Genomic DNA, 120758 nt, shown 5'->3' on the forward strand with positions numbered 1-120758 from the left:
GCTGGTATACTTTACCTACCTTTGAGCTTTTCAGGAGTTAATTCCTAAAAATTAAGAAGAAGCACAGAAAGCAACAGTATTAATACTCAAACACTGCAAGCTTAATGGTGCCTGAAGCTACAACAAAAGAAATACCAGCCAGCAGGTTTTAAAATACAGAATTAGCCAGTACTTCTTACCTCTTATATGTAAGATTTTGTCTGTCTGTGTAGCACTGGACCAAAGCTTTTTTTCTCCATATGTATCACACAGAACACTAGACAAAATACAAACTTCCACTTTCAAGAAGTTAAGTATCTGCCAGACTATTCAGCAAGTTCATCTTTGAGAAGCTATGAAACCAAAATCACTAACTTATCAGTAAAAGGCCATCTGAATATTGCGTTATGTACTGAAGACTTCTTTTAAAAACAGAGAGACACTGCAGGAGGCTGCATCTTTGAAACACTAGGACAAGTTTCAAGTGGAATATTTATTTAAATTAGAAAAATCATTCCACTAGTACTCACTGGTACAATGATGATATGGACTACAGTGATAACTCATGTGGTTTTACTAGTCATTTAATAACTCTTCCCTTTTTCCATGCTGACAGATCCTGCTATAATGCTCCTGTTAGATCAGCTGTAAAGTGTCAAAGTGTCTCCAAATAAAAATTGAATAATCTAAGAGAAGTTACTTTATTTCTTTTTTTAAATATACATATACAAGATATTTTATTTCAAAAGCACAAGAACATTATACAAGTTTCAAATTTACATTTTTGCAATTAAAGATACCAGTATGTGCATTATCAAATTTCTTCTGTCAGCTTGGATGGAACGGAAATCAGTGGCATAAGCATCTTGCGATCACTAAATACAGATTATACTCACAGTGAACAAAACTGCATAGTAATTTATGAAATGAAAGATGACCACACTAGTCAGTGAATGGTACGGAGCCCATTTGCTCATTAGTATGCGCAAACATACAGAGAGATGCAACTTTGCCCCTTCCTCTCTCACTTCTTCAGATACAAAGATATTTCTAGAGCTTTAAACAGGAGCTCACCTGATCAAACCAGCTCGTGTCCTTATAAATATATTATAGTTCAGACAGAAATCAAAGAGTGATCTTACCACATATATATCAGATTTTTGTATCAGTGAAGTGCAAGGTAACTGAAAGTTTTTGATAAATGAAAGGGTAAATATCAGAGGGGAAAAAGTGAATACAGTTTTGGTATCAATGAGACATACATTTGCTAGTTTTAAAATGTTTTTCTTGGTAAGAAGTGTTTTGATGACCTTAGAAATCTCCAGTGCATGCAAGTCTTGATCACAATTGCTTTTCTAAATTCACTATGTATACAGAACTGATGTTTGTCTTTAAAGAATTGTATACTCAGGTTTTAAAAAAAAAAAAAAAATCAAAATAAGGAGAATGGTCTTAACTGCAAGAAAGCAAAACCTGGAAAACATACTGAAGCTAACTATTTGTATCACCAGGGAAGGATTATAGAGAAAGTTATTTTTAACAAGTATTTGAAATCAGAACAATGTTTGAGTCCACCTGTATTCCATTTTCAGGAGAGTTCTGGTACTGCTCAGTGCACTCACATGTACTCTAAAAGCTTTAAGAAACAAGGAGAACAGCTATATTTATATCTAACTCATTAATTTGTGATTCTACTCTCGTATAGCCAGTAAGAAAAAAAATCACAGAAAGACACATTCTCAGATATTAATTTGAAAACCTCCCCTTGTGAGCCTTATTAACTTACACAAAAAATCCAAATAGCAAAGGGAGGGGAAATTTAGAGCACTGATAACTTCAAGCTTGGACACAAACGGGATATCCTAAGAAAGCATTTATACCCATCGCCTTACAAATTCCCTCAAGTATATTATAGTTGAAATTTAGAAAACAGAATAACAAACAATTAGAACTGAAACAGATTCACATAGCATTGAAAGAGTTCGATCACAATGTATTAATAACTACCAAAGGGAAAAGGGACAACTTAGCCACCTTCTTTTTCTTTTCTGCTCTAACTAGCACTGAACCACTGAACATGACCCCCAAAACACATTCATTTATGCAAATAGGACTCCAATTGTGACAGAGTATGAAGGGTGGTAAATTCCCCAAACGTGGGCAAACTTATTCCCAATTCTTAAATTTGCTGGTTTAGGGACTTGATTTTAGTCTAGTGATAGTTTTGAAGATTTAGTCTGTTGAAGTCTCTGGCTCCTGTATAACTTGCAGAGATATACTACAACTACCTAAGAATATTTTCTTGCTTGTCTCTCAGGGAAAACCTCAGGGGACAAACTAAAAGAAGTAAAACTAACCACAACATAACCAAACAGTGTAGCTCTAACCTCTTAGGATATACAACATTAATAGAGGACAAATTCATTAGATAAAGTGCAGTTCTGGCAATGCAAAAAGCACAGACTTTATTTTTGATGCAACAAGCAAGATGGTAATTCCCCCATGCACTTTCTATGCACACTTCTCCTTTGAAGAGTTTTCTTTAATAAACTCTTCATTAAATTCCAGGATATAGCAGAATGCAGGCTTTTTCTGCACAGCTTCATGTTTGCTGTACCTGTTGCTACAGATTACTACAGACCTGGCACCACTTCCACCCCAACATTATGCCACAGATCTTGATCTATTAAAAAGTTCCAGTAAGCGTGGAAAAAAAATGCAGAAAGAAAGTAAAGCAACTTTTTCCTTAACAATATCATTTAAAAGTATAATCTTGAGGCAATAAAAGAATGTGTGTGCCCTGAAGCACAAGGTTTGGGAAGGTGTCCTCATCAAAACATGTGAAACAATTACAACTTGTCAAAGAAGTGAAAATATTTCTGGACCTGAATGTTCAAATAATATTTATACAAGGTGGCTTTTTTGGGGGGAAAAAAGAGCAAGACATATGACATGAAATTCTGTTTCAATGTATCAGTACTACATCAAACCTAGAGAATTCATCTGTTGTGTCTGAACTACAGTATCCACTTTAGAGTAGATCATTTACTGCCACTCTTCTTTCCTTTTCCAAAGCAATGCCAAAGGTAAGAGATTTCCCTAAAATCAGGAGACTCAAAGCAGTTGCCAATTGAATCCAAAGAAGATCTGGTTTGTTTCTTGGCTCCTGGCAATCTCCTCTATGATGCAGTGTTGCTGCCACAGCAGATGGAGCTTCCGGTAACGCTCCCGACATAGGTGCAGGGGATTGCCTCTTCTTCATAGAAGGAAAGGGAGAATATACGAATAAGCATATCAGAATATCAACTAACAAACTACTCCATTCATAGTCTAGCATTAATGGTAGTAACAATAGACAGTAAAAATTAAATAATTGTATGAACAGAAACTCCAACAGGTCTACTGGTAAAAAAAAGTTTCACATGCAACGAACAGTGACTGTAATTTCCAAGACAACATTTTAGTAATGGCAGTTGCAAATTTCAGATTAAAAGTATAGAAAGTATTCTTGTAAAAATTAAGAAAATTTAACAGAACCAAGTAGATTTTTCCACTACTAATGGCCCATTCCTGACTAGAAACTATCATCAGGATTTTGAAGTTAAACAAGTTCACCGGACAAAGATACGTATTTGTGCTCCACACGTTAGCAGGAGGAACATGGTGCCTAATAGGTATAAGACAGACACCAAAACAGAAATGAAGAAATCAGGAAGGCTAAATATTTACTTACTTCAGTCCTGGATCTGTTTCTCCATATTCATCCAAGTAGGGAGCAGGATATAAGCAACCCCTGGTTTTACCTTCTATAAGGACAACTTTGCAGTCCCTGATTCTTAAGGAAAAATAGCTTCATTTAAAATAAATATCTTCAACATTGCCAGAAATTTACAGTATTTTTCTATAAGCTACAACTTTTGATAGCTTAGGTAGGATCTAAATCAATAGTAGATTCGATTAGCTAGGATTTGTACAAGTTACTTTGCATCAACTCCTTGTTAAATACCACATGTAAGTATTTCCTACTTCATACATGATGTAAGCATGGATTTATTATCCCTGTAGCTTTGCAACAAATTCCCTGTTGCATACAATCCCTACTAGAGTTATTTTACCTAGTAGTTGAATAGTATGAATTACAATAGATTAAATAGCATGGATTATCTTTAGCTTAAGTAGAGCTAAACCAGATCTAAACTAGTGTCTCAATACCAACAGCAAGGAGACTTATCTATCACTACAAGTCAATTTTTTAAATTGATTTAAGTTAAACATATATAATCCTTGTTAGCACTTAAGAGTTTAATAAAAGGAGGAAATATCAAGCTTATTATGTAACATGAGGATAGCCATAATGGGACCTTATTTCCACAGGTCTGAGTTATAGTTATGAGTTATATATATTTATATATATATATATATATATATATATATATATATATATATATATATATATAGTTATAGTTATAGTTATAGTTATAGTTATAGTTATATATATATATATAGTTATATATATATATAACTGAGTTATGAGGCAGTATCTACGCATCTACAACTCCCTACTACATTGTAGGGTAATGGGATGAGAATTACAATAGGTACCAGAAGCAATCTTCAGACAGTAGAAGTCCTGCTCTTGGTAAGGAAAACAGTGAATTAACCTGTACAAAGCTCCTGAAATTATTGGAGCTAGATGGTTTTCCATACCAGAACCAGTTCAGGTAACTCAAGGATATCCCAAAGGCATGCATTCCATTTTGAACACTGCATTGCTCTGGTCTAGGTCCACAAAGGATTCATCGACCCTCCGAGGCACAAAACAACTTCAGTCCAAAACAAATATCCCATTACAGTGATTTGCCTGTGCTAGCAATTCCAGATGCTATGGAAAACTTCAGAGTTTACAGCAGGTATGTACCTAAATACACCTACTTTGGGCTTGGGTGCTTAGCTACTTCATGACCCTACTTGAATTTTCTTGTTACAGTCACTTCTGTGGTTATCTTAAGCAGCCATGAGTCACACAAGAAACATACCAAACACTATTCAGCTGATTAGCCTGCCAGTCTTAAGAATGTACTTCCCTCCATTTACAGCTGTATGTGTGCACAAGCCTATATTTCATAAGTAATAGAATGAGAAAAAAGTCAATTTACAGTAACTCTCTGATTACATTGTGAAGGACAATACTAAGCTCAAGCTACAAAGATATTCTGGTTTTGCCAACTTACAGGCCTCTGGATCGCTATTCCTATTGAGGCTCCTTAAAGTGTGGAGAAAAATAAGTAAAAAGTAAGAGTCCCAGATGTTTTGCCTCTGACACCTCAATCAAGAGAAGAGTAAAGTAGGCTTGACAGATAAAGACTGCTGAAAAAAATATCAATCCTAGAACTTTGAGCCTGTGTTTACAGTGTAATTTAAACTTACACAGCCTTAAAGAACAGGCACAAATTACAGTTATTTCCTGTGGAAGATAATACCATAATTATGATCTTCTGATTCTAAGTCCCCAGTTTCCATTTAATCTCATTATTAAAAACTTTACAATACATAATCTTCTAAACACACAGAAGCTCCACATAGCTCCTGATATACTTGAAACTAATCCTATGCTGAAGTAGAAATTCAACCATTTTGTGAACTAAGAACAAAGTAACTAGATAAAGATCAGTTCTTTCTTTCACATTAAGTAGTAAAAAGAAAAATATGTATTAAAAATAGACTGGTTTTAATCACAGAAAATAATCTCTAGATACTAAATTCATAGAACAGTTCATTTGAAAATCCCAGTTTAAGGGAATGGTATGTGCAATTCCAATATACTTGGAAAATTCTAGCCCAACTAAGCCATGCAGGATAAACTAGACACATCACCTGGAAAACAGGCATACTGGTTTTATACCTGGAACTGTATATTCATTCTATAAAGTATATGATCTGACTCAGAACCTAGAGAACACACAACAACTCCCAGCAGCGGTATAACTTTTTGGTATGCTGCATTTTACATCAAAGCAATGTTTTTTCACCTCAGACAAGTCAAGTGCTTTGACATGGTTGTGGTTTTTTACCTTCAAATATTTCCTTTTATTCGTTAATAAGTTAAATTCTGGCTAGCTACTTACTTGAGAAACATACAGACTCCAGCTCCACATTGAAGAGCATGAGACGTACAGGCTCCCAACTCCTCCCCATTCACAAGCTCTTGACAGCAAGTATTCTGGGAACACAACATAGCCCCACAGAACAAACATAATACTGGATGTTTTTGTTCATCATCAGAAGACCGTGGGCATCTAGAGAAAGCATAACCAGAATGTTAATTCAGGAATTTTTCTTCCAATGAAAAGCTAACAATCAATAATGTTCCTAAAAAAAGTCACACGTAAGACATATACTATGTCATAACCATGTTTCACATATCTGCTTTCTCTGGCTCTGTTTTTACATTGCTTCAAAGATTTCAGCTGCAAAATATCTCCTACAAGCAGGACGTTGGACTAGATGATCTGCTAAGTCCCTCCTCATCTGAATTATCCTGATCCAGTCTTCCTGGCATAAAACAGTGTCAACCTGCTGGGCTTCTTGTGTCTAGTACAATGATACTTTTCAGGTTTATGGGCCAAATCAAACCTACATTGCACTGGTGAAAAATGATCAGCAGATTAAGGTACAATAATTTGATGTGTTACTCTACCAAACACAAGGGACTTCATTTAGCAAGCTGTTGTACAGCAGACTTAAAACACTTGTTACAGTATGGACCAGTATAACCATAACACTGCCTTCATTTCCACAAAATCATTTCTATATACAGTTCTAACAGCAGTTACAGTAACTACACAAACATCAAAATGACAAAACTCCCAGCAAGACGATTAAATATAGCAAATCTTACCTAAACTGAGATGCTTGATTCAGAAGGCAGCTATAGTCTTCAGGAAGCTCTATTAAACTATTTCTTTTCCTAGGATATCTGTGTAAGTAAAAAAAGATTACAAGAAAAATTATCACAGCAAAAAAAAAAAAAAATAATCAACAGCTATAAACCATTATCCTGTTAAGCTTTTGGTCCATGCTGCAAAATTCTGGAGTTCCAGAACAGCTCTTCAGTGCTAGAAGCCCAAGTGAGAGTCTTCACATAGGAGCTTCACCATTTCTACATTCCAGCAATTTCAGCAAAGATGACAAAATTAAATTGCATATTTAACACATATATATACAAAGAAATTTCAAGTTTCAGTTAGCTTTTCTTTTTCGTTAGAGAAAGCTATATAACTTAGTTAACAGAATGCTGTACATTGTTGATGAAAATTCACAGTGTGAGGAATAATATAAAGCCACTTAAAGAGAAATGACTTTTGGTAGCACAGCATGAGAAAGAACAGAAGCACTGCTAACTTGCTCACAAACAAGCACTTAATTCTTTGAACAGTTTTAAGTCAAAAACAAAGGAAGAAAAAAACCACTAACCTTATTGCAATGCTTTTCCCCTTCAAACAACTTAGCACCACTGGGTCAGCACACCACCTATTTCAAACAAACATTTGTAGAAAACAGTGCATGATAATAATACAACTTTAGTATCCATAAACTAAACTACGAAGAACAGAGCATAGATAACATGTCGATAGTTTAGCTTAAACTTTGCAAGGAAAACCTGCTGCTCATTGCAGTTTTGCTTCAGAAAAGTAATATTTTAAGTTTGCTTGCAAAAGAAAAAAACTACATGAAAAACACAATGCTTAAAATGATCAGTATTTCCTTGTGTATTAAAGCTCAGTTGAGTTACAAATGCAAGTAGTACTTATTGATGTATTGACATAGCAGAGTTCTCATGAAGTAAACATGGGCTACAGTACATAGCTCCTCTTGGAATATACAATATAATATCAAATGTTTTCTTAGTAGTCAGTATATTTTATTTAATAACCATCACCCAATGACTATTTTACAATGCATTATTTAGAGATTTTTTTAGTATTCTTGCTTAGAATGGCCAAACAAATCTAACAAAAAAATAGAAGTTGGCAAGTTATGAAACAGAGGAATTGGTAGCTAAAATATATTATTTCTATAAAGCATGAGAAAGCAAAGAGAACTGTAAGAGATGGTCAATCTAGTAATCGTCATCTAGCACACTTCTCAACAACTGTTCAGCTTAGTCTTCTGAAATAAGACTCCTTCAGAAAATATAGGGGAAATCACACGACAGCTTGACAACTGTTAGTATTACATAAAATAGGTGGTTTCTCACTCAAAACCTGGTTTTGGCTGGGAACACTGATGCATTCGTTAGCCCTGCCTCTAGCAATCTCTTTCTAACTTTCACAAGAACCTGCAAGAGATCTGTGCTCCCTTACAAGATCTGTGATGTTTTTGTGCAGACATGTAGGAACTTAAGACAAACTTATTTAATAATACACTTGCTAACATGCTATTAATTTATAATTACTTGTACACACTACAAATGCAATTATAGCAAACTTCTACGTAGGAAGCTATTTAAGGCAGCTAATTGAGGGAAGCTAGGTAACAAAGCAGAACAGAGGCAAAAACCCAAAAAGCTAATGTAAGCCAGAGAATTCTGACAAGAACCAAGAATAATAATTAATGTTACCATGTGCTAAAACAGTCAGAGTAAATACATGAAGACATTTTCCAAAACAATAAAGCAGGATTATTCTATTTTTCTCAGAGATGAAGGCTGGGGGGTGGTGGGTAGTTGTTTGTTTATTTTAACTTGGGTTTCTGAATATAGAATTTTAGCAATTATCTCCTTACTGTCAGATTGCAATGTACATACTAAAATTGCACCTTTTAACCATTAAGATAATTTCTATGGTCATCAGTTTATTTTGGAAATTCAAAGATGACAAAGTACAAAACCTCATATGGAAGGCTATAAAATTTCCTTTCATAGGTCATGTAATCAGCAGTTTTGCTATTGACAAAAATGGACCAAAAGCCAGCAAATGGTACACCAAACACGTAAAGATTTATGATAACTTCTCTGTGCATGAACCAATTTCACTCATGTCTGCAAGCAGTAGTTCTATAGTCTATGGTAATTTAATGTTTAAATTACTAGAGAATGTATAATGTTTTATGTTTAAGTACTTTCAAAAATTCAGTATACCGATGCACATCAAACAAACATTTACAACTCTAATATGAACTTGAGCTCGATTATTAAGAAATTTGACCTGATTCCCACAAAGCCATTACACTGCAGAAACATGGCCTGCCCATTCTCAATTAGTACCTTTGAAGCAGTGGATTTACAGTGTCCCAGTATTCCTGGAAGAGCAGAAATAAATTGGTGGGTAGAGAAAGGTAACTACAAAGTGCCTTGAACTGCCCTTCTTCAGAAACTGCAAGAGAAAAAATACATGAGCAATTGTTAAAATGTTTCCACACTGCTGAATACTTCACTCAAACTACAGTTCTTGTGATTCTTCTTCCATTGAATACCCATCTCCCAGCCAGAACATAGCTCCTTAGACAGTATAATTGTCTGATACTCCATTGACTTAATCAGGGCCTGAATATCTGCTTTACGTTTGTTAATAAATTGATCATTATTATATTAAGTCTTGAATAAGTCATAATTAAAACAGAATTCCTTGCTTAAACTCCATTTCACTGCGTAATATATATAAGATGTTGGTACAGCAGATTTCCCTCTTTATCATATTTTATCTTTTCACTATACTTTGGGCCTGCAATGATATTTAATTTTGCTATGATCAAGTCAATGCTAACACACACAAAGTTGTGCAAGGTTAATAGTTTGCTGAGTGGTCATTTATTGGCTCTTAGCTGCAGAAAATGGAACTGTGGCTTCACCAGAGAGAATCCTTCCTACAGAATCAAAGTTCCAGACTGACAGTAATGACGAGATCATATCCCAAAGTGCAGAGATTTTAACTTGCATATCCTAATCAAACTCAAATTTAGTTCAGTTTATATAAATTAAGACTACATTGAGTCTCAGTTGTTTATAACAGTTTGGGTCATCCTTTCCAAGCAGTTGATGATTCTGTTTTTCCCTACATTTTGACCAAAAAAAAAAAGTTTTTGTTTTAGTATCTATAATGAGTTAGAATTCTTTAAGGAAGACATTAAAGCTCTACAACATGCTTTATTTCTACAAGGCTTTATTTTGCTACATTTGTCTTAATATTTACCAACATTAGCAACTGCACAAGGTTTTCTTTTCTAATATACTCCAGGCTATTTCTCAGATAAATGACCCTTACTGTCTTTGTATCCACAAATACTACCTATACATCATTGATAATTCATGTATTTGTACACACTCAGAATTAGCTCTTTTCCATGAAAAAAAAAAAAAAAAAAAAAAAGAGGTTTAGACCACCAAACTTCTCATACCTGTCCCTTCCTATACAAATAAGTATTTTCTTTTCTTTCCAAGTCTTAACGTATTAGCTGTTGTTATCATGAACATTTTAAAACCCCATTACTCCAGGAAAAGAGTAAACAACTTCAGGATATAGATACATTTGCTTTCTCATATTTACCTTGTTGTAGCTCCTCAGGCGGAGACACTCCCAGCAAATAATGAAAAAATAAAGCAGCACAACGAAGGTAAGGCATGATGCCTTTTTTAACACAATCCCATACAAGCCAGCCTGGAATATCCTGACTAAAGCAACTGTAATACACAAATGAGAAATATCTGCAGTAATTAATTCCGTATTTGGTAACCTGACTTTCCAAAATGCACAGCAACTATCGTGCATGTGAAAAATTACTCCTATTACTTAAATACCAAATTTTAAATTTAAACTTAAACTTTTAGACATGTGACAGCATTGTCAATCCTATAAAAACATTTTTGCAACTAGCCTTTGGGGGTTGCAATTAGATCATCTTTAGCATTCCTTCCATCCCAAAACATACCCTGATTCCACAAAAATAAATCAAAGCAGAATTTGTAGAGGGTGCATCCACATTTTCTAGCTTATTTTGTCATCTAGATAACAAACCACTCAAGAGCCTGTAGCTATAACCATAGAAGGTCTGGTAGGAAAGGCACTAATGCTCAAGCAAATAAGCAATTTTGTTTAGCTGTACGCTATTCACCTTTCCTTTTATAGTAGAATTATTTTCTTCTGCTTGGAAGGAAAATCTATAACAGAAATCTAAAAAATTCAAAGCCAAAAAAATAACCTCCCCCTACTTTACCTTACACAGTTTGTGATTGCATTGCCCTCCAGAATGAATGTAGGTAATTTTTCAAACTTAAGACTAAGAATTTTCTCTGTTGCTTACAAGTTATTGCCTAGGGTGTTTCTAGAAAACACAATACTATAACTGAACTGCTACTTACCCACTAGTGTACTGGCAAACCTCTCTACAGAAAGACTGAGCAGAACATGCCTCTTCACTGTTGTCATGTGATCGAGCTGTAGGGGATTCTGCACAAAGATAAATCACACTGTAAACACACTTCATTTGTGACACACATCTCATTTTATATAATCTGACCTCTTTTTTTTCAATTGTATTACAGAAATGTTTCCACTTTATTTTGCTTAATTCTTTTTTGTTGTTTTTAACCTAAGAAGCGTTCTCCTAAAACTGCATGCTATAAAGAATAATATTGATTAGTGCCCCTCTGCTCAGCCCCATGTAAACACTGCTTCCTTCCCATGATCTTCTGAAGTTATTGTCCTATATGGATTAAGTTACAGGAAATTGTTTCATTTTTTGCTTTCTTTTTTTTGTCCTGTCACGTTCAAGAAAAAGGGAAATTGTAGCTAGGACTAACTGTAGGTTACCGACAGTATTTAACAGTAATATGAAATACAGAGAAAAGTGAAATTCCTCTTTATTAGTATAGAAGATTGCATACTTTGGATGTGGGTATTAAATAGGTTGAAGGGTAAAGGAACGTATATTTCCAAAATCCATGCTAGTTCTCAATGTGCAGCTCAGACTGCTGCTCCCGGGGTAGTGCTTTGTTTCTTCTACAAGGAGCAAAGGGTATAGGAAGCTGCCTACACGACTGACTTGATCAAGCACTAATGTATAAGTATTTTGTTTTCTTCTGCAAAACACACAAATGATATAATAAAATGCTCTGAAAATGATAGAGCTACTTTTTTTAACCAAGAAGTTATTTCTACCTAGGACTAAATGTCATCTATTCTGAAAAAGTTCATACTTGGAAGACACCAGTGGTTGCTATCAATATGTTTATCTATTAAGAAATTTTGTAAAATGCTAAAATAATACAACCCAAATACACCCCTACCTTTTGCTGAAGAGATAACGATTTGTGTTATGTGTGCTAGCGTAGTCAGATGGAAGAGGTAGAGGTGGTTATAGGCTGAACTAATTGATGAAGGTTGCAAGTCTACAGCATCCTCCCAGTATAAAGATGGAAATGATAACACAACTCCCACCTACAGTGAAAGGGAAGAAGTAAATATCGAAGTAACAAAAATTTGGTAATAATTACATGGGTAATATGAATTATTATAACTTACATTCCCACTATATGGTTACATTTCATTTGTAAATGAAATAGTAAAATTACACAGAAATCTAAACTCTAAAAAAGTGTATTAATATGAAGAATAACATAAACCTACTTACCAAAACGTGGAACATATCTACTTCTAAGAGGGATGGAGTGTCTTCCATTTTAAAGTTTGGTAGAAGAACTACAAAATAAATATATTAATTACATATTTGTTATGCGCTTTCCTCTTTCAGACCAAACCGCAATATCAGAATCTGGTGTCAGAGCCTGAATCACTTGTGTTTTCATCAAAAAGAGGCTAAGCCTCTGCAATGATAAGAGTATCTAGCTATTTCACTGCTTATCACTTATTTGACTGCATCTATTTAGCAACTTCCACGTGCCCAAGCAGCTCAAGATTTTCATGACAATCTCTTCAAAATTCTGAGATAAAAATCTCTCATTTATTTCTTCGTCTCACCCTTAACACCATGTTAAGGCAATTCAGCAGAATCCCAAAACCTGTACCACACCTAAGCATCCTGTCCAATACAAGGCACGTCAGATAATGGGATTCACAAAGGCCACCACATTAAACAGATTAGCAAGAAACATGGAGGATAGGTATGCGTCTCAACCCAGTTCTACCTGAAATCCAGGTATCTTAAACTTTTTTGTCGACTTCAGCAACACAGAGCTGGGTCAGAGCTATCATTTACTTTAATTCAAGCAAAACTCGGTAATGCAAGGGAACATAAGTGAAATTGAAGTTAGCATTGTTGTCAGTAGTCAGTCCTTTCCTTCTATGGTGTATTAATAGCATGCACCATCTTATAACAGAAACTTCTGCGACACAAAAGATAGGAAACACAAGGAATACAATACCTCCTAGAAGACGAATCAGATGTTTCTGAATCAGGACTTGTGGTGATGTTGTTCTCTGAGCAGCTGCAAACTGCACTAATGCTTTAAGGCCACTGTGCTAGAGCACAAGAAAAAACAGTTGGACAGGAAGAGATAATAATGAAATAAATCAGTAAGAACATACCCCTACAAATAGAAAACATCTTGATAAGTGAATTAAATATGAAGTAGAAGCATGTTGTCTAGTATGTTTTTTATGTTATCAATCTAAACTAAATCTGTAGTATTTTCAGATAGCTCTCAACAGAGAATGATCTTGATGTCAGCAGTTTCAACAACATATGTGTAAATGTATTGTATATCTACTTGCTCATACCTGTCTATTTTGTAGAGATCCAAATAAAGGCTTGCCCTCTGTTTCCAAGAGGTTTTCTTAAAATTAAAACACAGAAAAAAAAATAAGTTGCTTTTTTCTACAGGAATTAATATAAAATTTCTGTTTGTCTCACACATGTTAACCTACTGCAAGATAATTTTTCTTCTTAGTATACATCTTTCTTTTTAAAGCTTAGCATAATTCTGATAAGTAACTCCCTTAGATTTTTCTTGAAAAAATCCAGCTTAAATTGGCTTGCCACATAAATGACTGTGCTAGGCTTTTAAAAAAGAAGTTAGTTTTCAGATCTTCCTAACTATGGATTTAAAGGAATGGTAATTCATATGAATAAGACATTTTTTTTTTTTCCACCACATGTATAGTTAGCAACTTCAGAATATTAAAGACCACATTTCTTCTACAAATTGTATGAGAATTCTTTAAGAATAAAGACAAAAGAAAATAATGAACCCTACTGTGTAGTTGATTCAAGGATAATTCAAAATATTCAAAAGTGTTAAGAAGGTTTTGGGTTTTTTTTGAAGAAAACCAAAAAGAGGAAGCGCTGTTTCATAGTTGTTAGATATTTCACTGCGCAGAAAATGCATGCACATCTAAGATCTTTGTCAGCCTTGAGATATTCAAATATACTTAATGATGCAGTTAGTAACACGGAACACGATCGCTCCCAGTTCTCACAGGTTAAAGCTCACAAATGTTGGTACTACATACGTTAATCAGATATTTTATGAACTACCACCTAACAAAAACATCCTATTACTTACACTGGATTAAAGTGTATCATGTTATTATCCATGTAATTACATACAATAAATATCATTAATCTATTACATGTCGTTCTTATTTATATAGAACTATCATTATTATTTATACTATCAGATTGTATACAATTTTACAACTCAAACAATCTTAAGAGCTTTGAGTCACAAAAAGGAGCAAACTCAAATTACACTTTACCTATACACTGGATGGTAAAAGCACATGTGCTCCAGGTCATCATAGGGATTCGATGATCAGCTTCATTTGGAGCAACTTTTAGTCCAACTCTGTAAATGGTGGTTGCAAACAGAATAAGCATCTCCTTGATACTGCTTGAGTATTTGGCTCTGCAAAAGTAAGCCAAGATCATTTCAGTCTGAATTTGTTAATAATGCTTGTTACTTATAAGTTAATCACTAACAAAATCAAGGTTATTCAGGAAAGAATTATTGAATACAAAGACCACTTGTCTGTATAGAGGAAACAAAAATCACTAGCATCCACTAGTAAACAAATACCTGGATATAACACCATCTGAAAACAAGTGAAAGCTACCCCTGAAACAGACATACAGCAGAAAGATTAAAGCAGACAGAGTTCAACTAACATGCCTAGAAGCACAGAGAATTGTGAAAATCACTGGAATTGTGGGTTAGAAGATTCTAGAGTCATAGTTCTGTACTAAGACAATAAGAACTGCCAGACTGGGTTTGAAAAAGAGGTCCATCTAGCTGTATATAGATCTGATATTCAGTGAATACTGAAGGAAAATTACACGTAAAGCCACATTCACACCAAGAAAGTCAATGTTTTCCTTCAATATATATCCTGAAACATAGTTAGGCTATTTTAGGGAAAATTAATACAGTGTAGAAAGAACTTCTGGTAATACTTACGAAGACTGAACTCCAAAACTAAGGATAGAATTGAATTCTAAAGCAGAGTTTCCCAATCCCTTGTTGACGAAAGCCGGAGCATTTTGTTTTTCTCCTTCCACAAGATGAAATTAGATCCACATTAGAATTCAAATAAATTGTTAACAGTTTTTATAGTAGTCTAACAGAAGTGAGGCTTGTATTTGTAACTGTTTTGAAAATAATTAACAGACTTCATAAGCAAGACTGCCTTCTAATCATCCCTAACATTTTCTTCTACACCCAAACACATGAAGATTAGAAGTAGTGCTTTGCTACTACTTTTTCCTCTCCTTGGTGAGGAAAATACAGCAGCAGCCACAAAAACAGAACTTTCCTGCACCATAGGAGTACAAGTAAAGCACCATTTCTTTGGAACTTCTGTTTCCTAAACAATCATAAATATTTTTATTTTGGCCCTCTTAATTTATTTTTCTCCTTTTCACTACAAAGTGGTCAGGCAAAAAAAATAATTAAATTTGAGTGTTAATTGCCAATCGTCCTCTCCAAATATACGTAACTTTCTTCTACAGGGAAGAGAGAAGGAAATGAATAGAAATCAGGAAACTGGTGAGTTTTCTGGAGAGCACTTTGAAATCAAGGTGTCAGCTCAGAAAGGGCCATGCCTTTAACCCCAACTCTATTTTATACTGTATTGACTGATAGCAAAATGTACCCTTTATTTGAAGTTTTCTGTTGACATTACTTAAAACATGCACTGGAATATTAGATACCCCACAGAAAAGCTTCAAAAGGAAGATAATAAACAAACCTTTTGCATTTTTCACACTGTAGCCTGATATCCTGACGAGGATAATTTCCAGCCACCTAGCTAGGGACAGAATTTGAGCTACTGCCTCTGCATCCTCACTGAGAAAAAGAAATGCAAAGAAGTTGTTACTTCAACACTCAAAGGATCTTTATAAATAATCTTTAAAAGCAAAATCCACGTAGATCAAAACACATTAACTCTATGTTTGCATAGCTTTGCACACTTTGTAAATTTTGAGCAAATGGTACAAAAAATAAGCATTAGCTATACTGTACTATTAGCTGTATTTTCTCTTTTGGTGTACACTCCAGAAGTACTTAGTCCAGAAATGCTTTAGAAAAGGATTTTGAGAGGAAGCATATTTGGGTGAGTAGTCAATGAGATAAGCAGTCTTTTATACGAATTAGGAAGGTCAGCCGGAGCTTTCCTTCCTAAAATTTGAAAAGCCAACCCAACCCAAGGTCACACTTGTGTATATACATATATATATACACACACACACACACACAAATATATAGAGATACAGAAATTTAAATGCTATGCAATCTGGAAATTCACCTGTTTATTTTTTGAGCCTGCAACGGAACAATAGGAATCACAGTATTGCACAGAGATTTGCAAAGTGGACAAAGATACTCTCCATTCTCCAAATCAAATATCTGTTCAACATGCAGACGTTGTCGAAAGTTCAGCTGCATGGCTTCAAAGTACCTATGACATTGAAAAGGGGATTACTAGAAAATGGAATGGCTCAAACATGACCTGAAAACAAATGCTCAAGTAATGAAAAATGTTACTACCTACAAGTGCTTATCCATGCCAACAAATGAGTCTTTTCCTTTTATAACTATTTCATATGCAGGAAATATTTCATATTACAGGAAAGTAAAATAAAACCTTTGGTCATGTATTTGAACTCATTCAAAAAAAGCGTGGTATACCAACTTCGTCAAAATGATGGTAACTTTTTCTTGCTGTTAAGATCCTTTAAAATGCATTTTATTAAAATTTTTACACACAGTAGTCTTTAATTTTTCTACTGTTCTGTCACATCTTCAAAACAATGAAACACAGACAGTATCTAATATCTTTCATAAGAAACTCATTAGAAAACAATTGAAATAGCATTTGTACACATTCCAATTTTAGGAAAACTTACTGGTAACATTTCATGAATGAATAATCAACAATTTGTGGCAATGACCAAGTCTCATGACTAGACAACAAAACTGCAGCCTTCCTTTAGAAAAGATGGTAATTTGCATTACAGTATCACACGACCTACTTTAAACTTAAAAGGAAACTGAGAAGTAACTATGATCTTTTTACAGGTTTTGTTACATAATTTTGCTCCCCTCAGTGAATGAAGTAATCCTTCTGATTTCATTAATGTCTCAATGGTATTGACGTTATTAGGAACAAAACCCAACATTCAAATCTGCTTGCCTGAATATAAGCAATTAAATTTAGTACTAACACCCAGACTGGACATGTAGGATCTGTAAGACAGATACGAAATTATTGAACTTTCACACTAAGGTAATTACTAGTTATTTTTTTTGCTTTTGAGTATTACGTCTTAAGATTTAAAATAGCATCTTATTTATCTAGTAAGAGAAAATTTGTTTACAGAGGTGATCAACAGAAGTCCTAATAATTACAGAATATTTATGAAATTATTCATTACATATATATACACACAATATACATTTCCCCAAATTCAAACAACTATTTTATTGCAAGCAACTCTTCTTTCTCATACATGGCAACTACAAAGATATTCCATTAATTTGTACTTGTACTGTTTTATAGAGTATGTTTGCAGTATTTTTAGGCTGCACAGATACTCTGCACAGTGTGGCAGGTATCATTTGGAGGAATATTAGTAAGTTAGAATGTCTGTTATGTAATAAATAAAAGACTATACTCAAACCTTCTGTGTCATCCCGTATGAGAAGAGCCTGTTGTCCATTTTAATCCCATTTACCCATACAGCAAGTCATCTTTTCTTAAAAAGAGCAAGGGAACTGAGCTCCAGTGTTGCACTACTTAGATTCTACGTAGATGTGGATGGATCTGCCAAGAGCAGATGTATTATACTCGAGGAACATAATTCCATATCATTTTAAGTGTGTGTACCTATTTATTTTGTACTGTGTTTTGTTTTTTAATGAAAATATACATACAGAAAAGTAAATAGTAAGCACTTGAATTTTAGTCAAGCTTTTTAAAGTAAAATGGTACAAGCATAAAAAAACAGCCACTTGAAATTGTTTTTTATCATTTGACAGCATGAAGTAACTTCCTTGCATGACCCAACTCTCTATCTGTTTATAACACCTCAGTGGTATTTAAGTTCTAGTATTATTTCACAGTATTTATCCTTTTTTAGAGTTGCTGAATCTACATGTACTCAAAATGCTCAACATTAGCTTTACTGCCTGTAATCATATGCATGTAGCTAGAGGCAACAAAGATGACCATATTATGCAGGCTGAATAACTTGGTCTTTTAATAGTTCAGGCTATATTCTAATCCAACATCCTTTGTCTAAATACTGGGCACCTGCAAACAATATATATCTAGTATAGCTTTTAACTACTGTATCAATTCTTTTTTTTTTTTTTTTTTTTTTTTTTATTAAGAGTTTGTCCACCACTGGAGAGGAACCTCTACACTGGTAGATTTAACCATTTATATTCTAGTCTAAATGCCAGATTTTCATCTAAAGACTCACTGGCATAACTCAGCTTCATCCTTTAAGCAGTGAGCAGGTAACAAGCTTTCAGAGACAAAGGAGTGTTGTTGTAGAATACCCATCTGGAAGACTCCTACTGGTCCTCATTGGACTGTTAAAAAGACATCTACTAGATAGGGTTTCTTATTCTTGACCATTTTTACCCCATCAGTTTTATTTGCATAAATTGGTAACTCCTTACATATTCTTCTTTGGGTCATAGAAGTAGATTGATACCTTCTAATGATGCTTTTCTTCATTGGTTAAAAACTTCTTTTGTGCCATGTTTCATTCTTAGATGAGTACATAGCCTGAATTCTTAATTCAATAGCCACTTACTATTGTGTGTTCTCTGCGTGCAATTAAATGTTTCAGAAAATAGATCAATAAATATGAAAAACTGCAAAAACCTTGCAAAGACCTATCCTTACTTCTGCCAGCAGGTTGCATGCATCACATGGCCACAGCTTCCTGTGTGGGTTCCACATGGTAAGTCAGGATGCATGAAGAGAGGATCTATTGTATCTAGAAAAACACAACAGAAAATATATTGAAAGAACAGCGACGTAACTTCTGATCAATATGAATAGAAATGAACAACAGTATACACAGAACACAAGCCTTCAGATTTTATTTTTTTCACAGTTCAGTCACATTATGCATTTCATGAGCTTTTCCAGATCAACACTTTAAAGTAATCACAAGACAGAACCCCCTTCAATCATTATTTAATATTATAGTATGCTTGAATCACACTTGTAGTTTTATGGTGTGTTGTACATCCACCCTAGGGTGATTTCACCTAAATATTTGACTTGACTGTTATTAAGTAGGACGGAAAAATAAATTATAATAAAAATGAGAATAAGTTAGCTGCTTTTTCCATACCTTCAAACCACTTGTCCTGGTCAAAGAATTAGGGTGACTTAGTAGGATCTTCTCTCAACAAATCCATGTCTGACAATTCTTATCCCTTTTTCTTTCTAGTTTTTATAAACCTGTAATAATTACTATCATTCAACATACTTCTAGGCATCTAAGCTCTCTGAAGTCAGAACTTTTTAGTACTTCCTTGTTTCATTTTTTTTTTCTTAAGACAAATACTTGTTTGCTCTTCTTAGCCCTTTGAGATCTCAACTATCTTCCATGCATTTTAAAAGATAATCAAAGATTCTACTGAAGACAAAGTTCTGAGAGTACTTTCAAAATTATTCTAGTAGTTGACAAGGTGAATACACTGAAATTATCTAGATAATGTTGCAATACCTTTTATCCTGTTCTAGACTATTTCTTTTCTTAAAGTCAACAGCGGAACACCTGATCTTGAATTATGACTAATTTTCTTTTTTTTTTTTTAAAGTTTAAAAAGAGCAAAAAAGTCAGTGTCCCCTTTTCCTTGCATTTATTTTCTTTCTTTCCTATTAAATAATTGACCAAAATCTCTCTCATGCTTAATCAACTGTCACTTACAAAAATTTCTGGTTGGTCTTTGTGTTTCTTGCTTCCAATATGTCATTATGCAGCTCTAGTTGTGTATGATTCTTTATATTCATTCTTGAACAATGTTATATGATCCTTGCTTATGCTTTTTTGTTATTGTTTTTAAGTGTAGTTTTTACTTTACGGACATGAAAAAACACCTGACACTACCATACAGACCTCTGATAATGTTCATGTATTTCTTCCATATTGTCAAATTCTACTGGTGTACTTGAATAAACAGGAACTGTTAATATTCTCTTTTTCCCCCCTCTAAAGTGACCGCTCCCACTAGGTCTTGAAGTTTTATATATCTTCTTGTGAGAATAACTAAAGCATTTTCTGATATCCTAGGGAAAAAAATAAATTTTCATACATTTCTCATTCTTAATTTTTAAAGCATGGATTTTAGGAAAGTGAAAAATGTTAAACTGTTCCAAGTAAGAGCTGGCCATTTAGCCATCTGACTGAACACAGAGTTTAACTAGGTTCATTGGACAACAAGCTCTAGGTACAGAACTGCTTGTGTCCTAGAAGAAAATTGCTTACCTCCTGAGAGTTCAACAATTCTGCTTCTATTCTGAGTTAAGGCAGTTGATTTCTGGACACAGGCAGATAATACCATAGCAGCACTTTCCAGCTTTACTTCCTGCTCCTCCTGACAAAGAATACATGTCAGAACTTCTTTCTCAGCAACAGATGGACCTCGTTTGGGACCCAAAGCAATTCGGGAGTAATCAATTGCTGAAGACATGCTGTAAGAATATTAACAATAACAGATGAAAAATAATCATTTTTTTCTTCTAATGAAACAGACTTACTCTTGAGGCATCTAAAATCCTAACATGCTGCAAGCATCTCCAGTGTTATACCAAAGAGCTTTGCAAAACCAAGTGATGACTAAATGATGAAAAAACACTTCAATTCTCACTAAAATGCTCTATTTTTTAAAAAAAGAGAAAGTGGTAGCCATCTAACACTGAATATCACATTGATATAGGTTCAGACAGCAGTACATTCAGGCAACTGTATTCAATAAGATTGAATTAAATATATTTTAATCTTACAGATGCATTATAATTTTATTGAATTCAGTGTTTTGTGACACTACTTCCACGTATTTTAAAGTATTTCTTATTTTAAAAGTTCAGCAATTATTTAAAGATTGTTTTAAAAACCAAAGCTCACAGAAGAGATATGAATCCTATTGGTGCTGTTTTTCAGATCTCTATTTTTCTGATTAGTTTTGTGCAGCCTCAATTAGACTAAAATTTTAATTGCATTAGGCATATTTTTGAAGAATCTCTAGAACAGAAGCAATCCACATGACCAAAATCGTATCACTGCTAAAACAGATAAACATAGCTACCCTTAAACTATTCTCCCACAAAATGATAAACCATATCAAAACTCAAAGCGCTGCTTTGAGCATCAGAGCAGTTATCAGTTATCAGCTGTACTGTGTCACCCTGCCTGCCCACTGAAGTAGTCACATCAACAGAAGTTTATGGTATAAAATTGAGATATTTCTGCACTTGGCTATTTTTACCATACACAGCAACACTACCCTCCTTATCCACCACTCATGAAAAAAAGGTCCTCTCTCCTTCAATTGTAAAAATTTTAAAATTTAACATTTTACAAATGTTAAAAATTTTAAGAGTAGTTACCTAATAATGAAAAACCCAATCAAATAAATTCAGCACAATAACAGAGTGAGACATGAAGTGTGTGATAAACATTACAAACATAGTATCATAAATTGCTGTAAATATATACTAAAGTTAGGATTTTAAAGTTAGGATTTATCATAATAGGTAAGTGGTTTGTCCAACACAAGCAATGATGTAGTTATATATTTGAAGCCTCAACAGAGGAAAAAGGAAAAGCTTATCATACACCTAGCCACCTAAAGCAGCACAGGATGAAAAATATTCATTTCCAAATTGTATATGAGCTGCATGACAATAAAGGATTCACTTGCCATTATTATAGTATACATAATTACAGGATATTGCAGAACTAAGTTATCCAGTCTGTAAAACACCAATTCACTCTCAAATTATCTTTCCTTTTCACCAATATAAACCAAACATCTTCAGTATGAAATCAGATTTTAAAAAACAGTGAATAGAAATAGCAGCAACTTGAGCTACAAGAAGCATGTTTTCTTCATTGCAATTTAACCATAGCCAATATGCATTAGATTCTTTACAAATTTAAGTTGTTGTACAAGGCAGACAGTCATCTCCTCAAGTACAGCGATGTCAACTACACTTCTAAAGATATTTTTCAAATGTTCCATAATAAGTACCTACAATTTGAAGAAATAATGTTCTTATTGTTTAATTTATGCTGATCTACAAAAAGCAAATCCACTGTTCTAACACCAGCAAACATGCACTACTTCTAATATTATTCTTTAACAGAGGACTTAAAACTAAAAAAGGGAAACTAATTTGCTGACTGGGATGACAATTTATCTTACCATACTATAAGTATTTTTATAAGGCAGTATCACATTTTAGGTAATGAACTCTTCCCCACCAGAGCTCTGGATGTCTGCTTTTTCTTACCTTTCTTCCTCCATAATAGCATCTTCTTTCCCTTGTGCCTCCGATGTGTTTTCATAAAGGAGTTTATGGGTTTCAATGAAATTCCTCTGCAGAGCAGACATCTGAGCCATTATCTTCTGACGATGTAGCCTAGCTGCTTCTGCCTTTCTCTTCCTCTCAGCTTTCTCTTTATCCTGAGTGCTCTGTGTCTGCACACACCAAATTGTAGGGAACAGAGAACATCAAAAATTAGAAGAATCTTTCCCCAATTATAAGCATATATATAATACTAACATCAAATTCCTTAACTGATAACACTTTGGGTTTTGTTTGTTTTAAAGTTAATTGCTGAACACTGAAACATGTTAACACTGAAAAAATTAAAACCTAAATTTAAAGTGTTGACTAGGATCATTAAGAAAAGAAATGAGATTGACAGACCTGCAAGATATCACTAGAACCATAACTTGCAGAAAGATAAGATCAATGACACCTGATCCATTTTGTTTACCTTCTACATCTTAGGAAACTTTAGTGAACATCAAGTTTACTGGTGTTGTTATTCCCACCATAAATGAAACTTTTAAATGAAGCCCCTACTGTGTACTCCATATATCCCTTACAGAAATTTAAGAAACTTTAATCTTGAACTATTTGTGGAGATCACAGCAAATAGATTGATCCTTCATTTCTATAGCAAAATTTTATGTATTTGAGTACGGTATTTTCCCCTACTACTTCTTCATTGTAGAATGGACCACTATTCTTCTTCCAGTGTTTCTTCATTTATCATATTTCCAAAAATTATAAGCAAAGAATTTATACACTTTAGAAACATGGAAATTGAACACAAAGGTAGATATAATTGAAATATATGAAACCTAATTCTTCTTATTCAACTACTTTAGGCACAAATTCAATATTATATGCAGTTTCCATTCAGGATGCCATTATTTTTTGAGAAAATGAAGTAACAAAAAGTTGCTTTATAAGTAGTGGACCTAACAGATTGGTTTGTTACCGACTTATGTGTTTCATTCCCTTACCTTTCTAACTATCATATGACACCTTTCTCAAAAAAGAAACATGGCATATGTTGTGATAGGTTTAGAGCTACACATGCGATGCCTGGACAAGAGGTTGTTTGGCAGCAAGCTGTTGCCAGACACAACGTGTAAGAGCAAACTGGCCTGTCTTTGCACTCTATCTAAAGGTAATCGGATTCTTTCCTCTTCAGCTGCCTATTATTAAAAAAATAGGTAATGCTGCAGTAAACTTTAAGATCTCCACTGTCTCACTTGACCACTGGATTTAAGAGATTACTTTGAGGGAAGAGGGTAAAGACTGATGCACAAAGTAATGACCTAAGTTTGATTTCTTTATCACACGATCAAGGCATAGCATATTAGCCTCTTGTTAGCTCATGTAAATTACAAGATAGCATTTTAAGTGTATTTGTATTTGCACAGTGACAGCATAATAGAAAAGGTGATCAAACCACAAAGATAAAAGCATAAATAAATAAAAACAAATTCCCATCCTCTTAGAGTCTAAATGCTATTTGTAGACAATATATTATAAAGTAATACCTACAATGGTATTTTCATATAACAATTAAATTAGGTACTTATTTCAAAACACCATTAAATAATATTATATACAAGATTTCTATCGAACTTTAATTATTACCTCATCACCTTTTGTAGCTTCTGAGACTGATGTAGCTGCTACTGTTGTCAAACTAGATTTTTCTCTCATTCTCTTCACCGTGTCAAACATCTAGGGTCAGAGGCTTAGATGTTAAAAAGGTAGTAATAGCCAAGTTGCACTTTATTATAGGTAAGAGCAGAGCTCCTGATTTTTAATTTTACATTTTTTTCAGATTGCCAAATGGATGAAATCAACTGCCATACTCTTAAACTATGAAAAAGTCCTGTAGCCAAAGAGTAGTGCTCAGCATGAAGTAAAATTCTCCCAACTTTACGAGTTCTCCAGCATTAATACTGCTAAACAAATAAAGCTCTTTCATCAGAAAGACATCTGTATATCAGAATGGACAGACTGCTAGCTTATTTCATGTAGGTGACACATGGCCATCCCATGGAAATAGTCTGCAGTCAGTATAAATCAACATCTAGAACAGAAAGCTTTCTAGCTTATGCCCAATTAGTTAAAACCAAGCCTAAAAAAAATAAATTTTCTACTCTTCGAACTATCTTTAATAAGAAACTTGAAATTCTGATAATTTTAAATATTCTAAATTTGCATATCATTTAAAAGAGTATATGTTAAGTATATTTTTACTTTTGCCCTTAGAATTTCAGAAGAAAAAATTCTCCAAGATCTTTTAAATTTGCCACCCTATTCAGTAGTAAATTTGCACCAATTTCAGTAGTATAGTTTTGGAATCTTGCTGTGGATTTTTACCTTCTTTTCTACTTTTTTTTCCAGGAGCTCTGTGTTTGCCAACTAAACTAAGGCTACTGACGCCGCAAACGGATAAGGACCTTGATACTGCTAAGAAGCAGCAGCAGCCCACTTTTCTAGGTTGGGCACAGTGTCATTGCTCCATAAGGTTTTCCTATCTCTTACCGGGGAAAGTCAGTGAGATGGTTGGAAAAATACCATAGATTAAATGTATAATGTGGCCATTAGTTAGGTCATTGACTAAAAACTTAATACAAGCTGCCCCTAAAATGTCTTCCTGATTTATGAACTTTTACTTATCACCTGCTACTATTTCACAACAGAAATATAAGGAATAAGGTTTATACATAAAAATACACAAATGAGGTTTCAACAGTTTAGGCTTCTTAAGAAACTGCTGCAACTGCAAATACTAATAGATTACATATAGAGAGGAATTATAACATCTTTCATAACAGCTTTCTAAATTACAAAATGAGATCATGCTCGTCTCCCCACTGTGTACCTGCAGTATCCAATTGATCATGTCCTTCTGTGCCTCTAATTGAGGAATTCTCTTTAATTTTTCCAGAAGCATTAATATGTTTACAGCATTCAAAGCTGAGCTTCCCATTCCTTTACAAAGAAAGAGAAATGCATGGATTTGGGGCTGGGGGGGAGGAGGACAACATCTTAATGTATCTACAACCATAAGTATGCATTAAAACATTCCTAATTATATAGCACATATTTATGAACATAATCTCCGTAGTTACCGTTCTGTCTTAAGTTCACCTATTCATTCCAGATAAATGTAGTATATAATCTTTCTCCATTGTACATTAATAATTTTTCCTATTTCCAAGAGTAGAATTATAGGAAAAAAAAAGAATTGCCTTCAGTTTTGAAGAGAATTAGTGGAGCTCTTGTATTTTACACTAGTCTGCTAAAAAGTTCATTATGTATAAGCTAATTCCTGTCACAAAAGTACAATTCTGCTAATTTTCTTCACAGCATGTTAACATTTCGTAAGATTTTTTTTAGCCATTCTTAAAAATAAGCATGCTTTAAAATTTGTACCATTCTCTTCAATTAGATTTCCTCTGCAGCACTTTCCATTTGAACTTGTTTCACATTTTTAGAAGTAAGACAAAAATGTTACAAAAAAACTTTTTTTAAACCCTTTTCAGTAGGTTTTTCTTACCAAAAAAACTGATTACTTCTATATCTGTTATAGAAATGTATATATGTGTGTGTGTTTTTCTGGTTATGTTTAATACATTATTTTTACCAGGGCATAAATTTAATACACTATTATTAAAATGTAGTGCCTTGTACATTTGAAACCTTGCACACACTGTATTCCGTGGACATTGATCCAAGTCCAGAAGAAACCTATGAAGTCACAGTCTGGTATTTACACATAGGAAACCAGAACTGGCTCTAAGCATTGTCAAAAGCAAAAATAAAACTGACAAAGAATTTTCTCACTAACAACTTAGATATACGAACTTTTAGTCTACTTCTAAAATGATCATGAAGTTTTTAAAACAGAAATACGTTCGGTTTGGTGATAATACTTCTTGCTCAATAAGAAAAAAGTGACAAATAAGTGACATGAGAGTCTCTTTCAGACTCAGTAACACCTCTTAACACAAGATTTTTGAAAAACTAAATAAAGGCAGTTCAAGAAGCTATATTTCACAATTCTTATCTCTGTTCCAATTCTCAAGTGACAATTATGTCTTCATAAAGGAATTTTTTTTGTTTCTTACACAATGAAGCAGAAACTAGGTAAGATGAATAATGGAAAACTATTTAGAAAATGTATGTTCCAACTCCCACTCCCTAGACTTGAATGTTAGATTTGGAAATGCTCTTTAAGGACTTTGAAAAGAAAAAGCACAAAAGCACACCGCATAGCCATTAAGTTTCGCTTCTATTATCACTACCCTAATAAAAGACTAACTTGCAGGTCAATCAATAACTGCATAGCTCAAGTGTATGAAAGATCAAGACAGTTCTCTACAATCCACTCTTTTCTTAATTTCTATTTTAACAATACTTCTGTGAAAGAACCACCATGTGGTACTTAACACCCATATTACTTTAGTTTCCTTCAGAAGAAGAGAAACACATCTTTTCTTCAACATATCTATCAAATGGGAGCAAAGTAAGCTACTCCAAACTTGGTCTCTCTATTATTTCAAATAAATATTTCAGCAGTTTTAAATTCTAAACAGTGAGTCCTTTCTGAATAAAATAGCTAAATACTTTCTTCTAATTTACTGTTGCCCTTAGAAAATCAAGCTAGTCTGATTTACTCTGCTCTTTCAAAGAAAATGAAACATACTTGACGCTTTGTGATAAAAATCAAAGGTTACTTCTTCTTCCGGAAACTTCTGTAGCTGCTGCTTCTCTTCTAGTAACCCTAAAGAAAGGAGATGAAGCACCTAAAGAGATAAAAATGTTAGCTCTCATTCATTGTTAGAGTGCTGGAAAACCAGTACATGAAATAAGGATATTTTATACAGTTTCTACTATAGGCTTATTATATCCATGATAAAACACAGGAACAAGAATAAGTGCAAAGGTCATACATGAAAGGACATATAACAACAGAGTGTAATAAACTGTCTTGTGTGCTTCTTGCACATATTATTAAAACATGAATCTTATTTTACTGATTCATACAAACCTATAAACATCTATAAAAACAAGTTTGGGGATCAAAAAGTCATTTCTTATATTTCCAAGTTAATCTCTGGATATTTTGATCACAAGATTTTAGTGTAATTATCATGGGAAAAATAAAGTTAACTATACCATTTGGATCATAGCTTCAGTCCACAAGTGGGTTTCAAGTTCTACTGCTCTCTGAAGGATGGTCCGCAGTATGTGCATCATAACGTCACAGTTCAAAAGCCTCACCACATTACTGAACGCAGGACAGAAGTCTGGGGGAGGAGGTGGTGGCAATGCTAGAAAATGTGGGTATGTAAAAATATTAATAATGTACTGGCATCTCATCAAAGATTCAAGCAAAAAGAGACAGGAAGCATACTACTACCAGTGAAAGAACAATTGGATCTTTTCAATTAATAAGAATATGCTCAAATCCAATTGTTTGCCTAAGTCAGGTTTTACCTTTAGTAAAATGAAGTACTTCTAATAAGTTCTTATATAAAGACATGCAAACTTAGCTACACAAGTAATCTTTAAATGCAACTCTTTAATACTTTGCACTGCCTCTTGTCATTTGTGTATCACTAACACGCATGAAGTGTGTTTTGCATCAGATAAGTTTTCTAAGTAGTTAAAACTTAAACAAGGATGAGATGCAAAAATTAAGATATTCAACTGAAATGGCAATCTGGGAAGAGAAAAACTATCTTTTCAGATTAACAAAAGTTGACAATAGATTTTATTAAATTGTTTATTTTACTTAATTGTTTACGAAGTCTTCCTCAGATCAACTCAACTAATGCTCATGCCTTTAGTGGGTAAAAATAAAATGGAAAATAACGCTCGTGTTACAACAAAAAGGTAGTTATGTTTGTAGTTAGCATGTAGTTAGTAAAAGTTTGCAGCTTTTAAATAAGCAAATTTTGGTTTATAAAACACAAGCTATTTACATAATGGGTAATGAGCATTAGTTCCTGCAGCAACCTTCTCTAGAGGACACTACTGTGTATCACGTCTGTGCTACAGAAATTACTCACAAAAATAACTTATGGCTCCTATTTATTCACCATAAAGACTAAATTGTTTAATTTATCAATGGTTATTATGCCACGTTGATTTGTCTACTGGAAATTGAACTAACATTTCCAAAATTCCTATATTACAAAAAAAGTCTGGTGTTAATTAATTACAATTACCACAAATCACAACAAATGTAGTATGAACTCGGCTATCCATTGCAAGTCACAATACATCTCAAAGATCATTTTATATAAAAAAAAAACTACATGCACTACTGAATTATGTTTGTTGAGACATCAGTTTCAAATGTTTACCTTCATCTCTGTTTTCTTGTTTTCTTCTTTTCTTTTGTGTGTGTTCAGCCTACAGAAAAGGTAGTGTTGTTTTATCATCGTGTCTACAGGAGTATGCAGTGAAAAAATTAGAAATGCTAATCTATCAAATGTGGCAAGATACATAGTCAATATTTGGACATGCAACTAGAATCCTGTATGAAATCTGTTTAATACCGAATTTTGCATTTCATTTTGTAGTAAAGAAACAGCAGCACATACTTTCTTCTTCAAAAAAAATTACAGAAACAATGTTTGCTTTCTTCAAATTCAAGGACAATTCTCAGCACGTTCTATTCTTAGCAGTTAAGGGAGTTAACACAGAAGTCACCATGGGAAAAATATTACAAGCCACACCACATCAATTTATATCAATATTAACTTCATTAGAAGCTTAGTTCTCAAGTTAGCTTTATACAAGTTAGCTTTTTTAACTTTTTTTTTTCAGTTTCTTCAGATTCCATGAACTCCTTTGATTCAGCAAAACTCTTTAGACGGTGATAATCATGTGCTATTTTTACCTTTGAGAGTGATTCTTACACTGCCTACCTTACTGTGCTGGGTCTTAGTATAGTGATAAAAGAACATATTGAACTCTTTCAAGCATTCATCTTTCAGTTCATAAACTCCATGGCCAGACACTCCTGGTTTCCTTAAAAGAAATATTTCATGATATACAGATTAATAACATATGTTCAGCACATCTTTGAACGTACACAAACCAGTAACAGGATTTATTTTCTGGCAAAATGCTAATAGTTAAAGAAACAGTGACAGTTACTTTGTTAACTTAAAGAGCATAGAGTGGGTACAGTTTTGAGTCTTTATTTTTGAAGACTGTTGACTATCATATATTCAATATATATTCCATATTACATGGATATGTTGAACCTTCCATATAATTCCCACAGCAAAATTTCTAGGTACACCTATAGCTGTCACTGCTTAAACATAACCAATATAAGATTTCAAATAAGGTATACTAAAACAATTAAAATTACAAGACATTCCTGTCACAAAAAAAAAAAAAGCAGACATTTGAACTAGTTTTTCTTAACTGTCGCAATTGTTTTCCTTTTTTGCATATGCACTTTTTTTTAAAAAAAAAAAGTGTCTCCCATCTGAAAGCTATACCAAGTAGCATGTAAAGTAAATAAATGACATTAAACCAATGATTAGGTTATCATCAAGAAGTACAATGAGTTGTTAAGGTTCCCAACCATCTTTAAAATTAAATGAACTTTTGAAGATTTTCTCACTAGGACATGAGATCACTGAACTCCTGAGGTTCCTCAAACTGAATTTGAAGAGAGGAATAAAAGGAGAGAAGCAGCAGCTTCAGATATTCCATATACTTTTCTTTCTTACACATATTCTAAAGCGTGTATATTTCAAGACAGAAAACAATAGCTGAATGTAGAATGTCGTACAGCTTGTTTAGCCCATATGAGCTATCTAATTTCATGCTCAAGGTACTTACAAAACAATATCAAGAACTTACTTGAATGTAGCCACTTTATCAATTACATTCTCCAAGCCAGTTTCATTGTTCTCCTGGTAAAAAATTTAGTTTGGCATAAGTATATAATGATTCAAATATCTTCAGTACTATACTATGAACAACAAAAACAGACATGCAGATTTAGAACAATTCTCTAATTCATTAATTATTTTGGCCATTTGGTAACTCAGAAAGCAGATATTCGTAACTGGCAAGTTACAAGGAAAATACCAAAGACAGATAACAAATACTTTCATCTGCTCATGTAAAATTTGATTTATAACAAAGCTGATCTCCCCAAACAGAGCACTGCCTTACCCAACCTCAACGGAGGGGAAAAAAAGATTTCACTCCCTAAAAATAGTCCATGTGGATCACGTGTTATTGGTTTCTGATTATAATCCAGGGTATTTTGTTTTCATAATCTGTTTTGGGCATTGATTGTTGGCCCTGAAAGCTTGCACAGACAATAAAATCTAAACCACACTTCTCCCTTGTGCCTAAGTTTTCAACACTTAGAATAGAATGGTAGGGTTTGAAAGCTATGATTTTTCAATGAACAAGCTGAACAGATTTTTCAATGAGCAAGTTGAAGTGATCAAATTAGAGCATAATGTTTAATGATGGTAAACAGGGCAGCTGGATTCTGTTCTGCCTAGTCTTAACTGGGCCAAAAAAGAAAATTTTAGAACTTGTTCTTGACTCTAGAATAGGTGTGTATAGTTTAGTTTGGGTTTTTGTTTGTTTTTTTTTTTAATCAATCCATCAAAACACACAATCCCCATACAAACGCCTTCAGATTAGATCATGCTTCTATCTATGATGTTTACCTTTACATCAGTAAGGTAGCAGCATTTGTAATGCTATATTTTAATTCTCAAACCAACGTCTGAGCTTTTTATCAGAAATGTAATACTTCCATATAAAGATATGGAAGATAAACAGGAGAAGGACATAAAAATCGAAAAATTTAAGGAAGAGAAGTAGCAACACAGGACTCACATTTTCAGGCAAGGACTTTGTAATTGCACTATGCGCCATCGGCTCAATACATAGTAGGTGGATGATTTCTCTCATGATAACATCTTCTTTTGTCACATTACTCACTCCAGGTACATATCTTTCCCCTACCAGAGTACATCAAAAGGAAAAAAATCGCATATATGACAGTTACAAAGCAAATTCTGGGGAATGTAAACATACGCTATCCCAAGTGTCTGAGAGATGACAAGAAAGTTTGTTGTTTTTTGTTTGTTTTAACCTAGCTTCCTAAAAAAAAAAAAAAATGGGCTGAGAGTTTCTTCTCATTTTCCACCTTAATAGGAAATTATTAAATTATCTTATTAGCTTTTTTCACCACATAAAACAGATTACTTCCAGATGACAAAATGTTTGTATTACCAAACCATTTAAAATAGGCACTTTCCAGTATACATGTACTCTCCATATCAGATTCTACGCTAAAGTAATCGAGCTTGTTCTTTCAAGCTATAATTATCCATTACTACCAGAGTAGAGAGAAAATACAAACTTACCCACAACATAGATGAGAATCTGAAGCATTTCTTCTATTAGTACATTACATTGTTTAATCAATTCCTACAAGAATGAGAGAAATCAGTTAAAAAGCACTAACAGGAAAATCCGTAAATGAGAGAGTTTAGTATTGAGATGCACTGCTTCAGTGAAGCATTGTATTGTGAGAAGAACCCTCCCTCTTAATGAGTTGGAAAAGGATATCATAGATATATAAGATATAGATATTATTCTGCAATTGAAGCGCAAGGTTCACATGCAGGAAAGCAAATAACAGAAAAAGGTATCCCAAAGGAAGGGTTATATCGAAATTCAAGCCTCAAGAAGTAGCACAACAATTCAAGCAAGTTTCATCAAATAGACAAATACTACACATATAAATTTTGTAGAGAAGTCATTTGCCTGTATTTTAGCGGATGACCTATGAAAACATTATTAACAAGGAAATCAGTAACCAGTTTACCTTGTGAATGTGGAACACTAAAAGAAATGAAAACCTAAGGAAATATATGTAGAGAATGCACATACTAGATGGGATAGGCATTGGTCTGGTCTTTTTATTCAATCTTACTCTGTGCCAGTAGTGCTGTTCTCTGAACTGCCTTGCGACTTTGAACAAAGCACACCAAAGAGGGCAAAATCAGTTTACTAATTTTGAGAAAGAAAGCCTCCATATAAGCCTCTGATATAAAATAATTTCTATCTCAATATCAGGAAAAACTTTACTGAGCAGGTGAGTGAGCACTTGAACAGGTTGCCCAGAGAGGCTGTGGAGTCTTCATCCTTGGAGGTAAGGCTTCTCCATTCTCCCTCCTTGGAAATATTCCAAAAGCCACCTGGATGTGGTCCCAGTTAGCCTGCTCCAGGTGGCCTTGCTTGAGCTTGGGGATTGAACTATATGGCCTCCAGAGGTCCCCTTCCAACCTAAATCATTTTGTGATTGTGTGTGATTTGTTTAACCGCTAGGTCCTGTGCTGACTGACTTAATGTGGTCAAAAAATGCAGTGATCAACATTACTTTTTCTAATGATGTTGCATGCACTCAAAGTAAACAAATTCATCAGCAGATATACTTGACACTCACCTGATCTTTGGTGGGCTTGATCCTTCTGAAAGCATCAGCAAGCTCATACCTCTGCAGTATGAGCAACAGGAAATGATTTGGATCCATAAGAGATGCACCAATCTAAGAAAAGACAAATATGAACATCAGTTACCATTACAATTCTTCATTAATTTTTAAAAATATCCTTTTAATGAGAAAATATTTTGCAATAATACATATTTAATTAAGATTAAAGGCATGAGCATGTTATGAGTCAGGCAAAAAATGATTCAAGACCATTATACCTGGAGCATGATGATGTCTTTATCATACATTTCTTCTCTGCATTTAACATCTTGATAATAAAATACCTGAGAAATAAGAAAACAAAATTTAAGCAGAGAAGTAATGCAAATGCTGAAGTAATGCACTACGAAATCTATACCATTTAATGCCTGTTTGAGACTTTTTTCAAGTTGTAAAGTATCTTTATTAAGGTAAGGGAAAGTCCCATGTCTCTTTCGGAACAAATGTACTTTGATAGAAATGAAAAATGATTTTTCACTTTTTCAGAGAAAAATCTATGCCATATTAACTTTTTCACAGACACATTCCAAAACAACGTAATTCTAATGCCTTCTATGTATTAAAAATCTTATTTTCTTTCTCCTACCCCAGTTCTGACACACAAATTCTACAAGGGGCTACCAATATTTACTTTGATTTCACGAAAGGGTTCTGTGAAAGGTAAATTTAAAAAAAAAAATCTGCCAAATACAAAAATGGTAAAGTTAAAGGAGGCACAATACAAGTACTTATAAGTAGACTCTTACAACAAAAAAGCCCACCAGTATTATTAAATGTTTGTTATTTCAAGCTATGTAGTACTCAGAAGAAGTTTGATATGAGATTAAATAGTTAAATATTTAAAATTTTCCTGTTATAAGCAACAGTACTTATACAACAATTTCTTTAACAGATCTGAAAGTAGTCTATAGTAGACGTCAGTAAAGTTATTACCATTTCACAGAAGTCAGAAGCAGTACTAAAAGAGAGCAAAACAGTTTTCTAATACAGGCAGGCAAAGCCATTGATAAAACTGGAAATAAAACCAAGTTACCTAAATTCTGATCTAGAAATCATTTTATTTAGTAAATTTTTGTAGGAGTAACCCCCATGACCTATTTCTACACTGGATGAAACTACCATTGAAAACAATACTGAGATGTACCTGCATACACCATTAGGACCAAGTCACTACTGTATAACCTAGAGAGTACCTGGCTTATCAGAGAGAGTCCATTCCTTCTCCACATCTCTGCAGCTACCTGAGCAACCAAAACAAGACATCTCAAAGGATATTCTACCAGCAGATCCACCTGAAATTCTTCCTAGAAGTAAAATAAAAACGGACAGAAAGAAGGAAGGAAAAATAAGTAAGTGATTTTTAAGTGTAAGCCTTAAACAAAGACAAGTTCCAAGTTGCAAAATAACCTGTTATGAAAGTTATAAGATATAATTTTAAGCTTTCTCCTTCCCAGAGTATAAATCACAAGCAGCATTTGAATAAATAAGTAAATCTTACAGGAGAAACAAATTCATGTAATCTTGATATGCTTCCAGTCTTGCTTAATCGCACATGAAGACCTACAAAACAAATAGGAAAAAAATATAAAATATATCAAATTCATTCAAGTTTGTCTTCCAACAAATTCCAAAAGTTAGCTAAACTGCCTGCAACTCAGAGAACTAAAAGAAAAAGTTAAGTTTACTTAGGAAAGATTTGTTACTTCCATTAATATATATATATATATATACACACACATATATATATACTTTTTTTTAAGATAGAATATCTATTACATTATTACAACAGTTTTTACCAGTCTTACAATTCATTCTTTTTATGAATAAATGCATTCATTTAATGAATTCATTGAAGTCATTTCCACAGAAAAGATAAACAGGATTGACAAGCTTTTAATTTCACATTTAAATTGCATAATGTCAGTAACAACAGAATTTCTAGACTACAAGGCTTAACAGATTACCATCTTTGCTACATTCTTGGTAGCAAATGATGTTAAAAAGAATCTGCAGCTTAACAACAGTGTATGATTTTGTTTGTATTGTAGAGAATGTGGTGATCACCCACTGCTGTGGTCCTTTGTATTCTGACTGGAAATCTGTCCTGAAACGCTGCAAACGTATGTCTTTTAGAAAGGGCATTTTAACATGCTTAAAATATATACGGCTGGAAAATAAATTTGAGATACAGAAGGGATAACTGTTCATTTAGGCATTGTAAGTAGGAATAGAAACGAATTCAAATAGTTTAGAGAAAACTAATGTTATATTATTAGAATATAAAATGATTCCTTCTTGTCTGCTTTCTTCTCTCTCTTGTGTAAAAAAAATATCCTCCAACCTACACAGCAAGTGCTTTTTTGCAAAAAATTTTTCCCTTAGGGGATATCTGGGGAATAAGGTCACCTGACTGAAAATGTCACAAAGTCAGATAGCAACTGATCTGTGAAGCATTTAATTTAAATGCTTTCCAGGAAAAAGAAATGAGGGGGATGAGAAGCCTAATTCAAATAGCTATCAAAACAAAGAAACATCACCTACCTGCAAGAGTCCTAGACAGCGGTAAATGTATGCTGACAGGATCTAAAGACACTCTGTAAGGTCTGCTCTCCAGAGTATGGCCACACAAATGAAATGCTGTCTTTTCCCGTAAGCGGCTGCTGTTTGTGCTGCACCTCATCACAGCCTTATGACATTCTTTGTAGGCCCTCAGCAACAGCTCTTCCTAGAATTTAAAACACATGCATAGAGTTATATTAAAAAATGATGAAATACGCACTAAAATTGCTCACCTGTCTTTTTCTGATGAAGCAAACAGTTACTACAAATCCACACCATAATTATTACTGTTTCCTAATACTGAGAAGTACTGGACTGGAGCAATGGAGCATCACCTGAAGCCAAGAATATGCTTCTGTTCTAGGAGCTACTCTGTCAAACACTCTGATGTCTATGCACTTATTTGAGCTGAAAAATTTTAACAATTTGCCTAGTTTGTAAGTCAAACTGCATCATAAATTCCTGATTGTAGTTGTAGTTCCTCCTTTCTCTCCATACTAAAAATAATAGCAACTCACCCCAAAACAGCTTAAAAATACGATTTTCACAGTCTCCTTTCCCACAGCACAGGGATCAACGCCAGTACTGAGTAAGACAATTTACAGGGTAATCGTGCAATTACTGCAAAGCTTCTGCCTTCTACTTTAGCAATTAAAAATGAACACCATACGCTTTCAAAGTTTTCAAACTGACAGTTCACTAAGAACCTAATGTTCAAAGCATTAAATGATGAGAAGTACTTCCTTCTTTGTGATTTGTCTGATACTCTACAGTTTTGTCAACCAGATTATATCCTGGGATCCCCTTTCTCAGTGTCATACCACAGATAATGCTTTCAGCCTTTTTTTTTTTTTTTGTGGAAGCCTGTATTGTACAACACTGAGCTTCTTTAAAAAACTACTACTTCTACTACTTAAAAACTCCTCGGTAATATTCATAAAAGGCATGTATGTAAGAACCCCAGATAACCCGTTTGCTTACATCACAGGCACACCATTCTTGGAACATCAACAGAATGTTCTTTAGCTGCATCTGTATAGAAATGGCTGCTTCCCAGTCAGGGTCCACCTCTATGTGCTGACCAATCTGTCTTTTTATCTCCTCCATTCCCTGAAATAGAGATGCCACAAAATACTCAAGCTAGATCACTGATCACAGGCTTAAAAACAACAGAACATCCCATAAGCAAATGGTAAAATACAGATTGTTCAGATGTACCTAAAATTAATGAACATTACTTCTATAAAGTAAACATTACTTTTTCACCCACCCAAGAATTAATTATCTTAATCATATGTTTACATCCACAATATTGCTATGGAAAAAAGATGAGTAAACAAAAGCATTGTGGTATCTTTATAACAGCAAATTAGAAAGATATTATGTAAATTTTTGTACCTGCATGCAAGTTAAAATCCTTAGGAAAGAAACAAATCCTTCTAAAAATCGCTCCCTCAGACGGTCTGTCCATACTGTAGGTTTGCTGATTAAGACATACCTGTCCCCAAAGAAAACATTATCTTCTTTTGCTCAGATTTCTCTTCTGCTTATTTTTGAATTCAAAGTATTAATTGTATTAATATATTCAACACCATCAAATTACATCACTCTCCCCACCTCAAACTCTTCCTTTAGTTTTCACCAAATACTAGAGGTTCTTGGTCCAACTCCATTATTTCAAATTAACAGACTCTGAAGTCCAAGGTATTTTGGATGCTTTGCTTTTATGTCATTCAGTTCATTGAGCAAGAGTAACTTGGGACCTTTAAGGCTGGAGGGCACCATGCAGATGAAGAATATACAGCTTTCCCAGAATGATAGTGAATAGAAGCCAAGTTTCCCATACTGTCTTACAGTAGATGCATTTTGTTAGCAGAATTGTTATTTGAAATGATATCAGTGAAAATCATAAAATAACTGTCTATACAGAATAGAGTTTTAGTATTTAAAAATGTTCAGCTTTCCACTTAAAAATAAAACCTCAGAATTCCACTGTTTTTTTTTCTAGGGAGAGGAACTGGGGGGTTGGTTGGTTTTGCTTTTTTTTTTTTTAAAGCAGTTTTATCATCAGATTCCTGAACTGAAACACATCATCCTACTTCCTTTTTTTTTTTTTTTTTTTTTTTTTTTTAAAGAATTATTCAAGCTTCTTGACTTTATGCTTACCTTAGGTCATATATTACTGCATATACCCGGTTCATTTTGTCCTGGCTGTAACCTTGGAAGTTGAACTTGTCATTTTTGTCTAGATACTCTGGAACGACTTCTAGGAGTGTCTCTGTAATAGTGGTAATTACACTCTGCTCTTCAATAAGATGGCGGGCCTGCAAGAATTAAAATATTTTTCTTCCCTATTTCTGTTGGAAAGAATGGCCTTTTTTTTTTTCTTTTGAATCCAGTATTTGTCAACTAAAATTTTTGTAAAAGCTGCAAAAGCTCTTATAGTAATTACTTATGTATGAAAATGATTTGTATCAACTTGGCATGTTTTATTTACTTTGACAGCATCAATCTAATGGACATACCATTCTTTCTAGAGAAATCACATAGAGAAGGACTGAAAGAAACATAAAACGTTTAAAAATACAGGTATGATATTTTTATCCCCAGAGGGCTTAACATATTTCACTCACACAAAAAGGCATTTAATCATTTTAGGACACCAAAAAAGTTTTTAATGCTACTTAAGAAGGTTAACATGAACAGTAAATTCAACATACAAAGTTAATACAGAGAATATTGCTGCCTAGAACTTCCACTTACTTGCACTCCCTCTGTCTTCTGATATCTAATAGATTCTCACATGAACTCAGGCTCGTGCTTTTATATTGACCTTACAAGCCAAAATCATTCGTTTTCAACTCAGCAATGTATAAAGACTCTGTCAAGTACAGTATCACAGTAAATGTGGCACTGCTAGCAATTCTGACATGTACTTTACATTCCTAGAGTAGACAGGCTGCACATACCAGAGTAGGTACAGTGAACATCTGAACTGAGAGTGCTGTCACAGAGAGAACTCTGTCATGATCATCGCTGATGTATTCTTTCTGCAATGCTTTGTAATACTGGGAAAAGAGAATATTGGGGAAGTTAAATAAATAAAACACCGTTTAATTTAAAATGTTTCACTTTTTATTTGCAAGAATTACATTTCAAGTGTCCTTCTTCCTTTCTAACAGGAGCAGCTCAAACAAAAATGCCACAGTGTTCTCAATGCAACAGCGTATTCAACATGTGCCCTTAGCACTGAAGATAAGCACAAAATTAACTGCTCTGCCAGAATGCAAAGTTTTGGTTTTTTTTTAAATCTCCTACAACTAATCTTCTCCAAGAAATTAAGTATCTGAAAAAAAGGATCAATGAAGACATTGAATTACTATAAACCAAGTCTTCCTCCTTTTCTAGTGAACTGCATTGACAGTTACTCAACAGCTGTCTATAGAAGTGTACAATGAATAATTCAAGTTTTCATTTGTTCTGTTTCAGTCCAGGGAAAACCATCAAGTGTTTGTCATCTTCATTAAAATTAAAAACTCGTAACAATAAAAAAAACTGGTCTTACATTCTGTCTCTCTTAACTGTTGCATCTATTTTATAAAAAGACTGACCAGTTGCACTTTAACTGCTAGTTCAAACTATACAGATAACACTAACAATACTGCATTCATAATATGCATCTATACTTGCATGATCATAAGCAACAAACAAATGACACAGGACTTAATACACTTCAACACTGAACTAGTAGTTGAAGCTCTGCTTGTTCATAACTTATTTTTATTGAAGTCATTATTAGGTTTTGGGGAAATTTTACAAATCTAATAAAAACTCATAGCATAAGAAGTGAACAACAATTTACCTTTACAAACTCCACAGCAAAATGTTTTTTGTATTCCATTTCCATGAAAAAACTACTGAAGATAAGTTCATGAAGAACCTTCCTTGCCCCTGTGAAGAACCAATATACCTTACTTCATTTTATTATTAAAAAAAGTAGCTTTTTGTGGAAAGGACAAACTGATTAAGGGAACAGTAATTAGAAATCATTAAAAGCCTTGAAATAGTTATGAAGTATACGGGCAAAGTCATTCATATCATGTCTTTTACTCTTAACACTTCAAGGTATCTATTTATAATACATCAAGTATCAAGTCACTCATATTTAAACTACATTTCGTAAAAGATGGTTCGAAATACATAAAGCAGGAAAAATTTAGAAGGCAAGTAAGTACCCAAAATATCAATTATCTCAGCCTTGAAAATAAAGGCAGTATCAAAAAGCATATTATGAAAACTGTAAAGAAAAGTAGCACCACATGCATAACGCTTAGTTTTACACAATGGTTTAATACATAAAAGATGAATTTGCCTCTTCAGCTTATAGAAACATGGATACACAAACCTTTATGAAGTTTTGCATCCCAAAGCATCAGCTTGCTTATGGAACACGGCTTTCCAGATCCAGTTTCTTCTTTGAGACATATTTGACAAAAGATCTGTCGAAAGTCACCTACAGGGATAAAACGAGTCATTTGTACAAGAATGCTTTGATAATTAAATGATACAAACCAGTAAGAAAATTATGGAATTATGTTCTTAAGAAGGGAAAAGAGGAAAAAAGGCACTTAATTATAAATTAGTTCTTAACTGGCCCTCTCAGCGGACATATTCCTACATACACTATCTTTAGTGATTTTCTCCTATTATTTTGGCTCACTTTATTAAATTGATCCAGTGAAGAAGACTATTTTAAAACGAAAAGCATTTAGACAACTTTGCAGAGCAGATTCTCATTATGCCAGCACAGAAATGCACAGGCTAGGCCAAAGTCCCTGCAATGCAGTCTTTTCTAGGATTTCAGGACATTATTTTGCACTTTTTTCACCTATAAGTCAATACAGTATTTGCTGAAGCAGTTTTTTGGATCAACACATCAGAGTCCCCATGTGTTACTGAAGTTTGGAAATGAGCTCTGAAAGGATAATGGAGTGTCAGGAATCAGGATTCTGACAGCATGGAAACAAATAGTAAAGAATGTTTTCCAGTCACTGTTCTACCACATGAAGCAAAACCAGGAAAGAAACAGGAACCAACAGACTACCAAAAAGTTCCAGCCGAGTACAGAACATCAGGTTCTCCAAGCATTTACATATACAATCCAGAAGAGCAAGGACAGGAAGAGCGCAAACACTTCAGTGTTTGTGCTTGAAGACTCACATAAAACATATTAACGCACCGGTTAACCTACAACAATTTCCTGGTCCAAAATGCAGCAAACAACATGGAAGGCTCCTTTTCAATTTTAGCTCATTTCATCAGCAGAAAAACTAAAATTCTCAGGATTTGCTGGGGCACCGACATTGACTTGTCTACACTCACACTGTTGAGTCAACACCTAGCTGTCAGTTGGTATTTTAAATGCAGTAACCTCATAGAACTAAGGAAAGTTATCTAGGAAGAAAAATGTGGATAAGAAACAAGCTTTCAGAGTACTTCACTAGACACCTTGAAATAAACAATTACACAGTCAGGAATTTGTACTGATCAAAAGAACAGGTTGGGGAACTCAAACCAGCAACAGAACAATCAGTGAAATAAATGTATAGTTGAAAATAGCTAACATTTTTAATATGTATATATTGTGAGAAGAAAAAAATAATACAATTCTGGTATCTGCATTTTAAGGGAAAGACTGAAAAGGAAGAAAGTATTCAGAGAAAGATAAAAATTCACTTTATTATCTAACATTACAGTAGAGGCTAGAACAGACCCCCAGATTTAACATATCAAAGCAGTGAGTAGAGCTTAATATATGCATGACTGTAACGTGAAAATAAGTTTTATAAGTCACCAAAACAGGGCATGTGATGCTGAAACTGGGGATGAAAAAAAATCCAGAGGAAAAGGGAAGGCTCGTGTTTTAATAAGGGGGTATCACATATGACAGTGCTGAAGAGAAATTTTTGAAAAAATTACTCAACTAGAATTCTGACATGGCATCATTGTAACAAAGTTATTTATACTTACTTGAATAGCTCATGAGTTTATTTAGCCAAGAGCCAAGGCGCAAGGCAAACTTCTGGTGAGCCATAACATCAGCATGTAGAACCTCCACATGAAGTGGTCGTTGAGAAACATTTTCAGAATGCCTCTAGGAATCAGGTAAGAATTAGTAGATATAAAATAAAGGTAACATGAATTTCAGTTTTTTTCTCCAATATCCATTACCTCCCCCAAGCACATGTTAATGGCAAACCCTAGCAAGAAAAATAAATTATCATGGTGTTTCTTTTCTGAAAACATGTATCCATACCAAACGTGGTAGGATAAGTTCAGTTTTAATAAGTTCACAGGCTATAAAATGCTATCTTGAAGACAGTACAACAGACAAGTCTTTGACAGTAATAATGATGAGGTTTATTATTTTTTTAGTGAGTAAATATTTTAGGAAGTTACCTTGATTTCTTCTTTTGCTTCCTGACAAGAAGCATAACGTCCTGCTTTAACAGCTCTCCGACCCTGTTTAAAGAAAATATTGAATACAAGAACAATTTAAAACAGAACCACAACATTACAAGCCTGATTCTGGGTATGTTTTATTGTTTGTAGAAACTGGGACCAACATCACTTACAGGGCTTTTAGACATCTAGAAGCAAATCAAAATTAACATCACCTTTTTTTTTTCCCTAAAGATAGCTATTTGAAGTAGCAATGGAACATGCTAAAGTAAAGTTTTGGTATATTGATACTATTTTATAACGAAAATGCACACACAGAGTAAAACAGACAAGATGGATTTCCACAGATTACTTTAAGTAGAAACCAGATCAACTTTCTTCCTAACACAAAATACACTCAATCCTGAATTGCTTTTCTACTATCTTTCCTACTATTTCTTATTTCTTATTGTAAAAGGGATAGTACAATATATTAAAATAATGTTTTTACAGTTCTTTTGATAAAGACAAGAACAGCATGAGCTTAGTCCTCAAATTCCCCTCAATGGCTATCCGAGTCATCAAATTCCACAACCAATGGCTATGTACTTACAAATGCTTTGTAAGATGTCTGATCAGCACTCAATCTAAACTTCAGGTTTCAACCAAAACAAACCTTCATAACTCAAGGAACATCAAATGTAACCTTTAAAGTTTCTCTGTAAATCGTATATGGTTACATACCTGGTACATATTTTACAAACCTTGTAACTACAAAACAAACCTTGTAACTACATAGGATTGACAAAGCAACTACAAATAGAATGCAACTAAATTTCCATTACCTGAACAAAGACAGATAAAAAGAAAACATTGTTTATAGACTAAAAAAGGATTCTAATATTAGTAAGAGCTTCTATAGGTAAATACACATTAAATACATATTCAGCTATAGGTAAATAAAGTGTGTGGGTGCAAATACCTAAGTTTTATATTTTTGTGAGGTTAAAAAAAATACAGCTGCAGTTAAGTCATGCACTGAACATGCTTCCCCCCCACACCCCAGGAGGAAAAATAGCCAAGAACCATAGGTTCAGGTTGGAAGGGATCTTAAATATCATCAAATTCCAACCCCCGTGCCATGGGCACAGACACCTTCCACTAGATATGTGAATAAACCTTAATATTTACATAAAAGTTTTTAAATGGGACATTGGTTTAAAAAACAAAATAGTAAAATAGACAGGTTCACCAACATTCCTTCATGGATTCTTCCTAGCTTTATTTGCTTAATTTGAAACTTTAAGATTCTCACACAAAGTCTGAGCCAGGAAAAACACCAAGCCTTGCAAAATTCTCATTAGTCTCAACAGTTCTCAATAAATATAACTGAATATGCATATTGCTGTCTTTAATGTTTTAACAGTATTTGTCTAAAAAACATAGATCTCTTATCTGAGAAGAAAAAGAATAAGTGTAAAGAAAATATGTCAAACACAAAAGGAGCAACTTCAGGCAAATCAGCTCTTCCCCTTCTCAAAAAGAAAAAAATAATGTAGTTTTAAATTTTTCTTAAATAATGGCATACTTCTACAAGTGCTGATTAACAATTATTCTGCAACATGACTTTGTCTTTGCTCAACCTCCTGTGTCCCAGAAAGGAAGATTCTATGATCAAAAGATTATAGTAGCCCTTCCTAACAATTAAAAAGTGACCTTTTCACACATTCAGAATGCACTAACCTCTTTATCTATGGCAGTAGTATGCAACTGGGCTTCGCCGAGTTCGCAGCCAAGTGCCCTTTGAAGGCTATAGATGACGTGATCATAAGAATGATGTTCATCATTGAAAAGGACACAGTAGTAGCTGTCTACCTTCTCTCTACTGGGAAAAAGCCAATATTTCATCATACAAATGAAAATAGACATGTAAACAGCATCCTATCCAATATAAGCAACATCTTACTTTAAAGCTCGAGGGAAATCTGTAACAAAATCAAGCTTTTTCTTCATGTTAAAGACACATCCCTAGACTCCCTTACCATCTGTACCAGAATAAGCCACATAAACCACGTACCAAGTACAAAAGAGATTTACATTACCTGAATATTCTATTATTATTCCCTCTGCCATTTTATGATCCCATTTGTCATTTTAACCTGACACAGAACAGTCTTTTTTCTATTTTGATGGAGCACAATCACACACACAATTGTACGTCAAAAATCCTCTGTTTACAGAGTTTTAGGCGCTAATAAGTTTGCATGAATGTAGTAATGCCAACAGGCAAAAAAAAACTCCAAGTTTTTAACACCTCAGAGAGAAAGTTTGAAATGCTCCCTACCTAATTGTGAGCTCTGGAGGCAGTTCCTTCTCTTCTTCCCATATAAGCATATCTACAATGTATTTTATCACGGAGGGAAACACCCTCCTAGAGCGTTCCATAACTTCTTCATTTAACTGACATTCAGAATTCTGTAAAACAGAAGACAACATTAATATGCAAAAGAAATTTTAAAAGTTAAAGAAGGGCTGGTAGAATACCTTATTACTAGAAAAATCTCAGGAAATAATATTTTTCATGACTTTCAGGCAAATTCATCTCACCTAAATTCTTTCTAAAATGATTTCATCCCAAGGGGTCTCCTTAGTATTCCAAGTGTTTTCGTCATTCATTTCATTCATTTTTAATCTAGGCTGTGAAAGGCCTCACCAAATGTTTTAGTAAACTTCACTTTCTTAAAAAGCTGATAAAAAGCTTTCTACACAGCTAATGATATTATGAAGTTTGCAGTCCAAAACTATTTTTCGTGCTTTGCTTACTTTTACAGGTTTTCTCCCAAATATTAGATACTCCTTAAACAGAATTATCTGAGGAAGCATAACTCCGTTTCTTCCAGAAATACCTAAGAATAACACTCTTGAAAAATTCCTGAATCAACCATGCAGTGGCATCTACTAATTTATGATTGTTTAAAAAAATCAAGTAAAATTCTGTTGTGTCCATATGATGCAATGTACTAGAGGAGAAGTGTAAATTAACATGACCAACTGCTTCAAAAGGTCTGAAAAACAGACCTGCTAAGCATTAGAAGAAAAAACTGTGGTCAAATACATAATCTAAAAGGCCTGCCAATGAAATCTTGATTCATAAATCTCACTGTGTATATAATTTTGAATATGTTTGTGATATATCTTTGTAATTAAGACTGCAAATACCTTGTCTAAATACTTTTCTCTTAGGTGAACAGTTAATTGATGAAATGCCACCTCCAATGAAGTCTCTATTAATAAATGTCACTGTAAAATGAAATTAAGATAACTCTAATGTAAATTGAAAGGGTAAAAGAATTTGCTTAGATTATGCCCCCAAAACACATAATAATCCATGCTTTAAGTACACTTCAAGAAACAAGTTTGTTGAAGAACAAACAACTAATGTTTCAGAAAAGTAAAGTTTAAAATAACTCACAGGTAATTTATTATTTCAACCAAAGTTGCCTAGAAAAGTAGGGTTTTTTTAAATCTCATCTCTGACAAATCTTTCAAAACAGAGGTATTTTAAGGATATATTCAGGCAAAAAGTGTTTTTGGTTGTCTGTTTTGGTTGGTTTTTTTTGTTAATTATTATTATTTCTGGCATAGTGAAGACAATAATTTGTAATAAATAGTGAATAGATGACTCTTAGAAGGATTGCTTTTCTCAGGCCATATTGTATACATGCCAAGAAGCTGTGTAAAATTGAAAACACTCTGCATCCTTACAAAAATCCTAATTAAACCTGTATTCAACTAATGCACACCTCATATCATAACTAATTTTTTCTCCTAATCATGTCAGACTAGAATGCAGAACTCAGGAAAAAATACCTGAAACAACGTATTTGCTGACATTCTTTTTGAAAATTGCTTTCAAGATAGGTTATTTCTTCTTAACATACTGCTTTCTGAGGTACAATAAGCATGAGAAATCCTAATTTGAGGTTGGTTTTAAACCACAGAGACTTATTTTCCAGTCCCAGTGACAGAAAGCTCACCAGAAGTAAATGAGAAAAAAACCCGTTCAGTAATACAGTAATGTGGGGAAAGAAGTATCATCAAAATCGAGTAGTGTAACTAAACTATCCAATAGTAAACTATTTGTACAGAATAGCTGAATAGCACAGATAGCCAAAGAAAAGAGTGAGACACTGACATTTTGATTCAGAATCAGAGACAGCAATAGATGAAATAGGCTGTTGGAATTGCTCTATTGCTTTTACTTTTTGTTTGGAGACAGTACGTTTTACCCCAATAAACACCTTCACCAAGGAAATCCTGATTCAACTCAATTGCACCTGCCACATGAATCGTACAATATGTGCTTTTATACAAAGAAAAAAGATTATTCCTGTATAAGTCCTAGAATTCCTAATATTCACAATATTTATTCTTTCACTTCAAGCAAAATTCTTACTTCTTTTGGAGAACCCGATGCTCCAGGCTCATGTTTAGTACACACTGGTCCAGCCTTCCATGCCTCTGTATCCCCACAATCACAAAATCCACCCCCAGTTGAACTATGCATCTGTAAAAGGCACGAATTTCAGTCATGAAATATGTACACAAACAGTGAGACAATAGAAATGTGTATTATTTATGTCAAACACAAGTATAAATACCTACCTACAAAATAGAAGGGTGCATGTGTAGGCTTACCACAACTATTTATTTTTTTTAAGCTAGAAAAGTTGTCAGAGAAGCAGGGAAAAAATAGCAACTTTTTGAACAGGAAATAAATGGGAAAATACAGCTGCTGTTGCATCTTCAACAAATTTAAAAAGAGGTAGGTGAAAAAAACATGAGTAACGAATAAGCATTTCATAAATGGCAAAATAGTATTTCTGGGCTTATTAGCAAAATTATAAGGGTGATGCTCAACATCATCTTTACAAATTGCTCAGAAAAGTTAAAAAATAATTTTACAAGGATACGTGTATTAAACAGGTACTACAGCTTAGTAGTACCTCTAGTCCTAACCAAAGGAAACAAGACCTAATCAGTATCTGAATACGTTCTTGCAACTTTAACCTTGCAGAAATGACACTTGCAGAAATACTGACTCTTCATTTTGGCAGAAAGTTCAGATGAAACTCATGCAAAAATAATTATCCATAGCTTACTCTAAAACCCTAATTCTAAAATAGTTATAAAAACACTAAGTGACCCAATAAAAAACATTCAAAAATTCATTATTTACTTGATGTGTTTTAAAATAACCTGATCTAATTAGACTAGCTTCAAGTGGGAGGTTGACTAAGTGACCTCATTAGGTCCCTTCCAACCTAAATTATTCTATAAACACTTGAAGAATACACTCCACATTCTTTAGATCATATCTTTAAAAATGAAAATGCAGCACAACTGCTACTATTTCCAGGCTGCTGTTTTGCCTGAAGGAAACAGTCTTAAGTTACTGAAAAATATGGAAAAGACAACAGGATACCAAACCGGCATCTCAACTCAGCAGTGATTCCAAATTGCTCTGTCATCATTATTGGCTGTTTTCCTGGGTTACCATCTTATTCCTCCATAAACTGTGAGTGCGCACACAGGTATATGGAAGTTCTGCATATGCAAGGCAGCTTTGTACATCTTTGAATACATATTTACAACACATTTTCAGATCAGTAGACTTATACAGAGGGGCAGAATATTTTTTCTTCCCCAATAATTTCGGAATTGCTGGGATGTTCTTCCAAACTCTCACTGAAAAATATCTGCTTAAAGGGGATTTACGACCAATTAGCGGTTCAAGTAGGGCAAATCTCTGAAACAATGTCAATTAATAAAATGAAAAAATGCAAAAAAATCTAGCCCAGTTTTCAGTGGTGAAGGATAATTGAATACATAATGTTTCTGAACATTTTCCTCACTCCTTGCAGCAGAGTTAGACCAGCTTTAAAAATGACACTGCTGTTCCCTATTTCTGCTTCCAACACTATTAAAATTAGAGGTATCAGTGTGGAGGGCAAGCAAACAAGGGGCCTACAAAGTAAGTAGTAGACGACAGCTTAGGCAGAGACTTAGTGAAGAATTATTTAAAAGATCTTTCTGTAGTTAAAGCATGGGACTCTCTCAAAGATAACATGTATTTGTCTCAAACAGAATCAAGAGGATATCAGAAAGAGATGATCAAGTTCCACAACAAACTCCTTAAAAATCTTATGCTTAACATTCCTTTTAACTTTTATAGTCCATGCTCTAAGCCCAAAGTAGTTTATGGGTACTGAAACGGAGAAACAGTGGAAATGTGGAGAGTGCATCAGTGATAGAAGCAATGAAATAATGGTCTCTGTACATACACACCCATTCTAGATTTCCAAACAGAACATAGTCTTGTATATATAGTACTAAAAGGGACTTGCAATAGGACTGTCATTTTCAGTCACAGCTTTTTGCTCTGGCATATACTATGTGATATTGCCAAAGAGAAGAAAAACATACACATTCATAAACACTTCCTACCCTTTGATTTTCTTAACTTATAAACGTACTGTTCTTTAAAGAGGCTTTAGGTAGTTAGAAATGTGAGAAAGATTGAACTGATCAGTAAATTAGTTGTTGTTTTTTTTTTGAATGAAAATTATTAGTTTATATGCAATTTCCTGTATCTTCAAGTAAAATCTTCTCTAAATCTATGAGTAAAATTTCTTAAGATATTCCTACCTTGTACCGGTGGTTCTTGTGAATGCTATTCTGAAAGCAGTCCATACAGAGTACACAAGTTGGATCAACCGCACAATCTCTGCAACAAAAAAGGTAATTGGAAAACTTTCTAAAACAAACACGCAATTCTTGTGCACAAAAGAAAATGTTATTCTGAAAACTGAGATTAACAACAGATTCAAATTAGAAAAACATTGGCTATTCCACATCACAGAAGTATGAAAGCCAGGTGGGCTTGAACCAAATACCTGTTATTTCAAATTCAATTAGAAATATGCTTCATTTCCACTTTCAAAAACTTGTTAACATATATATCTTCACTAGGAATGAACAGCTATTTAAAAAAAATGAGACTGACTCAAGTTCCCTTTACTATGGTTTCCAACAATTGTAGCTGGTTTGCTATGCTACACTTCTGCCAGGTTAGGTCTGAAACTTTTTATAAATAGTTAAAAGTTAATATCTAAGTAGAATTCATTTACAAATTGAATTGAAGAATATATACTTTAAAATTTAATTTTAACAGTTTCAGTGAAGCACTTATATCTGAAAAAAAAAAAAAAGAATTATAATTCATGTATGCAATCTAATTTTTTCTGTGCTCCATATGCATGTCAGCTTTATATTGCTTTTTTTCCACCCTCAAACATGGTCACAATTTCTTTAAATGCTGTGTTATTCTAAGCAAAATATGAATGATAGGTGTTTGATAATAACATATCAATCTTTGTTTTATGCCATTCTTCACTATCTAGTTCAAGCCTTCCTTACAACTAAAATGGTATCATTCTGATTACAGAATGAATTTCCTCTCAAACCTTCAGGTGATAATCTTCACTACAACAGTTTAATGGTTTGCTACCATTCATTACCATAAACCAACTGCAATGTGAGTTAAAAGACATAAAAATTAAGCCAGAAATGCCTTCCGTATTTGAACGTCCAATTCTATACATTCAGATTTTAATATTTCAGAGCATATTATTTTTAGCATTTTAGAAGCATAAAGTAAACATATTTACCTTTAGTTGCAGTACTAAGTACAGTATCTCATATAAGTACTACCACACTGTTGCAAGATAGGAAGTGAAAAAAGAGAGAACCCCTGAGAGATATATCTTTGTCACTTTGCCTTTTGTCATCTAAGAGCCCTGTACAGGTACTAACAGGATTATTTCTGTTTCAGTAATACTAAACAGACGCCTTGACCATCCTTTTCCTTCAGAAAAATCATAGAATCACAGAATGGTTTGGGTTGGAAGGAACCTTAAAGATCACCTCATTCCAACCCCTCTGCCACAGGCAGGGACACCTCCCACCAGAGCAGGTTGCTCAAAGCCCCATCCAGCCTGGTCTTCCAGGAACAGGGCATTCACAGCTTCTCTGGGCAATCTGTTCCAGCGTTTCACCATCCTCATGGTATCCATCCTTATATCTAACCTAAACCTATCCTCTCTTAGTTTAAAGCCATTTCCCCTCATCTTATCACAACACGCCCGACAAAGAGTCCCTCCCCAGCTTTCCTGCAGACCCTCTTTAGGCCCCAAAAGTTTACTATAGTCTCCCCAGAGCCTTCTCTTCTCTGGGTTGGTCACTTAGCCCAAATCCCTCAGCCTGTCTTTGCAGTAGAGGTGCACCAGCCCCTTGATCATCATTGTGGTCCTCCTCTGGACTCCTTCTAATACTTTCCCGTCCTTCTTGTGCTGTCCAACAATCCATTTCCCAATTAAGTGTACACATCTAGCAAATACATGAGAACTTACTCAAAGACTACTTTCCTTTCATGCTCAAGCCTAACTTATTTATAGAAAAAGCGTAATAGTACATGACTGATTAAAACCCAATAGTATAATTCACAAATTATTTTTACAGAGAGCTTTCTTTTTGACATTTCCTAAATTCTAATGGCTGGAGTTTCGTTTTGTTTTTTAATTTTTATTTTTTATTATTCATATTAATATTCTTCACCCTTATTGATACTCTTCTGGCATTTCTGCTGCAATTTTCTAGGCAGAAAATAAAATGCAAACTACAAACTATGACAGTTGCATCATAGTAAGACTAATGAACAGCCAGAATAGTTGCAAACTTCAAATCCATCACAAAGATCTCTGACATATAAATGAATAAAATAATAGCAAATCAATATGTTCCCATTTTTAACATAATCCAGAGTGAGAACCAAGGAGAGAAATGACCATTGTTTACATAGATACTGCTTGTGCAGAGGACTGAGGATGCTCAGAAATGCTGGATTCCAATGCAGGCAAATAAAAAAATAAAAAAAATTTAAAAAGGGACTGTTATCCTTCAGTCCCAGGTACAGACCCCTATCAGACCCCATCATTCAATCTTTCTAATCAATGGCTTTCAGTATCATTAGTATCCTTTCCATTTCCTTTCTCATTTCTCTGCTGGAGCCTGCTTTTACACGTAGTTTTGCTTGCTTTTTTCACTGGTTTGAAAACTGATGGTGGTATTTGCTTCAGAAAAATAAAGACCTACCATGATACAGGCAACAATTAGTTAGCAGAGCAACTAATTTTATTAAATCCACTTGCTTCATTACCTCACAAGAAAGCATTCATAATAACATACCTTCAATTCTTACCTGCAAGAGTATGTTGTCTCCCCTCCTTTGAACACCTTCCCACAGAGCTGTGATGTTCCACTCTGTTGTAGTTTCTCTAGAAATGTATCTGGGTCTTCCCCAAACAAATAACGTTCCAGGGGGTAAAGTATTGCTGCCTGAACCATTTCTTCTTGTTTCTCCAGCAAGGGGTCCATCTCAGCTGAGTAAATATTTGGCACATGTTTTGCCAAGCACTGTAAAAATGTAGCTTGGAAGTCGAATCTTTCATCACACCACTGCAAGAAAAGTACACCCATAAATAAGCATAAAGAAATACATAAAGAAAACAGGATTAAGCACTTCTACTGTGAATCCAGAATTCTTTTCCATATCAGAAGTCAGTTCTGTGAGCAATAAAACTCAACAAAGCATGGTTTCCCAAAAATGTCCCTGCTGCTCACCTTTCAGTGCCCACCACAGTAACCTCTGTTTCCTTGAAGTCTTCTGTTAAGGATACCATGAGGCAAAATTTGGCAAGTGCTACGCTACTGTGGAGCTACCAGTGTACTTCATTAATTTTCAACTACACACATGCCAACAGGCCAGCCAATACACAAATCTTGATGTTTGTTCAGATGCCAACAAAAGCAAAGAGCAGCAGCAGAGGCCTCCCTGTCTTAGCTGGTAAGTAAATCTTGGATTTGTTCCTTAGCCTGCTGATAGCCACAAAACATATCCAATTGTCTTTGAAATCATTACACTTCAGTAAAATTTTGTTGGAACTGCTCATCAGGGTTAAAAAGCTACTGAGGGAGAAAGGAACAATTGATTTTAGAAACTGAATATCCTTGGGAAACCAGGCTGAAGGAATTAAATTGTATTTTAAGATAATAATAGTACTTACATTAGGAAAGTTAAAAACCTCAGACCGAAGTCTAAGACCCTAATTTCACATGCAACTACTCTAGCTCTCTGAACAGCTCTCTCCAGTTGACCTATTCATCCATCAAGTCTGAATATTCTTTCACATTATTCCTATTACTTAGAAAAAGTGCTTCTCTCTACTCCCCCTTCAAATCAGATAACAAATTTACCCATCCAGGCTTCTATGGGCAAACTCCTTTCATACACAGCCTTGACTTACTCCCGAAGACTTTTTTTTGAAGAAAACAATATATATGCAACTTCACAAATAACTCTAAAGGGAGCTTCCTCTAGGCCAGCAAGTAGAAAATGAGCAAAGCAACCATTGAAGAGTTTGGACTGGAGAGAAACCTCAAAGAAGTTGACTGTTCAACTTTTTTTAATGGACAAAAATATATGACATTATATGCGAAAGGCAAGAAATAGAAGTCTGATTTCTGATTTACGATAAAACCTGCATCAATCAAATCAATGGATTACCCCCAGCATCAACGGAGATAAGGATTAAATACCAGATGTGTAAGTCTAGAGCTCTCTGGTCTGCTACCTGCATTTGAACCGTTCTTTAACACCAAAAAAAATTAAACTGTAACAGATACAGTCCATAGCACTGCAACTCCAGTACTCTTAAAGCCAGATCTGCAAAATATCATATAGAAATTGCATTTGTTTTCTGAAGAATTGTGTGTCTAGATGGTACAGACAGGTACAAAAAAAAAAAAAACTATCCACACAAAATCCAAAACAAAAGAAACAGAAACAAGATATCAGATTAAGACTGCCTAGCTTTACAATAATATCCACGACCCACTGCTAGTCTGTCAAAAGATATTTGTTCTGTGTTCTAATCACATGAAACATTTGCCTTACAACTTCAATAATAAACACTATTTTTCTAATATGTTTAGCTTTAGCCTGAGGCTTCCACTGGTATTTTGGCCACCAATCTACCTTAGCATTACCCCAAGGTAGTTCATTATTTGATTTAGCACAGTGATCCTTGACTGCAAAGATATGGAAGAATGCACGGCAGACACTGACGGAAGAGAGAGTCCACAGACGCTGCGATGACCTGCTTACTGCATCTGCTCCAAAGTGGAGCTGGGGACACTGACCCCTCAGCACACTGTTTTTCCAAAGCACAAGAGACTCCCAGCCTGCTGCTCTTGTGTCTTAATAAGCGATGTTCCCAAGAGATGCTGCAAGTTTAGCTTCTGTGTTGCTGGAACAGAACACATAATAGCTCCAAGAAACATGGGGCTAAGCTTTCCTGAAAATCTGCCAGAAGCGTAGAGTGGGTTCTCACAGCCCAACTCAAAAACATTTCAAGTATTCCTACGCAAAGCTTTTAGTTCTATTTAAATGTTCTTGGGAGAATGGAAGACAGGAAGTAGGGAACAAGAGGAAAGAAGGGAAGAGAACTCTCTCAAGCGGGCTGGTTGCCTTCTGGTAAACACGTTAATTTATACTCAAGCTGTACATCATCCAAGAAATAGTCATCATGTTCAGAAAGAGAAGTAAGAATATTCTTATTTCTGAAAGCTGCACCAGGCTAAATTTCAATCCATTCCATTCCTTCTGTGTCTCCTAGAAGTAAATTCTTTATGATTTCTTAACTGACCATGTATTGGGTGTTGAAGAGAAAATAAAATAGTGTATCATCTTAAATTAATTTCCTCCCATCGTATGGAGAAAGGGGGGCTGGGAGTCTCTAAAAGCCCACGAAACGTGCAAGCCAGCTGCAGGCAGAAAGCAGGCACTCCCTCCAGCTCTCCACCCAGCACTGGTGCAGGGGGTCCCAAGAGGTTGTGCGTTCTCATTTGCTCATTTTTAGGAAAACCTACCTGAAGGAACAGACAGGCCACACCGTGGAACCATGGGGGCACTGACGTGACCCAAAAATAAACCACCACAGCCAACCACCAGAAGGAGCTAGGGGAGAAACCATGGCAGGAACACAATACCAGCATCCCTGGGGAGACAGCAAACCCACACGGCATCCATCAGGTGCTGCTAACAGCAGGCAAATGCCACACTGGGACCTGACACCAGTGAAGAGTGTGTCAAAGACACTCCTTACCTCCTCTCTTCCCTTCCACTTTGCATCTCTAACCTTCCCCAGCCCCATCTTTTCTCCTCCTCTATTCACTTGCTCCTGTCACAGCCACCTTTCTTAGGATGATAATTCTCAAAGTATGAGAAAAAGGGAGATGATTGGAACCAGGAGCTGAAAAAACATGTTTCTTGAATGTGAATAGTTTTGTCAAAAGAGCAGAGATAACATCCATTTTGTCCAAGTCCAAGTAACTGAACTATTCTGTGTAACAAAAGCAGTTATCTGTAGTCTTAAATGACCTTCTAGAAGACTGTGATTACAGAAGTGATACCTTACAATACAACAGAAATAAAAATCTTTAACGGATCATCCCTTATCTTCTATCAAAAGATGTCCTCCTCCACGAGGACAAGCTACTAATACACCTTTCACATGTATAAGCACACAGAGAATTGACCAACATCAATTCCAGCCAAACAAGCAGTTTTGTCCTACATCTGAAAGGGCAGTTTGCAGGCTTTTTCCAAACAGAAGGATCACGTTAGAAAAGGTCAGAGGATGAAGAATTCTATTTGCCTACAAATACTCCTATAAAAAGAGCAGAATATCTGTCATTTCGAATGCATTAGTTTGTGAACACCACAAATGATAGGAATGAGAGCTAAGCAAGTATGCAATGAAAAGGGGAAAAAAGGTAAACTCTTTCAAGTCACTTTTCACCTATAGATCAAGCGTCAAATGAGATTTCACACCACTATGAGGGAATTTCTCTGTCATTGCAACAGGCTTATTACTTAGTTCATTCAGTAGCCATCACCTCCGTGACAGTTTGTTTTCCATTCCGAGCACAGTTCTCTCTGAATTCTCCAGCCTTTTCAAACTAACCATTTGCATTTGGCGATACTATAAAGACCAGCTCTGCTTTAACTGCGCTGATTGACACGCTGGTCTTTCACTGCATAAATTCAAGGCTACGTTTTTAGAAATATGCATTGATGTCATCAGTGAAAAGAAGGAATATTAATACCTAAAAGTATTAAATAGCTAATTTTGAAGGAACAAATATTGCCAGTAGCACAAACTAAAAACCATACCTGCTCCAATATTCCAGCTTAAAGAAGCAGACAGGAAAAAGCCTAGTTTGTGCACAGCATAAGTCTGTGAAGCGAGAGATGGCAATACCAGCTGCCTGTCGAAACAGCAGGGACAAGCAGCATTTCAAAAGTAAATGTATAAAATGTTGGGAACATGCTAATTTTGAGCAGGTGCCATTCAACAGAAATACCAAATGTAAAAGGCTGTTTTACTTCAATGCATAGAACAGTTGGCACTAAACAGATTAGCAAAACAACAGATCCCACAAAACTTCGAATCTGACAGTGTCTAATTAAGCAGTCATGAGAGACATTTCAAAAGGATAAACAGGCACAAGTTCTTAAAACCTGCAGACCACTGAAAATTGCCTTTGAAAGCAAACTTTAAGAGATTCTTAACTAACATTTTCCTGTGAGCTTCTGGTTTTAATTTTTTAGAGCAACTTTTCCTCCTGTTTATTTTAGTTTAAAATTATCAGTTTTCTAACACACTGAAAATAAGATCCAACTGCAGTGTGGACCACCTAAGCACTACGTTAGAAAAAATAGCAAGTAGACTTGGCAACTAATCTCAACTTCAAAGATACTTATTCTCCAAAAAAAAAAAAGAGGCTTCAAATAAGTACAAGAAACCAATTAGCAGATTTGTTCTTCCCTGCCTCAAGTCAAATTAAAAGCTGTTAGGTGCATAAGTTCTATTATCTGAGGAAAAAAATAAAAGATTTTTCTTCCTGATTTCATTTTTGCAGATCCATAAAGATAGGGGGATAAACAAGACAATTACAACAAACAACCCTGAATGCATCATGAAGCACAAAACTATCAAAATCATCTCACGTCACCACACCACACGTCCAAAAGAAACTGTTGAAGTACCAAGCAGATTATACAAATGTCAGCTTGCAGTAATTTGCACTTAATCCTTATATTCAATTGCTGGAAAAAAATCTATGTACTGTTTTCTCCAGTAGCCTGGAGAAAATACATACACAGCTACAAACACAACTGTAGTTCTGTCCAATGTACTATTCAAATAGAAAAATTTCTCTAAAAAATCGGGAAAGGGGATGAACAGGCACTCAATACTGTTCAGGGAATGAAACTGGAAGATGACCAGTGTTGTCATACTAGCACCATGTAGTTGCTCACAATGTGTTTCATCTACTCTCACAAAGTATAGCCAATGGGTTAGTGGAGAATCTAAGCTTAAAAAAAAAAAAAAAAAAAAAAAAAAAAAAAAAAAAAAAAAAAAGACTTAGTACTCAATTACAGAACACCTGCTTTCTGACACGTCAGTAACATGCCTCCTTTACATAACACAGCTGGGAACCAGCCACGTACCAAACCCTGGTCTGCTCTGGATATCAGTAATTACACTGAACACAGCAAGTCTGGTTTCAAAAGTTATTTTCTATTGGCACAACACAGGTAACATTCAGAATTATTTAACATTGTCCTAACAAAACATCCACTCTGACCTGAAGACATGAAAGAAGTGTTTGATCTCTACATTCATTTAGACCTCGGCCCCTGAGCCAAAGCAGGGTGCCAATTAATGTTAAAAGATGCTTTAATGCTGCAGGTGTTCACCCACTGGGAACGAGGCTCTTAATAACACTGCAGAGTACTAAAGCTTGGTCTACAGAAAAAACCTACCTCGATTCCTGTAGTCTCCAACACCTACCAGATTCGCAGAACCACCAGAGAAACAGAATCGACCAGCAGCACAATCAGTTACTGTTTCAGCTGCTGGACAGCTAAAACCAAAGTCACCTTCAGGGGACCCAAGGCGCAGATTTGGGCTGTTCAACCTCCCTGACTCTCACATGGCACTTTTAAATCATGCTCATTTCCAAACTCGCACGAAGCTTCACTTCCCTGGGATAAGCACTTGGATGCAGACAGGCACCCAAGCAGCTATTTCAAGTGAAATCATGGCCTGTAGTTATCTATCAAACTGCCTGCCAACTGGGCACGCTAGCTTAAACAGGCTGCAAAATTAGCAGGCTACTACCAAGTAGGCTCCACAGGCAAAACAAAATAGCAAGACACTCTAGAAATAATTCCCAGATCTTTGAGACATGGAATCAGAACACCTTTCACATTGCCAATTTTTGGGTCAGACCTGAGTTAGGCAGATAGCAATGTATAATTACATGGTAACACAACAAGGAACAGGAATTCTGTATCAGGTATTAAAGCAAAACAATATGTAGAACAAATACTTCGAAAAATAATTATTCTCCCTGGAAAAATAGCAAAATCAGATTTGCAGAGTTATTTGTAGTATTCTGGTAGAAGCTTTAAAATAGAACCTTTTCATGAAGTACTGACTCTTCGTTTGACAGACTCAAGTTCCCTTTGTTTCTAGAGAAACAAAGACAAGGCTTTGTTCCTTTCCTTGTTTGATTCTTAGCATCCTTGCTGTGGTCTCCTACCCTCTGGGGAACAAAATATCTAATTAATTTCTTAGCACCAGACTTCACTGTAGCCACAGTGGATATTTATAAAGTAGCAATTCCATTTAATATTGTTACGTTGAGGTGGGGAATTTATTTATACTAGGTTTTTGTATTAATTCCTGTGTACTCAGACTTGTGGTACATTAATTCGATTTTTCCCAAACATCATGAATTTTAGGATCCATTGTATACGTACTTTCATTCTGCACTGAATTAATGTGCTATAGCATTCAGATGAATCCATCAATATTCAGCACTAATAACGCAGCACCTTTCAAAGCAATCTGTTTATCCCTAGCTCCTCTAGTGCCCTGGGATCCAGAAGCCACTTAGGCAGTCACAGGCTACCAGCAACATCCACTCGCAGCTCCGCTCTCCAGGAGTCACATACCCCTCACAGCAGCATACAGCAACCATAACTTGAAGAAAACTGATGTACCTGCACAATCACAGTTCACTTCTGCACTAAGGAAAGGCACAAAAATTACCGAGAAATACGAGCAAACATGAAAGCAGACGAGGAAGGAAAAACCACAGCGTTGCTCAATGCCACAACAAGAAGGAAGCACTTCAATTGAATGCTAAATACACGAGGACACGGGCAGGACCTTGGCGATGCTCCAGTTACCTGTCGCAACTTCACAGCCTCTGCTTCGTGGGCATGCTAATACTCTGCACTCTTCTAAAAGCGGTGGTTTGGACTACGTGCAATTTGGAGATATGCCAGTTTGCCTAGCGATGATGTTTTAAACTAATTTACCTTACATAAATTGATGTAAAATTATATGGACATGTCATCGAGTGTGAGCCTGTTAACTCTGTCCAGGAGAGGTCAGATTTAAAACTGAAAGAAGTCACTGCAACTCCAAAATAAGCCATCTGACAGACACTTTATTAGTCTCATGAAATAACCTGCATACGAACATCCACTCTCTATTAGTACTTGAGTACAACACAGCTACAAACACAGGGCTCCTCCCACGCACTCTCTCAACTACATAATAGCTTTGAACCATATAAAAAGATCTGAAATACTTTAGAACGCGCAAGTGGCTGTATTTGTGTCACACTTTGCTTCATGAATTTAAAATTAAAAATCAAGTTATTTTCCTGACTTTCAAGGAGATACCCTAATAACAAAATTTTGCTCTTCCTTTACATTGCTATCCCGCTTAGATCTACATTTTATATATAAATATTGACTGATGACAAAAGACTTCTGAAAAAAAATCCCTTTTCTTCACGCGTATTACTGAGAAGTTACTCATACATCAAAAATTGAGGATTTAGTATGAATGAAAATCCTTTAAGTATTTTAGTACCTAAACCCTAGTGATATATTCCAGAGATCAGCCACCAAAGCAGGTAGGAGTCAAACTGGAATTTGCTTGGAATACAGATGGACAAACAACCAAAGGGCTGGAACCAGCCTGCAGAGCAGGCTTTTATTTGGCCACTGGCAATGCCTGCTAGCCAGCTACTAGACGAGCCAAGTCCAGCCCATCAGTCAGAGAAGCAAACTGGGGATGCTGCTAGGAACAGAAAACTGAAAGAACTGAAGTTTGGCTAACAGGGTTTACAACTAGGTCAGCGCCAGTATAGCAAATGCAGCTGTATCTTTTTCAGGGACAGCTCAGCTCAAGAAGCAATACAGCCACTACAGAGAAGAGGAAGGCGCAGATGGGACCTTTAAGACTGCAGCCAGTGCAGTGAAAAACCAGCTCAGGTATTCCCAACTACAATCACCCAACCAGAAGACTCAGAGTTAAATGCACAGGCAAAACCACAGAGTTGGGCTGGGTGCAGAAGAGCTGGTTACCTGAGTCATCCCCATCCATGCCAGCCTCAGGCTGGCTCCTGCAGAACCATTCGGGTAATTCTGCACTGAGCACCCAGCGCGCCAGGAAGGTTTACTAGCCCAAGTGTCACCCAGCCACATGTAACCCAGCACCACAAACACCACCTGCCTCAAAGCTGGAGAGGAGAAAAGAGCAAAAGTCTTTCTGACTGTACTGACACTGGGACAGATTTGATGTGTTTGGTCAGACTTAAGCTGCTCCATTCAGCCAGTTGTGTCTGCTCCTGATCCTAGCACCACAGCAAAAGGACATTTAGACCAGCTCTGTGCAGTGAAAATATGAATCAGAGAGGATATGTTAGTTCCATCTAACTAGTACCACCTTGAATACCGCAGTAAACTGGACACACTGCTTCCAGATTGCAGCTGACTCCAGCACCACTCTAACCATGTCTGCAATCTGACTTAATAAATGCTGTCAGGCCCCATTTAAGTCCAAATCCCTAGCTCTGCTTTCCCCTTGAGGTAATATCTCCACCCCATACTCACTCTGAAAATTCCTGGAGCTCTCTAGGACATGTGGCAAGCAAAGGAGCCTGGGCGGTCACCTGCAAGGCCAACAGACTCCCTTGGAACTTGAAATAATTGCAATTCTGGCACAGAGACTCTCAGTTGGCTGAAACCACATAAAAACTAAGACAACTGAGTGGACCAGTATCAACTCTGAACAGTTGAGGAGCTCTTCAACATCTTCCCCCGCATTCCTCATAGTACCAGTATTATCAGTTTCATTCGTTGCTGGGGCTAACTCAGCCTCCTATGTTCCCAAATAACGCAATTGCAGATTGCGGATTGCTTTGCCACCAATTGCAACAATTGCCCTCAGTACCTCTCTGACTATATTGGTCTCTCAGGCTTAACAAGTTCAACTCAGGTTTCATTTTTTGACATCATAATTTAAACAGATTACGTTATTAATAGTTTAAAATCAAACTGTTTATAATGCAGAAAGAAATCCACGTGCTGGTCTGTTACAGTCACAAAATACAGTTCTCCTCAGAAATGGCTCTGGATGCACAGGCTGCACCCCTTGGATTTGATCCTTACGATTCTGGGGAAAGGTAAGACACACGACAGTTGGTGGCTTAGCACTGCTGCCCGCATGAACAGTTTCCCAAGTATCTTCCTCTTTTCAGTCACGGTGGGCAATGCCAGGTTAAAGGTTGGCCCAGATGATCTCAGAGGTCTTTTCGAACTAAATGGTGCCATCATTCTGCGGACTTCCCTGTGCCCAGCTTTCCAATACCCAGAGTTTCAACACTGGACTACACGTTCAGGTTATTTGTTGTTCTTATTAGGAGAACAGGAAAAAATAACATAAAATGTAAGATTCCCTATATAAATTCAGACTTTTTGCTAGCAAATGGGCAGCCAACAGGTTTTAATCTACTTTAGCAGGAGCGTTTGCAACAGTTACAGTTACTTTGCAGGGTTGCAAAGGAAAGCCCACACGGCCCTTCACCTACTACCTCCAGACAGATCAAGGAGTGCTCAGCAAACACTAAATCCACGATTAAAGCAATTCACAGAGAAAAGAGGGGATGATTTTATTCAGCACAGAAACAACTCGCTGCCTGCACCCACACCCCTTCCCCTCTTCCCTTTCTGTCGCTCCGCTCCCACCGCCCCACACCGGCCGTTTATTCGGTTGCTCCGCAGCCTTTAACCACGCACCCCACCCGGGCTGAGGGCAGGAGCCACACGCACACCCCAAAACGCCTGCGGGACGCCGGGAAGCCCCGAGGCTTCCTCACGGTTAGCCCTGGGATAGCCCCCCCGGGCCAAACCGCGACCCGAGCCGGCGGCGAGCCCTCCTCTCCCCGGGGCCGGGCCGGGGCAAGCCGCGGCCGTCCCGCCCCGCTCCCCGCCGCCGTTACGCGGCCGCCCCCCGGCAGGTGCCGCCGCACAACGGCGCCTCCCGGCCCGCTCCGCTTCTCCCCCGCGGCCGGAAGCCACCGGGGCAGCCGCAGCGAGCGGCGGGGCGGGCAGGGCACGGGCTGCCCCCGAGCGGGGGCAGGGGGAACCGCGCCGGGCAGCCGCCTCACCGAGACCCGCTCCTGGGGCTGCGCGGGGCCGCGGCCGCCCGCCGCTGCCGGCCCTCCGTCGCCTCCGTCCGCCATCTTGGGAGCGAAAAACGCGGCCGCCGCCGCCCGCCTCAAGCTTCCGCCGCCCCCGGGCCCGCTCCGCCGCCCGCCCCTCGCCGCCTCACGGCTGCGCCGCGCAGGCGCCGCCCGCTCCCTGCGCAAGCGCCGCGGCAGCGGGCCCGGCCCGGCACAGCCCCGGGGCCAGGAGGTGCCCGGCGGGAGGGAGCCCGGGGGGGTGCCCTGAGGCGAGGCGAGGCGGGGAGCCTGGTTCCTGCCGCGGGAGGCCGATCTGGGTCTGTCGGCACTGTGAGGGGAACGGTTTTAGTAATTTGAATGCTCCCTTCAAATACATTTGGGTAGATTCTTCTTACTTCAGCAGGCTAAGGTCACCCGTTTGGGCTACAGAAAAGCAAAATTTTACAAACTCTCACACACAAGTGTAGGAGACCTCAGTATCTCTAGACACGTACTTTGTTCCAAAATCAAAATTTCTCATCCTCACCTTGCTTTTACAGCGTATTATAACTGTTCAGCATACTCCGGATTTGCTTCTCTGACAGAAGATGAGGGCATTTAGGGACTTGACCCGTATGTGACAGAGCTGGCCTAAGCGCTGCTGGACGTTTTCCAGATTGCTGCAAAACCATTCAGTTGCACGTTCCCCTGTTTGTACCTTTCTGGGGCTGCAGAAAAAAATAGGCAAATAGCTATGACTTTGGACCCTGCAGGCATACACACTAACAACCTATTGAATGCCTAATATTTCCGTTCTGAAGAAAACTACCTTATTTCATTACAGCCTTACTGCTTCAAGCCTCCAAGCAACTCGCACATTCTTCAAATACCGCTGCGGATGGCATAACATTTGCAGGTGAACATTTCAGGTATATTTGTTAGATTTTCCTCAGTGCATCGGGCCAGAGATACTCCCAAAGCTTTTCTTATGTTGTAGGAACACATGATTGTACCTCTCCATGGTAGCTTCATACCCATTTTTTATTGAAATGCTCTAAAATACAGTCAGCAGAAGATTGAAGGGGCATGACGAGAACAACCATATGTTAGGGCACATTTTAGCAAAATTGTATCATGCTACCAGATGAGAAAGATTCAAGAAAACATAGCCTTGAATCTTTGTTTGCCAGAAAGTCTGTTAGGTACTTATGATTTCAAAGATATTCATATGTGTATAAATCACGGATGAAGCAGTCTTACCAATTCTCCTTTGTACATTCCACTGACAAAGCAGATGACACAGGTCAGTCTTCTATATCAAGAAGAGTCAAACAACTAGGAAAACGTACATGAAAATGGCATAAAGTAATGTTAATTTAGTAGCAATTATGTTACTGTACCTGTGGAAGGCAAATAGAGGTGCCCAATTTGAATTAGATGTCTTGAACAGAGCAGATTCAAAGTAAGCTGAACAATGAACATGGTGTATAGAAATCTTGGGGGTAATTATGAAAAGTCACTGCACATTTATTTATCTTACTGAAATCTGACACTTAGAATTACTGTGTATATATTGCGACTGTGTCAGCTTTAGGCACAGAATATAACTGACTGAATTTTGTAGCTTTACTCATTGCCAATGAGCCAATTAAAAATCAATACAGAGCTTCATCTCTTTTTCTTTGAATGTGTTGCAAATTTGTACCCAACCCTATCTGACAGCACAGCTGACTGGTAACCAGCAGTGCTGTTTGTGCAACAGCCAAGTTTAGACTGCAACTGCTATGGATTTTGAAGAGTCCTCCTCATGTTCTAGTATCAACACCGGTAATTGTATAATCAAGTTTCTGATGTAGTCCAGCAAGAGAAGCAAGGCTGTAATGCCAAGATAGCAACAAACAAGCTCAAGCATTGGGAGGACTGCCTGCAGTCCCCTCTGCTGTGAGGCAAACATCTTGCGTGGCTGCATCTTTTAGTTACAATTTTGTTTAACTATGAGACTCTTAGAAGAAGTTATGCTAATATAAAATATAAAAAAAAAAAAAAAAAAAAGGCCCTAAAAAAGGCTCCTAAAGGCCCTAAAATGAATTTTTAAGTCACGAGCAAAAGAAGTCAGTCAGCTTTCTGCGCGGTGACAGAAAGCCAAGAGAGGATGTCGGTGTGTGGGGCTGGATGGGCAGACGGGACGAGCCACCCATCTCCTCTCCTTGCGCTTTTATCGTCCCTGCGGCTACAGCCCCGCCGGCGGGCGGAATTCCCCTTAAAAACACCAAATCCGGTAAAACCCGGGAGGAAGCGGGCAGCTCCCCCCACAGAGGGGGCCGGCACGGGTCCTCCCAGCCAACCATAGAGGCGCGGCGGGGGCGGCCCGACGGGCGGCGGAAGTGCTGAAGCCAGCGGCGCTGCCCGGCGGCGGGCAGCGGAGGCCGCCTGAGGCAGCGGCGGCGGGGAGGGATGCTGAGGGTGGCCGCCGCGCTGCTGGCAGCCGCCGCTGCCGCGCTGCTGCTCGACTGGTACGCGCCCGCGGGGGCTCCGCGCCCGGCTCCGGTGGGGCGGCGGCGTCCCCGAGCCCCTCAGCCGGCTCCCGGCGCGGAGGTCGCCAACCTGCTGTGGGCAGTGCAGGTGAGCGGGCAGCGGGGGTGGGTAACGGCCCGGCGGGGCGGGGGGTGCCGCGCTGAGGGGGCTCGGTGGTGGCGGAGGGCGCTGCCCGAGCCCCCCGAGCTGTGAGGGGCTCGGCTGGGCTGGGCTGGGCTGGGCACGGCTCGGTTTGACCAGGAGCTGTGGCACCTCCGCCCCGCTGCTGTCCCACAGGTGTCCGGCCAGCCTGCTAGGCTGCCCGAGAGTTAAGGTGTATGTGGTAATTAAAGCTCTCCTAATTGCTGCGTTATCTCCTATATTGCATCAGGGCCCTATCCTGAATTATATAATGCTCTACTAGGAAATCTAGCCTCTGCTTGCCACTCTCCTCTTCCAAAGTTTAGGAAAGTTGTGATGGAGAAAATATTACACGTGGCTTTTTGTTGTTAGCATCAAGACGTGCTGGACCAGTACAGGAGTGATGCCTGGTTGGTTTTACACACACGTAGCCTTGTTTCCAGATTGGATGTGAGATACTTGTTAGTCTGGCATGGTCTTGGAAGTGAACTGTCACACCTGGGTGCTTCTGTGGGCTCCTGCCTGACTCTGCTCCCCACAGCATTCCTCGAGCACTTAGTGTATAACTAATCATAAACCTTTACATATTTGCAGGCAATTGACTGCTGAGATGTCACAGAAGTTGCTGTGCAGCTCCTTCTAACAAATAGGCTGCTTCTGCTATTTCCCTTCTGTTCTAAAACTCAAGAGCACTTTCTCTACATGTATTAGCCGCAGGCACCACTCAGCGTGTAAGCCGGTGTATTATTAGTCCTTTTGTTCTCTCCAATTGCTGTGTATTTTCTATTTCCAGTAATTTTCCTTTAAGTGACTTAAGGCTTATCTTTACTGGAGAACAGATTTCAAAAAGAGAGGCATGCTTGAATTAAGGTAGATAAAGCCTCTATTTTGAGTTTTTTTTATCTTAAAGAGAGTCAACTATGGCAGTGTATAACAGCTCCAGAGCTATACTGACGAGCAGCATGCCCAGCTCTGTACTCCTCTTGCCATCTTCTCTCTGGTTAAGTTACATCCAGTGGAGTTCTCCCAAGGATAGGTCACAGCACAGCTAATTTGAGACTTGGCTTTACTTTCAAGTGGCTCTGTTCTCTTTCAGACATGCCCTTTAACAGCTGCTTTATCATTGACCTAACTTGGAAGTTAATCAAGCACTAAATCCAACGTTGTGCCAGATTATGTTGTGGGAAACAGGCTTCAAACTCCCTGGTGACTCAACAGGTCTAGCCTAGGCCATGGGATCAAGTTCTTCCCCAAGCAGTTCCTGCCGTGTTTTTCCTCTCATCCACAGGAATATCTCCTCTGAATGTGAACTAAATTACCATCTCTGTACTATAACCTTATATTAAGGGCTCTTTCACCTTTCTTGTAGGAAAAATGCTTTTCTTACATAGTGCCTAATAGGCATTCTAGACAATAATGGGCAGCAGTAACCTGCTGTTTGGGACAAGGTGTCATTTTTCTCTCTTTTGCAGGTGTCAGATATTCATATAAGTAGATTTCGGGATCCCAAACGTGCTACTGACTTTGAAAAATTCTGTTCTGAAACAATTGATGTAATTCAGCCAGCACTTGTTCTAGCAACAGGTAAGCATTTAAGAAGTGTCATTTTCCTCTTGAATGTGCTGCCAAAGGAAGAGCAAAAAAAAACAAAGTTTTCTGATCTCAAAATAGAGCCTTAAAGTTATAAGGTATCTTAAGCAGTGGAAGTAGAAGTGCAGGTGAAAGTAGATTGATAGCAGCAGAAGAAATTAACTTGTAAATGTATTGGGATTCGTTTTTGCTTAATATCTTGAATTTGGTGGTGAATTTAGACTATTATGTATAACTGAGATATAATCATGCAATATAGCTATTGTTTTCTCCCCATATTTGTCACTAAACCTTAGTTGTGATTAGTAGTTATCTTCTTTCCTAGTGGTGATTCTATGTCATCCTTTGCATGTGAAGTTACAGAAGTGAGCAGTCTTTCTGATTAGTCGTTAAGAGTCAGTTTATCTCTCAGGTATTCTGTATCAGAACAACTTGTGTTTATTTGTGTAGAAAAGAGCTGTGAATCAACATGAGACTTTACTGCCGGTTTCTGTTTGAACACGTTATACCAAGACAGGTGAAATAAACCTTGCTGTTTCATTTGATACCTTGCTACTGTTACTGAAATCGATTAAGTTTTGGCAAACAAATTGAAAGACTTTTGAGCTGTTGCTATACATAAGGTTTTAGATTATTATTTTTTTTGTGCTAGGTTTGGACTTCTTCTGTTTCTACAGTTCCTTATCTGCTGCTTGCTTTTGAAGTTAAGAGCTCAGAAATAGTTAGCATTCATCTTCTAACTAACTCTGCAGGAAGGCATTATGATATGGACAAACTGAGAATGGTTTGAACTCTAGTTGGAGCTTAAGGGAATACAGAAGGTGTGAAGCTAAAGTCTATGACTAGAATTTTCAAGTAGAAGGAATGCATCTTTTAGCTTGGCATCAGTAAAAGTGCTGTAGTGACATGTGATAGACACTTGAATAGCCTCCTGCACTTTCATTAGAAGGCATTTACCCTTACAGTAACCAGATGACAGGAATGTCCAGATCGTACACAGGAGGCCTGCGGCCTTACACTAGGAAGCTTGGATTGCATTCTTGACTAGTTACAGCATTTGTGAGAACTGCATAGGCCTCTCGTTACATCTCACTGTTGTACGTTTGCAGGTGACTTGACAGATGCTAAGACAAAAGATAAACTGGGATCTGAGCAGGTAGAAGTCGAATGGAAAACTTACCAGTCAATCCTGAAGAGATCAAGGGTCATGGAAAAAACCAAGTGGATAGACATCAAAGGCAATCATGGTAAGAAGGAAATGAAACATCTTTTCCTTTCCTGTGATTATAGAGATAATTTAAGTAAGTTATAATATGGAGGTAAATTGTTAGAAGTCGCTAGCATATTAGTGGTGGTTATGAGTCAGTAGAAAGACTTGCCATCCAAGTGTCTGCTCCACTAAGGGCACATTTGAGGCACTTACTGAACTTCTGGTAAGAGGGAAGTAAGACTCTTAGTTTATTGCCATGCTTTGCATGGCAAGTGGTAGAATGTAGCTTCAGATGTTAGTCATGATTTTATATGCCCCATCTTTCAATGCAAGGGCAACCTGTAACCTTATCCTACTGAAGAAATGGTTTTAATTTACTTCTCACAGACCTCCTCCAACAGTTTCAGTTTAAAAAGTAGCACATGCTCAGCAGTTGAAACAAAATCAATTTCCTTTTAGTAGAAAGAACTCAGGGAAGTTTGTGAGTTTTAGTTCTCATTCTAAACATTTAAGCACAAGCTAATAACCTCGTAACAGCTGCTTTATACAGGAAAGGCAAAACTAGAAAGCCTAGTACTGGGGTGGTGGATGAGGAATACATTCTTTGTCATATATAGCCCATAATACTTAATCCCATTTCCCTAGAAGTTTTCTGTTAACCAACCATAGCAGAGATGTGGACCCCAGTTACAGTACAACTATTCTTTAATATATGCTAGTCTCTGATGCTATTGCAACTTTATTTTCCCTAGATGAGTTAGGTCTCTATGTAACCCACTGAACTTGAAAAGCTTCAGAAACAGTTTGTGGCCAAACTGTAGTCATGTGACTAGCTCTTAGCCAGTAAATGAGAATTTACATCTCCACAACAATTTTGTCCTTGAAATGAAACCTCAAGGAGAAAACTATTCACACTTTTAGGTCAGCTGCATGAAGTATGTAATGTTTTCACTGCGCACCTGGATAGTCTGCTTACCAATTATGCTTTTTTTAAAATATAGCTTGCCGTTGTCTGCTGAGACACTCATCTCAACATCAGGACATCAAAATACAAATTACTCAATTTGATATGAAAGTGTCTTCATTTTCTTTTTCTCTCCCTTACAGATTCATTCAACATTCCACACCTGGATAGTGTTCAGAATTACTACAGGTATTTTATTTACCACACGTGGTCTTTTATTGAAGGTCAAAATTGCTAAACGATAGTCTGTTTTCAGTTGTCACAAATGCTTTCTCACTGACTTTTTTTTTTTTTTTTTTTTTTTACAGCAATGACCATATTTGCTGTTCCCATTGCCAATTAGTAGAGTAGGATAGATTCAGAGAATAGAGAATTCTATTCTCAGGCTTCTTATTCCTGTATGTTTTGTAATTGCATGCGTTGTAAGTGTCTTTGTGTCTAGGAAATGTTCTGTGCATTATGTGTACAATTTTGACATGTATGTAAAACTATTTTTTTGAAGAGTCTTTTCATCCTCAGATTAAAAAAAAGAAAAAGCAACAAAACACATTTTTTGGTTCTTTCTGCTCGCTCAAGGGCTTTTCACTTGATATGGGTCTAAATTTTATCTGAGCCATTTCTTCACATCTGAGTGATTTGTGGTTTTTTAGAAAAAAATAAATAGAAATAGAGATGCAAGGATACAAAGTATGATGGGTGGACAAATCTTCTGAGGAATTTAAGTTCTCTGAGGAACTTAAATACTCAGTATCTCATTGGAGATTTAATTATAAATGATCAGGAAGCTTTCACCTTTTCATTTGGCTCTTTGTTTTTTGTACATTGGGGAGGTAGCCTCACCTGTGACTCATATTTAGTTCCTTGTTTTTTCCTGCCCTTGACACCTCTACACAAAATCTTGTCTACTAATTCTGGTGGCACATTTAGTTTTGACTCTTTAGAATTGGGGGAGGACTTAAAAATCAAAAATCAAAATTCTCCTTGAATTCAGGCTTTTAACCTATTAATTCTTCAATAATAGCAGAGTTTCAGTTTCAGATGGTTCACCGATTTGCTTCATGGCCCAGTAGGAGCAGATTATTTTCCCATAAATTCACGGAGATGGTATCCTACAACAGCTTTACTTGCAGGAGAACATGGAATTCAGATGTGGATTTACCATGAAGAGAGGAATGTGTGGCACTAATGAGGCTTTTGCATGGGATAGTTCAGTGCACATCCCTGTATCATTTGCTGCAATTATGGCAACATAGCAGTGTAGTATCTATCAGTACTCCGGTCTATTTAATTTAAGGCTGCTATCAGAAGCCCTAGTGAATCACATGGGAAGATGTAGCATTAGTAAATCTGCAGGATCATCCCTGAATCGCTGCTGCTGGGATTTGGCCTCAACATGTTTACTGTTTGGAAGGATCTATGGATCACCTTCCTCTAGTCCACACTAAAGATGCAGTGCTAGCAAAAGGGATTTTCCTTAGAGTGAAAACAAAATTTCACCGTAAGAATTTGAGAGCAAATGTGAGGTTAACAAGTCTTTGCTTATTTAAATCTGTTGCAAAACAAATGTATTCTCATTATGGTTTTTGCTTCACTATAGTCATCATAAGATAAAAGAAACTCATTGGAGACTTATCATACTTAGTATCTAGGACTGAAGAAAGGCTCTAAGAATCTTCAAAAGCTACTAAGTGTTATTAAAAGGTAGAACTGTCTTAACTTTATTTCAATGCATATTTAATCCTATGCATGAATAAAATACAAAGATTACCTAAAAATTCTCTTAATGTGCCACACTCTAAGGACAGAGAAGGGAGATGGCAGAGTGAAATGGAGTTCTGTGGAAGCCTTTTCTTCTCCAACACCACATGATGTTAAACAATCAAAAAAAAAAAAATGTATTTTTTTTGTCTGAACAACAGAAAATCAATGTCTGCTTGCCCCTATGTGATACATGAACAAATTGATCATTCTTTGCTGCACACCCCTAGAACACTGTCACTTGCAGAGGTAAAAATACAGGCTCAGCATGAGCAGAGGATAATTCAATTGCTGTACATAATTTAAGTGAGACTCAAGACTGAAATCTTAGTATTATGGTACTGAGTTTCCAGTTCTCTTAAAGTTCGTGATGTTCTCAAAAGTAATGTTAATTTGAGAAAATAAACATTGTGAAAGGGTGTTTAGGGCATTAGAAGTATAATGCATCTTCTTTGAAGTACAGGGTTTTCAATGCCATTGATTTTTAAGAGGAGACTTTGCTGAAGTAATGGGGTTCGATCTAATGCAAGAAGTCTTGCATGTTTTGTACATATTGTCTTTGTCATTGCTGCAAGCTTTTCTAACAGTGATATTTTCGTTTTATTTTATTCAGGAAATACTCTGCCTGGCGCAAAGATGGCTCTTTCCATTATATCCACACCACCTCTTTTGGGAACTATTCATTCATCTGTGTGGATGCCACGCTCAGCCCAGGCCCAAAGAGACCCTACAATTTCTTTGGGATTTTAAATATGGTATTTCAGAGATCTTAGCATTCTGTTTTGCTGGCTATGGTGCTTCTATAGTGTATGAATCTGTTTGTGTTCTTGTCTTTTACAAAGAAAAATTGTCTGAAAGATTTGTGCTTATCTGAAAGAGTTGCTACGTTTTAAAGTTAATACACACATGAAGTTTTTGTTTAGAAAAATGAATGTTTCTGTTAACATGTAGAGTATCAGTGTTTTCTGTCAAGAAATAATCCAGTATAAAAATGTTGAATTAGGTTTGTCTTATAGGGTACTGCCAGTAGATTCTTAACGTTTAGACAAGCTTATTAATAAGTTCTTTATATGCTGTAAAGCTTTTTTTAAAAAAATCCTATTTCACACCTGTTTTCTTTGCTAGATGTTTTCTATTAATGCTTGCAGATGAGAGAGTTGCACTAACTCATAGCATTATATTCCATGTTATTCCACTGATAAAAGAAATACGTCATCTAAGGAAGTGAGATCCTGATCTTCCAAGACTGTAAAGATTACCGTTGTTGGTTTTTTTTTGTGTGTTTTTTTTTGTTGTTGTTGTTGTTTTGTTTTGTTTTGTTTTTAAATAATAACACTAAGCCCAATCTTTAAATCAAATATCAGTTTAGGTAACATTTTGCTCCCCTTTTGATTTTTGTTGTAGTTTGTTCGTACATTTGTTGTTCTGTGGATAGTCTCCTGAAGTATTGCATAGTAATTGTGTTCTGGTAAACAGATGTCATATTCTGCCTGTGGTAACTGCCTCAATGATAAGTAAAATGTTCTTCTAATCTTGTCTAAAGGAGACTCAACATTTAATTAAATGTTTGTAAAGTACTTGGTGATAATTAGATGAAAGATGATGTAGGAGTGCCAAGTATGGTAGCATTCTCATTGTTTACTGTAATTCATAGGCATGTCTGTAGGGTGTAGTAACTTTGCAGACAAACTCTCAAGGAGAGAAGAAGTGCAGTTCAGTGTGGAGCTCCAGTTCTTGGTCGCAATAAATCAAGCGTTTGCTTGCTAATTAACCAGCAGCAGGAGTCCAGAGAATATAAGTTGCAGATTTTTGCAGAAATCTGAAGGTAAAGAGAAAAGGTAGCCATGGGGCAGTAGGTACTTGGAACCGTGTTAAGGTTTAAACCTCTGCCAGGAATTTGAAAAATAAACAGCATTTATATTATTAATTTGATTGTATAGCTTGGGTTTAAGAATGTAAGAACATTCTTAAAGTCCAAATTCATAAAGGCAAGTGAAATATTAATTTCACTTCATAAACCTGTTGCAGTAACTCAATGTTATACCGCATCCATTTTTTAATATAGCTTTTATTTCTGTTTCCTTTATCCATGCATTACAGCATTGCTTTTCAGGTAGGAAGGAGAATAGTATGTTGATTTTCCTCTGGTTTATACTAAAAGATGATTTCCAAAATGGTGAAGGAGTAGATTTGTGTTCTTTGGCTTTAGTTTTCCTGCCTCCTCTGTTAAGTCTTTGAGATTTTACTGGTATTAGAAGTCTCTCTGAACTGGTTGATGTCAAAAAGACTGGAATTCAAACAAATGCAAAAGAAATTCTACCTGATGTGTGAAGTGTTATTTTTGGTTAACATTAACAGCAATGGCTGAGTAATATTTTCAAGATTCAGTATCATAGTTCCTGCAGTTAAATGACTGAATCGTAAGGTGTGTGGTTCTGGGATCTGTCATGCCTAAAAAAGGCTGTTAAGCAAGTCAGGAGATAATAGGGGAGTAATGGCAAGGTAAATACATTTGTAAAATCATCTCAAGTGTATCTTCTTGGATTATACAAACAAGCAGTAGAAAAGATAGAAGTATAATTTACCAAAGTTGGTCTTTATATCCCACCTTTCTTCTGATCAATTGCAAGACATTTGAGTATCTTTTCATTTTTTTCCAACATAGATTTTTAGTTAACAGTGCAGTTTGTTGAAGCAAATGTGGGTGTTCTCTATAGTTAACAGATGAATTGCATTCTTTGTTAGTTTCTTTCTGCATTTTTTTCTGCTGTTCTTTCTAAGTAACCTAAATGGTAAATGGTTGTCTTTTTTGTTCTGTTGTTGTGTGTTTTTTTCCAAACACCTGTCTTTTTCAGAGTCAAATGCAAGAGCTGTCCATGATGGCAACAGAAAGCCTCTACAGCAATCATACTATCTGGTTTGGCCATTATCCCACCTCAACAATCATCTCCCCAGCCCCAGGAATACGAACATTAATGAGGTAAGATTTTTTTTCAGTGTGAAGTACGTTTCTTGCTTCTCTTCACATATGTCGGTCACTTCATAGGTTTTCTGCAGTGGCATTTCCTCCCCACCCAAATAATCACAGTTCTTATTTTCTTTATTAGTTCTGCCACAGCTTATTTATGTGGACATCTCCATACAATGGGTGGGCTGATGCCAGCCTTGCACAGTCAACACCGTGGTGGCACTCTGGAACTGGAATTGGGAGACTGGATGGATAATAGGAGGTAAGCAAATCCTTTGTGAAGAAATTATGTGGAACCTACCTGGTCCTACTTTAATTCCCTTTTATGCTGTTTGGAGAATCTCAAGAAAGCATTATGTCAGTCTATCCAATTATTACTATTAATGTTTTTGAAAAATATCTCTATGTAATTTTGGTAATCTTTTTCCTGATAGCAATAGCTAATAAATTATGCAAACCAATGTCTTGATTCATTCTTGATATTTATAAACTAAAAAGAAAGCATCTAAACATGCCATCTAATATGTATTTAGTATTCAAAGTAGGCAAACACTGATAAAATTTAGCATCAACACTTCAAAGTGCCATGCTCTGGACTAGCTGTTGGAATTCTAGAAATAAAAACAATCTACTTCTGCTGTTACCTTAGCAGCACGTGAAAAAGCATATAATTCTATGTGGGATGTATGGTAGTATGTTAGGTTTTGTTCTGCAGTAATGCAACGAAAGATACTCGTGTGTACAGGAGAAAGTACACGGGTCTTTGACTGGTGTACTTGCCCTTGCACTGCAGAAATGGACATTATATTTGAATTCTTTAACATAACATTCATCTGAATCATATGCAAAATTCAATAAACCTTGGCATTTCCAATTCTGAGTAGTGCTTCAGTGATTTATAATTGGGTAAACTTCATCAGAGGTAAGTATCTGTGCAGTTACTATGGCAGTCAGCTGAAGTTTGTTCAGCTATGTAGTAACTGTCGTGTGAACCTTGCCCTTCTCAAATCCTTAACTGAGTCACTATTTTAATTGTAGTAACTTCCTTTGAATCATTATGTTAAATTGGTTGATGATTAAGTACTGTTAAGGATTATATAATCTAATCTTGTTATTTAATATAAAATAAATCTAAAATTGCTGTTAAATCAAAGTTGTGTAGAAATCTATTTGTGACAACATATGATCAAGTACAGAAGAGAATAAATGGAAAATAAATCAAACAAATTCTGCTTAGGAACTTGAGAAGCATGTGAATCAGCTACGCATGCAATACTTGCATCAACAAAATTTATCTTTCTTCCCTCCTAGGTACCGAATCCTTGCATTTGATCATGACCTCCTTAGTTTCACAGATCTTACCTTTGAAGAATGGCCTGCAGTTCTCATCACCAATCCCAAATCCCGCCTTTACAGCAGTTCTTCTCATGAACCACTAGTAAAAATTCTTCACTCCACTCATATCAGGTACCCTGTAATCTGATTTGTACAATATTTGACAGTATTTTACTATATTTTAATAGTTGGTGTCTTTTTGTGGTCATGGTGTGTATATATATTTATATGATAACATAGGCCTTAAAAAAAAATGTCCACTATTCTCAGAAACTGCTTTTCTCTGTAAAACTGTTCCTGAGAACTCACTTTGTATTGTAACTGTGATAAAAACAGATTATATAGCACTAATTGCTATTTGTTTTGTTTGTGTGGTTATTTCCACTGAAACCTTTTTTTTTTTTGTGTGGCCACACCTGGTAGGGTTTGATTAATACTTAATCTGTTTCATCAATTTCACATGTTCACATTGCCTTCCTTTATTTCAGGATTTTGTTTATGCATTTTTCTGTTCACTTTAGATTTCTTATCCTTCTGTTTTCAGTTTTACAACCCTGGTATATTACAAAAATTTGTTAGATATTAAATATTAAAACCTAAGTCTCTACCAGTTTTCCTGTTTGTTTTAAAGGTCTCAATTTTTTAATTTCTATCTTTTTGTTTTATGTTCTGTGTTCCAAATCTTTATGCACTTTTCAATACCTAACATTTGTTATTAGACCAATAGGTATAAAATATACAGGCATATTGAATACATAGAATTACACTCAAAATAACTTTTGTCATACTTCTCCATTCAGGAAGCAGTGTCCTACTAAGGCTGCCTACTTTCCAGTTTCCTATTTAGAATCCTATCTGAATTTTCTCATGATTATATTTAATATAGGAACTGGTAGAATAGTTCACAATAACAGTAAGAGGCTCCTTCATTTGACTGATGTGCTCCCCAATACCTTTCGTATTAGCAGAAGTGGAAGACAGGTGTGCAATATATTGAGATTATGTTAGTATTACTGTCTCTCTGGTATAAGTGCTGTCAAGTGATACCACGTTTGTTGGTATCTCAAATCCGTAATACCAATCCTGCGTTCCACTCTGTTTCTCATAAATTCCATTGCAAAGATTGGAAGGTCTTTGTAATGTACTCTGACTAACAAAGAATCAAAAACAGCAAAGAAAAAAGGTATTCCATTCAACAACAAAAGACTTCAGAGGCTGGCAATTTTCAATGAAATCTCCAGCTATTTGAGTGCGCATCTGTATGTGTGTAGGGCGATGCATCTGGCTAATGTTAGCAAACGTTTCAACAGCAAGAGTTCTGAGATTATTTTTGCTGAGACCAAAGGATCTCCATTTTTGTCTGTTCAACAGCCTAGTTTTCTATCCTGTTGTTTTTGCACAATACCTTATAGAACTTCTTTTCTTAGTTGTAAGAAAGAGTTAGCATATTACATTTTGCTTACAGATACTTTACCATTTTCACTTCTATCTCCTTTGGATTCTTAAGTATAAGGTATCATTATCTTTAGGGACTTCTCTTCAGGAAAGTATGACAAATCTGCAAGTCCTGTAACAAATCTGTTTATTTTGCTGTTTGTTCAATCCTTAGAATTCTGGCCTTCTCTCCTTCTGTTATTACCTCTGTCCAAGTCTACATAGATGGAGTTCACTTGGGGAATGCTCATCAGGCATCTGGCCCTCTCTACGTGCTGAAGTGGAACCCGCAAAACTACAGTGAAGGGTCCCATCAAATAGATGTGATTGTCCAGGTAAGATACCCATTGGCATTGTGTGTGAGTCTCTACGTTGTCATGTGTGCTCCATCACCCTTCTGCATCACATAGCTAGGAACAAAATACATGAAACAGGCTTCCTTTCGTATGCATCTAATTGATTACAAAAACCAGTCGATTTTTTATTAAATGAAATTGACTGATTACTGAGCACTAAAACATTAATAAAGTATTGGGATAATGCTGTCTCTTTTTTTTTTTTTAAATCTTTGTTTGCTTAATTTCATGTTTCCTTACAGGCTGCTACTGAATATGGTTTCTGTTTCCCTGAACATCAAACCTAACTGCTATTAGGTTGCTGGGGAAAAAAGCATTTGTATGTCTATGCTTCTGTTTGTGGAGCTGAATTTTTTTCTGTCCCTTCAAGTGTCAAAGAACCCAATCAGGCTGTTCTAACATTCTGCACATTTGCACAATAGTAATGGGAAAGTCAGATTTGTCCTGCCTGGTGGAACCCAGCCAGGCATTATTTCTCACAGGACAAAGACAATAATGCTTTTCTCCTTCCCGACCCCTATGGCCTCTCTGTGCTGTCAGCATTCTGTCTCCTAGCTTGTTACTGATTTCTGTGATGCCTTATTTAGGAAAGATGGATTTTATAGTCAAATTTTCTTGATGATGAAAATACATGCACAAAACTGAGTAACTTTTGAAGACTGTTATACAGGCCTGCATAGCAATAATATGCTTTGCGACTATGTGCTTGTTTTCAGATAACTGAATGGAACTCCCAAAAAATTCATTTCCTCTCCTCTCCAGCCATAAGCCACTATTACATCCAGTTAACGAGTAATTTTGTGAAAGAGAGGAGGATGGAAGTCTTAACTTGTATTGATTACCCGTAGAGAAAATAAGAACAGTTGATTAGTTTACATTGTTTCTGGGATTGTCTAAATGCTGCTGTTTTGGGTGTAATCACAGTAAACATACCAAATTCTTTAATATAAATAGACAGTTTATTTTGTCCTGGGAGATAAGGTATCAGTGTTATACATGCACAAATGTAAAAGAACTTTTTTTTAAAAAAAAAAAAAAAGGAAATCAGGAAAGAAAACATAACAAGTGGGGGTGAAAATGCCCTACTGGATTGTGTTTTTGAGGATACTGTGTCAGTTGTACTATAACTAGCAAATATGCTTGAAACTAAGTACAACAAAGCTTTAAAATGTTTTAAGACAGGTTATTAGCTAGAATTGAGCCTTCTCAAAGCAGGTGTTTGTGGTGGCCAATAAATAGTCACTGTCTTTCACAAGTTGGAATCATAGAATCACAGAATGGTTTGTGTGGGAAAGGACCTTAAAGGTCACCTTGTTCCAACCCCTCTGCCATGGGCAGGGACACCTCCCACCAGACCAGGTTGCCCAAAGGATGCCACGGATGGGGCATCCACAGCTTCCTGGCAACCTGTTCCAGTGCCTCACCAAGCCTCACCTTCAAACTACCGAATCTCTGAAATGGTCTCATATGCATCACTTTCAGAGTATAATATCACGATCACAAATTTACTTGAAATTACCAGATTGTCAATAATCAGTGTTGTGTAGGTAGAAGTATTTGACAATTGCATACCTGGCATACTACCATATTAATCAGATCTTTCCAGAAAACTTGTAGATGCTAACTAGCTACTCTAACTTGACTTTTGTGTTATTTATTTAAAATCTGTTATGTTGGCACTACTGGTTTCTAATTGCTTTCTTATCTCAATTTAGGATGCTTCAGGAAGAGTTAGCAAACGGGGTCATATATTTTCTATGGAAGAAAACCTGTCTCTTAGATTTGGCATTTTGCCATCTGTTATTCTTCTTACTGACCACTATGTTCTAGTAAGTATTTTCAGCAAAACGTGTCATTCTGTGCTGATTTCCCCAGAGACTTCAGGAAGCATTTTCCAAATTCCTACAAGATTTGAATGCACTTTGCTTTTATCAGATGTGATGATGTTGGAACTTCACAAGTATTTCAAGTTTATTTTCTCAAGGTGCATGCTTCAAATGTGAATGTGCCACAGTGGTTCATGCAAGCAGTTGCCTTCTGTGGTTTCAACAGTTGTCCATTTTGAGGCACAAGTATACACGCATTTTATGCAAGCAAGAAATGGAAAACAAGGTAGTGGAGATAATGGAAAAACATTAGGTTAAAGAAAACTCCATTGTGATCTTCTGTAATGTGTGTACTGGCAAGAATGCCAAAAAAGTCTCACATCAGCTGCTGCCATTATAACTAGCAAAGAGGAAGGCATAATTCCCACTTAATTCAGTAAGTTCCAGATTATATCCAGACATGTTATATGTACATGGAAAGAAGGACTATCATAATGATTAAGGTGAATAGAATAATAGAATAACATAATAAAGGTTACATTACTGTAGATAGTAATTCTGAGCTAATTACAATACTATGTTGGTTTTGTTAATCAATTAACTATATTTTCTACAGTGTCCTAACTGCAGTTCTATACAGGACAGTATTTAGAAAATGTTTTATATAGGAATTGTATTACACTCCTTCAATGGATGTGTTTTACAAGCACCATTTTTGAAAGATTTGGTTATGTTGCTGTCATGCATCCAACTCATTCCAAGTCAGTAAGATGCAAGTCCAGTAACTTTTAGAAACTCTTAAGTTTCTTTTACTTCTCAGTGCAATGGTACCAAGACGTTTTGAGTATGTGTTTCATTAGAAATCTCTGTATCATTCTGTCAGTGTCCAAAAGGCATGCTCATGGGTCGACTCTGGAAAAACTCCAGTGTTGGCAAAGAGTTAAAAACTGTTTCTTTCAGGCTCGTGTGCTATTTGGATTGATTGTGCTGATTCAGATTGCCTTGCTCATTGTTTTCAGATACCTCCAAAAACCAGCACTCAGAGGTACGGATCAATGTCTTTTTTAGAGGATCTAATTTTCCATAAAACTATTTACTATTTATCTGGACACTAACAATATATAAATAACTAGATTTTCACCATATGCATTTTGCATCCAGTACTGTGTGTTTTGGTTAGGTTCTTTGAAGATGCTGTTTTTTCTAAGAAAACCTCCAATATAGCAAATAAAGTCAATTAAGAGTTTAAAAACTTGTTCAGACATCTGTTGAAAAAAAAAAAAAATCAATCAATTGAAGTCCAAAGCTTTCATTTTCTCACTGAAGAATCTGATGCATTGGGAAAGGAGTAGTTTATTTTCTATCAGTTCTATGTTAATGTGCTTGTTTCACTACAGCTGTTGTGCAATTCTGTCTGTATTGCTGTCACCTGAGTAGAGAAACAGATTTCCTGCTACAAGAACAGTTTCTGCTGATCTTTGCAAACAACATGAGCAGGGTTGTGTCTTTCTGAAATGAAAATTAAGATCAGTTCTATCATAACCTGATATTTTGTTCATTATAAATCTGTTAATTAAAAATTAATACTGTTAAGCTGCTAGTGCTTATCCTTTAAACAGTCGTTTGAACCACACCTTACTAATGAGATTTTTCTGGAAACCACCTCCCTTCCTATTCATGTCAGTATGTTTCCCTTCCTTTACACCCATAGTCACGTAGCATCCTGAGGTAACTACAGCAACTTCTCACATAGAAAAAGTTTTCAGTTATATTTATGGGATTTAGCAGCTAAAAATGAAAAGACCTAGCACTTCATGATCAGCTAGGTCTCTGTAGAACATGAAAAGTGTTTCACAGATTAGTGAACAAATTTTAGACCTCTTGATTTCCAAAGTTCAAGCATGTCCTCTGGGAGTCAATCCTTTGTGAGAAGGGCAGCCATGTAATAGGTCAATTTCTAAAAAACAGCTTCATTTGAAAGGCTCTTTGGAGCCTTCCCCGATCTATGAATTGCATGCTGTGGTTAGACGAATATTGGTTGTGATTTCTTTTGCTAGTGTGATGTTCCTGTCAAATGTTGATATTTCAAGATCTAGTCTTCATTTTATCTGAGTTGCTATCAGATTTCATCAAGTACCAAGCAGATCTAATCAAAGAATATCCAGTTAATTTAGTCCATGCTGACCTGCCTTTTTTGGGTTTGCACGGTTACTGTTTTTGAATTCTTATTTTTCATTTAATTTGAACTTTCTGCATGGTTTTCATTCTACCTAACTTTATTTTCTGGGTATATAAGTGTCATGCAGTTTTATTTGCATATAGTAAGTGTACTACTCATTTAGAATGGCAGCTTTTTCTACTCTTATTAACATAGATTGTTAACTTTACCAATTTTTTATTTCCAATTATCACAGTAATAGAAATGTACTACCTTGCATTTTTTCTGTAGATATACTAAATATAATTGTTATATTTCTTAGTAGACTGAGTGGGTGATTTGTGCAGATTTGTTTAGAAAGACCAATATGATGTATGTTGCAACCTGAATCAAATTTATTTTTCTGAAATGTTGTCTCTGTTTAGAAAAGCCAGGACTTCTGAGTCTGACCTCATTTTCCCTTCATGTCTTCAGTAAAACAAACATCTTCTATTACTCAATTCTGCTTCTGAATTTATACACTATTCTGGGTAAGTAACCTAGAGTACTGAAGGACGTAACATCACTATTTTTAAAGTACACATCAGATTTTTATGGAAAAATAGACTTTTGACATCTTGCAGAATGGGGAAGAGCTACTTAAGTTATGAAATTGATGTGGAACTTCAGAAGTTAATGTCCAAAGAAAATAAGTTTGCTTGTTAAGAGATGGACTTAAAATCCTAAAGTGAATTAAGTTACTAAACTACCCTGAAAACAGAGTGAGTATTTTTGAGTTTAGTTTGGGTTTCACTTACTGAGTAGGATACAGTGGTATAAAATGAGCGTACGGAACATATGTTTCATTTGACAAGTCACTAATACATCTCAGCTCTGATATCAGAGGAGAAATAGGCTAAAATTCTTGATAATATGTTACTAAAATAGCTACTTTCATGGAAGTGAGTATAGTTATGCATACCATAGTGCAGGTTGTCCATTTTGACTTGTAAACTGAGCCAAGCTGGAACTGTTTCTGACTGTCAGAAGTCTTATTTTAATTCTGGGGAAAGGCCAGCATTTGAAAGGATCTGTTTACACTTCTGTCATGAGGAAAACATTATCTGTGGTGTCACAAATTGTCACTGAGATGAAATCAAAAATATTTTCACTGCATTCCACAACTCATTGATGGACCATACCAAGAGGTCATGATTCATTAACAACAATCTGAAGAACATTCTTGATGTGAATGAAAGATAAGATTTATTACTTTAGACAAGCAATAGAGTAATAATTTTACCCAGTTAAGCCTTTTGTACTAAGGATTAGTGAGAAATAGGTATGCCTATATTGTATTTTCTGATGGTGCTCTGTTTTGTTTTCCTTTCTTTCAGGACCATGGTTTGTAGGTGAACTGGTAGATGGCCAGCTGGGGGCCTGTTTTTCTTTTGGGATCTTTGTTGGTGGTTTCTTCTTACAGGGCAGTCTGACATACGTGGTTGGGATTTTACAGGTGTGTATTTAGAGGTAAACGGTGACCAACAGCTTACTTCTGGAATTTTTGTTTGTTTGTTTTATACTTTTATAAAGAAAGGAGTTTTGGAAGAATAGAGATGATCAGTCAGTGTTAGGCCATGCCTGACTATAGCAAGCTGTTTCTAATCTTTCTTCAAATTTAAACTGCAGAACAGAAGGAGGTTTTGCATAGGTTTCTCAAACTTCTATTTTCCTCTGTTTGATACTGCTTTGGACTCTCTGGATGCCTGGATTAGAGACCATCTCTACAGGTTTACTCCTCTCTGTGGTGGTGTTTTTTTTTGTTTGGTTGTTTTTTTTTGGGGGGGGGGGGAGCGGTATTTGCACACAAGTTTCAGTGATTAAGCAAAAGGGACTTAAGCATTAAGCAAAAGGGACTCAGTGTCCTGGGCAGCTCTCACACACTCAATAGTTCTTAGGATCAGTAGGTGTCACTCTGTAAGTAGACTTGAGTCTGGTTTTCCCACCAATCTGACCTGGCTACCTTCTGGTTTTCCCTGTGGCCATTAGTCTGAAAGACACACTTAATCCAGAGCGAGTCAGTGTTGCCTCTTTTAGGGTCCCTCCCTTGTGCCAGTGCTAACACTTGTTTTACACCACAGTGAGCTGGGTCAGAGAGCTAAACTCACACAGAGGCCTTCGTTTTTTTACTGTGCTAGTATTTTGCCAAGTCAAGCTCCCTGAACCAGCTCCAAGAAGGGTCAGATGAACATCAGTGCCATGCACTGCAAAGGAGTGAGCAGGAATACTTGGCCTGAGACTGAGGCACAAGCAGACCCAGTTGTATCAGATGCAGAGTCCCAGAAGTGCATCCTGAGATTCCAGCTATAGAAACTGCAGTCAGCCCTTAGAATGGGACAGTTTTATGTGTTTGTCTATCTTTCTATGCACAGATGTGTGTTGCCTAGGATATTTGGCTTGGTCATTGTCTTATTTTCCTCTACTCTTCTTTTCAGATGTTGTTTTTCAACATACCATTGATGGCCTATCTGTGCTGGTGCCTGTTGCTGCGGTGCCAGGGTCACAGTTTCCATTCTCACATCCATCACGTCCAACGCCTCTTGGCTGTGCTTATTCATCTGGCAATGGCACTCCTGCTGGCCTGGCAGGTCTATTCCTGCTATTTCTTGCAGCGAACCTATGGGACCTTGGCTTTCTTCTTCTCCCCAATGAGAACGTGGCTGGTGGTGCTGACCTCAGCTCTGATTTATAAAACCTGGACACTTAAAACATCTGAGCTCAGAACTTACATAGTAGAAATGAAAAACTGTCAGAGCTCCTGAAATACAATACAGTAGTCCAAGTACGTCAACTTTAAAACTGTCAAGACATGACCTATAGTTTTGTGTTGCTGGAATTCCATACAGCCCAACTGTGAAGTGGTAAGATCTGAAGCTGCACCTGCATTGCTACAGAGCTGTGTAATAAATTGTAAATGTATAACAATATGTATTATATGCTTGTATTATACATAGGCAGTATACTGTATAATACATGTTATATAATACAGTTACACATTAAAATGAGATACAGTAAATTGTGTAATAATCTCTAGGTAGATCTGTATGGATCACTAATGGAATTCTTTGCTCATTACTGCTGTAATACTTACTTTTACTCGTAACATTCATGATTTTTATAATGCTGGGAAAAATGTGAATATATCTTGATAAGAAGCTCCAAGATTTATGCATAACTTCGCTTTTGATTTCAAGATTTACGTATATTTCTATGAGACTTAACTACAAGACCAGACCAGATGTGCTGTGTGGCCTTCCCAGTAAGTCGTATGCTTACACACTCTTTTTTTTCAGTTCATAATGCTTTTTATGAGCAGTTTACAGGCCACTAGGTGATTGTATCTGTATTTCTGTGTATGTTTACCTGAGCCATGGTGTTAGCCTTATCCTGAGAGTGCTGGTTAATTAACATACTCCCTCTCTGGGAGGAAATAGTTGTTTTCCCACTGTTGAGGTGCTAACTTTCCCACTTCCGACCAGTGAAAGGACTGTGAATGATCAATGTTGCTGCAATTCCCAGTTGTAGTCAGACTTCAGCTTTAAAGCAAAGAATGAAGATAAAGTTATTAGGCTGGGAGAGACAGAAGGAATCCTGTGATCTAATGGCTATATTGTGCCTTGTTTAGGGCCTCAGGACTGTATTTCTGGGTCTCAGTCAAATACGCAGACAAGTGACCTAGGAAACTCATTTATTTGTTTCTGTCTTTTTCTAAGTCTAAGAATGATAGAGCAGTTACATTTACAAAGAGCTTAATGACCCAGAGCCAAAAGAGCTCTTTAGTAATTACAAATCTCCTCTGCCCCTCTTCTCAACTCCTCCGGGGAAATGCAATTTTTTAATAGTATATTCTTGTAAAATGTGAACTCCCTAATTTTAACAATAGCTCTTTGTTATATAACAACACCTTAAGGTGATGGCTAAGCTTCCTGCCTCAGTTTCCCTATCTGTGAAGTAAGGAGAACTCTGGCCTGCTTTACAATACTGCTGTGAGTAGAACATCAGAAGTACTTTGTGTAATTTAGAGTAACTTATTTTTGGTTTATTAAGAAAACAGTAACTTATTTTTGGTATGTTAGAAAAGACAGTGACTACTAGAAACAGTAAAAATAGTAAAAGAGCAAACTGAATTGGAAGGAAATGCTACTTACAACAAAGACTTTTGTTAGTTTTAAAATCTGACAATCTTTCTATTCCATAATTCCAATTCCTCAGTGATTGACAATATAATAGGATCAAGAGTAACAGCTCTCACTTGCATAAATTAAATACTGAAAGTTCTTAAAAGTACAAGCCTTGGGGTTAGCCTCTAATTTAGGTGTCCTTATTCGTAAAAGCATGTGGTTGCCCACTTTAACTGTGAATAACAAAAATCACAAAGTATTTGAGCTTTCCCTTAAGATTTTATTTATATGCATTTATATTTTCATATATATATGGGTTTCATAATATAGCCCATCTCCCAGAACACACTACCACTCACTTAAGGGAAGGAGTGATAACCTCTGACACACATACAGATGCTATTATAATAAATCTGCAAGCCACTCCATATTAAAAAAAAAAAAAAAAAAAGCCTTTGCTCCTCTGTTGCCCTGTGATGCTCAAAAGGCACTAATCAACACTGTAGACTAAAGTGAGATATTCCAGGAATAACAGGCCCTGTGTTGACCCAATTAATTGTCTGGTTTGTGTCCTCTCATGAAATTAAGCTCTTTTGCTCCCCGATACATTGCATTTCTCATGAGAAGATAATGTGTATTGTAACTTTTACATCAATCAGCATTAGTGTAAGAAAGATTTCATAGTGCATGAAATGTGCTATGCATGGTTTATGATGTTATTCCAGTTTATGGATGAATTCTGGATGAAAAGAGTTTATTTTTTTTACTTGAAGAAAATTACTTTGGCGTTTATTAATTCTAGCATATAGTTCTTTTTAAAATAGTACTCCTTGGCTGTTGGGGTTACCCATAAGAATATGGAAGTGTTCTGAAATCAAGAGTATCCTTTCTTAAGCTATTTGTTAAGAGGACAAATAAAAGCTACACAAACTGAGTGAGCAAAGCAAGGAACATCATGGAATCAGACTAAAATATGTTATATGTTGCCAGCAGACATTAGTAAGATCTGTGGGAAAAAAAATAACTTCTGTAGTATAAAGGTTTCTGTTAAAATACCCTGCAGGTTTGGGTTGTTTTGTTTTTGATTTTGAGTTTTAATCTGCTTGTAGAAGATGACTTGAAATACTTGATTCCCATTTGAAACTACTCTAAAAGTGCACTTGAAATGGTTTTCCTTTTTGGAAGGAAGAGTTCTGAGAATACTTCTCAAATACATTTTGTTGTTTGTTTAATGTGTTTTTTGTTTTAAGTTTTATAAAAAGCATACGTAATTGTTCTTCGTGATGCTCTGTGCTTATGAAGGAATTCTGTTCTTCAGTGAACATCGTGCAAGATGCTGTGAAATTAGTAATATAAATAGGGAAAGGCAATTATTTTACATGCATTACCAGTGCTCTAAGATCTGGGCAAAACTCACCAAGGGAAGTTCCTAGGGGAATGTCATGGCCATGCATAATATCCTGTAACTGTCATTAGTGAAGACCTGTCTGATCCAGTGATTCCAATAAAAAGCTCTTGGCTATCACTGGTGGAATGTGCAGGGATGGGGGAAGACACTTTTTTCCATGTGCTTTTCTTACTGTCTCTGTGGCATGTCTTAAAAAAAAATAAAATCAAATCAAAGAGGAAATAGCTTCTTCCTGGAGTGGTTTAGATATCCAGAATGGAGACAGCTGCCTGCAGGGCACCGAAGGCTTGCTCAGGCTGCCTGCCCTGAGGATACAGAACAGGCCCTTCCAGTTTGAAGTGCTGGTTGCAGCCCATGTAGCTTCCTAATGGGATTGCTGTTGCTGTGTAGGTAACTACTCTGAAGTAGTAGTGGGACATAAAGGCAGCACCATCCTGGTAGGAAGAGCATTGGTAGACAGTGTCCTGCTCTCCCCCAGTCACCCCCAGAACCAGAAGAAAACACCACTGTGTTGGCATCTGTTCAGACTTTACCCCCATCAGTGGGGGTCCTCGGCCCCTTCCCCAGCCTGGCAAGCAAAGAAAGTGGGCAGGGCCGGGTGGGGGTGAAGAGGAAAGGCTCCATCTTCCAGAGCTGGGAGTAGGGGAGTAGGGATGGAGAGAGGGTCTCTGGGGGTGCTGTACTCACAGATATGGAGAAGAAGCCATTCCCAGAAGAGGTGGGAGCAGAAGGTAGACCAGTGTCTTATAAAAACCTTACTACTTCTGTTCACCATTTGCCCTCAGACAGTCTCCTATAAAATAAATTGCACCTCCCTTTTCTTACATAAACACTGCTTAGCTACTTTCAGTGTCCTTTTAATGCTGCTGGCCTGTTCAGCCACCCCCTTACCGCCACTTTGCTCAGAGCAGAGTGCTGCACAAGTGAATTTTGCTGTCCAATTTATCTTTGTGGTTGCAAAATTCATGTGGCTAAACAGTCTTGAGTTGTTTTTCATTCTGTGCTTTTCCTAAAGAGTTTCCAGTTGCATGTCACAAATTATTTTTTTTTTTAGGTTTAGAGTTAATTCCAGCTGTTGTTAGCCTTGCAGGATAATGCTTTCTGCCTGTGATCTTTCATCCTGCGACAGCTTGTTTATGGACTGTATAAACATATCCCCCTTTGAAATGATGCCAGCAAAGCGAAAGGCAGTGTAGTAATAGAAGAGAATAACGTTAGAAACAATGGGACAAAGTAATCCTGCATCTGCTTCTTCCACTATCAATGCATTAAAAAATAAAAGGAAGGGATGAAGCTCTTTGAACGGCATCTGCCTTCTGTCTCCACTTTTGCTAAAACTGCTACTATAAACTGTAGTGGGAACCACCTATGTGGGGGCTGCTAAGCTCTCTTCATGGTATTTCTGGTATTTTCCATGAAATGCTGATGCTAAACTGTATGGCTTAGCACTAAAGCACGGCCAACAGCAATTTTTCCACAGTATAAAAGGAAAAGAGATGGAAATGGGAGTGCATAAAACTAGTAAATATAAACCAGCATAAGATTGGCTCAAATATTTTTTAAAGATCTGTCTGTTCAATGCTGTTTGAATGTTATTGCTAGTTGCAACAAGAAGTGCTTATTTATAAAGACTGCATAGTTGAACTTCTAGTACCTTATTGTGGTCACACGCCTTCCACTCTGACTTCATGTTTGCCCTCGCTTAAAATAATGTGCCCTACCATGCGCCATCACTGAGGTAAGGCTTTGGGGACAGGTGCTGGTCCTTCTGCAGTCTCTGACTATCTGCTACATCCGAAGCAGCTGGGATTTTTCTTAGCACTTACTTGTTACCTTCTGTTAAACAAGACCTTTCCTACAGTGCAAAATACCTGATTGCTGAAGAGCTGCAATGTTACAGTAACTAAGAAATTAAGGTTTATTTTTATATATATATATATATATATATATATATATATATATATATATATATATATTTACAAATATGGGCACTTAGTTTAAAAGGTTTTTTTCCCTTTTGATTTGTATTTATTCTGGAAATGTAACATGAGCTAGGATTCACAAATACAGAAAAGCTTTTAAAAGAATCCTAAGTAATGAGGGTACCATGATAAAGTCTGCTATGACTGTCCCCATCTTTTTTTTTTTTTTTTTTTCCTCCCTGTAGTCATTGGACCAAGGCTGACCGAACCTCTATTCCTGGCTATAGCTTACCTAATCTACAGGAATGCTGCAGCAATCAAGCTGCCTTCGTTTCTGTAAGAATCAGTATCTCAGCATGATCTCACTTTAAATCACCCCTCACATCATCATACTTTATTAGGCTTCCAACACACGTGGATTACTAAGCAATTGCTGTAAAAGTAATAGTGCTGGGAATTTTATTTTTTTATTATATTTTCTCATATATTCAGTTGTGAAAAGTAAACTCCTAGAGGAGTGTCATTCCTGGAAGGTGTGTCAACTCATATAGTGCCAGATATGAGCTCACTTTGGAGTAGCTCTTTAGCAAACTGGTCAAAAGTACAAAATTTGTACTTTGGACAAGCAAATGCAACTCTGGAAACAGAAATATGTCGAACTTACACCTTCACCCACAGCATATGAGAGGAAAGCAATTCAACACCTTTTCAGTAGTGGTTATTATGATAGCTTTCTTATATTCATACAACACACGTTCACCACAGCTCACAGTGGGAGTCTCTTCTGAAATACATGGGTATGTAAGGAAATTGAAATGCTTTGGGTACTACCATATGATATACTTCCTTTCAAGCAGGCTTGAACTAAATCGGAAGGGTTCTCAGTTTTAAGACTAGAAGATATGTCTCAAAACAGGCTGTTGAAGCTGAAATAAAATTGATAGATTGGAGGAAGCCAAACATAGGGAAATGCAAGTTAGAGGATGTTGAAATTTGTGTATAGAAAGCACTTAATCTTCAGAAGTGGAAGGAAATAGGAAAACATCGTGATAGCACCACACGCCTAAAAAGCCATATACCTTCATGTACAAATAGGCACACCAAAACCAAACAACTGAAAGAGCTGATCAAAGGAGGACTTTGTTACTGATTAAAATTGATACTGTTTCAGCTCAGCAGCAATGGCAATGCTACTATCACTTGTAAAAAATACTCTTGCATTGATACAGTTCTTAGGAGCAGTAGCAATGGATCCAGGGGTAGGACCAGCTTCACAGTTGGGGTGTGGACTGTTGGTCACCTGTGTGGCGAAGAGGGTTGTTTTCTTTTACATTTAGATACTTGCTTTGGGCATGAAGTAGGATTTAGGTGTAGGAAGTTTATTCAGAAAGAATAAGTGTGTTAAAGTGCATGAAGGTCAAGCTGCTGCCTGGCAGAAGTTTTACTGCAAAATAGGGTGTGCATTGCAGAACAGCCTACAGGGTGATGCTGTTTCAATCTGAAGTATGTGCATGTGAGAAGGAAGAAAAGGTGACAATAAAACGACATGATGTGGCATGTCAACATATGTTAGAGCAGCTGGTTCCCTTTGAAAAGGCTCTATTCCCATTAGCTCCCTCCCAGTTAAATCTAGCTGATGTGACAGGAATCCAAGAGAGAGTGCTCGGAATCATTGTATTTTCTCCTGTATCTCATTTAATATATGCACAAATTATAAAGTTTTATAAGTTTGCATTGCCTAAATTTCAAGAGTGAGTACCATCTATAAATAGTAAATAAGCAGGAATTGATTGAATTACATTCACCTGTTGCTGGCAACAATTAATATACTGATTTTATTCCACAAAAAAAATGTGGTTTCTGTCCTAATGTGACACTGTTGTAAATGCTGCTTGAGTTAGTTATGTTGATGCTGGGTTCAGAATCTAGCTGAAAGTGAGTAGTTGGGTAGTTGAAAAATACATGCTTGAAGGTTTTAGACTATCTAATGCCATATTGCAGATGTCTGTCTCTTCTTCAAAGTTTATAGCACCAGTCACTGCAAAATGCTTTCTTCCTTCAGAGTCAGCCTCAACACTGGGAAATCAAGGGACTGTTTTTCATGTTGCTTACAGTTATATTAGGCACTGTTGATATCTGTTGTCTTACCTTACACAGTATGCAAAAGGATTTCTAATGCCAAACTTCTTGGATAATGTTTCTCTCCTATTTCTTGGATTCCATTTAGTTTGAACCTAGGCAGTGACTCAAGCAGATCTAGAGGATCCATCCTCCAGACAACTCAGCTGACCCTGCTGTTTGGAGGCACTTCTCATTAAAGGCAAACATTAAAAACAAAACCTGTAAGTCAAAATGCATCATGATCCTATTCACTAAATAAATGGGTCAATGTTTCTAAATGTACATATTCTCATGTCCTTGAGATAATCATCTGTTCCTTTTTCTGCTTCTTCATCTTGAAGACACACTTAGTCGCATCACTCTCATCTGGCTTGAGGTTATGTTAATCAAACTTGAAAATGGTGACTCAGTTTTTTCAAGTTTCCCCGTTGCAACGGTAAAAGAGCATTGTTACACCAAAATAAGCTAGCCCTAGAGCTGAACATACCTCCAATGAAATTCTCAGGTGGTGTGCAGATGGAATTGTAAATGAATTAGGCTTCAAGTACTCAGAAAATAGGGTATATAATGATAAAATACAGAGAAATGGGAAAGGTAAGCAGTGCATATTTGTTCCAGAGGGCAAAAAGGAAGCATCTTAGCATTATAGAGCTTGAATTCTAAGAATTGATTATTTTATTGCAGTTATCTGAAAAAATGAGAACACTTAAATTCTAAGATGATTAGCCAGATTAACTGGACTGTCAGACTAAGCTTATACTAGTAAATTAGAAATTCCTAGAGAACTTCCTGGGCACTGAGACAAACTAGCATAGGAATGGCACACATCTACACTAGTAAATTCTGATGTCCAAATCCAGATGGCTACATACGAATTGTTTACTGGAAATAGTTCCTGAGATGATCTAACTTCAAAATTATATCCATGAATTATTTGCAATTTTGCTAGCTGACAATTGTCAAGTATATAACTGGCTTCTAGTATAAATGATTGCATTCCTGTTTCCTGCTCTGTTCAGTTTATTACCATGGGTTCTGCCTTAGCATCCCAGAATCTTCGCTTTCAGTACATACAGAACAACTTAGTATTTCTTTTAATAAAGTAGAAATTACTCTAAGTAAAACTTCCTCACTACTAGAGATAAAATCAAATTCTTTTTCCCGAAGTAATAACTTTTACTTCGAAACTGAGACGATCTGTTTTCCAATGTTGCCTCCATTCATCATGGACTGGAAAGCAGCTTCAAGAGAAATAACGAAATAAGTTAGTGCCAAGCAAAATGTGACAAATAACTCCTTTTTTTACAAAATGATAGAAACATACTAAACGGTTCCCCAAACAGGAGCAACCACATACTTATCCTTAACCATGTGCCAAATTAAGGAAAAACAAAAAACATGCCAGTGTCTGTAATAAACTGCAAAAGGCAGTTTTGTGTAATAATTAAAAATATATTTTTTAATTACCTTTCTGGCCCTATACAATTTAATGATTGCATCTGTTGCTTTTGTGGCAAGCATACAAACACCAAACAGAAAGACAAGGCATGAACAGAGAGCCCACAAATAGTGTTAGTTTCACAAATTTTTGCGAAGGGAAAAGGCTTATAAATGCTCTGTGTAGTGCAATGAATTTGACAAGTTGGTGCAAAATAACAAATTTTTGAGTAAATAAAGTATGAAATACGACTGCTGCATTTAATCAGATTCCTTCAAAATACATATGCGTACCACTAAGTAGTAACAATTAGAAATAAACGTGACTCCGTAAGTTTTGGCTAATGCCTATTTCAGTCTTATTGGACTAATGACTAAATGGGCTACATCATACTCTATCCTGTTACTTGAAAGGGATGCAATCTTACAGCACATCCTGAGTCACCTAGCTTGGTCTCACTGTAGTCACAAGACTCCCTTGTATTTCATATTTGTTACAGATTTTTGGAAGAGAGTATAGGCTTCAAATAAATTAATTTTGACCTTTTTTTGGACATGTCTGATGTTCTTTCCCTTTCTTTGTGAATACCTTTCAGTATTCTTTTTTTGTTAGCACATAGAGTATCAAGTATTGTTAGAGACAGTTTTTTTTAAAGCATGAATTTGAAGTTTCCAAAATACCCTTTTCTTACATACAAGTTCCAATAAATAGGCAGCCCATTAAATCTGTAAGATCAAGATGACTGTGAACTGCTAAGGTAGCAGGTTACACTTTAACCCTCCACTTCCGTCCCCAAATAATAAAACTTGTGAAAAAAATCTCAAAATTTATATTCAATATTTTTTTTAACATATAATAATTTTCTCACAGAACATCTTAATACCTTGTGAAAAATAATACATTTTTATTATAATAATTAAATGTTTTAGATTTTTAAAAGTCTGAATTGGCAAATGACCTCTACTGCCATTGCACTTAGCCTTATTTTTAGAAAATGATGTAAAAAAACTTACCGCCGATATTTGCTAAGCCTTTTATCACAGTCTCTCTGACCTGTCAATACAAAAAAGTCCTCTTAGCTTTCTTCAAACAAGATTAACATTACTTAAGAACATTCAAGGATACTGACACAGAAATCACCAAATCTAAAAGATTCTCTTGCTACAATGAACAGTGTTCTACTTGGGCCAGGTTCTTTGATCAAGAGAGAGGCAAATACTTTCTGATAAACCTGTAGGCAGTTTAGTCCTTTCATCAGAACTGGAACATTTGTGCATCTGCCAAAACTTCACATCTCAGGATTTTCCTAGGGAAATTTATTTGTCTCTTGAAGAATCAAAAACTAATTTAGAAAGACCTTATGAGAAAAATAGCAAGAACCTACCTGTCAGAAAATAATAAATAGCGATTGCAAAGCTTGAAACTAAATTTCAGACAGGATCCCTGAAAGCATTCAGGAAACTAACTAACTAAGTAAGTATTTTTGAAGGCCTGATTCCTTAAGTCAAAAAGTACTTGCACCCTATGCTGAAAGAAAGAATGTAGACAGCAGCAGCATGTCAGTCATACTACAGTTACACCATCCTCAGTAGCCATCCGCTATAAGAGTACTACCTAATAAGCTTTCAGTTACACTTAAACATTCTTAAGAAAATCTCTGTTCATTCCTGAGGCATGGTAAGAGATGGACTTCCTGTAGGCAGACCACAATCTGAGGAGATAATATCAAAGGCCACAGATTATATGTAAAATTCCTACCTTCAGTTTACCCTCTTGGATCCACTGACAGAGCTGTAGCACACTAGCTTCTTGTTTGTCCATGTAGTTCAACACCAAGAAACGTTCTCTGAGAAAGAAAGGAATGAGCCTTGAGATAAGAAATGGGTAAGCATATTTCAAAACCTGGAACTATATGACAAGTATAACTTAACTTTCTGGCTATCCAGATTTTTGCATATCCTGCTGTCACGTCTGCCCACAGCAACCAAGAGAAACAGAAATTAACATCAAAAATAGTAATTATAGCAATGTATTGACCAAAATCTCCACTGCCTTCTACTAAATCTTGTGAAAATTGTACTACAATGCACTGAATGGAAAATCTCATAAGACTTTGCTCCTCACGTCTGCCTTAGCTCCACCTGAACCCTCATGAGAGATCCAGTGATCCCAAGAGTCATAACAAAAATTCAATGTTTTACCTGTATATAAAGTTCCCATTATCTAATGAAAACCCAGACAATAAAAATGTGATTTCAATACAGTCACTGCATCGGCTGCATCCTTACTTTGATAAAAAATGTTTTGATTTTCTCTCTGGACCACTACACTTGGAGAGATGCCACATGGCAAAACATCTGAGAACAGAACCATGGCAACACCTTCCCTCATCCTGAAGAATCTCTCAGAGACTCCTGGACTAAATTAAGCAATCACAAACAAAACACAACATCAGACATCTACATGTATGTTAAAATGTAGTAATATCATTTCCCAATTTTATGCTGATACAGGCAAATGAAAAGAAAGAATTCAGTGACACTGTGATTTCAGTTTCCTCGTTTAGTATGGCACCATTCTGTTCTAATTACGTGCCTACTGTGGATCTGCAAAATATCTTCCAAGCATCAGACTCACAAAGTCATGTGAGCAATCCACCTGGAACCTGGTTGCAAGTTCTGAAGGAGAACTGTACCTTGTGATGTTCCTTTCTTTCTGTATTTTTTCTATGTCAGGAGGCAGTGGGGGAGGATAAGGCACATCTTTGTTATACTGAGAAATCTGTCCACACAGGATGATATGGCTGTTCTGATTCATCTGTTTGGGACAGCACAAAGTGAGATAAATTACATTCCTTGGTCTCAAAAAACACATTTTCTAGAGATGCACTAAAATATATTGCAAAATGTTCACACAAATGTCCTTACTGAGAGTCACATTTCCTAGAAAAGAGTAGGAGAATTGCATGCAGTCCCATTCAACGTGTCACAACATTTAACTAGATAAATGCAGGCCAATAGTGGAAAACTAAATGCTATACAGCATACGTAGCATTTAATAAGGCATTAAATGTGAGGAATACAATAATCTGTTATCTTAATATGTGCCTTTTTTTTCAGGAGAGGGCAACAGTAGGACAAAGGAAGTTGGATACAGCTATTGGATACGGACTGTGATTTAGAGATCCCAAAGAAGGGGTTGCCACCAAGGCCTCCCTGCCATGAGACAGAAACTGTAGTTTCGAGTTGACAAGAAAGAGGGCTGGTTGAGAGCCTATAGGAGGCCCAGCAGAGCTGCTCTTTTGTGAAGCCAGAAAACCAAAGCTAACAAAACACAAGATTACTGCACTGACAGAGAAGGTTTCTAAGAGAAGGTAAGAACATTACCAAGACTCCTGGCCTGAAAGAAGCAGGCAATCAAAAGCAGAAATTGTGTCCCTATTGCTATACTGCCAGGCTAGCCCAAGTGACAGGCACTGATGTCAAATATTTGATTTCTCCTCAGGATGAGGATCAGCACCAGGGTTAGATCAATTAAGTGGAAAGCCTGTTCTGCTGTATTGTAGGCCAGTCTCCAGTGTGAATTAATTCAAAGCTGGCATGTGGACCTTGGAGGGTAATGAGAATAAACCTGACAGCTGGCATAATCACCTGGCTTATAACTGTATCGCTGATGTCTCCACCAACATTGTCAAAGTAAACATCCACACCACCTGGGCAGAGTTTGCGTAGCTGCTCTGCCACATTCTCTTTCTTGTAATTGATAGCAGCATCAAACCCCATTTCTGAGACCAAAATGGAGCACTTTTCATCTGTGCCAGCAATACCCACCACTCTAGAGCAGCCCTCCAGACGGCCAATCTGCAGTTTAAAAAAAAATAAAGAACAATAAAGAGAAGTTAGATTGTTCGTCTGCCCATGCATAAAGGTGCCACTGGGGGGACATTAAGTGATGGTACACTTATCCCCCATCCCATTAAAACCCAGGCGGCAAATTTTAGTGTACACTCCCATCTCATGTGACAACAGCAGCAAAGAGCCTCTTGCCATTCCCTCCTCACACATGGAGAAGGGGCAGATCCCAACAGAAATATGCTGTCTTTCCAAACTCACTGACTGCAGGAGCTTTAGACTGTAGGACTACCAATGCCTGAAAGTACAGGAGAGCCAAGCACAGTATAAAATCACCATCTACAAAGTACAGTATCAGAACTAAAAAAGGCTGAAAAGATTGAACAATAACCAAGTTAAATACATTCTTTATAGATTTGCTCACAAATAGTTGTTTCATAGTTCCTCTTTATTAGTAAGTCTTAAGCTTGCTTGATACCTGTTGTGTTTGTATGTGCATATAGATATATAAATGTTGGTATATGCACACAAACATACCTACATGTTCTGCAAAGCTGAGAGAATAAAAAGGTCGTAAATCTCAAAATACAAAGAATGTCAAGGAAAACAACATGAAGAAGGTTTACTACATTTACTAAGGTAGAAAAAATGAAAGTTACCAGTCAACTCAAAGACCATTCAAATGGCAGACTATAAACATGCAGTGAACACATGCATTTATAACATCTATTTTACTTACCTTGGACCATTTTCTGCTATCTCAGCTGCAGGAAACTTAAGTTTCACACCTCCAGTCTCTCTCAGTAAGAGTGTGAGACAGATCTGCAAACCTGGCCCTTTCGATGGAGTTATACTTCATCATATTTATAATGATTTTATCTGTATGTTTACTAACCAGCATGTTTCAGAACACAAACTTAGTGAGCATGTATCATTTCTATGGCTTCAACCAACATACCTGGCCAGCCAAAGAACCACAGGCACCGGCTGCTCCACTCACCACCATCGTCTGATTTGCACCTACAGTCACGTGTCCTTTCTCTCTTATACCCAGCAGGGCCGTCAGTCCTGTAATTCCGGCTGCACCAAGAAAGTAGGAAAGACATCCATTCACTAGCTGTGGAACAAGCTACAAAACAAAAACACACGGTGGAGTTGGATTTCTTTTTAAGGTGAAGTTTTGCTGTTATTTGGTTGTCTAATGATACACGACTAACTCAGGATATTTACAAAGCAAGCTCAAGGGGCCAGGACAAGCTAGCTATAAACTCTCTACCTTAATAACAAGTTTATACAGAATGAAACAAAGATTATATTTACATAGTTTTAGAAAAAGTTTTTAAGCAAAGGCACTCACAAGAGCTTAAATTATGGAAGTGTCCATAAAGCAAAAAGTGATTGGGAGGTAAGTTTTCAGCAACAGTAAACTATCCCAATGTTAATATATAGGATGAAGTAGCACCATTGTCAAACATTAGGATTGCAGATCAGAGGCACAACGGGTCTTAAAGTAGAAAAGTACAATTTCCAATAAACTTATTCAACTTATTTCTGTGTTACTTGAGGATGAACACAACGTACCTAATACACCGTTACCTCCCTGTGTTCAATTTAATGTTGAATATCCTTTCTTCTCTGGATGTAAAATCCCAAGTAGAAGCTTTCACTAACACATTAGAGCAATAAATTGAATTAAACATATCTAAAGCCTTTCATGTCTTTTGACTATATTCCCATGGACCTGGAGTAGGTCTACCTACAATTAGGATAGCTAACAGAATCAATTAACAGAAGCAGTTTCACGGAAATGTATTAAAAATACAACAACTGAAATAATACTGTCATGCCTGATGACCAGCAAATGCACTCACATTTTTCTTTGTTAACGATTGAGAAAACTGATACAGATTTGGCCACCTGTGAGCACGTCTACCCTCTGAGAACTGGTTTCTTCAATAACACCAACTTAATTTTGACTAATAAACAGTATAATTAACTACTAAAAAATAAATTAATTAATTAAAATGAGTTGTAGGAAAAGAAAATGGTGATAATGTGGATTTTGGGGCATTACATTTACATTACCTTTTGTAGCAAGCTTCCATCCAGAATGGCCACTGTCTGCCAGGGCCAATTGAAGGAAGTTACATAGTCTCCCTTGGCAAAGTTATTATTCTTGCTCTCCTCCACAACCCCAATGCCCCCACCATCAGCAACTTCAGACAGCTGCCAGGGCAGGAGGTAATCTGATCCTGTATCTTCATTCATTCGGCAGCGCTGAAAGACAAGGCTTTAATGAGAAGCTCTGGTGCAACACATGGTTTGATTATATGAAGTTCAGATGAGGCTGGGGATGAGATATGTTTAAAACATCAAACACAATGGGCTACTCAAAAATCTCTCAATAAGCCCCAAATACTCATAATCTTCTCTTAGATCTCTCTTTCCCCTCTTGTTCACTCAGTACAAAGGACAGATCATTTTAATCTCCTTCAGCAGTGTTACCAAAGCCAAATGCATTCTACAGACACTGCCTCAAAGTCAGTCTCGTAACCAAAGACAACTGGCTTGGACCCAATGAGAATCCTCTAAATGCCATTCCTTAACTGGATGAATCATCGAAATGTAGGATTGGGAAAAAGAAAAAAAAACACTTAGGAACCATTAAGTCCGACTCTATGTACTGGAGAACACAAAATATATTCAGAGTATCCCTCACAAAGGACTGTTTAATGAAACATCTTGAAATTTGAAATCTTTTCTTTAATCTCTCCATATAGCCAAAGTTACTACCTCAGTATTTCTATATTTTTTCTTACTTTCCAAACTAAATCTACTTACCTGAAATTAAGAGTGTTTCTTTTCTACTATCTCCATCGATGTAGGGAACAAATAATCCTCATTTTCTGTACAGCAAACTTCTACATACTAATAGACAGGGGTCTGTCTAGTTCTCCTCCTACCCTGCCTTCACTTCCATTTCAATCCACAGCTCTCCCAAACACTGGATTTCCACAGTTTTGCAGAATTAGGTGCAAGTGCTGATTATGGATCCATTCAACAGTCTTCTCTGTTTCCATTGCTTACAAAGTTCTGCTACATTTTTGCCCTGTCATCACTCACTTAAGGAGAAAATCTGACTTTCATCTGTAAGCAAAACTGACAATATCTATGTAACACTGAACTTGAATCATTTACATGCTTTGCCTAGAATTTTTTCCATGGCATATTCTTCCTCCCTGCTGCTTCATCATGACAGATGCTTCCTTCTCCAAACTCATTCCTTTCAATTGAAATACACTTTCTTCCATGAGGGGAAAAAAAAAAAAAAAAAAAAAAAGTAAAAAATGTGCATCACAAAAGGCACAGTTGAGATAAAACTGACACAAACAATTCTGTAACAATATATCAGGGCTCAGAGTCTCTTTCTGGTCCCATAAAGTCATATTCCTATATATATCACAAGCACATTAACTCCAAATTCCTTCCCAATATAACTCCAGTGGAATGAACAGAATTACTTAGTTATACCAGAGGTACATTTGTTCTACAATTGTTAACTTCGATGTTAAACACCACAACAGGAACAGAGTTTAAGGTAATTTCTAAGGAAATTCTGGCTTAGCCATAAGCTCATCACCTACCATGTATGGATCCACGGAGAGATAGAGGGTTCTAACACGTACTTGGCCCTCTTGCACTGTGTCCGGTATTGTACTTTGTTCCAGTCGGAAGTTTTCGGCCACTGGCACTCCATTCTTACCTAGAAGTATTTTCAAATGAAACAAATATATACTGAATGTAGAGCTTCCCTTAATAACTAGGGAAGGCCTTTTTTGTTAAGGCGGTTCTTTTTAAAATACATTACCTTATATGCTGAGGCAGGTATAAAACTACCAACAAACGTTGGGTTTTGTACCACAGGCTCAGATTTACACAGGTGCACTCCCACCACCCAAACTGAAAACCCACCCCCAAAACAGACTAATTCTCTGGTTTCCCAAAATGCTTAGTTAACCTCTCCTGACTATTGAGGACTAATTTATACAGAAAGGAACTCCAGAGGCTACTGAAGTATTATCTAATTACAAATCATCCAGTGTATTCAGCACGCAGAGGCACACACTAACCACTCTTCTGATTGTTTTTGCCATGTCTGTTCTGATTTTCAAGCAACCTTTTGATTTATATTTTGTGCATTTTACTTATGAATATATATGGACATCCTCAAGTCTAGCCTACTCCATTTGAAAGGAAGCTTTTTGCATTTGTTGCACTGAACCAACAGTTTCCATGCTGCTTGTTGCACATAATTTTTATGAACAATTAAGTCAAATCAAAAACCAAACAAATAAAAAACCTCACACAGCTGGAACCACTGGCACTATAAGGAATGTGCCAGACACACATCTATGTTTTAAAAAGGAAAGCTACTGCTGTCAAATTTCATTTGCATTAGAAAAGATGTGTTTTTGGGATACACAATAGTTCTTACTTCACATGACTATTTTTGCATTAAGCAACATACAACCCTTCCAAAAAAAAAAGTTAACACACACATGTGGTTCTTCTGCAACTGACAATTTATAAACTCACTATTCAAACAATTGTGTTGACATACACAAGTGTGAAAGCAAGGAAGCAGACATTCTCAAACTGTGGATTTCAAAACCAAACATTTTGAAGCATGGCAGGATGAAAAATTCAATACTTTTAAAAGAGAACAAAAAATAACAGCTACAAAATGCTGTTGTCATTTCTACAAAAAGAACAAATGTCAGAACTAAAAAGCAATGCCTCAAAAACTTACTTCACTTTGACTCTTACTCTTAGGGCTCTCTCATATATTATGTATGCATTATCCCTTTTTTCTCACCCAAGAGTTTAGAAGCCTCTATACACAAACTAAATAGACACACTTCACAGTAAACTTTGTTTATTGCTGCATACAATATTAAGATATGCAAATCTTGTTAGCTTCTCTTTCTACTCTCAGCATTTTGGAGTATTAGGCAACCAAGACAAACACATCGCTCCCTGATGGCAGAGAAATACATACCAGGGCGTGAATTCAGCACTACTCTTTCTATAATCATCCCTGCTTTTGCAGCAATTTCACACCGGGTTCCTACAAAGGAAAACATTGTTGAAGTCCTGAAACATAAAATTCCTTGAGAAAGAATATAGGGCAAAGTACTTAGCAAGTTGGAAATACGGGGACTGGGTTTAGGTAACGCAAATGTTTCGACACCGCTTACAAATCCCATGGGAAACATAACATGCTCCCTGGCCCTAGGCAGCAGTAAGGGAGAGCTCAGCATCTGCTCAGCCAGGAGCATCCCACCAGGCACCGCTTGGCTCATCCACTGCTCTGCTGGAATTGGTTGCAACAGCAACCTCATTACCAGCCACCGAGAATGGCAGGAGAAAGAACAAACCACCAAATCACTGTAAATGCAATAGCTCATCTGAAACGCGCTTTCACTACATGTGAAATCCTGCAGAGACACTTACAGAGTGCCAGAATTTCACCTGGTTTTTCTGACTTCTGCCACAGCCCATGCTTTTCAGATAGCTCAGCCAAAAGGCACGGTGGGTTACAAAATGGTTTTGCTCTATTGTAGTTGGATTTATCTGATGTGGACTGATACCCTGTCAAAGCAATTGCCAAGCACAGGCCACATACTGGCTTCACTGTGAATTTGAAAAGAGGGGACTAAATATGGGCCTCAATGACTTCAGCATTCATGCCCAAGAGTCATATAAAACAAGTGCAGATGAAAAGTTAACTTGTGAACTGCATATCCACACAGTTAATACAACCTCTGTAATGCATATACTCAGCTAAAATCCTAGAAGGAAGGATGGCCTAGGACAAACTTTGGTAAATTGCGCATTCAGCGCCATCTTCCATGTTCAGATTTCCTGTATGGTCTGGGTTATTTGCTTTTAAATTATTTCATAAAGTATTTTTCAGAATAAAATTCTAAATTCCTCTTCAAAACACTGAAGTGGGCAGGTCCGTTCTCACAATGGCCTCATCTGGCTATATAATGCATGAAAATATCAAATTGCATATTTTAACTTTATATTCCATGTCATTTCTGAGTAAACTTGAATGTAAATGGTTGAATTTTGCATTGTTGAGTACCTGAATCCTCTTAGACTAGCTTAGCTGATAGTACTTGCATAACAAAATTACATTCAAGTGGTCCAGCTATTATCCTCAGAGCAATTGTCTTAGTATCTCAGAATCTGTGCTAATTCAATGAGCATTTTATAAACTGCCAAATGTATCTAGTGCAATTTAAAACCCTCCAGTAAATGATTTATGCACATACAGAACTTGGGGTAAGTTTATGGCCACTAATGACATTGCTCTGTGCAGAAACAATGAGTGAAGAATGCAGTGAATATAAACCAACAGCGATGTGACAGTTCACATGAAGTCTGGGCAAATCATTCCTTTAAACACTATTCATATTCAGTTCAAATCTATCCGTGGTATTAAGGGTTTGATCCACCGGTTATAAACTATGCAGAACAGGCAGAATTGCTGTACAGCTCCTGCCTTACAGAAAGGTCCACTCTCAAAACTGCACGGCTGACTCTATTTTTGTTGTCCTGAAACTAAATACCTTCATTATGCAAGGACAAAAACCCAATCTGAACAACAGATCATGAAAAGCATTTTTATTATGCCTAACACATACATGAAATATCTGCTTTCTACTATACTACGGAGAGAGGGAAAAAAAAAAAAAAAGCCCAATAAAACTATTAACAAATTAAAACAAAGGAAAAGCAACACAGCCTGGCACAGGAAGATGAGGGTGGAAAAATACACAATGTAAGTTTAGAGTACTTCTTCGAATGACAGAAGTTCTGAGGGAACAACAATGCTATTGATTTCCCGGGCCATTTTCACACCTTTTGGTTGAGAAGCCTGTGTACTATTTCAATCTGAACATCTTCCAGATACTGCGAGTGGGTGGACAGAAAGAAACAGAGGCTGGCAACTGAACTGCCACTCATTCTGTGACAGCTGACACAGTAAAATAGAACACTGGAGATGGACATTTACTTATAAATGTGATTGCACTTACGCTACAGTGGAAGTCAATAATAATCTTACACATGCAAATGTTGACACCAATAGCATAACATAACACAAAACAATCACACTTTCTTCATATCTTAAACAATTGGGAAGCAAATGAAGAAAATAAGTAAAGGCACCATCCTTTAGCACCATTGACCTAGGAAAGCTTTTGGAGAACGAGCACAGATTTTTTTAAGTGAAATAAAGTAGATCTGGATCATATAGATAATCCTTTTTGACATATGTGTAATGCAAATATTAAGGACACTTTTGGATTATTATTTTTTTAATTGTAAACAGACCTACAAGAAATCATGTACTACCATTCTAGCTTTTCAAAAAAAAAAAAAAATAGACCGAGCTGGTTTTATTCTTTAAACCAAATGGAGTAAAAATTAGTCATGAGTTTTAACATCGTCTTTCTATGCCAAAGTCACCTGACCCACTTTTTGAGTAGAGGAGCATTAGGCAGTACAGCAGTACCTCCAGGGCACTATCAAACACATTTTAGCCCAGTGTTATTCTTACCCCCTTGTCTTTCTTCTCCCATTTTGCAAACAGACACATGGCAACTCCTTTTAAAAAGGATAAATAGATTCCTTTGCACTAAAATGCTCTGGTTTGTTTGTCCTTGGCTTGGTTCTGAGAACTACCTGTTTCTGAGATTGCCCACGAGACACTGTTTTCAGTTGCATATACTTTTACCAAAATAATTCAGCTGCTTTCAAGCTGTCAAAGCCCATGCCAGGTGCATTCTGGTAAAAAAAAAAGGAAGAGCTGGTTAAAAAAAAAATTAAAAGGCAGAAATTTCAAGGAAGAATGATTTGGAATGAGGAACATGCAGGAAGGAAGGACTGGCACTACAAATCAGCGAGAACAAAAAGAACAGCAACTAAAGGCTAGCAAAGTAGAGAAGAAATATAATGGAGAGAGAGGACTGGAGAAAATGGGAATGATGGATAAGGATATGGAGCCAAGAAAACAGAGATAGAAAAGATGGACAAGTGGCTTAGGACTGGGAAAAAAAAAAAAAAAAAAAGTAACTATAACTGGTAAAATGAGGAGAATGGAAATGGTATTAGGCACCAAAGTTTTCTGTTCACCACTCCACTTAGAAGTTCTACATTAGAACAATCTTAATTAAAGAGCAAAGTTTTTAAGAAGTAGAAGCCAGACTCAATATGAACTGCCATGAAGGGACCCAGTATGGGCTGAGCTCAGGCTGCAGTCTTTCCCTCAAGAAAGAAATCGTCGGGAAAAAAAAAAAAAAAAAAAAAAAAAAAAAAAAAAAAAAAAAAAAAAGGAGTAGGATCTTGATCCAGCTTCCTTTTTATTTGACATTCCCAGAAACACCCAATACTGTTGAGCTTTTGACCGACGTACAGATCTAAAACTCCAGCAGGCATATAGACTCATGCCTACACACAGCTGGACTGTATAAACTTTGCTTTTTTTGTTTAATAATTAACTTGTGTTGGAGTGGCTGAAAACAGTTTAAAACAGGACTCTGGGCCACGGCCTGACTCCACAAAGCTCGCCTCACGCTCCCTTTCAGGCGACTGAGCGACCCCCGAAGCCCCTTTCGACCTGCGTGGAGGCGCTGCCCCCTGACGGGACGCCCGCGGGCCTGAGGCGCTGTCCCGGCCGCCATTTCGGGCGCCCCTCAGGCCCGCCCCCTCCCCTTGCTCCCCGCGGGCGCGCGCCCGGCGCTCGCGCTCACCTTGAGCCGCGCCCGCAGCGCTCCGGCGCCTCCACTGTGGGGGCCAACGGGCGGGCGCGCGCGCGCGCGGCCCCGCCCTCCCGCGCGCGCGCACGCACGGCGCGTGCCCGGCGGGGAGCGCTCTTTCGAGAGGCGGAGGCGCGGCCCCGGCTCCGGCCGCGGGAAGATGGCGGGCGGCGCCCCGGCCCCCTCGTCCCGTTTGGTGCAGGGTCTGGCCGCCCTCAGCCCGGGGGCGTGAGGCGATGCTGGCTCGCCTCCTGAGGCGCAGGGGAAAGGCACTTGCTGTTTGTGAGGGTTTTTTTTTTTTTTTTTTTAACTTGTCTTTTAAGGATAACGCTGAGAGCCACTCGCTCGTTGTGTGTCAGCGGGTGAGATTTTGCTCACTGGTGCAACACAAGGCTGGTTTATAGCCTCGTAGCCACGCCTAAAATGCCAGTGAAGTCACGGCTGTATACAACATAATTCTGTGTGTACTATATATATACACTGCTGTGTGTGAATAAGGTGAATCACGGAATCATCAAGGTTGGAAAAAACCTCAGGCATCATCTGGTCCAAGCCTACCACCACTGCTACCCACTGAACCCTGTCCCTCAGCACCACGTCCAACCTTCCTTAAACACCCCCAGGGGCAGCGACACCACCTCCTTGGGCAACCCATTCCAGTGCCTGACCACTCTGAGAAGAAATGTCTCCTAATTTCTAACCTGATAAAGAGGCAGGTTTAACATGATGAAGAGGCATCGTTACTTAAAGACTAGTTGTAGTAAGAGGATGACCTAGTGAAGAGCTGGGGCTTTCCTGGGACGAGGTCCAGCTTTAACCATGGCATTTTAATATGCCTTAAGTGAATGATTTATGTTTGTGCCGCCACAACATCCAAAACACTGTTTCATATTAGTTGAAATAACATATATGGTAGTGGGATGGTCTAGAAAAAAAAAAAAAAAGGTACTTTAATCAAGACTTACACCTCCATCTTTTTTTTCCCCAGCTTTAATCAGTTCATCTAATGAAAGATCAACATTTTATTTGCACTGTCACTGAAAGTAACTTTTCAGGGCTGAAGTTGTTTCCATAGTTTCAAATGAGCATTTCTTGTACATAGATGGCCTATATTACTGACTTGTCTCATGCTTATATAAGAGAAGAGCGTTGGCTTCTGAAATAATTATTTTTGTAATGTTACATGCCATGAACGAACAGGAAACGAGTGTATTAATGGAGAAGTCCCTGTTAATTTAGAAGTAGTGTATCTCAATGACCAGTAATAATTGAAAGAAAACTAAGGAAAAGCCATGCATAATTTTATTTCCATATATTATATAATGACAATATTGCTTTCATGTCTTTTGTATTTATGTAAGATATCTAAGGAGCAGTCCAAATCTCTGTAGGAGCCCACTGTCTTGCCTAGCATGTGGTGGCTTTGTATCCTCTGCAAACAAGGTTATTGTGAAAGGTGGATGCAGCAGTCCTCTGCTATTTAGTTTTAACCCTTATAATCCTCTTTCCCTCACTATTGTTTCTCTCATTTACTACTGCTTACGTGGAAGTGAAGCGATTGTGAAATAAGCTTGGGTATGAGTTTACAGTGCAGTAGCCCCTGTGCGCTGGCTTGCCTTGTGGATACATGTTCTACGCTAGGAATGCCTTTTTGTGGTTTAGCCTAATCCACCTCAGACTAAGCTAAACCACACAAAGGCACCTTCAGTGTCAAACAAAACTGTTGGTGCAGGCAGGCTGTTGTGGAATAGCTATTAGGTAGCAGATATTAGGGGTTGTCACCATGTACAAACACAAGTAAATCGACCGGGGTGTCTTTATTCTGCATTCAATCAGAGACAGGGCAGAGGTGCAAGCAGGGCTGTAATTGTGCTGGAAAATGGTTGTGGCCATCTATGTTAAAGCAGAACTCAAAAATCAAGCTGTAGAGGCCTTTTTCTTTAAGACTAATTGACTATTTAGCTGATTGTAAATAATCTTTTTGTCCATTTACCTGCCCTTAAGGTGGAAACAATAAACCTCGTATATTCCACATAAACTGTGACACTTAATTGCTTTTAAAGTACAAAGTAGTTCTGTTAATTTCCCAATATTTACTGGGCTCATGGATCATACTGATAAGATTATGTAAAAATAGTTCACCTTTTACACATTTCCTTGTTCATGGATAACTTAGTCTTGGCAGATGTGTGCCCTTTCTTTGTTTGTGTTAATTACTGTCACTAAAATAAGTGGTCTTTTTAAATCCACATAGATGAATAATACAGATGCTGCTTATGTAACTGAAGTGCAGCTGTGTTTTGGCCATAAAAATCCTCAGGGATATGCATGAGCTCTGAACAACACAGGATTCCTTAGCCTCTGTGTTTAGGCAGTCTGTGGGGTCCTTGGTTTCTTCTCACCATCTTTAATACGACAGAATAACTATTAGAATAACTCCAAATTCTCTGACTTTTTTAGAGGACAGTTCCTTATTTTTTTGAACTATTACTGTTGTTTTTTGTTTGTTTGTTTGTTTTTCTGTGTGTGTGTGTTTTGTTGTTTGTTTTTCTTCTAATAACCTTTCATGGTTTAATTATAATTACTTTGACAAAAATTATTAGAGCTTCACTGACACTTTCTGTGGTGCTAAGGCTAGACTTGCCAGCTGTGCACATGGGAAGTCAAGACTGTGATGAGATGTTTAGAAGTATGAGTCGACTGTAACAATAGGAGATTCCAAAACACGTGGGCATTTCTACCTGTTAGAGCATCTAACAGGTCAACACAGTAGACAGGCCTGGAAAGACGTCTCAGGAGGGAGAGCAAGGGCTGCTCAAGAAACATATTTCATGGATTCTGCGGACAGCAGTGATTGATTAGGTTACTCAAACCTGACAAAATTTAAATATTTCTTTTTGGTATAAAAAGGTAAGATGTCATCTGCTGTGGGGAAGCATTTCTCTGAGGGTAGTGAAAGTTAGAGAGAAATTTTCAGAATATTTTTTAAAGAAATTGATGAAATGCTGCTGGAAGTATCTTGAGGGAATATATGTCTTCTCCATTTATAAAACAGCCTTTATGGAAGAGAACTTGGTGAGTGATATCCCTGTGTTATATGGTAACAAAAATACTTCACTTCCCCTGCAAATTCTAAGACAGTATTTCAGGCTGAGATAAGAAAGTACCTGTGGTAGGCTTGATATTTCTGGTTTTCTAATCTGTTTATTAGCCTTCAGTTAAGTTAGCTTCAGTATAAGCCTTCAGTTAAGTTTCTTGCCCCTCATCATTGACCCAGCAGAAAAGACAGTAAGAATGCTCCTTGATCATTTGGTGCAATGTCAGCTAGCAGCCCGAAGTGCTGCTGAGTGTAATTGGAGCTAACCCACGTATGTTTGCATGAAATGTATTAGCAGACCTCAGATGATTCATTCTTCCAGCTAAGCTGTGGATGCAATAACTTGAGCAGAAGACAGTAACACCTTAGGCCATTTCAGCAATTTGCAGTGACTATTTGAGTCAGTGGAGGCAATCTAATATATGAACTGAGAAATTTTAGCTTTGCACAAATTTTAGCACAATTGTAGACTGCTGCTGAAGTTGAACTGAGCTCTTTAGCTGACTTGATATCAGAGGCATACCATGCTGTAGGGTGCAGTTTAAAGGTGATTTGCGAGCAGCTCAGCTCCCTGTTGGCCAAAAATGTTGGAAAGGGTAGACAGCTGGAGGAAAACAAGTTATCATCCAGCTTAAGTTATGCTGTCCACTTCTGAAATGTTTCTGGTTGTGCAGTTTTGTAGTTTTTATTCTTGCAGGTCCCATTTTACAGTAGGAAACAAACCCCACAATGGGTCCCTGATAGATTGAGCATTAGCTCAAGGCAGAGAGATTTGTAGTAAAGTTTTGCAGGTGGCCACTTGACCGTCAGATGAGACTAGTGCCTTCTGAGGCTATTTGCTAGCTAATCGCTAAGGGGGCTCCATCTGTTCAGGGAAGCATACAGATAAGCAATTGCTGATGTTAACAGTAACTGCTATTTTTTCTGATGTTTTATGTCTGGAAGTGCCCCAACCCATCTTTCTTTTTGTTTCAGATATTTCATCTGGATTCTGACAGGCCAAAGGGCATAGGTAGGATCTGGATTTGCTCTGTCGCTTACGATTTTTGTGATGGGAAGGAAGATTTGCTGTATAAACAGACTTTGCTAGTCTAAACTGCTGGGTTTGATTTATGTTCACACAGGAGACCATCTGTAGAACATCTTGAAGAATCACATTCATTTTAAGGTAAATAATTTGTTAGTAAAATAAAATACATGTCAATAACACCTTTATATTTGACTTTTGTAAGGAAAACCCAGGCTTGCAAGGCTTTTACACAGAAGTTGTTGTGCCTGTTCTTTAACTGTTTGGTATTTTGTAGAAATGTATGAAAACAGAGCATGATATGCTATTGTTTTTATCTAATAGGGTGATTACTTTGTGATTATCTCAAAGCTTTACTCATAGTTCTACTTCCTTTTCTGTATGTGCTTTTTTCAACCTTAAGAGAATAGGAAAGAAAATACTGAGGTGCTTGCTGCAGAGAGTAATTTTCCTGTTGTCTTTAATATGTTGATGACTTTTCTTAAATCCAATCCGAGTGCCATGTGATGTTCTAATAACTTGCAAGTTATTAAATGTGGTGAAGTTATAGTTTGGTTTAGCTACTTAATGTTTATTAATGACCTGAGAGTATTGTAGACTAAAACTAGCCTGTCGTTATGCAGAATTGTACCAGGATTTCATCTTTAATTTTTACGGCAGAGCAGTTTAGGAAATTAGGAATTTCTGTTTTAGAACCACACTGCTAGATAAACATAAGCCTCTGTGTAGAATGCTTCTTTTTCTATTACTGTGTTTGCTGTTTCCATTTAATGATATGTCAGTTATACAATAAATGGTTGTACTAATATTTCTTCAGAAATCTGCTACCAGTAAGGTTCTAATAGAAGTACGTTTTTTTGTGAGGGATATTTCCCACTCTAAGACTCAGTCATGTGTTTCCGTAAGAGAACAAATATATATATATATTTAAATTTATTTCAAAATTTAATATAAAGCATCGCTACTCATCTGTTGTGGACACCATTGGGAAGTTTAAAGGTTGAAAGATTTTTAAATGAAGAATAGAGATAACCTTTAAAGTATCACTCCAATTAGACTAAAAAAATACTGAGAGGTTGGAAACAAAATTGTTAAATTTAACCAATCCCTCATTTTTTTCTTGTTGCTTATGTGAAAGGAAACTGGGAACATTTGGTGAAAAGGAAATTAAAACTTGAAACCCAGGAAGAGCTGAGGTCATCATAAATGAAGCTGCATTATGTGAATATCCGAGATATTAGACCATTCTGAAAACGGGGAGAGGGAAGACGTGGTCACACAGGCTCAAATGATTTGTGCAGAACACAAAATGGTCTTTGCAGAATCTCAGTAATGCTAAGTTGTATTTCTTCAGTTTAAAAGTGTTGGCAGCAAATGGTCAGGACAAGTGTTTCCATCTGAACTGCAGACTGAATACATATGAGCATCACTTGTTGAAAATGCTACCAGTTGCTGCACCAGAGCAGAAGGCAGTAGTGGGTAGGTAATGATGTGCTGCGCAAGGAAATCCCAATATAAATAGAGTATTACATCAGAATTTCTTTTCTTCATACTTAAAAATCAGAATCATTGTAAAACTGCCCTGTTTTTTTACTTATGCATCCTAATAGTAGAAGAGCTAATGCTAATAGCTAACAGAATCACAGAGAGAAATGGGTCTAAAATTGCAGTAAAGTAATAAAATGTTCATATGAGAGGTATTTTTGGGGATGTGTGAAATTCCACATAGTCTTGATTCTACATAAGACTCCTTGGTATGCTGATCCTTGATCAAACAGAATTGAAATGTCCCATCTTGTGCACTTCAACCTGTGTGTTTGGGGAAAAAACACTTTTGGTATGTAGAGTAAATATACTTGAAAAGCAACAAAGAAGCTGGACTATTATTCTATATCATAACTGACTGTCATATAAATCAGGGCTGTATTAGATTAAAAGATAGTGGGTGGAATACAAAATGGTAGTGTTTTCCATTACCAGTAAAGTTTCAGTGTTAATGAAGCTATTCTGAAACCATGTTGAAGAGTGCTGTGTATTCTGGGGCTGGGGAAACAAACCAACCAAGCTCTTTTAGTTATTTTTTAGGAAAAGTTTCTCTATACTGTGTGTGAAGGGCCACTGCCCTTCTATAGGATTCAAGGGGGCTCAGCTAGCTCCTTTGGCCTTGAAAGAAGAGGGGGACAGTGGTAGTCAAATCCTCATACCCCAGACCCACGTGTATGGCTTTTATTGATGTACACTGCTGGGCTCAGAGGTGATGACAGGGTCTTATGACTTCCTCTGGAGTTGTAAACCTGGGCAGCAGCTATGGGCAGGGTCACCCTGAAGAGGTCTTTCAGCACATTTTAGTAGTGTTACTTACTTTTGTAAGTTTGCAAATGATTTCTCAGTTTAGTTTTGAAAGTAATTTTTACAGTTACCTTCAGACGTAGTAAGGCTTAAACTATACCCTAGGCAGAGATGGATAAAATCCCCTAAAAATGACCCAAGTAACTTTGCTTCGTTGTTGAATTTTTGTTCTCCGGCTGTTGCCTTTTGACCTTCCAGGACTTTTGAGAATCCAAAGTACCTTTGGGAAGTTAGAGCTTTACATCATCAGAAAAATCCTTACTTGCAGACTCTCCTACAAGAGCTCTTAAATTTTTGAAGGAGGGTGGAGCATAATGCTCTCACAGTGCAGGACTGAAATTGCTGAGTCTTAACCTCAAAAGTTGAGAAAACTATTCTTAATGCTGTTGAGGAGAAAAAAGAATAAAAATTAAGTCTTTTTTTTAAAAAGGGGAACAGCTGTTTGAACCACAACTGCTGAGTGTTAAGGACTCTGGAGAGAAGGCTTGTGCATGTGATGAGATTTGTTTTGAAATAGGATTCTTCCAAGTAATTGCACGTGTGTTTGTTTCTTTAACTGCATTACCTCCATCACTATAAACCTTTGCTTTTGTGATGTTGCCTCAAATACATTGGTTCAGTACTGGATTAAATTATACTGTTCCATACAACGTAGGGATTTCAGATGCATCTGTCCTTGATTTTTTTCTTGGTAACTGATAAGAACAGAAGCTAGGCAGAAGGAGCTAGTCACTGCATTTCATGTTCAGAGGTTAGACCCCCTGCAAGTATTTTATATTCTTCTATTGCATCCCATGACCCATTTCTCAGTTAGCTGTGTTGTTTTCAGTCTTCTATAAACCAGTTTGTGGTAGAACAGCTTTCCGAGTTGCACTACTGATTGTCAGGCCCATGTAGCTTCATGTATGGACATATCTCAAAGCACAAAAATATGGAAAGGGGGCTGGAATGAGATTGCTCAGTATGTAAGGCATAAAACCTAGTGCTGTCACTTTTAATTCACATACCTTCAGCCAGTAACTGGACCTGCTAATTAGAGAACAGAGATGATTCTCAGTTTGACATTGTGTTTTTGTGGCTTTTGTAAGTTGTTACTTACAAGGACAGTGTGGTTGGAGTTAGGTGATCTTTAAGGTCCCTTCCAATCCAAGCCATTCTAAGTTGGGGGAAGGAAGCTGACAAAAGGAGAATAGGACAGGTGTGAACAAGGAGAGAAAAACTTCAGAAAAAAACCTTTCTTGCACTAGCATCACGTTATGCAGTGCTATTTCTGAAAAACAAGTAGTGCTTTATGAAAGAAGTCTGTGAAGACTTGTGAAGCCTCACGATAACCAAAAGCACACTTTTGGAGTTCTGCACAAGGTTTGCTTCAGAACTGCAGGATATTAGCAGAATGCTTCTTATCCATTCAGCATATGGACGTTCCCTTCCGGAATGCACTTGGTTGTTATCACTCAATTATTAACAGCTTGGCATCAGCAAATGAGCTGCTGTATTCCACTGGCCTGGAAATGAGAATTTGCAAAGACTTTCACCTGTTTCCTCTAAGGAAAAGAAGAGTGATCAGTGAGCACAACTGGCCTGGAAGGAATCAGTGGTGTCAGCGACTATTCTACAAAGCTGTGCTTGCCGTCTGTTATTATGGGTGGTAAAGTATTTTATTGGACATATGACACTCGGATGACCACTGTTTGACTCTCAGCTCAGCAACTGCAGGGTAACAATGGGGTCTGTCTTTCAGAGGCTGATTGACAGCGGGTAACTGGCAGGTCTGAGTCAGCTAAGCAATAGCTGCTTCAGATTGTAACTGCATGCTGTGTTACTCAGTGTGGCTGGTTGGCAGCAGTCAAGGTGCTATCTGATTTCTAAGCAATGCATGAGGCTACCTAAATGACAGCATCTAAGGGCATTTGGGGGGATCACTTGTACATCTGCTGAGGAAATGAGATCTTGTTTGGATACCTTTCTTTCGTACTTCTTTGTGCATGTTTCTGTGGTTTAACATACGAGAGTACTAATGAGATAGTCATCAATGTGACTGTGCTGGGTAGTGGCTTTGCAAACACTGCAAAGTGTGTTAATTTTAAATAGAATGATGACTTGTATTTTCTCATGGTTCCCACGGCTACTTGTTGGAAGATGAAATGGCATGACATAATGTTGTTTGGGTGTCAGAGACATGAACGCGGGAAGCTGGAAAAATAGTGGCTGAGTGTCCACTGATGACTATCTAAGACTGAAGTTCATGCATCATGCATTATTGCAATTTTCACAAATGCTCTCCCAAAATATGTTCCTGTTTAACTCCATCTAATTTTGTATGTCCTTGTCAATTTTTCTGTGTGTCTCTGGTGCGACTAAGTTCCACCCTGCAATTACAAAGTCATCTTTTTTAGTGCATCGTGACAATGTTTTGATGTTAGGAGGTCTTCTTGTGGTTCTCTTTCTTGTCTTCAGTGTTGCTTTGAACCTGAGTGGGAAGAATATCTTCTACTGCTCAGCCACTCTGTGTTTTTCAAGAGCTAATCTTTCTCTAATCTAAAACCAGAGAAACCCACTGTCAGTACTACCATTACTTTCCATGGTATTGGAGGCCTCTCTGATACATATGAAGAAAGAGCAAAGAAACTAACTTACAATACCCGTAAGTGGAGGCTATGGTAAATCCAGCAGATATATAAAGCTAGAGCAAGTGTTCTTGCTTGGCATTTTGTTACCTTTTCCAATTTTTACCTTCACAGATCATGTGTATACCTGTGTGTGTTCTACCACAGGTCTAAGTTACATTAGCTTCTTGCAGTTGCCTTTGCTTTCTCGGTGCACTGTGGCTTTGAGGAGCTAGAGAATGCCCTGCAGGAGTACAGGAGAGAAGGAAGGAGCATGCATTTGCAAGGAAGGAATGGTACTACTAAGTTTCTGGGCAGGGAACGGTTTTAAGAGTACATACAAAATGCTTCATAAGTGCAAAGTGCCTAAGACGCATTGTAACAGGCTAGCAGTCTTGTGACAGCCATGAAAGCATGTGTTTGTTGACACTTTGTTAGCATATTTTTGGTAGTTCAAATCATTAGTGGCTAATAAGAAGTAATATAGCCACATCCGTAGTTAGGAAGCATTTCTGCCATGGAATACCACATCCTAGCTAGGGCTACTGCCTTGAAATAGTAGGTTTTGCTCTTTGTAGATATTGAAAAACAGCTCTAGTTGTGCTTTGTACTTTGGGCATGAGTCTTTTTTAATTTCCCATTGACAAGGGAAAGAAAAAAAAAAAAGAGATTCTACTGAAAAATAAGAAGGGGAATGAGGGGAGAGAAAAGGAAGTAAGAGAGGAAAATCCAAATGAGTTTTGTACTGACCAATATATAGAGAGGAAAAGAACTAACTTTCTGTATTATCGAACATGCTATGTGCTATATAACAGATTTAAGAGCACAGCAGGGCACGAATTTGCATTGGAACATAACTTGAAGGACTGCCAAAATACATCCAGTGTGCAGGCATGAAAATCAGTATGATGTAACTTGCTTGTGAATCTTAGAAGAACAAAAAATGCACAGCACTTCACCAACTACCTTGCAGTATAACTGTGATGATAGTAAAACCTCTGCAGCCTGGTTTGTACCATTGTCAACTGCCAGCATGGGTAAGCAGGGAGTGTCAATAAAGAGGGATTAATGAGTGGAGAGGCAGCTAAGATCATCAAGGTATATAATCATGTGGTTTCACATTACCCTTAATATTTGGTACGTGTCTTGTCATATAAGTCTTACACATGTTGGTGTCTCCCATTGTGATGGATTTATATCCCCTTCCCTTTATATAATTTATTTATGGGATGGAATAGGAATGGAGTCCCCACTGAACAGTGCACCATATGCTAAATATGGAGCTTGATGGTAGGGAAGGGTTACTTTCTGATTTCCCCCTTGCTGCTGGATTTATACTGCATGTTTCAGTTTAATTGCAGTGGCACTGAGTCATTGTCACTACAGTGACACTACAGGCTGGTCGGGCTGAAAGCTCCTAGAATAATTGTCAGTGTCAAATGATTTGAAAAGGGCTCTGAGATTGGTACTTGTCAGCTACTGAAGCTCAGAAGTTCCCTGTTGATGTTCTCCATAAGAGATGACTTAAGGATGTGCTGCTGTATGTGTACATATATTTACCTACATATTCATAAACATGTGTTTATGAATTGTACCTTAAAAGTATACATAACAGAAATACTGAACATGGCTCCAAGTCCTGCAGATACTTTTATACCATGTGACGTTGATTACGAATTGTTTCTTGATGTCTGTAGGGTAAATAATCTACTTACTTCTGTGGGCATAGAATTGTTACATTTTTGTAAAGATTTTAGCAAACTATCATCGCTAGTTTTTTCATTATTTGATAGAGGTTTTTTGTATGCAAAGGATAGATTGAATAGACTTCTTCAGGAATGGATACTATTTTTAATGATGCTTGACAACAGAAATGCTTTTTTACAAAATGCATTTAAATTTAAAAATGCATTGTGAGTTCCCTAATTTGAAAAAAAATATCTGTAAAATGATGTGTTTGAAAGAACAGAAATACAAAGGACTCCTGTAACTCAGTTGCATTTCTGTTTTCTCTACCTAATGCCACTGTGAGGGAATGTGTGCAAAAATATTCTTAGCATAAACCTTCAGGATTGCTGTTTTATTCCTAGTCAGTAGCTGGGACAAACAGTGGGATGTGAGGAAATCTTAAATCCTTTTTCTTCTGACAGTTCCTATTAATGAGCTGGATAGTGTAGGAACTATTCAGGCAGTATAGAGCTTGTGACTTCCTGCACAAATAGAAATCCTTTTTATTCAAGATTAAAAAATAAATAGATCTTAGAGCTGAATGTTGGTAGTGCTCTCCATCCAAAGGAGAACAAGAGAGCATTGCCTTCATCCTGGTGTTCCTGTGAAGAACGTAACGTATGTGAAAATGAAATATGTTGAACCAAAGCAGATTAAGGTATTAAATAGACTAATTATCAATTTCAATAACTAATCTATCCTTCAATAATAAATTGGTCTACTCAGACTATTTCCTATTAAAGGAAGAGCCTAGATTGTCATCCATAAAAATAATTGCTGAGATGTAGCATGAAAGTTACATAAAGACAGAAGAATGTTCTGCCTCATTGTTCCTAATTCCAGTCTTCTTCTGTTACTACACTGAATTCAATGAAGCTGTGAATATTACCCTGCAGTAAATGTTCTCAATATTTGTTTTTCTTGGTGTGTTGTTGTTGGAGCCCTAAGCATATCTCCAAGGGCTCTGAGTGCTTCTGGGGGGTCTGTCTGCCTGGGCTCAAAGCCAACTTAAAGATAGCACAGCTAGGTGCCTTGGGGGGGAGGAAGATAGAGAAAGACTTAGTGGAAGTTACCCACAAAAATAAGCCTCTATGTGGACTTGTGCCTTATTTACTTGGGAGCTGCTTTAAGCTGGGACTCTTGCATGTGGCTACGTTGCAGCTGCGTTACAGCCATGCCTGGCCCTTGATCTTGACCCTCAAGTGCACACACAGCTTCTCCAAATGTTGTTTTTTCCTCAGTTACAAACAGGGAATGATGTTCCACAGACTATTGTTTTTAAAAGAAAAAATGTAGGTTTGTGGGAAAAGTGATAGTAAGCGCAGAAAGGCTGCAAAATATGTTTAAGGCTTCAACCTAGCAAAATTAGGAAGAAACTCTCAGTTTTTGGTTCAGCATGCCATATAATTGTGTATTTCATAAATACTTACACTATATTTTTTCACTATGGTGTCTGGGCTTCTTTCACTAGTGTTCGAGCAATGTGAATAACTTTCTTACATGTGGTTTCTGCTCTAAACCACCGTATCCCTCCTTTTCCCTCATGTAAGAAGGTCTCATCCTGGTTCTCAGAGAGTCAGTTCATGACACTTTAGGTGTTTATATATGTGTATATTTACACACGCTCCATAAACACGCGTTTCTCTCTAAGAAAATCAAAGAAGCTGATTCTTCTTCAACATTTAAACTTTCAGTTTTTAACTTCAGATATGAAGATTAAAATAAATATTCGTCTCTTTTTTTTTTTTTTCCAAACCCTTAAAAAATGCAAACCCTTTATTTTTAAACATTCTAATTATTGCAGTAAGTTTTTCAAGAGAAGTTGTATCCCAGAATAATATTTCAAATGCAGCATCTTGGGTAGTTTATTTTAGTTCTGACAAAGATGGGAAAAAGATATTAATATGGGGGAAATTCAAATTTCTTAGTAATAAACTCATCTTGTATAAAAAGAAAGAAAAACATCTTATAAGCATGTTCTCTTATAATAATGCTGATGAAAAGTGCTGGGAATAAGGAATTTTTGTTATTATTTTGTATTTATGCTGATGGTCTTCTACATTCTCAACTTGGAAATTAAAACCCTACCAACTCTAAATACATACAACAACCTGTTGTATTTCCTATTAGACTTAAAAATAAATAAATAAATAAATAATAATAATAAAAACACTAGTATAATTTAATTAAAGTTTCTCTTTTGTAAACTAAAGGGATTTGTTTCTTGAATTATAGAATTATTTGAGTTCAACACTGAATTCAGGCCGTGTTGCTTAGGGCTTTTGTTTGTGATTTTGTTTGTTTGCTTGTTTGTTTTTGTTTTTTATATCCAGTCAGGTATTGGGAAGTTCAAAGAAAGGAAATTCCACAATTTCCACAACCTCCTGTGGAAATGTGCTGTGTTGCTTCATTGTCTTCACTAGCTGATTGGAACGGCCACTGATTCTTCTTATGACCCCACACAGTAAAGAGCCTGACTTTGCCTTTTTTTCTAGGTCTTCTAGGTAAAGATCTAGGCTTGTGGGTACTGGAAGACTGTTATTAAGTCTCCCCTACCTGTTTTCCTTTCCACACTAGACAGGTCCAGTTCCCTTAGCCTCTTCTCACAGGACATCTGCTTTAGCCCCTGACCATTTTTGCCTCTGCTGGCTCACATTTATCAACTGCTTTCTTGTACTGGAGTGCTCATAACTGGATGCAGTATTCCAGATGCAGTCTAACACATGCCAAGTAAAGGGAAATAATCATTTCCCTTTTCTGTTTTTTACCCCACTACCCATGAGTACTCCCAGCTCTTATTCAGTGGAGCTGAGTGGCCTGTCTGTCCCAGCCTGTGAAATGGCAAAGGGTTTGTCTGGCCAAAGTGCAGGGCTCTGCTCTGTGTTGAACTTCATGTGGTTCCTGTCAGTCTGCTCCTCTAGCCTGTCAAGAGGCAGCCCTGCCCTTGAGCATTGAATATATCTGTGGGATAAACAGTGCAGCTATTTTGTACTGGTTTATGCCATCACTTATTTTTGAAGAAAAATGCTGCATGCAATGGAAATTTCAATGTAATTAAGATGTTTTAGGCTTATTGGAATGTAAAACTCCTATTACAAAGAGTGTAATTATTTTCTTATAGCTATAGTGATGAGGGCTTTCATTTTATACCTAGTTTCAGGGAGAACGAATAGCTTCATGTTGGGTCACATAGTGCTGGAAGACTAGTCCCAACTATGACAGGAAGAAAGAGGATGGAACATTCTCTCTACTCCTGACTCGGTGAAAAGAGTGCCACCTACTGTGTATATCATCCAGTTTTGCAAAAAGAAGTATGTAAAGCATAGTCTTTAATCCAAATTCTGACTCACTGCAATCCAGTTTATTAATGATATGAGTCAATGGTGTTACAGCACAAGATGTGTCTGTACAAGCTAAAGAAACCTTAGATTTTATATTATGATAGCTAGGAGATCTAATATCCTGCTTTAATGTAGTAATAAAGTAATGACATACTAGGGAATATATGTGTACTAAATTTTGTTGCTGTAAAATTGATAGAAATGCAGCCTGCATGCAGTCTCAGCATATGTTGAAAAAAAAAAAAAAAAGAAGGAAAAAAAAAAAAAAAGCTTAGCAAAAGCTGCTGCTGCAAGGAAGAAAATTGATGGCTGTTTCTGGAGATGTGAGGACCACATAGTGTGAGGAATGGAAAAAAATGAAGACTGTACAATGGCAGAATCTTTAGAAAACACTTCATAAAACTTGATTATTGCTCAGTAACATAAACAGTAGCATACTGCTCTATAAACACTCCTCATGCCACGGTGTCTTTGAAGTCTGATTCTTCTACTTCAGACATTTAAACTGGCTGGTGTACCTACAGGCTTGCCTGTATGTTTAGGAATTACCATGCCTTCCTATAGATCTTGCATCTTACAGTGTCTTTCAGCTTTGACCTTGTTACTATTTTGTCTCTGGTTCAGTAAAGAATGGATTCCCATCTTCCTTATACATTATTCAGGAGACAAAGGATGACAATGTTAAGATGTCTTCTAGACAAGGATAGAAAGCATACTCCCTGCTCTGCGCAATGTTAGCATCTGTAGCCAGATGATGACGTTTCTGCCATTGTCTGCTGCTATTACGTGATTATGTATTGTGAAACGTGAGATGCTGCTCATCATTTCACTTCCCAAACTCTAAACAGGTGAAGTATGATACGCATTTGTTCTGGCTGGAAGGAAGGGCTACACTTTGCTGTTACAACATGATTTACAGTCATGGCAGACTTCCCTCGCCCCAGTGGAAGTTGAGATAAGCAGTTTCAATCTTATCAATATCTGATGTGTTTCACGGAGAACACTGATTGCTTAATGTCTTGTAACAGAGAAGGAAACAACTTCAGTTTATGGAATTTGTCCTTTTAGTCTTTATTAGAGCAATTTAAACTGGTGGGTTGTATGCCTTTGACTTCAGTTTTGGTCATTATACATGTATGTTTGATTACTTTGAGTTTGCTTTACGTATTAGGTAATTAGTGAACAGTTGTGATCACATATATAGTTATTAACTTACTGCTCCTATCTGCTCAGGAGTTTAGAAGAGTAAGTGTATTAATGGTTATAAAGAAGAGTTTTCCTTGAACATCCGATTGGGCCAGCACTACATCAAATGCTGCCTTTGATTGTGAAAGAAAAAAAAAAAACCTTCACCAAAAGTACCTCTGGCTACTATTTTGCTCCTCACCTCCATGTCTCATTGTTATTTCTCTGCACCATGACAGGAAAAGATTGGGTGTGGTAATTAGACTTCTGACCTGGGACTCATCAGAGAAACCTGGTTATGCATCAGATACGCTTTGTAGTCATGGGTAAGTCACTTCTCCGGGCTCCCTTTTCCATGCATCTTCCAGCTTCCCTGGTAAAAAGTTCTGCACAGAAGCCAGGAACTATTGTGAAAGAAACGCAAACCAGAGTAAGCAGTGCAAAAATATTGTTAATCTATTTCACTCTGGTGAAATATGCATGGTAGAAGTGAAGCTGCCCTGCTGGTCTGGAAAAGGTGCACCAACCTGCGTGTGCTGCATGATCTAAGGCTGCATGGAGGTAAACGTGGCCGTGCGCACGTTGGGGGAAAAATGCTTGGTATTGTCGTGCTGCTTGGCACATTTCACTAAATAAGAGCCTAATCTTTGAGTGCTGTCTAAATGTTATTTTCTCAAAGTTTTCTTGATGGCTAATGAACTCAAGTATCGGTGGCAGTCTACAGGGGGAGCAGTGACGAAGCAGCTGCTTTATTTCCTGCCTTAAGAGGAGCAGTGTGCCTGCGTTTGCCAGCACACTTTTTTTATTTTCAGACCAACACGAGAGGAAGCCATATTCCAGTAGACGAGCTGAGCGTTTTTAAAAACCTCAGCAGCACCGCAGTGCATGCTCTACGTGGAAAGAACGACTTTCTTCTGAAAATCAATTTCAGATGCGTGCTAAGCAGCCACCAGCACAGAGGAAACCTACAGATTTGTGTTAGGTACAAATCCTTTCCCTCTTCCCCGTTTTTTCCACTGCTTTACAGCTCTTCCTGAAGAGCAAAATGACCATAAAAGGGGAGAGAAAACAACATGTTTTCTCCTGCTACCAGAGGTTTCTTAACAACCAAGTCCTTTTAGGGTCTGCCTGCCTGTTTTCCCCTCGGCGCAGGCCAGGACGCCAGGCAG

The 120758-nt window shown here is 37.0% G+C and overlaps 3 protein-coding genes across 7 annotated transcripts; 1 reads left to right on the plus strand and 2 right to left on the minus strand.

Moving 5' to 3' along the window:
- Nucleotides 1-1426: 1426 nt before the first annotated feature.
- Nucleotides 1427-62395, minus strand: UBR1 (ubiquitin protein ligase E3 component n-recognin 1). Of its 2 annotated transcripts, none has more exons than XM_032188085.1 (47): nucleotides 62281-62395; nucleotides 51881-52137; nucleotides 49270-49348; nucleotides 47018-47128; nucleotides 44906-45036; nucleotides 44305-44443; nucleotides 42580-42642; nucleotides 42151-42274; nucleotides 40526-40633; nucleotides 39983-40071; nucleotides 39090-39188; nucleotides 38287-38444; nucleotides 37519-37618; nucleotides 37102-37230; nucleotides 36103-36286; nucleotides 35060-35121; nucleotides 34755-34865; nucleotides 33780-33845; nucleotides 33514-33615; nucleotides 32429-32492; nucleotides 31896-32020; nucleotides 30894-30946; nucleotides 29942-30044; nucleotides 29375-29423; nucleotides 28182-28336; nucleotides 27709-27808; nucleotides 25882-25991; nucleotides 24639-24728; nucleotides 22971-23158; nucleotides 20944-21149; nucleotides 19347-19440; nucleotides 16737-16889; nucleotides 16179-16276; nucleotides 15389-15482; nucleotides 14691-14839; nucleotides 13713-13768; nucleotides 13358-13454; nucleotides 12607-12674; nucleotides 12263-12413; nucleotides 11336-11423; nucleotides 10524-10657; nucleotides 9245-9353; nucleotides 7453-7509; nucleotides 6878-6955; nucleotides 6105-6275; nucleotides 3713-3814; nucleotides 1427-3235 (listed from the first exon to the last, which is right to left on the minus strand). In XM_032188085.1, exons 1-47 carry the CDS (start codon nucleotides 62353-62355, stop codon nucleotides 3094-3096), a joined length of 5271 nt encoding a protein of 1756 aa, XP_032043976.1. In that variant the 5' UTR covers nucleotides 62356-62395; the 3' UTR covers nucleotides 1427-3093. The 2 variants fall into 2 exon arrangements, with proteins under 2 accessions (XP_032043976.1, XP_032043975.1); XM_032188084.1 differs by having other exon boundaries at nucleotides 44305-44446.
- A 2276-nt stretch (nucleotides 62396-64671) lies between these two features.
- On the plus strand, nucleotides 64672-88034 carry TMEM62 (transmembrane protein 62). 2 transcript variants are annotated; one of them, XM_032188504.1, is made up of 14 exons: nucleotides 64672-64896; nucleotides 66402-66513; nucleotides 67629-67766; nucleotides 68837-68882; nucleotides 71065-71206; nucleotides 73307-73431; nucleotides 73559-73681; nucleotides 74731-74886; nucleotides 76364-76523; nucleotides 78260-78373; nucleotides 79331-79415; nucleotides 80954-81058; nucleotides 81905-82023; nucleotides 83003-88034. In XM_032188504.1, exons 1-14 carry the CDS (start codon nucleotides 64729-64731, stop codon nucleotides 83327-83329), a joined length of 1920 nt encoding a protein of 639 aa, XP_032044395.1. In that variant the 5' UTR covers nucleotides 64672-64728; the 3' UTR covers nucleotides 83330-88034. The 2 variants fall into 2 exon arrangements, with proteins under 2 accessions (XP_032044395.1, XP_032044396.1); XM_032188505.1 differs by lacking the exons at nucleotides 64672-64896; nucleotides 66402-66513; nucleotides 68837-68882 and having other exon boundaries at nucleotides 67687-67766.
- Nucleotides 88035-90684: 2650 nt separating this feature from the next.
- On the minus strand, nucleotides 90685-104311 carry PTGR2 (prostaglandin reductase 2). 3 transcript variants are annotated; one of them, XM_032188347.1, is made up of 11 exons: nucleotides 104251-104311; nucleotides 103184-103285; nucleotides 100488-100556; nucleotides 99073-99191; nucleotides 97514-97705; nucleotides 96387-96557; nucleotides 95228-95437; nucleotides 94273-94394; nucleotides 93336-93423; nucleotides 92591-92630; nucleotides 90685-91380 (listed from the first exon to the last, which is right to left on the minus strand). In XM_032188347.1, exons 3-11 carry the CDS (start codon nucleotides 100522-100524, stop codon nucleotides 91316-91318), a joined length of 1044 nt encoding a protein of 347 aa, XP_032044238.1. In that variant the 5' UTR covers nucleotides 100525-100556; nucleotides 103184-103285; nucleotides 104251-104311; the 3' UTR covers nucleotides 90685-91315. The 3 variants fall into 3 exon arrangements, with proteins under 3 accessions (XP_032044238.1, XP_032044239.1, XP_032044237.1); XM_032188348.1 differs by lacking the exon at nucleotides 103184-103285 and having other exon boundaries at nucleotides 104251-104299; XM_032188346.1 differs by lacking the exons at nucleotides 103184-103285; nucleotides 104251-104311 and adding an exon at nucleotides 103059-103174.
- Nucleotides 104312-120758: the final 16447 nt, after the last annotated feature.

This window comes from Aythya fuligula, chromosome 5, assembly GCF_009819795.1.
Source record: "Aythya fuligula isolate bAytFul2 chromosome 5, bAytFul2.pri, whole genome shotgun sequence".
NCBI lineage: Eukaryota > Metazoa > Chordata > Aves > Anseriformes > Anatidae > Aythya > Aythya fuligula.

What these genes read in the sequence shown, in the direction of transcription:
- UBR1 (XM_032188084.1), bottom strand. Translation starts at nt 62,355, where the DNA reads ATGGCGGACGGAGGCGACGGAGGGCCGGCAGCGGCGGGCGGCCGCGGC. An exon ending in TCAAGCCCACCAAAGATCAG is followed by an intron (nt 32,493 to 33,513) that starts GTGAGTGTCAAG and finishes TCATTCTTGTAG; the next exon opens with GAATTGATTAAACAATGTAA. An exon ending in GTTTGCCAGTACACTAGTGG is followed by an intron (nt 10,658 to 11,335) that starts GTAAGTAGCAGT and finishes TGTGTATTACAG; the next exon opens with TTGCTTTAGTCAGGATATTC.
- TMEM62 (XM_032188504.1), top strand. Translation starts at nt 64,729, where the DNA reads ATGCTGAGGGTGGCCGCCGCGCTGCTGGCAGCCGCCGCTGCCGCGCTG. An exon ending in GGAATACGAACATTAATGAG is followed by an intron (nt 73,432 to 73,558) that starts GTAAGATTTTTT and finishes TTTCTTTATTAG; the next exon opens with TTCTGCCACAGCTTATTTAT. An exon ending in TTACTGACCACTATGTTCTA is followed by an intron (nt 78,374 to 79,330) that starts GTAAGTATTTTC and finishes TGTTTCTTTCAG; the next exon opens with GCTCGTGTGCTATTTGGATT.
- PTGR2 (XM_032188346.1), bottom strand. Translation starts at nt 103,080, where the DNA reads ATGGGAGAAGAAAGACAAGGGG. An exon ending in TCTCCGTGGATCCATACATG is followed by an intron (nt 97,706 to 99,072) that starts GTAGGTGATGAG and finishes CTTGTCTTTCAG; the next exon opens with CGCTGCCGAATGAATGAAGA. An exon ending in TCCAAGAGGGTAAACTGAAG is followed by an intron (nt 92,631 to 93,335) that starts GTAGGAATTTTA and finishes TTGTATTGACAG; the next exon opens with GTCAGAGAGACTGTGATAAA.